This window comes from Desmodus rotundus, chromosome 5 (assembly GCF_022682495.2).
Source record: "Desmodus rotundus isolate HL8 chromosome 5, HLdesRot8A.1, whole genome shotgun sequence".
Lineage (NCBI taxonomy): Eukaryota > Metazoa > Chordata > Mammalia > Chiroptera > Phyllostomidae > Desmodus > Desmodus rotundus.
The window spans coordinates 10,738,041-10,848,490 of NC_071391.1; the positions used below are offsets into that span (position 1 = coordinate 10,738,041).

Sequence of the window (110,450 nt, forward strand, 5' to 3'; positions counted from 1 at the left end):
TGCTCAGTGCTTGAGCTAAGAATGCTCACAATCTCATCTTGGAGACGGTGCTGTAGTAACAGATGAAATTAGTACAATGCTTAAAGGAGATAGTTGCCTGTGATTTAAGATTGGGACATTTAACCAAAGGTGAGAAGTGTGTGGTTTCATTCTTACAATGTTTGAAATAGGTACATCAAGCACACTTTATACATTAAAGAAAGGGGTGTGTGTGTGTGTGTGTGTGTGTAAAGAGAAGAGGTCCTAAATGAGAAGCCTTATGCACTGTACTGCTCTGTCCTCCTGGAAGAAGAAAGTGCCCCCAGGATTTTTTTCACAGCATGACAACCTTAAATGAATATTCTGAGATTCTGAAATTATATAATGTTTTTTATAGCAGTATTAATAGTTATTCAATAACAGTGGAAATGTCAGGTACAATTACCTTAAATTATTAAAATAGATTTTAGCATTACTTAACATCCAACCACTAAGCAATGACCACTATGAAAATTGTGCTTAGACTAAGGTTTCAGTTTATTTCACAGATTGACAGAGAACCAAATTAAGGCATTACAACTGGAATACTAATGTAAATACTATTTGGTTGTTTGTTTTTTTCTCCATCGAACATAACTTTTTGTTAATAACTCTTCTACTTCTTCTACATCAATTGCTAATTTCATGTTTTTTAAAAAGATAATCTGTATAATGCTATGAACATGTTGTAAAGGTAGATGAAGTACATACATTAAGCACACTTTATACATTAAAGGGATAGTGGCTATTAGAGAAGGGCAAGGTTCTACACCCCCAAGCACCTTTCATGCAGTTTCTGTTCAGTTGTCAAGAGCAGGTATCTGTTCCCCAGAGCGAGGGCAAGAGGGGAAATCCACAGTCTGAGGTGGAGGCTGTGATGTGCCAAATAAATGTAGAGCTGCTGATGCTGCTGACCCCTGGGGTAGCACGATCAGAGACAGAGGATCTGAGAAGTTGTCTACATTACATGAACCGTGTCCCTGATGGTTACCCAGCCTTGGGCAAAGAAGAAATACAGGTGGGTTTGTGTAAAATGAACATGCTAGAATAAAACAAAACAAAGTTATTCTCTCTTTCATACACAAAAGCTGCCTTTTCCATCTGTCTTTCAGGGGGACACATCATTCATTGCATAAATATTTTTGAATGGCATCCTGAAAATGAGCATTGTAAATAACAAAGTAGAAATACTGGTGAGCCAGACAGACAAGAGCCTTGCAGTTATGGGACTTTGAGTGAAGGCAGGAGAGTTTTAATTTACTCTTACTCATTCATTTACTTCTTATTACTTCTAAGTGTTGTGATGGGACATTTATAGGATGATACAAGCGCATAGGAAGAAGAACACAAAAGCTAACTTAAACCACTAAAACTCCCTTCTGGCTCAGCAAGTTTATTAAAATCATTTGCTTAAAAAATGGAACTTTAAACATGGAGGAACATGGTACTATGCCCATATCTCTCTGAGATATATACCCATGAGTAGAGCAGAGTAATACATACAGACCCTCTTTACAAAACTAAGAGTAAGCCTATTACATGTCTTTACTTTGAAGAGATGAAGATTCGTGATGACTATTCTCTGCATTTAATTTAAGCACACAGGTGAATAAAGAAATATTCAGAATTGTATTTGTGAGACCACAAAAAATCTTTGTCAAATGCCTAAATTTTAATTCTCGACAACTCTAAATAAATATTTTTTTGGTGAACCTGTTTTCACTCAGAACATAATTTAGTGACGACTTTTTTCAGGGCACCTTTCACATCCTTATTCCTGAAACTGTAGATCAGTCGGTTTAACATGGGGATGACAACTGTGTAGAAAATGGAAGCCACTTTGTCCGTGTCCATGGAGTAACTTGAGTTGGGTCGGAAATACATGAAAAGGAGTGTCCCATAAAATATAGCCACAGTGGTTAAGTGGGAGGCACAGGTAGAGAAGGCTTTGTGTCTGCCTGTGGTGGACTTCATGGAAAGGATGGTAGTTATGATGTAGCTGTAGGAGAGGAGGACAGTGATGACGCTGGACCCCACAACACAACTACAGGAAACGGTCATTATTATTTCACTGGTGGTTGTGTCTGAGGTGGAGATTGCTAGTAAGAGTGGTAAGTCACAGAAAAAGTGATTGATGATATTGGAAGTACAGAATGACAATCTAATTGTGAAATAGGTAATGATTGTCATATCCATAAAAGCTGTGGTGTAGGCAGTGGCCATGAGCTGGATGCACACTCTCCTGGACATGGTCACTGTATACAGAAGGGGATTACAAATGGCTACGTAACGGTCATAGGCCATAACAGACAGCGTGACACATTCTACAGCTGCAAAGGCACCAAAAAACATTTGAACCATGCATAAATTATATGCAATCTTCTTTTGCTCAGATAAGAGATCAGCCAGCATCTTGGGAGAGACAGAGGAGGAGTAGCAGACATCACAGATAGACAGATTGCTCAAAAAATAATACATGGGCGTGTGGAGCCGGGCGTCCATGCTGATCAACAGGATCATCCCTAGGTTGGCGATCACAGTGATGCCATAAACCAGCAGGAAGAGCACAAAGAGCCCCTGCTGCACATCCCGCCTGCCAGAGAGTCCTAAGAGTATGAAGTCTGTGAACACGGTGCAGTTCTCAATGGCCATCAGTCAGGTCTGGAAATCCCTGGTTGTGGAGGAAGGAAAAGGATGTGCAGTGTTAACATCATCTATCTTATCAGTTAAATTGCTGATTCTCTCTATTTCTCAGTCATTAGGAAAACAAGTAAACAATGCTAGAACTCCTTGAGGAAATCTGACTCTTTGGAAATACATGCTATATAATGTAAATCAATACAGGTTAATGATCATATCTCTTACATTTACATAGCATTTTACCAAGTTTGTGGCATACTTTTTCATTAAATCATGCTATTTCCGTACCAGCCTATGTAGTATTTATGGTAATTTTTCTAACTCCTTTCTTAGAGATTAAGAAGTGATGTTCCCATAGCTGAGGCAATAGTTCTTAAATTAATTAGTTGAGTAAGCCACATCTTCTGATAAGATTGTTGCTGTTTTTCAGTATTGTGGAGCCTGCGTTATATGCTGTAATTGAGAAGCACAGTTAGCTGAGAGGTACAAAAAGTGAATATGTTGTTTTGTTTTCCTCCATTGTTAGAATTGTGGACGGGCAGAGACATGGTGGTGTCTGGATAGAACATTCCCCTAATCCCTACTCGCCCCTCTTGTCCTTTCCAGTCTCCACAGCCAGGGAGAGAGATAGTCTGTGATCAGGACCCCCTGGAGCAGGAGGGTGCTGGTGCTCGGGAAGAGGCTGGAGGGGCCCATGGGCGAGAGCTAGACTGGAATAGGCCTGTGCTAACCATGCTCCCTCTGACAGCAGCTGCTGTTCAGCAGACCTTCTGCAGAGTGTTTGGGACCTGACTCCAGGCATGCTGGTCTCAGGGGTGACAGAGAGGTAAGAAAGGGTTGTTGTATGTCCGCGTGGGTCACTTTCCTCTAACCAACCAGAATCCACAGGATGTATTCACCAACAGAACAGACGTGTCAGTCACAGAATAAAAGTCCTCATCTGTCCACAGCCCAGTAAATTCAGAGAGAATTCATGTTGAACTATGTCTCCATTTCCCTAAAATTTGATATATTGCTTATTGTTCTTTGATTCCTATTTTCCTTAAGTAGCTCTGAAGTCTGCCCCTCTTCACTTTAAAAGAATTGGACTTTGGGAGGCCAATTATGTTCTATGTCCCACTGTCCTAATTTACCCAATCAATTATATTATGTGTGTCATTTGTGACCCGTTCTGTTCTGTGAAAATATAGTGACAATGGAGGGAAGATAGAAGAACACAAAAAGAAAATCAGATTATTAATATAGTGTTCATGGGTATTTCTCCAAATCCTTGGCACAAACTCATTTGAATATCTGTTCCTGAAGACACATCTTTAAAAAATGCTTTGCTTTATAAAAGGAAATATTTCTTTTAAAATATACAAAGTACTGGTAAGAGATTAAAAATAAAATATCCTCCCACCTCCACAATCCATGCTTGCATTTCATTGTATTTCCTGCCATTTATGTACATGTGTTTAAAATAATTAGATTGATAAAAGTAATTAAAATTTTGTATAACATTACATACCCTTCATAGATTTCCTAGCATACATTCAGTCCAAAGATGATAAAAAATTAGAGAAATCTGATACAGACATCAGAGGAACAGCAAGTCCAGGTCCACTGACTTCCGTGCTCCACCCAGTCTGTCTGCAGGAGGGCTCAGCCCTGCCTCCCCACTGAGCTGCATTAAATCACCTTCTCCATGTCTGCCCGCTGGGCGTTGAACACGGCCTCTCAGGAATACGTGGCAGATACAATTAATTATATGTCTTGTCATGTGTTATTTTTCTACAGGCAGTGTGATTGAGAAAGAACTACAGACTTATGAGAAATGTTTGGTGTGTTGAAAAACCACCTAAGTATTTTTCTACCAGGTAAACACAAGAGAGTGCTGTACCTGTGGGACCAAAGAGCTCCACTACCATTGTCTTATTTCCCTGGGGTGTATGTGGAGGAGGCAGAGTCCTTTTTGGTCACCTTCTTCAGATTCCTCCCCACCCTCATTTTCCCCTCAGGTGCTCCCTGTCTCCAGGGATGCCAGCTGCCTCGGGGGACACCCCCTTCAAGCAGGATACAAAGGTGATCTTCATAAAATTGGAGCCCCTGTAGTGTAATTCCCACTCCCCATGACATCTGGAGTACGGAGAGGAACATATTCTCCAAAAGTAGATAATTTAAATTCATTCCCAAAGGTTTTATGTTCTAATACAATTACTTTCTTAACTACACCGTGAGGGGGGAAGATTCACAACACAATTTAAGACTTCAGAGCAAACAAGGGAGAAAAGATTTTCTATGTCTACAGGGCTTTCCTGAGATCCCAGGCGCCCCCCACACCCAGTGCTGCATACAGAGAGCAGTCTACTCACAATCTCCTTCTTCCAGATAATGCCTGTTTGGCCCTGAGGCCTGGGTCTTTATCACAAAGTGCAGAGCTTGACAAAGCCACCAAGGAAAACCAGTTCAGTAAGGCTTCCTGGGTCAGGAAGAAGGAAAGTAGTGACTGGAGGCTGCTAAAAATACCTCTGATATATCAGTGGGGTAGCACTTTCTGGTGACAAAAGACAATCATTTAATGAAATAGTTTATATGGAAGTCGTACGCTTTGTTAATTTTTTAATAACATTTTGAAAATGTGTGTATAAAGAAACTGTTAGTGATTTAAAATCTCTAATAGGTTTCACACATTCTTTCAGTCCAATAAAGATAGAAATTAGAGAAATCTAAAACAGAAATCAGACAATTGCCTACAATCTGATAGTAAGTAGTCTTTGGTTTTGGGAAAACTTTTTAATGATATGTATATGCGTATTTTAAAATGTATGTTTTTGAAAGTTCAAATGTGTCTGCATCCAAACCCTGAACAACAATCAGAAAACTAGCCTTTCAAAGACTGTTTGTGGACTGTAACACAATCGATGCCAAAATGGCAAATAATTGTGTATGTTTTTATAAAGTGTATGGAATTACAGTCCTCTGCTTTTATCCCTTCATGTCTGTATCCTTTCATTCAGTATTATGTGTATGAGACTCCCCCAAGCTGTTACATGTGAGTGTATCAGGGTGCAGCCAAGAGGGCGGCCCCACATAAGGATTTTTAATGGGGTCCAGAACTCAAGGTGTCCAGAAAATACCAGAAAAAAATATATAGGATGTCCCCACCCCCACAAGCCTGAGCTGGGGGAAGGGACACGTGGAGCAGGGCCATTCAGAGTTGTTTTGTACAGCAACAGCTGTGCAGGTAACCTCTGGCATGGTCATTTAACATATCTATAACCTTTAACTGGTTTCATAGATATGTTCAATAGCTGTGGCCAAGGTTTGAGCAAGGGGGGTGGAAGTGACTTCCACCCAAGGTGTAAACTGAGAGGCAACTCCCTCTGGTTCCAGCACCTGAGGGAGAGCTTGGAAATTATTGGCTCCATGCCAAGGGGCCACACCTGCCCAGATTTACTATGGCTGCCCAGCAAAGCTGGAAGAACCTGGGAATGCTGGTAGGGGTAACTGATTGTAGGAGGAGTAGGAAATGTGGCTGCAGAGGAAGACTGGTGCTGGAATTTAAACTCAGGCCCAGCAGCCATACAGGTGAGAGGATCACGAGGTTTTGGCAGAGAAGAGGAAGAGAGGACCATGAGGTTTCAGCAGAGTGGGGATGCTGTGGGGGAGACACAACTGATGGTGCTGGGAGCCTGAATCACAGACTCCTACTTCTTTTCCTCAGATATGGTACCCAGGCCTGGGCAGAGGAAGATAGAAGGACTGTGTGCATCTGTGGGTATTCTAAAGGACTTTAGTATTTTAATGAAGACATTAAGTCATGGCTCTAAGTCTTTATAACTTTTAAATAAATAATTCCTTTCCTTTTCATCAATCTCTGGCATTGAGAGATGTCTCTCCGTGGCAATGGGCTAGGCGAAGATAGTAGGAGGAGGGACCCCCAGGAAGAAAGTGGGGGATTCCTTGGTAATAGTATATGGTTCATCGCCCCCACCCCATCTGTTCTGCAACATGAGGATAGTTTATTCTCTTTGCTGTATAGTATTCCAATTAATAATCATAGTAAATATTTTTGTCATATCCCAAATCATGCTACATTGATCATTTTTGTACAGCCTTTGCATGTACATACTTTCTCATTTCTGATGGGTACAAAAGTACTAGGGGGATTTTGGGGACAGATGCAACAGAAAACTGCCATTCAGTTTTTCAAAGCTGAACATCTAGTTTGAATTCCGTCAGTGGGTGAGAGCTGTAGACGTTCCACATTCAGGCAGGTACTTGGTAATAATATTGAGAATCATTCTCATGGTAGCTGATCTCAGGTGAGGCCTGGTGCAGCACGTACATACAGGAAATATGTAAGTGCTAAGTATACAACTTGTTTTAAAAAATATCCTCGTAATCAGTATCCAGACCAAGAAACAGAATATTATTATAATCGCTAAAGCCTCCTACATTCTCCCTTCTTTTTAGTTATCTTTAGTTCACACATTAGACTCAGACCTGTTCAGAGTAGCTAGAAACTTATGCAGTCTGATTTTAAACATGTTTCCGTTGTGTTACAGGGGAACAGTGTGCCAGCTGGATGCTGTTATCATTCTGCTTTCAGGGTCCACACGCATCTGTGCTTGGGCTTTGGTCTAGGTCAGTTGCACTCCTGCCACATTGCTGTTCAGGATACGACCTAGTTGAGAGGTAGAACTTGGAAGGCCACTGGTTAAAATGGACACATTATTACTGTAAGAAGCATCTCCTGTTGTTTTTCTACTGTATTGTGTCTCAGAATCCCAGAAACAATACCATCCTACAGAACAGAGCAGTGTTCTTTTCCTCCTTGGATTTCCCTAGCAATCTGGAATGTTCTCACTCAAAAGCATTTTGTAACTGCACCTACATATTGAATGACTTCTGGTTTTGTGTAACTGTGGCAATAATTTAAGATTGCCCTTGCTTCTTGTGTGGTCCTTCAAATTCATGTCCTTGTGCCTGTTTGCTAAACAAGCCACTTCCTGTAATTTGACCATCTACATGGTTGAGCATAAGCATGTGAAGTTGTCAAATATCTTGATAAATGCTATTTGGTTTATTCATTCTCCAAATAATTTCTCTGCCTGTCTTTAACATTCCCTTATTTTATCATCCACAACCACTTTATGTTCTTGCATAGGAGATACCAAAAGTGAATTGAAGGCACATACTGGGCTGTCAGTGAATTTTTTCTGGCTTAGATGTACAAGCCTTCAGTAACAATGAACATTTTTGATATCTTTCTTTCAGGTGCTATGCTAGTGCTTGTGTTAAGAAACAGAATGCACAGTCCTGAGTCTCTGAGTGCTGGAAACCCCACATTGATGGTAGTGAATAGGGAACAGAGTCATGGATTCATCAATGTCCTAGGGCACATGATGGTGTGTGGACCAATGTAGAGAGAGGTGCAGGGAAGGAGAGCCCCTGGAGGACGCCAATGAATTGTGAATTGCAGCCCAGGGATTGAGTCATGAGGCCAGTCCCCTTTGCTTTTCATACCTTAGCCATGCTGGTCTGCATTAAGCTTTTACATCCCAGAGAAAAGACATGGTTTTGTCCATCTCAAGGCCTCTCTAATAGCTGATCCATCTGCCTAGAATGCTGCTCTAACTACTGGAAGCTCTCACTTAATTCCCACTTATCTTTTTGATTGCAGGTAGTTGTGTTCATGTCAGGAAACATATTTTATCTTCCTTCCTTCTATGTGCTGAATATACTTTGGATGTTAGTGCCCAGTCCTTTTTCATTATGGCATCATTATAGTTTATTATAAATAATTTGAATGATCATTTATCAAAATTTGTCACTTCCACCAGATGATAAGATTCCTCAGTAGAAAAGCTGCAGTAGTTGCTGTGGAATAAAAAGCACAAAGAACTGCAAGAGAGACTTTGGAAACTCTCAGTAAATTATAGAAAATTAAATTAATGCACAAATAAAAGATCAATGCAATAAAAATTTGGTAAGTAGAAGTCCACAGAATTTCCACAAATAGAGAGTAGCACAAATACCTTGAAGGAATAAAAGAAAGCATGGAGTAATTAGGAAATGACACATTTTGGTGTGGGGAAACATCGTACAAATAGTTATTGGTTCATGCCAAATGAATCCAAAACTCCCATTTTTGGAACATAGTGTATGTAATGTTGGGATATATATACATATATGTGTGTATATATGTATACATATGTGTGTATATATGTACACACATATACACACATGCATGCAAATATATACTTTTTCAATGGAGCCATTTTTTGTTTCTAAGTTTTTCCACGTCCTCTTTCACATCTTTGGTCTGTAGGTCATAAGTCCCAGGGTTTAGCATGGGAATCACAAGGGTGTAGACCAATGAGCTCATTTTGTTTTGATCTATGAAGTAGGAGCAACTTGGCCTGAAATACATGAAGATCGAGTCCCCTGGGAAATTACCACAACAGTTAAGTAGGAGGTGCTGGTGGACTAAGTTTTAAACCTCCCCTCAGCATAGTTGGTCTTCATCAGTGCCGGGATATATAACAATTAGCACACAAAGTTCTGACATGGTAATCAATTAATGAAGCCAAAAATTGTGAATATCACCAACTGATTGAGTTGCGAATCTCATCAATACAGCAGAATGTGAGGTGGGCCATCCCAGAAGAAGTGGTTAATCTCATTTGACCCACAGGAACATAAGCAGCACATTAACATTGTATTTACTGAAGCATCCGTAATTCCCACCATGTGTTCCCCAGCCATGAGCAGGGTGCGCACTATGCTGGACATGGGGAATGTAAAGAGGAAGGGGTTGCCACTGGCCTTGTGCCCATCCAGGGCCATCACCACGAACTTCAGACACTGAGACTGTGCAAAGGTGCAGAAGATCAAGCATTGTAGATATTAGCCACTGAAGGGAACTGATGTCTTGGCAAAGAAACTTACCAGTGTTCTGGATCCAGTTGCTGTGTTGTAGCAGATGTCACTGAAAGAGAGGTGGCTGAGGAAAAAAATACATCAGCATGTGCACCCAGAACCAGGCCAAAAGAAAAAGAACATTGCTAGCATCTCAGAAATTATCCCCACACCCATCACAAATTGATGTCCAGTATGTTAGATCAGTTTGTGCGTCTTTGAGGTTTATAGTAGTCAAATCATGTAATTTTTTACCCATCTTTGTCTGGCTTGTTCACTCACCATTATGTCTGTAAAATTTCTCTGTGCTGTTGCTTGTGGAAGCAGTTCATTCATCGTCATTGCTGTGTAGTTTCTGAATGTACAAACTTAATATGAAGTAATTTGTCAAATCTGGACCATGGGTCAGCAAACTACAGCACGTAAAGTGTTATTGAAGCTGCGATGCACCATTTCTTTACATATTGTCGATGGTTTCTCTTATGAAACAAAGGCCAATCTCAGTGGTTGTGGAAAATTGTAGAGCCCACAAATCTTAAAAATGTGCACTACTTATCACTTTAAGGAAAAGTGTGTCAGCTCCTGATTTAATGTGTTGAGGAAAAATGAGTTGTTTTCAGTTTTATACTGTTGCAAATAATTCAATGGTGAATATTCTGTACATGTGTTTGGGTGAACATATTCATTGGTTTCCCTGGAGTATAATTCTAAGATTGTTGTGTGGGTCATAGGCATCTATATGGTTAACATCCATGAAGTGCTTCAAATGGCTTAGGCAGTCTTCCCATCATTCACTTAGTTAATCATGTAACAATCAGTGACACAGGTACTATATTCTCCCCATTTCACAGATAGTTAACTGAGGCATAGAAAAATCAAGTAACCTATTCAAAGTGCCCCTCAGTAGCTGAGTACAGAGCTGGCATATGAATCAGGGAATCTGGCTTCTTCCCCATCCAGTAATCTACCCTTGCCAATGGATAATCTATACATGATGTTGCCTGCACACACACACTGTTTTGAGGTATTTGCTATATCCTTTATTGGGTGTCAACCTTTTGGTGTCTCTGGACCACAGTGGAAGAAAAAGCATTGTCCTGGACCAAGCATTAAATACCTTGCAACACATAATCACAAAGTAATCCATAATGTTTTAAATAAATTCATAATTTTGTGTCGGGCTGCATTCACAGCCATCCTGAGCCACATGCAGCCCGCAGGCTGCAGGTTAGATACCCCTGTGACAGCTGGTTATAGTCTGTTGCAGCTTTTACTTTAAGGAGTGATTTTAAAATTTTGAAATGTTTTCTTATACGTTGGGGCTATAAATTGCAGTGGACTATGTGAAAAACGAGGGTTTGATGAAATTCTTGTGAGAGAAGTTGTGTGTGTGCTGGTAAGGCTGTTGCGGGTTGCCAGTTACAGCTTGGAATTAGGGAATTAGATGCATCTTGGAAAGTTGTGTCTCACAAGGAATCTGCCTTCAGTCCTGTGGCTTTCCTAGTGGTGTCGTTTACGTATTGGTTTGTCAAACTATGAATCAGCAGGTTCAGCCTGAGGATGCCCATGGTGTAGAAGTGAGATAAATTTATCAATATTGGGAGAAGACTCCCCTGATGGGTGGCAGCAGTAAGCAGGCGAGAGGCCCATAGAGAGAAGGTTTTTCTTCTCCCAGAGATAAAGTGGATCTTTAAGTCTGAGAAAAGGGTGAAAAAGTAGGTGATGATGATGTGATAAAACAGATCATTTCCACTGAGCTGCCCTATGTGGAGAGAAGCCACACTCATTTATTGATGTGTCTGTGCAGGTTAGCTTAACCAGGGAGGGCATCACAGAAAAAGTGATTCATAACCTTCTTTGTCACAGTATTTCAGAATAAATGCAAAGGATGTGTGAACCAGGGAACTCTTGTTGCCTCCAATGTATGACAAGACACCAGCTTTCTTAAGTAACTGTATTTCAAAATAATCAGTATGCCAAAGTGGCATTCTTTGTGCTCAGGCACCCATCCTGGTGGTGCTTCACAGCTGATGTTGGTGTTTCTTGTTTGTAACATTTTCTTTGCTATATAATTTAAAAGACTACATGCAAACAGTAACTAGGGAATTGGAGTGGCTATCTTATTCTCAGACCAAAATAAAATAAAATAAAATAAAACAACTTTAAGACAAAATTGTTACAAGAGAAAGAACAAGACCATATATAATGATAAATATATCAATCCATAAAAGAGAGATATCATTATAAACACACTGAAAAAATCGACAGATTAAAGGCAGGACAGACAGTTCTGCAATAAGAGTTAGAGATTTCAATGTCCAACTTTCAATAATGTATAGAAGAACTAGAAGTTAGACCAATAAGGAAATACGGGATCTAAACAACACTATAAACCAACTAGACCTGACATATGTGTGACCCATAGACTCTTGAATATACCTTCTTCTCAAGTGAATATGACAAATTTTTCAGGCTCAGCTACAGGTTAGGTCACTAAACAAAGTTCAATAAATTTAAAATGATTGAATCATCCAGGGTATCTTTTCCCACCACAAAGGAATGAAATTAGGAAGGAATAGCTGGAGGAAAACTTAAAACATTCACAAATATGTAGAAATTAAGCATCATAGTCTTAAACAACAAATGTGTGAAAGAAAAAACACCAAGGAAATTAGAAAATATCTTGAGACAAATGGGAATGAAAATACAACACACCAAAATTAAGGGAATGCAGAAAAAAGCCATTCCCAGAGGGAAATTTATATCTGTGAATGCCTATGCTGCAAAAGAAAATGATCTCACCTTAATACATAAGAAAAAGAAGAAAATATTAAACTAAAAAAAAGTGGAAGGAAGAAAATAACTGTGAGTAGAAAAATGAAATTGAGAATAGAAATAAATAGAACCAGTCAAATGAACCAAGGCTTGGTTCTTTGAAAAACTTGACAAACATTAGGAAAAGTAATCAAGAACAATGCAGATGACTCTAATGATTAAAGTGAGGAATGACAGGAAGGATATTATTAGCAAAGTTACAGAGATTTGCACATCTGAGTGTGCACGTTTGAAAATAATATCTGCAGAAAAATGGCACACACATGTTATGATTTTACTCACAGTGAATCAAATTTATTGTGTGCTTTGTATGATTACATAAATACCACAGGTTTATTGTAATACACTGCAGAATTTCAGTAAAACAAAGAAAAATAATGAAATGATTTACTCTGAGATTTCCATAGTTAACATTGATGATTATATTTAATTGATCATTTCTAATGTGTGTGCCTACTTGGTGCACAAGGTATGTGTGTGATACCGTGTTTTTATAAGAGATGCTCACTTTTAAAAACATTTATTTCCTTTTCCCTAGATTTCTTCTTCCATTTGTCATCTCTAGGAAAATATACTTAAAAACAATGACTTATGAACAATCTCATGACTACTCCAAGCTCTTCTTATTATATGCAAATATTTTAATAATAATAGTGGTTCTATCATATCAGTGGATTATATTATATATAATATTTAATTGGATATACACATAAATCCTGCCTAATATTCACTGGTATCATTGTATCATCATTTATTGTATGAAAGTACATTGCTAATGAAAGATGTTTTTTTCTCTAAAAACATAACTTCCCTATCGAGTCATTGCTAGGGCTAAATATACATAAAATTTTAAGTAATATTCCATTACCAGCCTGGTTTTAAAAATTTCTGTGACAAATTATGAAAATGAGTGACATAGTTTCCAATATGTGATACAGCAGGGACTCTATTACAATTGAATCTATTACAATTGAATCTATTACATAGATCCTTGTCAAAAATTCTGACTGAGAAGAAATATTTCACAATAAAATTAAACAATGCACCAAAGAATGAAATGCTCTCTGTGGACACATACATAACTACAACTGAAGACCGAAAAATCTCAATGTTTTAGCTAATTTTCAATTGGGACATCGATAAATTGAGTTTAAGATAAACAGCTGTTGACATTTTACTAAAGATCTGTAAGACATCAATTCCTGTGAATAGACTCATGTTTTAATAAATGAGTAGATTATTTACATAGCAGTTTCTTCAGTGCCTTTATGACATCCTTGTTTCTTAGACTGTATATCATGGGGTTAAATAGGGGAGTCGCAATAGTGTAGAAAAGAGAAAGCACTTTGTCGGTTCCTGCTGAGTCTTGAGTCTTGGGTCTTAAGTAGGTGATAGTGGCTGATCCAAAGAACAGTGTCACCACTATGAGATGAGATGAGCAGGTGGAGAAGGCTTTGGCCCGACTTGTGGCTGATGGCAGTTTCAGAATTGTAGAGATGATTTTGCTGTAGGAGACAAGGATCAATGGGAATGGAACTGTGCCTAACAGCATAGCAACTATGTAGACCATTGTTTCTTTTACAACGGAGATCCCACAGGCCAACTTGAGTATCGGGGGGATGTCACAGAAGAAGTGGTTGATGAGATTAGAACCACAAAAGGACAGGGAGAAAATCTGGAATGTCTGCCCTATTTGGACTGGAATGCCACCGATCCAAGACCCAGCCACCAGCTGGACACAGACCTTGTAGTTCATAACTAGAGGATAGTGCAGAGGGTGACAAATGGCCATGTAACGGTCATAGGCCATCACGGCCAGAAGGAAACACTCAGTGGCTCCCAGCATGAGGAAGAAGCACATTTGTGCAGCACAGGCAACCAAAGAGATTGTTCTTCTCTGGGTGCAGAGACTCGTGAGCATTCTGGGGAGAACAACTGACACGTAGCAGATTTCCAAGAAGGAAAAATTGCCCAGTAAAAAATACATCGGGGTCTGGAGAGCAGGGTCCAGTTTTGTGATTAGAAACACGGTGCCATTGCCTATCAATATCATGATGTAGATAATTAAGAATAACCCAAATAGAAACCACTGGAGATGGGGCGCATCAGCAAAGTCCAGGAGAACAAATTCCATCGGCTCAGTTAGATTTCCCTCTGGTGGTCTTTCTTGGTGCTTCATCTGTGGACAGAGGAAATTAACAGTGTGCCTTTATTTTTACCCTCATGGGTGAGTGCCGCTTCTTTACATTGTATCTGGACGAGAAGATTGGTTTTCACGATCACTGCAACTGTTTCCAATTAATACATTCCTCATTTTCTCTGTGTAGATAGTAGGGATTATCAGTGTAAAATTCCCTTAAATTATGTTTCAGGTCATTGTTCGTACTTCCTGAATACAGCCCAGGATAAACCCAACCATGTCCTGCTCAACACAGACACTGGAGAAACTGGGGGTGTTGAAGACAGACCCACAGCTTTGCCATATAATCTCCCTTTTCATGAATTACTCTTCTTGACAATCCAGCTCTATATTAAAAATTGTCTTCCTGTACTTGAACAATAAAAATCAAAAGTATTTAATACAAAAAGAAATTAAAAAAGAGAAAAATTGCCTTCCTTATACTTTTTCCACTGCCTATTGTAACACTTCATTTCTCTTCCATCATTTGATTACCTTGAATGTACACGTCATTACACAGTTCATATTATTAGGTAGTTGATAAAGAGAGAGAGAGGGAATTTTATTGCATATAATGGAATAAAACAAGCTATTTTTTAGTAGAATAGTGAGTGGGGAATATAAGAGGGTTCTATTGTGGACAAGCTGCCTGGGAACACAGAGACGGAGAGCAGTAAGGAGGGAAACCCTGGACACACAGCAGTGGCTTAGAATGTGTGTGTTACCTGTGTGTGCGTGTGGGTGTGGGGTATATTACCTGGGGTGTTTACCCCATATACTGGGTGCCCCTCCACCATCTCTGTTGTTCTTTAAAAACAACACTTTAGGTAACCATTTCTAAACTAACCTTTTTTAGACATAAAGATACTGACACTGACTAATGACAGATACTGTGATCATTTGCACCGAAGTTTGTTTCCCAGTGTATTGCTATTTTAATTTGGATATCTTAAGAAAATTGGTACATTTGCACAAAAGTTTTAACGGCAAGTCAGAGCCTAGGATTTTTCGTTTTAATTATCGGACTTGAGTGTGAATCCTACCTCCAAACTCTGTGAAATTAAACAATTGTTTAAAGTGCCTGATTCCAAAACTAAGTAAAGCATGAAACACTTTTTAAGTGAAATCATTATTCTTAAAAGGGAAAAAAGAATTAACATGCAATGTAATCGAACTTTTAAAAATATTTTATTTATTTATTTTTAGAGTGGAAAGGAGAGAGAAAGAGAGGGAGAGAAACTTTTATGTGTGAGAGAAATATCATTTGACTGCCTCTCACAGGCCCCCAACCAGGACCTGGTCTGTGACCCAGGCATGTGCCCTGACTGGGAATCAAACCAGTGACCTTTTGGTTCACAGGCTGGCACTCAACCCACTGAGCCACACCAGCCAGGGTGTAATCCAGTTTTTAAGTGTGAATGGTACACAGCACATTTATGAATGGCAGCATTTAATGTAAGTAATTTAATTCATTACTTCAATAAAGTGACTTCTGGTACTAAAGATATTACATGTATATATATAAAATTTGTAACTGCACAAATCCAATTTTTCGTGATAAAATCATAAATTTATAACATGAAAAATGCACGATTTGTGCATGTTTTTCTCTAGAGGAGAACAAGGTAGAAAAAATAGATTCACTTTTTTGTGCTTTAACAAGATTATCTATGTCACTGTTCTTTCTTGTAAATGCTTAAGTTCTTATTATTCAAGGAAATAAAATTCAATCTTTGATGGTTTTATTTTAAATTCCAGATTTCATTCCTTGAATAAATCCAAATAATTAAGGGAACGTTTTAATTTGTTACATATAAAAAGCTACCTAAGCTTCAGCTGTATCTGTACATTTGATATAAAATGTCAAATTAAATCTTGAAATCAATAAAACACTTAACATTTTATCTTGAAAAGTACTTAAATCTATCTTTTTTCCCCCATTAATATAAATGTTCTTTGGATTCCCTAATGGTTGGACATTTATTTCATGGATTGTTTTCCTCCAAATCTCCTAAGATAATATCAAGCTGAGCGCATAAATATTAAACTTATTTGTTATGTGTTGGCTCAAACTGAAGTTTTCTATAATATTATGTATACCTAGAAAATATTCTTCAATATTCCGGTTTTCAGTATTCTGAAGTGATTTAACATCATTATTTATCGCCCACTATACATTGTATTTAATAGAATTACAATGTGCACGATTTGCTTCACTGCAATGACACATGTCCTACTATAAGTTCGATATTAACTTTAAATTTAAAAACATGTGCTAAAGCTGAATGTCAGTATAAAGTAGTTCATATTTACCTTTTTTACTTGGGATGTTGCCAGTTTTTCTCACTGTAGAGGGTTTAAATCTTTAAATTAATGTAGGTGAAACCACTTGTTTCATGCGCCTTCAAATAGTGTGTTCTTTCTAAACAGAAGATGCTCTTTAAGTAAAATAGTCATCTCTGCCCCTGGGATCTCTTCCACCCGACACATTTAAATTTTTAATTAAAACAATACTTTGGGCACCGTCTCATTTGCTATGTGTACTTTTCCCCTGAAAGCTCTCACTTTACCCAGAATTCTCCTTCCTGAGTCTCTCCGTGGAGTAGAGTGTTCAGTGCACCTTGTTTCTTAGACACAAAGAGCACGCTGAGCAATGCCGTTTGAGGCCATCCCATATTGACACACATTCAATGTTTACCTTATTTAATATAAATGCTCTATATGGAGCCTCTGCTCCTATTAGGTGGTAATCTTGAAGTTGTTTTTCTTACGAGGATTTCTTTAAAAAAAGATTTTATTTATTTATTTATTTTAGAGAGATGGGAAGGGAGGGAGGGAGAGAGGGAGGGAAGCATCCACGTGCAAGGAATACATCAGTTGGTGGCGTCTAGCATGTCCCCAGCTGGGGACCTGGCCCGCAACCCAGGCCTGTGCCCTGACCAGGAATCAAATCAGTGACCTTCTGGTTTGCAGGCTGGCGTTCAATCCACTGAGCCACAGCAGCCAAGGCGAACTTGTTTATTTTTTAAAAAACACATTCTTTTCTAATAGGTTCCTTGATTCCTAAAGGCTGGCCCATGTACCAGTTGTAATAAGTGTTCTGAAGACAGAGCTAATGTATCTGTTTCTTCATGACCACCTGAGCAAACCGGAGATTTAGCTGTTGAATGTATTTATTAAACATAGTTCAAAATTAAAATTTTAACTCAAAGATGCCAAGCAAACAGGCTTCAATTGTGGGAAAGACATATTGTTTTCAATGCTTACATTGGTTAAGAATCTTGGGTTGGAATCAATTTCTCATGACAAAAACAGGATGCTCCTTCCTATTATTTAGTAAATGGTGACTTGTAAAGGTTTATGTTTATGAGGAAAATACATTTACGAGACAGGAAACTCCTATAGTCATGTGACACTGGCGAGTGACTAGGAGAGTTTCTGACAAAATATCAGGAGTCACTTGCCGTCAGGGAAGGCCAGGGAGGAGTGGGCAGTGGGACGCCTCAGGGTACCAAGATGTGACCCAGCACAGCACCAGAGTGAGGGGCAGGCAGGGCTGACTACTGCAGGAGCGCATCCAAGTAGCTCAGCCAACACAGAGCTCTAAGCTTCATAATTAGCACACTGTAGCATCATGCATGGCTAGAGAGATCTCCTGGTGCCACGGAGTGCAAATCCCAGAAAAAGGCTCAAATACAAATGAGAATGTATCATTAACAAAGAGAGCTTACCAAATTGGCAATTATGGACTACAAAATAAATACTATTGGCAGAATTTAGCAGCCTTAGAAGAAAAAATAATAAATAATAAACTTTTCTTAATCCCTTATACTACAGCAAGAAAAACACCCAACATACACAAGGTTAAATATTTTACAAAGTGAAATGATAAAGATAGTCTAAGAAAATTTTTTAATAATTTTGGAGTAAGAAAAATTTAACTATAACTCACAATTCAGAAAGCAGGACACAAAAAATTGAAAACGCTTCTTTGCCAAATAAATAATTCTGCATTATAAAAAGAAGCAAACCTCCAAAGTGAAGTCAAATAGAATCGATAGAATGGAATAGTGATTACAAATAATATCTTAAATAAAGTGCTCTTATTCCTAAATACTGAGGATCAGTCCCCAAAAACCAAAAAAACAAACTAAACAGTTGAAGGACCATTTCACAGAAAAGATAGGAAAGTAATCTTTTAAACATATAGACACTCAACTTTAATTATAAAGAATTAAATTTTAATTTGAACAAGGAATTAGTTAAAAAATGAGACACTTCCTGTGCGTTTTATGTAAATAAAGAGGAAGCAGGCACCATTGATCAGCATCACAACCGTGTTCACTTTTTGAATCGATTAGTGAAATTTGCAGACATGAAGTTACATATTTAGTAACATGACATTGCATCAGCCACAGATTGTAATCCAGCTAAGTATAAAAAACCACATGGGCTATCACGTTCTGACTTTATGAACCTTAGTTTTGATGTTGTCACATATCCTTTTTTCTCCCAGAGCTCTGTGATGCCTCTAAAATACAAGTTTTATAACTTATGCACATTTTCCTAGTGCTTGCACTAAGAAGACTGCTTTGCCGTGACCAGTGATCTAAACCAGAAATGGACGTCATTCCTTTAGTTTTTGGAAAATACATATGGCTTGGTTTGGAGTAAGCCCTCGCAGAGGTTTGATTCATTTCCCCCAAACAATTCGGTAGTTTCTCCGCTCTTGAATATATTTCTGTTGTTGATTATTTTTTGAGGTAAAGGGTGATTAATTTTCCTGAAGTAGTTTCAGGAAAAATAGAAGTGTGGCATTGTTACTGGTGGAAAACAAGTTCTTGCGATGTCTAAAGGAAAAGATTTTCCTGAGACCAGCACGGGAGGGTGGGGATCTGTGGTATGGATTCTGTATGAGGTCCAATTAAGGGGGTTCCCCTCCTGACTTCCTGACGTCCCATCTTCATCCATCTCACTGTGGACAAAATCCAATCTTGTCTGCAGTAGGGCCAGGATGCAGGCCACTGCTCAGAGTCTGTGCTCTGTGCTAAAGTCCAGTCCACTTCAGACAGGAAGAGTCAAGAACCATGTGCTGTCACTCACATGTGGGATGGAACAGTGAAAACCACATGTGCACAAACAAGCCAACAGGCAAACAAACGAAAACTCGGGCACAGACAGCAGTGTGCTGGTGACTAGAGGGAAGGGGGGTGGGTTAGTAGTAAATGGTAAAGGGGGTCAAATAAATGGTGAAGGAAGAAGATTTAAATTGTGTGGTGGGAATCTGGGGGTGGCCCACAGTGCAATATGCAGGTGATATAGAACTGTACACTTGAAACCTGTATAATCTCATTAATCAATGTCACCCCAATAAATTTAATTGAAAGATAAAGCAAAAGAAAATATAAGAATTCTCTGGAGAAAAGCAGGCTGTTGGCTAAAGTGCTGTCTGGGCGCACATTCCTGCATCCATGAGAGCTCCCGTTGGTCCACACCATTTACACCTGGGGCATGGTCAGTACTGATTCATTTATTTAAAAAGTGTGTTTCTGAGGAGTGTGCCAAGATCTCATTTGACTTTAATATACCTTTTACTGGTTACGGATGAGCGATTTTCATTTTCTTGGTCATTTGGCTTACCATCTTTTGTGAAATGCTCCTTCAAGTTTCCTGACAAATTTTCTCTCAAGTTTTCTGTGTTTTGAATTTAGAGCACTTCTTTATATGTGGTGTATTAAGCATTTTGCATTGAAAATTTCACTCTGAATGGCTTCTTTGGATGAAGAGTACTTCTTCATCAATTCCATTCAACATATCAATGCTTTCCACTATGGCTACTAGTCTTATTAAAGCTACTTTTCTCACAGTCGAGGCCATAAACATGTATTACCTTTGCAAAGAGTCATGCTGCATTTAGTATTTAGGTTTAAAGATTATCTGAATCTTTTTCTGAATTATGGGAAGCCAGGATCACTTTTTACACCTTTACACTCATTTAAATTAATGTAATTTATTAAAATTCCATCTTTTCTACACTGCAAACTTTAACATATTCAAATGTGTTCATGTTCTACAGTCATTCAGCAAGTGTGCTCGAAAGGCTCTCCATATACAGTATTTTTTACTAGCCGACTTCTTTTTAATGAAATAATAACAATGAATGGAAAGAGGATCTAAAATATACACTATGATATTTTAGGGAAATATTGGGACATGAATTACTAGATAAAAGATACTGTATTTTTTCTGTCAACAGTTTCAAATCAGCAGCAAAGTTTTGCTGATAGAAACTAGTCCACTAAGCATAAGATTTCTAAAATATTCATTTCTTATTGGAAATATTACCACTTGGGATATCAGAAAGTCCAGCCAAAAATGGCAAGTTCAAGAATAAGTAAGGACAATCAATTCATTGTGGAGCATAAAAGGAAAATACAAGGTAACTTCCAATCAGACAAAAGCAGAATTAAGGGAGAAAACTGAAAATGCATTCAAATCAGTGGCTGATGCATTGAACTCTAAGGTACCATTTTCTCAAGGCCATCCTGTCCCCCTTATTCCTCAGATTATTTATCCTGGGATTACACACCAGGGTGACAACGGCGTAGGAAAGGGAGAGGAATTTGTCTGTCCTGGGAGAATGTTTGGATTCGGGTCACGAATGTTTGGAGAGCGGAACAAAGCCACAACTATGTTGTGAGATGAGCAAGTAGAGAAAGTGGGGGCTCATCCTGTTGCTAATGTGACTTCAAGGTGGTGGAGAGGACTTTACTGTAGGAGCCAAGTATTAACAAAAAGGGGATCATAATAAACAGCACAAGAACCGTAAAGACCGGCATCTCCTGCAGGAAAGGGTCCCCACGGACCAGCTTGAGCACTGGGAGGATGTCACGGATGTGATTAATTTGGTTAGATCCACAAAATGGCAGAGAGCAGATATGGCACGTCTGCCTCAGCCTGACTGGAAGTCCACTCACCCAACAGCCAGCCATCATCGGCCAGGTACAGCGCTGGTGGTTCATACCCAGAGGACGTGGCAGAACGCCACGAATGGCCACACTGCCATCACCGAATGTCACTGTCAGGAAAAAGAATTCTGTGTGCCCAAGCATTAAGATAAAACATACTTCTGTTACACGAACAATGAAAAATGGATTTCTTTTGTGAGTCCAAATTTTTATGAGTATTCTACAAAGAGTGAGAAATACATAACAGATTTCCAGGAAGAAAAAATTACTGAGGAAAAGACACACTGGAGTTTGGAGAGCCTGGTCAGCTCCGGTTATGAGGACAATGATGCCTTTTCCCCCGAGCACTATTACACAAACAAGAAAAATATCACACACAAAAATATCATTCAGAGATTGGGAATACAATAAAGTCCCCCCAAATCAAATTCCAGCATTGAAGCGAAATTTGCTTCTGGTTGGTATTTTTTGGTGTTCCATCTGTAAAAATAGTGACATTAATCATTTATTCTTCTGATTTGTTTTTATTGCCTAGAGGAGATTGAGGAATTAATATATAAAGTCATTATTTCCATTCAAATGGCAGCATTTTATATCATAATGTTTAAGAGAAAAACTGAATACAATGGTGAACATATGCTAAATCTAAAGATAGCAACACAATGAAATAGATAGTAAGTTTGCATTTTAATGCAATTGAAGGGTTCTAGAAAGAGCATTTTTAGCTCTTGTTTGTGGACAGAGCAAAGTGAGTCTTTTTGCCCCACGCATCACAAACAGAGTCCTTCAGCAGAAACATTTGTGTCCCTCACAGTTCCCAGCGGGGTGCTCACCATGGAATTCTGCATCGCCCTCCCAGCAACACGACACTTCCGTGTGCCCTTTGGCAAGCAGACCGCGTGCATTCCTGAGCTCTAACACTGCTCTGGCTCGTCCCGGTGCTGCAGGAACTTTCCCCAGAAGTTTATTCTTGTCTAACTGATCTGTCAAAATCAAATAAAGGACATTATCACCCGGCATTATGTTTCAAGAGCTTCCACTTACTCAATCCCATCCTGCAGCAGAGAGTTGATAAACGTATTCTGACCTATAAATTGGGTAATTAGTAATGAACTTAAGAAGTAAATTGCATAGCTAATATTAGAGGAACGTTGCCTCGTGCATATAACCTGATGTTTCTTGCTGTCTGTGAGTAGTTGTTCTCATTAAAACAATTCTCATTTTAATAATTATCTGAGGTACATATAAAAATCCAAATTGAACAGAATAATTATTATAAATAAAATTATTAGACAGTTGCTCCCAAAAATCAAGTACTAAACATTGGCTTAAAGTGTTTAGTTCTCCTTTTAAGGTATAAAGAACTGTGCAAACTAAGACAGACAAAACAACGTCCAAATGGAGTCAGAGCCACTATCCCAGACACCGTGGCTTTGCATGTCTTACTCCTCATTCAAACCTTCGGAATGTTTAGGCAAAATAACCTTTACACTGGGCCAAAGCAACATTGTATTCCAACTGTTTTCAGAACTAATAGGGAAGCAGACGTCCTGACTACAAGACTAAAAATTAAAGACACATCTGTTTATTTACTGGTGGTTTTCAACCACCCTAATGGGGGCTTGACAATCCCGGCTTGATTACAGGAGAGAAATCGCAACCTTAGCTGAACGCCTCTTGTCCTCTGAACTCTCCAGAAGCCTGGATTCTTTACACACCTCATTCGAGTCCAAGTAAGCCTGCAGCACCGCATATAGGGGGCAAGAAAGAAACCCTGGGAAGTTCCTGCTGCCCAGTGCTTTCAGATCTCCCACATGTGCCTGCGTCAGAGGCAATGCACCTGCAGAGCGGCCCAGCGGCTTCCCCGTGACCCCAAGTGACCTCTGCGTGCTCCTAGTGCACGCTTGATAAGAGCATTTCCTGGACGGGAAATGTTTGTTTGATCAATGTTTGGCATATTCAGGGAAAATACTTTCCCATTTGGGTTGATATGGTGAAATCTCAAAAATTGGAACACATTTGTTTTATTGTCATTAAGTGTGAATAGATTTAAATTATCTTAGTTATTTCACATAAGCCTTATTTAGTGCTTTAATTCTCAACACTTTTAGTGTCTTACATATTTAAGTTTTTGCTTTTTTTACTTTGTCATTTTTGAATTTGTTTAAAATATTTTTGTCAGCAATATATGAAAAGCATTTTATACATATTTTTGGTACTGAAAAAGGGACATAGGCCCGATTTATGAATTTACCACTAATGTAATCTCTGTTCATTTTGATTTGTCCAAGACAAGAAACTCACATATGTCATTCTTTGTACAGTTTTTATATTTTTAATTATCTTTCTCATTCGTCAAATATAGAACCTCTCCATTGATTTAGGACCAATTGACATTTTTCTTTCTTTTTTGTTTTGAGGATTGTTTTATTTATCTTGATTCAATATTCACTTATAGTCATTTAATTTTAACTATGTTCATTTTTAATAATCTCACATTTGTCCACCTCGGTATCTATTATAAAAGCCTTTTAGTTGTTTTTTAAAAAAGATATGGTACATACATACAACGGAATACAAAAAGTCATAAGAAAAGGTGAGACAGTGGCATCTGAGATAACATGGTGGACCTTGAGAATATGATGCTAAGCCAAATAAGTCAGACAGAAAAAGTTAAGAGCCATATGATTTCACTCATTGTGGGATATGAAACTAAAAGTAACAAATAAACAAGAACAACAAAACTCACAGAGAGACAACAGTCTGGTGGTTCCCAGAGGGAAGAGGGGAAGGGGGCAGTGAAGGGTGAAGGGGGTCAAACACATGCTAGCAGAAGACGACTTGACCTTGGCTGGGGAACCCACAGTGCAGTACACAGATGATGTATTATAGAAGCGCACACCTGAAACCTATATAATTTTATTAACCATTGTCACCTACTACATTTAATTACAAAAGACTCTTAATGTTACATATTGTTTCTTCTTAGTTCACAAAAAATCTGGTGTTTCTTTCAAAAATCAAAGATAATTTGGTTGATATTGAAATTTCTCTGCCAAATGCTAAATATCTTAAAACATTTAATAGGAGTCAGAAAGGGGGCAATGGAAGAATTTTCTTTGCTATATAGTTTTATATTTACTGAATAAAAGTTACCTCTTTTAATTTACATATTACATTCTCTCCAATAAATCTAAACTATAAATAAAAATAATTTAAAATCATAAGTTATTTGAAATCCTGTCACTGTGAAGAAGCCAATATTTTTTTCTAATACAGAGAACAGACTGGTCGGTGGTTGCCAGAGGCAGGGCGGTGGGATGGCAAAGTGAAAGATGGTGGGCAAAAGGTACACACTTCCAGTTGTTTTTTTTTTCTCCATTGCCTTTATAGTATTTATTTTTTAAGGCTCTACAAAGTGCTTAAAGATAATGAAACACTTATTAGATTTCTTAGCTTACAGAGTGAAGATCCCCTTGCACTCACTTATCACATTTATCTTTTCTTAACCAAGGTATATTTAATTCAAGAATAAAGGGTGTTAAAACATTGACTGACTTTACAAAGACAAATTGAATATCACTTTAGAATAGTGGTTTGCAACTGAGGGTGATTCTGTCCCCTGAGGGACATTCAGTAAGGGTTGGGGACATTTTTGGTCGTCATAATTGGTGGGAATAGTGTGCTACTGACTTCTAGTGTGTACAGGAAAAGGATGCTGCTAAACATTTAATTTATTTATTTAATTTATTTAATTTATTGTTCAAGTATAGTTTTCTGCCTTTTCCTCCCACTCCTCCCGGTCCTCCCTGCCTCCCTCTCCCGTTTCCACCCCCATTGTTATTGTCCATGTGCCCTTTATAATTGTTCCTGGAAATCATTCACCCTTTTCTCCCATCATCCCATCCACTCTCCCCTCTGATCACTGTAATTCATATGGATGTCATCACCGTGGCAACTCTAGTTAACAGTACTGTATTGCATATGTGAAAGTAGCTAGGAGAGGAGATCTTAATCACAGTTCTAGAACTCAGAGTCCAAAATCACAGCACCGGCAGGGTCTTACTCCTTCTGAAGGCTGTAGGGGAGAATCGTTCTTGCTTCTTGCAGCTTTTGGTGGCTCTTGACCTTCTTGGTTGCATGATGCTTGGCTGCACCACTCCAATCTCTGCTTCTATCTTCACATGATATTCTTCTCTGTGCCTTTGTATCTGTTTTCTAAACTTTCTGTGCCTGTCTGTCTCATAAGGACACTGGTCAGAGGATTGATTTAGTGCCCACCTTAAGTCAGGATGATCTCATTCTCTTAAATGTGCAAAGGCCACATTGGCAGGTTCTAGATGAACATGTATTTAAAAGGGCCTACATTCAACCAGATACACATTGATATAGATAGTTTAGAGTAAAAATTTCAAATACTTCTAATACTAAATAGATATTACTACAGCAAAACCTGAAGCTACAAGGGGAGGGGACGAAGTAATCAGAGAACAGAGTGCTGAGATAATAGAGGAGGGGACACCCTCGGGATCTGCAGTCATACAGCGCCAGGGACACCAAGAAGAGATAGAAACAAGGGCAAATGCAAAGCAAACACTAAGATTCCCCCACTTCCGCCATCTTGGCTGCTGCTGGTTTTTCTCATTGGCCAAATCCAATCACAGTGTGGAGCAGGTCAGTAAACATATCTGAAGGAATGGGAAGATTAAAGAAAATACATCAGAGAACATAACTCTAATCCCTGATTATACAGCACACTCATTGAACATTGTATTGCTCGGGCAATCTCCTTAACTCTCTAGTTCATAATGAGAGGAAAGATGCATTCTTCAGATTAGATTGTTACAACTGAGATAATCTGCGCTCTGATTACAGAGCAGCCCTTTTCTTAACCTCATGACACAAAAGCCCCTGATCATAATGTGAGGCTCCTATGAGGACATTCATGAGCATCATTGAAAAACATAAGAACAAAAGTAGTTTTTTCGTGTTGTATCTGCATGGCCAACACCTCAGCAAAGTCTTTGGTAATTTCAAGTGATTGAATCACCTTAGATTCAACTAAGTAATGACATAGTTAGTAGTTTTTTCAGTGCCACCACGATGTCTTTGTTCCTCAGAGTGTATATCATGGGATTCGACATCGGGATCAAAACGGTGTAGAAAAGAGAGATCAGTTTTCTGATTCCTTCAGACTGATTTGGTTTGGGTCGTAAATAAGTGATAGTAGCTGTGCCATAGAATAAGATGACAACTGTCAGGTGAGACGAACAGGTGGAGAAGGCTTTAGCCTTGTCTGTGGCTGATGACAATTTCAGAATGTTGGAAATAATTTTGCCATAGGAGGCAACGATCAACAGAAATGGAACTGTGACAAATACCACTGCAACTACATAGACTGCTATCTCATTCACAAACGTGTCCCCACAAGCTAGCTTGAATACTGGGGGGAGGTCACAGAAGAAATGATTAATTGTGTTAGATCCACAAAAGGGCAGAGAAAAAATCTGCCATGTTTGCCCGATTATGACGGGAACTCCACTGAGCCAGGAGGCAGTCACCAGCTGGACACAGACCTTCTGGTTCATCACTACAGTGTAATGCAGAGGGTTGCAAATTGCCCCCTAGCGGTCATAATCCATCACTGTCAAAAGGAAACACTCTGAGCTTCCAAACATAAGGACGAAACACATTTGTGTTGCACAAGCAAGCAAAGAAATGTTTCCTTTCTGGCTCACGAGGTCCATGAGCATTCTTGGGATAGTGACTGTTACATAACAGATTTCTAGAAAGGAAAAATTGCCGAGAAAAAAATACATGGGGGTCTGGAGAGCAGGGTCAATTTTTGTTATCAGGATAATGATGCTATTGCACATGAGGATGGTCAGATAGATGACTAAGAATATCCCGAATAGAATCCACTGGGTATTGGGAGTATCAGAAAACCCCAAGAGAACAAATTCCATCATTGTAGTGACATTTGATTTTTCTGTTTTAAATTTGTTCTCCATCTGCAAATATGGTAAATTCAAGATGGTTAATTCATTAATGTTCTTGAACCACATTCTGCTCTCCTATAAACTGGGCTAAATGCATGAAAGTATTTCTATAAGCTCTAAAATGATTTTCATCATTACCTTGCTCTGTTTCTAGGGAATATGATTTGAAACTTCAGACATGCACAGATGTGCATTTAAAATCAATCCAAGAAATAAAATTCTAGTATATTTTTTATACTTGGATGCAATGATACCCGAGAAAGTGTGCATTGTTATTTAGAGCTTATTGTGCAAGAACAATATATATTGCGCCCTTATTAAGAGTAGAATTAGGACACAGGCTTTTTCTATATTTTTGTCTGGGTTCATCATTTTCTTTTTCTGTATTGATTGACTTATTCCATCTTCTTTCAATTCAAAGCTATTCTCTTAAAGTTTTGTTTAATTCGTATTCAAAATGAGTTTGAAGTCCTCCCATTCATGTTTCAGTAAGAATCAATTATTTTAAACAATTCTTTTTAAGTTAAGGAATAAATATATGCAATAATAATGTTCTACATTATGTATCACTCCTACCACTTATGCTAAATATAATTCTATCATCTTGTTAAATAACTTTCACTATTAACACCTCCTATACAGTGTATGCAGTGTGTAATAAATATCAATTAACCTTTAACTCAATCAAGAAGTATGGCTCATTCATTCACAATATTTTTTATATTATTTCCTTATTTATGTAAGATTCTATGATCCATTGTCATATAATTCTCTTGTAACCAAATACAATTCTCTTGCTTTGTTTTCTCTTCATAATTTTTGTTAATAAAGTTGAAGTTTGAGTAAACCCTATTATTCTTTTCTCTGTGCATGTAAATGGTTGGAACATATAAATGAAACAACACACATACATACACACACACATCGACATTCACATACTCAATCTCGCTTCCCTTCATATTAGAGTCATCTAGTCTCAGACAGTCAGCACTGCCTGGCATTGCTGCTACACTTGATTAATAGTTGTCTGTGACTTTCCAAAACAAATCTGCTTTCTGATCCCATCAAACCCACTATGCCCATCTTCCCTTCTAACCCCATCACTTGTTAGTTGCCCTAATAAGACTTTGAAATAAAACTGTGAAGATAAATATTCTCTCATATTTCCTTATTTTTATCACTACTAGTTTGAAAAATCATGTAAGTGAATAAGTTTATTATAAATATCATTTCTATTTCACCCATTGCTAATTTTATTTTACTTCATAATTAAGAAAGTTAAGAACTACATGATTTACCTTGACTAGTTACTCATTTTTGGATAAAGTTTTCAGAATTTCATGTTTGTCCTTTATTCTCTGCATGTGGATCCTCAAATTTAGAACTTCTTTAAATAAAACAGGCTACCAACACAATTAAAACTTACCTGTATGGATCTGCATGAAGCTGTCTATGCGAATGCAGGTGTTTTTAACCTGTAAACTTTTTAAGTTCTCTTGCATCAGGAAGCCATTGTAATTCTACCATATTCTTGCCAGCTTCAGTGTTGGCTGCTCTTAAGTACGAAGTAGCTCACCCTGCTCACCCTGGGGGACTTCTCTCATGTATGAGTTTAATTTCCAAACGGCTGCTTCTATTTGGAAATCATTTGGGATTATGATTGGAAACTTTCTCTGCAGATCACCTGTCCTTCTCTTTAGCCCCTTCTTGGTGTAAAGCTCCCCACAATGGATAGTCCCTGGGTGAAGAAATGTCACTTAATTGTCTAGTATTCCTTTCAAGATAAAGTTAAAAAAATCTTTCTATGTATTATATTTCAGACCCTTAAAAATTGGCCTGGATTTGCCTTCCTTCCTTTTATTCCCGTGATTTATCCAGATCTGGGGCATCTAGACCTTTAGAAAATGTATCACATGCTTTGTTTGGGACATGGCACACTTTTCCTCTTCACTACGTGACCTGGGTTGGCAGGATCCCTTTTCAGAAGTATAATGCTCTGTCCTTAGATTAATTTTTATAAAAATTAGAGCAGGATATACGTGCTGACAAAATTCTAGATGGTTTTATTCGTGTTATAACATCTACTCAGGCATCAAGGAAGATATTTAACTGATTCAAAATGTTAGCCATTCATAGACACAGACAACAGCAGGGTGGTTACCAGAGGGAAGGGGGTGGTGGAGTAGTAAAGGTTAAAGGGGGTCAAATATATGGTGATGGAAGATTTGACTTTGAGTGGTGAGCAAAATGGATCATGGGCCTAAAGTTTAAGAGCAAAAAATGTAAGTTATATGTTTGATGAAGGATTTGTGTCAGCAATATGCAAAGAACATTTACGACTACAGTATGAAATGCCATTTTACAAGAGGCAAAATATTTGAATAGAAATTTCACCAAAACTCATGAGCCATACCATGCATTTAAGAAGCTTTAACTTAGGAATTAAAAAATTAAAAATGACCTGAAGACCAACAGTATTCATAATTACCTACCAGGCTGTTCTGGCCCACAGGTTTATCCTAGTCGGGGTAGCTCAGCAATGATGGGTGGATGAGAGCTTGTCTCCTGCTTGGTTGGCTGTGAAGGGTGAAGTGGGAATGGAGGACCAGAATGTCTAATCAGCCCTGGGTGCTGTCTCTGGCTCATCACTTTTCGGGATATATTTTGTAATATAGTAGTTGAGAGCATAAAAAATCATTTACTTGAGACTACTTTTTAATTTCATTTTCTTATTATTTCTTTTTAAAAATTATTTATTTATTTATTTATTTGTTTGTTTTTATTCAATTGTCTGCATTTTCTCCCCATCCATCCACCCCACCCCAGCCAGGCCCACCTCCCTCCCCCACCTCTACCCTCCCCCTTGGTTTTGTCCATGTGTCCTTTATAGTAGCTCCTCTAGGCCCCTCTCCCCACGATCCCCTCCCCACTCCCCTCTGGCTATTGCTACAATGTTCTTAATTTCAATGTCTCTGGTTATATTTTGTTTGCTTTTTTCTTCTCTTGATTATGTTCCAGTTAAAGGTGAGATCATATGGCATTTGTCCCTCACCGTCAGGCTTTTTTCACTTAGCATAATGCTCTCCATTTCCATCCATGCTGTTGCAAAGGGTGTAAGCTCCTTCTTTCTCTCTGCTGCATAGAATTCCATTGTGTAAATGTACCATAGTTTTTTGATCCACTCATTTGCGGATGGACACTTAGGTTGCTTCCAGTAATTGGGTATTGTAAATTGTGCTGCTATGAACATCGGGGTGCATAGATTCTTTTGGGTTGGTGTTTCACGGTTCTTAGGGTATAATCCCAGCAGCGGAATTGCTGCGTCAAAGGGCAGTTCCATTTTTAGTTTTCTGAGGAAATTCCATACTGTTTTCCACAGTGGCCTCACCAGTCTGCATTCCCACCAACAATGTAAAGAAAACAGCATTAAAATACAAAGAGAACCAACAGTATGGGAGAACATATTTGCCAATGATACCTCAGACAAGGGCCTGATCTCCAAAATATATAAAGAACTCACACAACTCTACTCCAGGAAGACAAACAACCCAATTAAAAAATGGGCAAAGGACTTGAACAGACACTTCTCCAAGGAAGACATACAGAGGGCCCAGAGACATAGGAAAAGATGCTCAGCATCACTAGCCATCAGAGAGATGCAAATTAAAACCACAATGAGGTACCATCTCACACCAGTCAGAGTGGCCAACATAAACAAATCAACAAACAAATGTTGGAGCAGATGTGGAGAAAAGGGAACCCTAGTACATTGTCATTATTTCTTATTGATGACATGACTACAGATGTCCCCCATCTCCCCTGCTTTGACCCTCACTAACCAGCCTCCTTCTCCCCACTCCGGGCCTTTGCCACATTGCTGTCTGTGTGCATGGGTTATACATACCTGCATACACGTTTTTTGGCTAATCCCTTCCAGTCCTCCCCACCCCGCTCTGAGATCTGTCAGTACTTTAGGGCCACACACACCTTGTGGAGTTTATGTGTCCACTCAGATGTATACATAGGCGAGTAGAACACTGTGGCCTACGTGGACACTAGACAGAAGAAAAGCACACCTAGACCAGGTCATTGAAGGGATCCCATGTGATGGTTTCTGGCATTGGGCATGCATTCAGAAAATGTGGTCTTAGAACTGGCTGGGAACGTGTTCTTTTCCCCACGAAGTCATAGGGCTAGAAAGTCCACAGAGCAGCATGGGGCCTTTTCCTGTGATTTATTTTGACTTTATTCAAGTTACAGCTCAGTGTTTGTGCTTCCATTATCTCCTTTGTACCACAGACCTAGGATTGTTCTCTTGATTGGTCATCCTGATGATTAAATGAGTTAATGTTGCGTAGTATGTAGAACAGGTTCTAACACATAAGCGCCCAATGAATGTGAACTATTTTATAGTTTCTGACCAGTAGGTTCATTGCGTTTATGGTATTAAGATTTTTGATGTACTTTTAGTCATTGTGTCATATAGAAATTTAGGACATTTTATAATATCATACGAGGAGAATTTATAAGAAATGGTCATGTTACTATAGCCATTATAAGCTGTGATCCACATATATAACACCAAGGTGTAATATTATAATGTACCACAAAATCTAGGAAGCATGTTCGGTTTAAATGGCTTTTTCCCAAATGGAGATAATTTTAAAAATAATTTTCCTGATGATATTCCAGAGATTAATTATTATTTGTGTTACATCACACATTGTCTAAGTTTAATTTCTGTATGTTTGTTAACCATATAAATTAATAATTGATGTGCAACTTGACAGACCCATTCCCCAGGAGCTTAACTTATGGTATAAGTCTGTAACTGTGTACCCTTCTCATCCTACCATATTCAGCACCAGGGAGGGAACGTCTGTCACTCAGGTTTGTTAGCTAATGCTAAGCTCTGGTTACTTGAAAATTAAAATGAGTACATTTTCCCAGCAGACAATTACTTTAAAGATATAACTATCTGGTTTGTTTTCTGTTTAGAGAGTGATTTAACATACCATACTCTTGTGCACTTACTGTTTCAAATGTTTTTTCCTTTTTCTACTGAGAGAGAGTTGATGGTGAAATTAGAACAGTTTTTTCTAGAACACCAAGCGCTGATGTGCATGAAAGGGTACAGAGTGAACAATGGTGGTCTCTCTCTCTGTCTGTCTGTCTCTCTCTCTCTGTTGCACTCCTTCTCTCTCTCCTTGTCTCTCATCTCTTTCCACTTTATTTCACACCAATTTTTGTGTGAATTTGTGGGATCCAAAATTAATGACCATGGAGGAAGTAGAGTGAGTTGTTTTTATGTTACTAGAGTGAGTTTTATCATATTTTCAACGTATTGAGGTGACCCTGGTTGATAAGGTTATACAGGTTTCAAGTGTCCATTTCTACGACAGATCCTCTGCATATTGTCATGTGTGCCCAGCCCCCAGAGTCAGGTTTTCTTCCGTCACCATATACTTGGACCCTTTACCCTCTACTGCCCCTCCCCACTCCCCTTGCCTCTGGTAACCACCACACTGCTGTCATCCTTATTCTGAGAGTTGAATTATTGTATGAGCCTGAGAACTGGTCATGGAGAGTTAGTCAGGGCATGAGGACTATCTCTGTTTATTCAATGAAGACTTTTAGATTGGTTTTCGGTTTACCATAAACTAGTTTCTTATTATCAGCCCAGAACATAGGAAGAAATTCTTCCAAGTTTATTTTTCTGGTTTAACTCATGAGTGGGTAAATAGTTCAAGATTTTGGTGCTGTGTTTTTTTTTTTTTTGGCCAAGTAATAAGAAAATCATGACTTCAGGAAGGTGATTTGCTTCCACTTTAATATTAGCTCAAGCTATGGAGAAAATACCAGGTTTTGTTTTCAGTGCAGAATTCCATCACTGAATTTTCATTCTGTGTATGTGTATGACGTCATGGGAATAGTCCTCTAGGAAGGAGGGCAGAGGGTCACATTGTTTAATTCCTTATGCCTTTTCTCTAAGGTCAGGTCTGAAAGGTATATCTAATTTATGAAGAATATATGAGTATAATGTAACCAATTTCCCAAGCAAGAACTTCAAAGAACCTGGGAAATTTTTACTTACCTCTCTTTTTTAATGTGGGTAAAGGATTAACATTTTGACTAAAGCCAAAATACAGTGGCAACATATAAAATATCTATCATATGTCTACATATCTCTACATGTACATCTTCATTTCCATATACGTGTATACTCCAAGTGTTTTATTATGTATCTTTTTTAAAGAAAATTAATCATCTCCAGAACATAATTTAAAATAGCATGATGGCTTTCTACCCTAGGTATGATGCACCAGGGTGTAACAATTGCTCTCTTTTTGGCAGCTAAACTTTCCCATCCCTAATGTTATAAACAATGCTTCAATGTAGCTTTGGATGTAGTGTTTCATGGTTTTGCAATGTAATTAATATATCCTTTTAATTTCTTGTTAAAATGTATGATAATTTTGTTGTCGTCAGGGTTTAGTCTTCCAATATATGTGACCTAATTACTTTCCAGAAAAAATTATAGAAAAGTTCCTCCTCCGAAGAACTTATTAGCATAGGTCAATATTATAAGTAATTAAACCAGTTTGTTCTTTTGATATGAAAATATCACTTTACATGTATATATTAATTTTCCTTTTCAAAATTGCCAATTTAAATGGTTTTCATGAGGCACAAATTAAAAAAATTTGTCACCTCAAAAGTGAAGCTATAAAGAATTTTATGTCTGTTTCAAATTTATGTTCCTGATAGACTCAACTAAAAAAAAGTTTATATTTCATAGAACCACAGCAGGTGTTCCCTTAGTGGACTAGAATTTACATTTTTTATAGGGAACAGGAGTTGATATCTTCCAAGTATATCATTGAATCTGTTTTGGAACCAATCAAACCACTGAACTTAAATCTATCAATCAATCCATTGTGGTAGATAAAGATTGGAATTATTTAACATTTGTGGTGATGTTTAGGTCAATTTTGATCAGTGGGACCTACTGATACAATATTTTAAGTAATATTACAATTTTATCTCTGTCATATCTCATGCCCTGCTAGATAGATATCAATATTATATATTTTGGATATTATTTTCCTGTTGATTCTCTCCTTTTTATCTCTTTCTAGAAGAAACACAAAACTTACCATTTGGTTTCCCAGCCTGGTGGAAATGGGGGAAGAGAACTGCACTGCTGTTCATTCTCCTCGGGTTCTCAGATGCCCCTGAGCTGAGGGTCTTTCTGTTCTTGGTGTTCATTCTGATCTACGGAGTCATGGTTATGAGCAACCAGGGCATGATCGCACTGATTCAGGTCAGCTCTCGACTTCACACTCCCATGTACTTTTTCCTCAGCCACCTGTCCTTGGTGGATTTCTGTCACTCCACGGCCATTGTGCCACAGATGCTGTTCAATATGTTTAAAAAAGATAAAACCAACTCCTTCCTGGGATGCATGATACAATTCTACTTGTTTTGCACATTTGTAATTACTGATGTCTTCCTGCTGGCCGTGATGGCCTATGACCGCTTTGTGGCCATCTGCAGCCCACTGCTGTACATGGTCACCATGTCCCGGAAACTCCAAATGGTGCTGGTTTCTAGCTGCTACCTCTGTGGGACTGTGTGTTCTCTGATCCACTTGTGTTTAGCTCTTGAGATCCCAACCTACAGATCAAATGTGATTAACCACTTCTTTTGTGATCTGCCCCCTCTCTTATCTCTTGCTTGTTCTGATGTCACTGTGAATGAACTGTTGGTATACATTGTGTCTACTTTCAACGAGATCATCACCATTGTGATCATCCTCACCTCCTACTTGTTTATTCTCATCACCATCCTGAGGATGCGCTCTACAGAGGGAAGGCGCAAAGCTTTCTCCACCTGTGCCTCCCACCTCACAGCCATTGCGGTCTTACAGGGAACAATCCTGTTCACCTACTGCCAGCCCAGTTCTGGCAACAGTGAGGATGTTGATAAAGTGGCTTCAGTGTTTTACACTGTAGTAATCCCCATGCTGAACCCCCTGATCTACAGCTTGAGGAACAAAGATGGGAAAGACGCTCTCAGAAGAGTGGTGAGCTCCAAAATGTTTTCCTAGAGAATATTTTCTAGCAAGACACGGGGCCCCGCAGTGGAGGCTGGTGGAGGGCTGAACGGCAGGCTGCTGTGTTGGTGTGGACAGCACAGTCAGAGCACGAGTCTTCATGAGTGGGTGCTTCAGATTCACTTTTCTTTGTGCCTCTGCTACTGAGCAGGGTAGGGCTGAACATATTTCAAAATTTGCCACCTACTTCTTTGCTTTTCTTCAACCTCAGTTGTTTTAAACGGGCCTGGGTAATGGACTGCTAAGACACACATTAACTTCACTTAAAACATTCATAAAGTTAATAAAGAATCTTGAGAATCATATTTTCTGATCTATTAGGGAAACTGTGGTTAATGTGAAAATCTAATTCCTCTGTTTTACAACGAAGAACTCACGTTTGTCAGTTTATACACAGAATGAGATTTCCGTATGTGTATATGTTCTGTTGTTCATTTCTTGCTTCCTTTATTATGTGTTTGTTGTTGTCATTGCAGTGTCTAATGTTTGTGGGACTCTGGAGAGAAATCTCTGAAAATGGAGACACTAATGATAATTATTTCACAGAAATCTTAGGGAAATCAAGTGACATTATCATGTGCAAAGAGCTAAGGAATTTTCATGGCACTTAATTAGTTTTCTGTTTCTGTCTCTGCTCTGTCTGTGTGTGCATATATATGTATATTAAATGTACACCTACATTTAATAACCAGTTACCAATGTCAGCATTTTTGACTTTGGCCATTATTATCATTTTATCTTTTACTTGTTATCATCATGATTATTTTACAAGTTGTGGATCAAATGCTTACTGGGACCTGTAGGTGGATTTCTAGCCTCTCTGTATATTCTTTGTTGTGTTTTTGCTCCTGATGAAATGAGCTTTCTTCATCCTTCCTCTATGTGCCTGAATCATACTTCTTCATACAGTCCTGCTTTGTGTGCACCATTGATAAGTTATCTGTGCTTTCATTGTGTTTATGTCAATTTCTACATTATGTTTTCTACAAATGATTCATGACATTTTTTGTCACAGTAGTTCGGAAAATGCAAAGAATGTGTGAACCAAGAAACTCTTGTTTTCTGCCATGTGTGACAAGACACCAGCTTTCTTAACTGTATTTCAAAATAGTCAGTATGGCAAGGTGGCATTTTGGTTGGTAGTATAACTGCTCTTCTTTCATGGTACAACACTGAATTCTCCTGGGACACACATTTTATAATTTACATATATATGTGTGTGTATGTATTTGAAATCTATCACTCTATCTATGTAATCTATATGGCTATAGATATGTTTTTCTACTTTGTCACAATCCTTAACATAGAATTGATATGAATAATGACTCAGTAAATGTGTGTTTTAAGTATTTTTCTCTTGTTAAGCTGGTGGATATCAACCAAGTGTAGAAATAAACAGCCATTAAAAGCTCCTTCTGCTAATGTAGTTCATTTGCATGAAGGTATTTTTAATAGTTTATTTTTTATTGTATTTTTTCATTACCTTTTCTCACCCTTAATACCACATTCACTTCCACCTACCCCATGGGTATGATCTTTTATAAAATGTATGTTTTTGGATAATGTATTTTTACAAAATATAATGTATTCTACTATACCGTTGCTCATATATAGTTCCAGTGGAAACTGGAGCAGAGATAGATGAAATAGATAAATCTCAGGAATGTTCTGAGGTGAATGGTCTTTACTTAGAGTGTACGTGTCATGTGGGTCTTTACAGATCCATCACTTCAGTGCCCACAGCCATTCATGTACTTTCTGGTAGATGATGGAATGTGCATTGCCAAGCCTCGTACCCTGAGATTGTTGTTTTAGTGACATCTAACAGGAGGTTAAATGTTATCTAATACTTCATTTTAGTACCTATTTGTCTGTCTTGTCATTTGGTGTCACTGACAGCATGCAGGTGCTTTGGATAATAGACATGGAATGCTCAGTGCTGGAGCTAAGAACACTCACAATCTCACCTTGGAGATGGTGATGTAGTAACACATGATATTAGTACAATGCTTAAAGGAGATAATTGCCCGTGATTTAAGAATGGGGCATTTAACCAAAGCTGAGAAGTGTGTGGTTTCATTCTTAGGATGTTTGAAGTAGGTACATTAAGCACACTTTATACATTAAAGAGGTGCGTGTGTGTGTGTGTGCGTGTGTGTATAAAGAGAAGAGGTCCTAAACGAGAAGCCTTGTGCAGTCTAGTGCTCTGTCCTCCAGGGAGAAGGAGAGAGAGCCTCCAGGTTTGTCTACAGAATGGCAACCTTAAAATTAAATGAATATTCCGAGACTTTGAAATTATATAATATTTTTTTAATAATGATATTGATAGTTATTCAGTAATAGTGTAAATATCAGGTACAATTACCATAAGTTATTGAAATAGATTTTAGCATTACTTAACATTGAACCACTAAGCAATGACCATATTACAATTGTGGTTAGACTAAGGTTTCAGTTTATTTCACAGACTGACTGAGAATCAAATTAAGGCATTACAACTGGAATATTAATGTAAATACTATTTGTTTGTTTGTTTTTTTCTCCACCTAAGATAAGTTTTTGTTAATAACTCTTCAACTTCAACTACATCAATTGGGAATTTCATGTTTTTTGTAAAGTTAATTAGTATAATGCTGTGAACATGTTGTAAAGGGAGATGAAGTACATACATTAAGCACACTTTATACATTAAAGGGATAGTGGCTATTAGAAAAGGTCAAGGTCCTACACCCCCAAGCACCATTCATGCAGTTTCTGTTCAGTTGACAAGAGCAGGTGTCTGTTCCCCAGAGCGAGGGCAAGAGGGGAAATCCACAGTCTGAGGTGAAGGCTGTGATGCGCCAAATAAATGTAGAGCTGCTGACGCTGCTGACCCCTGGGGTAGAACGATCAGAAATAGAGGATCTGAGAAGTTGTCTACATCACATGAACCGTGTCCCTGATGGTTACCCAGCCTTGGGCAAAGAAGAAATACAGGTGGGTTTTGTGTAAAATGAACATGCTAGAATAAAACAAAACAAAGATATTTTCCTTTTCATATACAAAGGCTGCTTTTTACATCTGTCTTGCAGGGGACACAGCTTCATTCAATAAATGGTTTTGAATGGAATCTTGACAATGAGCATTGTAAATAACAAAGCATAAATACTGGTGAGCAGGACAGACAAGAGCCGTGCATTTATGGGACTTTGAGCTAAAGCAGAAGAATTTTATTTTATTCTTATTCATTCATTTAGTACTTGTTTTTTCTAAGTGTTATGATGGGTAATTTATAGGATGATACAAGCATGTAGGAAGAAGAGAATGAAAGCTAACTTAAACCATTAAAACTCCCTTCAGACTCAGCAAGTTTATTAAAATCATTGCTTATAAAACTGGAACTTTAAACATGGAGGAAGATGGTACTGTGCCCATATCTCTCTGGGATACATATATACATATATACCCATGAATAGAGCAGAATAGTACACAAAAATCCTCTTTGCAAAACAGTAGAGTAAACCTATTACTCCTCTTCTTTATTTACAGAAATACAGATTTATAATGACTGTTCTCCACATTCAATTTAGGCACAAATATGGGTAAAGAAACGTCCAGCATTGTATTTGTGAGACCACAGAAAACTGTGCCAATATCCATAAACTTTAGCTGTCAACATATATAAATAAAACCTTTGTTATTGACCACCCTTTCACCCAGTACATAATTTAGTGCCAACTGCTTTTATCATGGCACCTTTCACATCCTTATTCCTCAAACTGTAGATGAGTGGGTTTAACATGGGGATGACAACTGCGTAGAAAACAGAGGCCACTTTGTCTGTGTCCGTGGAGTAACTCAAGTTGGGTCGGAAATACATGAAAAAGACTGCCCCATATAATATAGCCACAGTGGTTATGTGGGAGGCACAGGTAGAGAAGGCTTTGCGTCTGCCTGCTGCAGACTTCATGCGAATGATGGTAGTTAGGATGTAGCTGTAGGAGAGGAGGACAGTGATGATACTGGACCCCCCAACACAACTACAAGAAACAGTCATTGCTATTTTACAGGTGGTTGTGTCTGAGGTGGAGATTGCTAGTAAGGGTGGGAAGTCACAGAAAAAGTGATTGATGATATTGGAATTGCAGAATGAAAATTGAATTGTGAAATAGGTGAAGATTGCCGTATCCATAAAACCTGCAGTATAGGCAGTGGCCACGAGCTGGATGCACACTCTCCTGGACATGGTCACTGTATACAGAAGGGGATTACAAATGGCTACGTAACGGTCATACGCCATGACAGACAGCATGACACATTCCACAGCTGCAAAGGCACCAAAAAAGAACATTTGAGCCACACATAAATTATATGCAATCTTCTTTTGCTCAGATAAGAAATCAGCCAGCATCTTGGGAGAGATAGTGGAAGAGTAGCAGATATCACAGAAAGACAGACTGCTTAGGAAATAATACATGGGCGTGTGGAGTCGGGAGTCCATGCTGATCAGCAGGATCATCCCTAGGTTGGCGATCACCGTGATGCCATAAACCAGCAGGAAGAGCACAAAGAGCCCCTGCTGCACATCCCGCCTGCCAGAGAGTCCTAAGAGTATGAAGTCTGTGAACACGGTGCAGTTCTCAATGGCCATCAATCAGGTTGGCAATCCCTGGTTGTGGAGGAAGGAAATGCAAGTGGAGAGCAAAAGCATCTTACTGTGTTAGCAGTTAAACTGCTGGTTGTTTTTCTTTGACAGCAGTTAGAAAAAGAGCTCAACAATGTACATTCTCTTTAAGTAAACTGACTCTGCAATGTTTCCAATTTAACATAAATTGATAAAATGATAATGAACAGCTTACATTTGTATTGTACTATATAGAATATGTAGCACACTTTGATCTAAACTAAATCATTTTATTTCCATACCAAACTATGTAGTGCTTTTCCATTTTGTAGATTAAGAAATTGATATCCTCAGAATCAACCAAGTTATTCTTAGAAGTATTTGTCCAGAAAACCCACATCTTTTTACAAGGTCGTTTCTGTTCCCGATGTAGTGTAAGTGTTGTTATATTCTGAAATGAAAAGCATAGAGAAGTGAGAGATGCAGGTAACAAAAATATTTCATTCTCACCTCATTATCCAATACTCTAAAGCAGGCAGATCACGGGCTTCTTTCTTGATGTATCGTGTACACACCTCCCCATTATCCCCTTGTCCTGTCCAGCCTCAGTCACCAAGGGATAAAGATAGGCTGTGATCCAGGACTCCCAGAGCAGGGAGCATCGGTAGAGGAGAAGTTGGAGGGGTCTCCGTGGATGGTGGGTTACAGGTCACAGGCTGGAACATGTAGGGCTAACCGTGCTCCCTCTGACAGCACTGCTCGTGCAGTTGTGTTGGGACCTGACAGTAGGCATCCTGGTAGCACAGGTGACCCAGAGGCAAGTGTGGATTGCTGTGTGAGACCCTCCAGTCTAATCTGCTGGAACCCTCTGAATCTACTCAGCAAATGATCAAATGTGCAGGACAGAAGGTCATGTCTTGTGTGTGTGCACAGTCCCATAACCTCAGAGAAATTTCTGTCTGAACTGGGCCCCATCCATCTCCCTAGACATTGTGACATTGCTTGACTGTGTTCTTGATCCCCTTCCTCTTGAGAATCTCTGAAATCTGCTTTCCTTTGGTTAAAAAGAGTTGGTCCTTGGAAGACCAATTAAATTCTATATTCTACTGTTATATTCCATACAAACCAGGCATATCATATATAATATAATATGTGACCTTTTGTATTCTGTGGGAATATGAAAAAATGAAGAAGAGTGTAGAATAGAGAAAGAATTACATCTGAATAATGATGTAGTGATCCATATGCAGGTCTCCAAAATTCTTGGTCTCGACTCATATAATTATCTGTGCTGCTCAACACATTTTTTTAAAAAAACCTTCATTTTCAATAAAAAATATTTATAAAATATGTAAAAGTACAGGTAAGAGAGAAAAAACAAAAAAAGTCCAACCACTTTCATAAATTATACTCACAATTTATTCTTATTTGCCACTTTGAATGTCTTTAAAATAATGAGATTGATAAAAGAAAGGAAAAGTTTGTATACTATTTCTTACTCCTCATTAGTTTTATAAGATGCCTTATATCAAATAAAGATAAAAAAACTAAAGAAATATAACCTAGAAATGAGAAAACCACAGGAAAATCCCATACTTGTTCTGGATCCCAGACTTCTTTGTTGCCTGCTTTCTGTCTGCCAGACGGTTCAGCACTGTCCCCTTGGTGACCTGCCTTATATCACACTGGCTGTGTCTGGACCTGGGTGCTGGTGTCTCAGAAACAAGGGACAAGTATAACAACATGTTGTATCATGTGTTATTCCCTACAGGCTGGTGATGGAGAAAGAAACATGGACCTTTTGAAAATGTTGCTTTTGTCCCTCCCTACCTTTTGCCTAATGTTGTACTTACTTAGCAATAGTAAAACGAGTGTATTGAGGGCTCTTTGTGTCCAGCTCCACAAATCTTGTACAGGTATATGGTTTCCATCTCATAATTATCAAAAACATCCACTCAAGTTACACACAAAGACACACATATACAAACACTCTCACATAAATATTTTCACAAAATAAAGATATTTGTAAATACAGACAAAACTGACTATAATCATAGTGCTTAGGGAAAAGTAAATTTTGTTGTCTACTATGGGATGATTAATAGTTAAATAAAAATTATATCAGAATAAATATAGCTTATATGAAAATAGTTATTATGAATAATGTTAATGAAGCCTTTTCTACATTAATTTATTCATTCTTCTTTGCCTAATATCCTGTAGGTTTATAGAGAATCTTCAGACCATAAAATTTTGATATGAGTACAATTACACATACATAATTTATCAGAGCTAGGTTTTTCTTTAAATTAAATTCTAAGTAATGGTCTTTAGAGCATATAAATTTGACTATAAATAAATTTTTTCCTTTTTACCAGAGTTTTATGTTGTGTAACAATTGCCATATATTATCATATATGTTATGATACATACATGCTGAGTTGTTTCTAATAAACTCATTACTTGATACAGAAATTGAACTCTAGAGGTAATAAGAAAAGTAGAGTCTTTGAGACATTTTCATTAAACTCATAAAAGTTGCTCCAAATAGGTGGAACCTAATCAATCACGCAAACAAGCAAGCAAAACATAACCAGAGACAATGAAATAAAGAACAAACTGACCGAAACCAGAGGGATGGGGGGAGTGTAATAATGGAGTAAAATAGGGGAAGGGTCATCAATGACCATACATGAAGGACACATGGAGAAAACCAAAGGGTAGGATTGAGGGTGGGGGAGGGGATTGGAGAGGGGGGCGGGAGCAGTGTGGGAAAGTGGAGACAACTGTAGTTGAACATCAATAAAAAAAGAAAGTGTTCATATTTTGAATAAGACATATTTGCTTAAAAATACAGTAATCATTTATCAGCAAAGTGACATATTATCACAGAAATATTCCTTAAAAGTTGCTCCATTATTTTACAAGAATATACTGAACTTTATTGTAGACAAGGCAGCACTGGAACTAAATGTTTACAACATTAAATTTCTGAAGTTTCTTAGAATCTACTGGTGCATACATAGGTTTGCTTTTTGGAGAACCCTTTTGATATGTAATGTACATGATATTCCTTAAACGATAAGTATATAGCCAGACAAATTTAAATAAATGCCCTTGTAACCACGACCAAAACAACAAACAGAACACCAAAACAGAATCACCAAATCCTTCTACTTGAGGATATCCTTTTTAAAAAAGATTTTATTGATTTGTTTTAGAGAGAAGGGAAAGGAGGGAGAAACAGAGGGAGAGAAACAAGCTGTGAGAGGGAAAGAGCAGTTGGTTGCCTCTTGTAGACGCCCCGACAGGAGACTGAACCTGCCACCCGTGTCTGTGCCCTGATTGGGTATCAAACTGGCAACCTTTCACTTTGCAGATGACACCCAACAAACTGAGCCACATCCGTCAGTGCACCAGAAATCCTCTAAAGTCTCTAGTCTATTCATGCAAAGGAATAACTACATTGTTGGTTATTATCACGTTAGATTAATTTTGAACTGAGCACAAGCAGACACATAAAACCTGTGCTGCTGTGGTCAGTTACACACTTGTTCACGTTGTTGCATTCAGTTGCAAAGATGGATCCCATTGGTGTACAGCATAGTTTTGTACAAGTATATTGTTACTTTTTGATCTACTTTAATGTGCATTGTAGCCAGTGGAGTTGTTTTCTCTTTTGTTAGTAGTACTAATATTAGTGTGAAAACTCCTGAAATACCTTTTAGTAGACATAAACACTCATTTATCTTGTATATAAAACCAGGAGTTGAAATGTGTGTGGGTGTGTATGTGAAATTTATATTTATTAAATATCATCATACAGTTTTCTATGAAGTCTGCCAATCCACCTGGCAGTAACACAGTGCCTTTGTGTGAGTCCCTTGTTGAACATCCTCACCAGTAACTAAGAGGATCTTTTCCTTTAATTGCACCCATTATTTGGAGTATTTGATATTCCTGACAGCTAACAAAGTTGAATGTTCACTTTTATAAAGTGTGTCTCATAGTGCAAATTCAGAATTGAAGGCCTGTTAAGGAGACCAGCTTGGTGGTAGTGGGACTCCTGCATCCCACACTCTCTGTCTGTCTGCCATCACTGCCACTTCCAGTTCAGGTCTGACTGGCCTACAGCTGTAATGCATTCCACTGGTATGAGTGTATCCCTGCCATCTCCCATTGTCTCAATCATGCCCAATGCGTATGAGCACTGAGAGACTCATGTTACTATAATCCAGGATGCAGTGACTTGAATAAAGAATTGAGATTATTCATTTTTAATCCCCTCATTTTACAGAGTGGAACCTGAGGTCCAAAGAGAAGAGTGTTTTGTTGAAGGTCACAGGTAGAGTGAGATGGGAGGGACACTGACTGAATATTGTTGTCATTGCCTCCGCAGTTCAGAGTGTGTTTCTGCAGAAGATTTCAAGCTCAGTTGAGTAGCTGCCACTTCATATGGAGCCACACACTTATCGATATCATTAGAATTATTTCAGTTTTGATTTAACAAATTTTGCTAGCTGGTTTTTTTTTTTTACCACACAGGGTTGTTTGCTTCGATTATTATATATGGACCCTTCATCTTTGGTAGTGCTTGTGTTTGGAAATATTAATCCCTGAGCGGAAATAAACAAGTATAGTTAAGGATGTGACATGTAACACTGATTGATTACACACATTACTGAAGGAGACTATGCTCAGGAGCCAGACATGGGAAGAGAAACCTACAGATGTTGGGACAACAGTGTGGTTGTCTTCTGGGGAAAGAACCCTACTGAAGTTAGTACTGTAAGTTGTAAGAAAGTATATCAAGTGTGTCTGGAAAGAGTCCAGCCATTGTTAATATAAGAGTTTGTGTCACATCAATGTAACCTGTCAGCCAAGGAGTTTGGACTGGAATGTACTTGACTGAACAATGACCACTTCCCTGCACTAGTCAGTGGGGCAGTAGATGTTCCTGAGTGAGCATGTGTGCTTGTGGCCATCACAGTCAAAGTGACTGAGCCAGTAGAGCAAAGAATCTGCATCAGATTTTATGTTAAGCTGATCATTCATCTGTGTAAAGTGTTGGGATGACTCTGAAGGCTGCAGCTATGGGCAACAGGTGATTGGCAGCTCCATTACAACAACGTGACTCCTCGTGCATCACGTCTCCTGCAGAGTTTTCTGACTAAACATCTGATCACCCAGGTGACTAAGACCCCCCCAGCCCTGATTTGGTGCCCTGCCACTTGTGGATTTTCCCAAAACTGAAATCTTTTGAAATGGAAGAGATTTCAGACCCTCAGAGAGATTCAGGAAAATATGACAGGGCAGATGAGGGCTATTGGGAGAACTGTGTGAGGGCCCAAGGTGACTGCTTTGAAGGAGACTGAGCTGCTTTGTCCTTGTTATGGTCCAATGATTCTTATCCCTTGTGTCTTCAATGTGACTTCAAATGAAATTTTGTGCATTGGCCCTTGAAGAGGTCTTCTGTGTCTACAGCCAGTTTTCCCTGATAGACAGAAACCCTCCTGATTTTCACAGCTGGATGTTATCTGGATTTCTTCCTGGCTTTGGTACTGTAGTCTGGGGAGCCCAGCTTGGGGTTTAGGCACCACACTTCTCAGGAGGAGTCCCCCGCTGCTGAAATATAGCTCCAGAGCTTCAGCTGCCACCCGTGGGAGCTCAGCCAGCCCTCTTGCACCTCTCTGCACTCCCTACCAGTCTTGTTGTGGTGAATTGTTTTCTTCTGTCTGTCTGTGGTCATAAGTCTTTTCTCCAGCTAGTGTTCAGTTGGCTATTCAGGATAATTTCTCTACAATTTAGTTGTAATTCCAGGTTGGTCGCGGGAGGAGGTCCCTGTAGCTTGCATTTACTCCTGTGCTATCTCGGGTCTAGTATATGGAATTTTACAGTATAAAAATGTATTTATTTGAAATTATTTTTGAGCATATATACCTTGTGAAATTTATATGTACACTCAGTGATAAACATAGACTTGTAGAAGCTGTGCCCTACATTGACATTAGTCAGTCAGGAGAAGCACACACCTACAATGGATCAGTGAAGAGGCCCCATTTGATGGCTCCTGCCAGTGGGCATGCATGAGGAAAATGCAGCCTCAGCACTGGCTGGGAGTCTGTTCTCTTCCTCATACAGTCATAAGTGTGGGAAGAAGCACAGAGCAGCATGGGGCCTTTTTCTGTCTTTTATTTTGACTTTATCCAAGTTAAAACTCAGTGTGTGTGCCTCCATCATCTGCTTTGTAAGACAGACCTCAAAAAAGATTGTTCTCTTGACTGGTTATCACAATGGTTAAATGAGTTCACATGGCATATTATTATTATTATTATTACTATTAAAGATTTTATTTATTTATTATTAGAGAGAGGTGAAGGGAGGGAGAAACAGAGGGAGAGAAACATCAATGTGTGGTTGCTTCTCAAGTGCCCCGTACCAGAGACCTGGTAGGTAACCCAGAGACCCACAACCCAGGCATGTGCCCTGACTGGGAATCAAACTGGCGACCCTTTGGTTCGTAGGCCAGCACTCAATCCACTGGACCATACTAGCCAGCGCCATATGGCATATTATTTAGAATAGGTTTTAACATATCCCAAGTGCCCAAGAACTGATAACTGTTATTTGCAGACCGGTAGTTTATCTCCTTCCTTATTTTTGAAGGGATTCTATTGTAGCTTTAGTCACTGTACTTGCTGGAATTTAGGAGATTTTGTAATATTATAATAAAAGGGGAATTAATAAAGATATTCATGCCATTTTATTGTGGCAGTGTGATCCGTGTTCCACACATATGACACTAGGATGGAGTGCCACACAGCACCATGAAGTCTGGGTGAAGACATGTTTGCTCTGAGACAACTGTTTCACACATTAAGGCATTAAAATATTCCTGATGCTATTCCATAAAGATTAATTATGTGTCCTACTCCACGTGTAGTATTGGTTTAATTTTAACTTGTTTTTGTAGTTTTGCAAATTAACAGTGATTTGGAACTTAAGGGACCCTTTCCCTGGGGGTTAAAATCACAGTTTAAGTCCCTGACTGTGTACCATACTCATCTTAACATCTTCAGTACAGCAGAGGAAGTGTCTGTCACTCAGGTTTGTGAGCTAAAACTAGACCATGGTTATTTAAAAATTAAAATGGATATATTCCCCACAATGTAAAGATATAGGTAACTCATCTGTCTTTAATTAGAGAATCATTTTACAGACCATATTCCTGTGCACTTAGTATTTGAAATGTTTTTGTCTTTTTGTGCTGGAATTAGACAATTTCTTGTGGAACACCGAGTGTTGATGTGTATGAAGGAATGCAGACAACAGTACTTGAACAACAGTGAAAAGAAGAATATTTAAAAATATTGATCAATACAACCTGAAAAAAAAATGCAGAATAAATAAATTGCAGTGTTGCTTTCTTGTCTCTCTCTCTATTTTTCTCTCTCTCTCTCCCTTCTTCCCTCCCCAGCCCTCTCTCATTTACATTGTACATTTCTCCACATCAACCGCTGTGGTGGAATCTAGGTTGTATTCCCATAAAGGAGCTCCCTAACTTTCACCTTAATTCTGAGGGTTGAGTTCATGTGCCCCTGAGCTGGTCTTGGGGAATCAGGACGTGTAGACTAACTCTGCTCAGTGCATGAAGTGAGTCCTTTAGATTAGTTTTGGATTTACCATAAACTAGTTTCTTGTTATCAGCCTAGAACATTAGGAAGGAGTGTTTCCACGTTCATTTTTTTTTGTTTTAACTTTGATGTGGGCATATAATTCAGGGTTTTTTTGGACGGGGTCAAGTAATGAGAAAAAACATGACTTTAGCTTATTAATTTGTTGTCACTTCTTTAAAATTAGTTCATGTTACAGAGAAAATACCAAGTTCTGTTTTCAGTCCAGAATCTCTTCACTCATTTTTCGTTGCATAATATGTGAGTAGCACCATGGGTGCGCCCTGCTAGGAAGGAGGGCAGAGAATGAATGTGTCACCTTCCACACGATTTTTCTTTAAGGACAGGTCTGAATGCTATTGCACATGGGACTTATAGGGTATCCAGTGTAACCACTTCCTCCAACCTACAGCTAGAGGGAACTTGGGAAAGTTTTCACTTACCTCTTTCTCAGTGTGAGGAACGAACGGATTGATCTTCATCTAGGGTTGTAGCCACATCAAAGTGATAACATATATTTTTACCACATATATTCATATGTCAATATAAACATTTTATTTAAATCTACATATATATAGCAACTGTACTAGATATTTTTAAAAAACAACCATCTCTACATTATTGAATATGAAGTTATCATTTTCCAATGATAACTTCAAAGTTATTGAAATAATATGAAAACTTTCTGTTTTGGATAAGGTATACCATAGTTTAACATTGCTCTGTTAATGACAATTAATTTTTTCATTGTTTATATTATAAATAATGCTGTAATGTAGCTTTGAATATACTTTTTCACCATTTGTGATATAATTAAGCATCTCTTATAATAGCTTACAAATATAAAATCTCTCATAAATATACCAGGTAGCTTTTGTTGTTGTCAGGGTTAGGACTTTGAATATATGTTGTCTAGTAGCCTTGTAGAAAAATTTATACCAGAGTTATCCCTTTCTGAGTCACTATTGATATTGATCACTATTATTGTAATTAATTAGGTGACTTTGTTGATTTGACAAGTAAAGATGTTGATGCATTTCAGTATATATTTTAAATCTTTTTTTCATTCTGAATAATTCCAAATTTAGAGTACTCAGAGCCCCCGTTCTCAGAGATTTGTCACACTCCCCAACAAGAGAACTGCACAGGACCTCGCCTGCTGAAAGTTTATGCTAATGATAGACAGACCTAAGAAATTAAGGTACATAGGATCACAGTATCTGTTGTCTTGAAAGGAATTTGTTACATTTTTCAGGGAGCAGGAGTTGATCTCTTGTGGCTTCAAAGCATATCATTGGATCTATTTAAGACTCCATCAAAATGTCTAAGTTAATTCATCAGCTCGGTTTATTGTGGTTATCTTACACATTTCTGTTGATACTTTGAATTTGGTCAGGGGAATGTGGTGTCAGACTGAGCATTTAGAATTACTTGACAATTGTTTTTCAAATACATTGTGTTTGACATGAATGTGATATTTTTTGTTAATGTAAATGTGTGTTTTCTCTCTTGTTCCCATTTCAGAAGACACACAAGTTACCGTCTGGTTTTCTAAACCTTACACATGGTGGACCCTGGGGAGGGGAACTGCACTGCTGTGACGGAGTTCATTCTCCTCGGGTTATCAGATGTTCCTGAGCTGAGAGTCTTTCTCTCCCTGCTGTTCCTCCTGATCTACGGAATCACATTTTTGGCCAACCTGGGCATGATCGCACTGATTCAGGTCAGCTTTCGACTTCACACTCCCATGTACTTTTTCCTCAGCCACCTGTCCTTGGTGGATTTCTGTCACTCCACGGCCATTGTGCCACAGATGCTGTTCAATATGTTTAAAAAAGATAAAACCATCTCCTTCCTGGGATGCATGATACAATTCTACTTGTTTTGCACATTTGTAATTACTGATGTCTTCCTGCTGGCCGTGATGGCCTATGACCGCTTTGTGGCCATCTGTAGCCCACTGCTGTACATGGTCACCATGTCCCAGAAACTCCAAATGGTGCTGGTTTCTAGCTGCTACCTCGGTGGGACTGTGTGTTCTCTGATCCACTTGTGTTTAGCTCTTGAGATCCCAACCTACAGATCAAATGTGATTAACCACTTCTTTTGTGATCTGCCCCCTCTCTTATCTCTTGCTTGTTCTGATGTCACTGTGAATGAACTGTTGGTATACATTGTGTCTACTTTCAACGAGATCATCACCATTGTGATCATCCTCACCTCCTACTTGTTTATTCTCATCACCATCCTGAGGATGCGCTCTGCAGAGGGAAGGCGCAAAGCTTTCTCCACCTGTGCCTCCCACCTCACAGCCATTGCGGTCTTACAGGGAACAATCCTGTTCACCTACTGCCAGCCCAGTTCTGGCAACAGTGAGGATGCTGACAAGGTGGCTTCGGTGTTTTACACTGTAGTGATCCCCATGCTGAACCCCCTGATCTACAGCTTGAGGAACAAGGACGTGAAGGAAGCTCTCAAGAAAGTGCTGGGATCCAAATTACTTTTTGAGAAGCTCTTTTCTTAACCAGATTTAGGGTTTTTTCAGAGATCTTTAAAGGGGCTTGTTGGAGGGAATGTTAAAGAAAAGTAAAATGGGGAAGGATTTACATGCAGGAAATCTATGTATGCTTTCTCCCCCCATGTTTCTGTCTTTAAAAGCCATATCATTTGAAAATCTTTTTGTACCTTTATTTATTTATTTCCCTATATCCATTTCCTTTATTTAAATATAATTGGGGTGACATTGGTTAATAGAATTATATATGCTTCAAGGGTACCATTCTATGATACATCATCTATGTACGTGCCGGTCACCCCAAAACAAACCTTCTTTTGTCACCATATATTTGACCCCCTTCACCCTTTACTACCCCTCCCATCCCCATCTCCATTGGTAACCACCATACTGTGTCAACGGATTTTCATTTGTTTTTCTCGTTTGTTCACTTGTAGCTTTTAGTTTAAAGCCTTATCCTATCCTTTTTATTGGCCTGTTCAGAAGCATCTGCTGCCTTTGCTGCTGTTCTCCAGCCTCTAGTTGCTGTGATTGGGTGTTTGGAGTGTGTTGTTAGACTCAGTTTTTGTTTGGAGACATTATCAGTACATTTCTAACGAAGCATGCACATAGACACACGTCTTCACCATTTTTAATGCATGCAACTATTTTTATGAAACTGACTTCATCTTTTCACAGGGCATGAGTAACATTTGTCACATATTCTATGATTTTTTTCATAAAAATTTGGAGTGAATTTCCTACATGTTTTTGTGTATTGGGGATAATCCTTCTTAGTTAGTAATGGTTATTTTCTTTTTTATTACCCTTTCTATTGCAAGGTTATAATTTTATAACTTTCCAGACTGTCAGCTGTCAGAGAGGAGGGGGAGAGGGGAAAGGGTTGACTTAATCAAAGAAGGAGAAGGGGTTTGTCAAAGAACACGTATCCCTGACACAGAGATGCAGACGAGAGTGTGGTGATAACCGGAGGGGGGGCGGGCGTGGGGCTGAGAGAGTAGGCAGAAGGGGGGAAATGGGTACATCTGCAACAGTGTCAACAATAGAAACAAAGTTAAAGATGCCTCTTCTGCAAAATATATAATAATACTCTAATTTTATAATAAAATTTTCATAAAAATTAAATCTGTATCTTAAGTTCTTAGCACAATATATCACATAACTAATTAATAAATTATTTGCTGTTGTTACTTTTTACTTTTACTTTTTGTTCTCTATTTTACTTTAATTCTGGATTAAACAAGTAGGTTATGCATCTGATACCATACTCTTTTTAAAGTTTCTATGTCCATGTTAATTTTTTTATTTACTCTGCCTGAAAGTATTTTAACCATTTACTATATTTTCTAAATTGGTTATAATCTGAACTTATTGTATTGGTTTCCTAAGGTTTATAAACAAAATGACTGCAAATTTGGTGGATTAAATCACTAGGCCTTTATTCTTTTGTAGTTCAGGAGTTCATAAATCTGAACCCAATATCATCGGGCCACAACCAGGGCAGCAGGAGGACTACAAAGCTCTCTCTCATGGGGGCGGGGTCATCCTAGGGGGTCATCCTTTATCTCTTTCAGCTTCTGGCAGCTGCAGCCATCCTTGACTTGTCATGTCATTCTTGCCTTCAAGGTTAGCATCTTCAAACCTGTCTCTGTTCCAGTTTTCTATATCTTCTCATGCATTTATATGTGTGTGGATGAAAAAAAATGTCTGCCTCTCTATTCTAAGGGCACCTGTAATGAATGGCGTTCAGGTAGCACCCTGATGACCCAGTATAATCTCCTCATTGCAACATCCTTAATCTAACTATGTCTCCCCACAACCTTTTCCCAAATCAGGTGGGCCTTATGGCTTCCAGGGATTAGAAAAGCTGCACACACCCATCTGTTTACGTTTAAATCATAATTTACCTTTCCTATGTTTCTACAATGTTATCACTTCATTTATAAATCACTTTAATATATCATTTGGTATTTGTGATTGTGAATATATTTATTAAGATCACACTTAAATTCAACACTAGTCCTCATTACTTTAATGGAGAACAGTTGACTTCAAATTAAATACCAGGGAGCTGGTTCAGATCTTGATGAGTGATTTTGAGGAAGAGGCTTAAATTTACTAAATTTCAGGTCTTACAACTATGAACTGGGGATAAACTGCCAGGCTGAAAGAGTTATCATTGAATTTAAATATAACAAAACTTTAAGGACCTGGCCCATAAAATGCACTCATTTTAAGTGTTTCTTTAAAAGAAATTTTTGAGAGCAAAGGTCATTTAAAAATATTCCAGTACCACTGACAAAGACAACTACTCAGTGTTTTTTAAATAAGTGAATATGCAAGAAGTAAAAGAATGGAGTTATTTCTGCTTATGATAAAAATATGCCATGGCTCTGCATTGGCTTTTAAATGATTTCAATGGAGTGAGATTTCCCACATCACCCATGAGAATTTGCATTTTAAGATGAAAGAAAAAAGATTTTTACCTTTGGTCTTCTAATTAGAACAGGGTTTTCCAACCTTAGCACTAGTGATATTTTGGGCCAGACAATTCTGTTCTGTGGGGGTCTTCCCTGTGCATTTTCAGGTGTTTGAGTACCCCTAGCCCCTACCTATTAGATAATAGAACCACCCTTCCCCACATTTATGATGAGCAAAAATGTCTCCAGACATTGTCAAATCTCCCCTAGAGAGCAAACCCTGAGCTGGAAGTCACTGAACTGGAGTGCGACAGTATACTAGAGCTCTAGCCTCTCAGAGAACCTTGAATATCAAACTTCCCTGTATTTACAGCTACCCAGGCACTCACATTTTAGCCAGCTACTAATTTGATCTCTCTCCAGAATCTGTGATGTCTCCTTTCAGAGATCTTTGATTTTAGAGCTTGAGGGACACAGAGTTCCTCTTACTTTATTTGGTAGAGATGGATGACTATCGGTGTCCATATCCTTCTGAGATGTAGGCAAATGTTTTGTATGTAAAAGTTGATTGTTTCATTTTATTAGCAAAAGGATGTCACTATATTCAACTTCACAAAAACTAAAATGCCACATTTCTATTTTCTCCCCAGTGTTGCCTCATAAGTAACAATCACAGTTGTGTGGGAATAACTGAGGAACCCTGAGCAATCCACAGATATGTCTGCAAAGCAAGCGCATAATAATTTCTTTTGTACTTCTTCAACTGGTTTTATTTCACACATGTAGTCTGGTCACTCCCTAACTTGCAGACTACAGGGCTTCACAGGCACTTTTCATCCCTTTACTGATTGCATCTCAAACTCCTGGTAGGCCCTCAGCCTCTCCTGTCCTTGGTGACTCTTTGTTTTGGCACCAGTGGGATCTGGTGAAGTGTTCATGGCCAGTCACCAAAGATCCAGGGATGGGTTTCTGAGTGGTGACTAGGGACTAGTGATTTAAGCAGGGGATTTTGGTGGAATTATTGGGGAAAAAAGAGTTTCTTTCCACTGAGATTAATGTTCTGGGTAGATAGAAGCTCAAAACTGCTCATATCTCTTTCCATATATAATATGTATATATTTTTCTTTTCCCCCCAGTTTTCTCTGTCTTCCTTCATTAGGCAGCACGTTCTCTCTAAATTTCATTTTCAACTCTCCAGTCTTGTAATGAATTTTTCAATCTCCATGTAATTGCTTATGTTGTTTCTAATGTCTTTCACTCACTATTGGGTACTTGCCAAAATTCTTAATATTCAGTTGAAAGAAAGTATCCTCCTTTTCTCTGTAGAATATGTTGGCACAACACATTTACAGAGTAAATGTATGTATGTACATATGTATGTGTTTATTTTTCATTATTGTTGTTTAAGTACAGTCTCGGGTCTATTCTCGCCTTGGATGGCCAGAACTGCACTTCAACATGATGCACATATAACACGTATCAGAGTCACTGACTTTGTTTACAATTGGTTTTCAATCTGCCTTTTGACTTTCAAGATCTCTCAGTCTCAACAACCTGATATATATATTTTTGCTTCCTTCCCATTTATTTCAACAACCTATCATATATTCTGTTGTTTCATAAATTGCTTTATACTGGGTAAATCAAATTAGATAGTGATTATCATAACCCTATTATCTATATAATAATTTACTGTTTGAGAGCCAGAATATATAAATATTTTGAGACATTGTTAAGATGTACAAAAACACACTGCATCTTTTCATTTTTGTCTAATCAACTCCTCAGCAGATAGGGGTGTCCAACTTTTTGGCGCCTCTGGGCCACACTGGAAGAAGAAGAGTTGTCTTGGGCCACACAATAAATACACAAACACTTAGGAAAACTGATGAGCATAAAAAAAGGCTTTAAGTACATTTATATTTTTGTGCTGGGCCACATTCATAGCCATCCTGGGCTGCATGTAGCATGTGGACCCCAGGGTGGACAGGTTTGCTCACATAAATTTTTCCATGGGTTTCAGATATCAGAGTGTGTGTTCCTTAGATATGATGTGAGATCCGAAAACTAATCTCGAGGCCTCAAAGCAAAATATAAGAGGACTTGCAATGTGCTGGTGGACCACAGACTTCCTAGGGAGGCACAACTTTCTTCTAGGACCATAGGCCTACCCAAGTAGATTATAAATATTTGGCAATGGTGTATTATTTGATCTTTAAGTCTCAAAATCAGTTGTTCCAGTAAAAAGTGAACTGATACCTCAGTGTAGTAAGGTGAGGGAGAAAGATAATGATCTGGAAAAGGCTCTTACCTTAATCCCAGTACCTCAGAGCTTGATAGGATTTTAAGTGCTTATCTTCTTATGGTCACTTATTTCACGCACAGGAAACTGGTGTTTTGAGAATAAAGGCCTAGAATAACACAGGTTGTAAATGCCCAAGGTATTTACAACAACAACAACACAACAAATCCTGAAGAAGAAAAAAAATGTGTGTTTAACATGTGATAATCTTAAAACAATTCTCAGCATTATTGAAGGGGATTTTAAGAGAAATGGAGACATCAAACTATCACATGGAATAGAGAAATAAAGTTCATTACACACAGAAAAATCATAGGTTGAACATCTAGGATGTAGTTTGAGATGTGGAGAAAAAAAGAATTTGACATTGTCAGGACAAAAATCCTATTTCACTCAGTCAGCTGAAGTGAGAAGCTGGCAACCAGGGTCAATGCCTGTGAGGAAACATTCCAATGAAATGAAGGAAAATAAATGAAAGTAGGCACAGGGGCACGTTTTTGAAGACAAAATTCACTTAAATATTCATACGTTCTGACAGTTTATGAAAGAAAGATGATTAGTAATAGTAAGGGCAAAGAAGAATAGTAATAATAACATCTTAATTGATGCAAATAGAATTCACTGGTGCACAGTTGAAGAGATTAACTTTAGAGAGGAGGGACACATTTTCCCCAGAAAAGGAAAGGAGGGAGGGAGGGAATCACTGATGAATTCAAATGCTTCTCCAATAACAAGAGGAGAGAGTAGAGGATATTTGTATTTGCTGTTCTATATTTTTCTCCACAAAATAGAAATCATTTTCTGGCAGCAAGCAGAAGGTAGTGAAATGAGACCTAAAAAGAAACATTAAGGTTTGCAATAGCTATTAAATGAGGGAAACAGCTGTATGTAATATAAAATGTTAAAGAACAATATATTAAAAAATATAATATAAATAATATAGACATATCCATATATTTATCTTAATATTGTGAATGTTATGTAAGTATAAAATGAACATGTATCAAAGATTTTACTTAATTGATTCATTAATTAAGCTGTTATTGGCATAAAGGAAAATTCAAAGAATTATAGGTCAGGAATTCACATATCAACATACAAATAGATACCAATTGGTTTTTTTCGCAGGGGGAGAGGGAAGTCAATTGTCTACACTGGACAAAATGTACGTGTTTACAGTCAAGTATCACTTGGATTGTATCAGGTATCCACCACTGACAGATCTGTAAGTTAGAGCAAGGACAGGAAAGGCAGAGATAACCCAGAGAGGTAGAGCGGAGAGACTCTTCAACACCTTTTACAGTTTTGCACTGCAGAGGGCACGGACACATTTCTGGATATCATTATCCCATTGTCTGGATTGAATGTTATAGAACTGTAAGCACGGGGATTTCTCTAGCTGTGTTCCACAGCTTGGATTCCAGATAAAATAGATGTCTGGATGGACTCAGAATTGCTGTGTTGCCAACTTAATTTTATTATTATTATTCTTGCTACTTTATTTTACTGTTCATATTATTACAGTTGGTCTGAATTTTCCCCCCTGTGTCCCCTTCAACACACCCCTGCCCCCTCCTTCAGGCAACCCCACACCATCATCCACCTCCACAGGTCATGTATGTGTGTTTTTTGGTCAATCCCTCCACCTTCTTTCATCCAGTACCCACCTCCCCCCTCCCCTCTGACAGCTGTCAGTCTTTCCCTGTTTCTATGCCTCTGATTTTATCCTGCTCATTAGTTTATTTTGTTCATTAGATTCCACATATTAGTGAGGTCATAATATTTGACTTTCTCTGATTGGCTGATTTCACTTAGTGTTAAGAGTCTTCAGTTCCATCCATGCTGTTGTAAAAGGTAAGAATTCCTTGCTTTTTAACTCCTGCATAGTAATTCCATTTTGTAAATATACCACAGCTTTTTCATCCACTCATCAACTAATGGACACTTAGGCTGTCTCCAGCACTTGGCTATTGTAAATAATGCTGCTATGAATATAGGGTGCATACGTTCTTTTGAATTGTTGTTTCAGGATTCTTAGGATATTTTCCCACAAGTGGAATTACTGGGTCAAAAGGATGTTCCATTTACAATTTTTGGAGGACATTCCATACTGTTTTCCACAGTGGCTGCACCAGTCTGCATTCCCACCAACAGTGCACTAGGGTTCCCTTTTCTCCACAACCTCATCTGCACTTGTTTTTGGATTTATTAACGATGGCCATTCTGACAGAAGTGAGGTGATATCTTTAGAGCAGAGAAGTCACAAGATGCTGAGGTTACGGAGGCTGGAAAGGAAAATTTAACATATAATTTTTTGAGAAAGGTACTCTTGTTCTTTTATTGTAGATGGGGAAACTGAAACTCAGTGATTGATTGGCCTGCCCAAGGTCTCACAACCACTAAGTGACAGAGCTGGGAATCAGCCACTTTTATAACTAATTCAGAATCTTCTAATTTATCAGTGGGTTTCAAACAACTCTATGGGGCTTCTTTGTTCCTCAGAGGTGAAGCCAGGTCTCAAGATGAGAAATACAGAACTACTTTCCCTCCACCTACACAATGTTTCTCCTTGAACAACAATGCTTTACCTGTTGTGGAAATAAAAAAAATACTAATAGGAATGGAGGCTATTTATTCAGAGTATTCTATGTAGTAATGTGATTAGTGAATATTACTTAACATTGGTGGAAGATGAGAGAGTTAAAAAAGTAAAGAATGAAGCTTGGGTTTAGAGTTCAACAACTGGTTTGATGGTTGTGCCATTTAATGTGGAAAATAGTAGCCTTAATTTTATTAACCAATGTGTCACACCAGTAAATTTAATGAAAAAGAAGTAGAAGTAATCTAAGTAATTATTTCTAAGTAATCTATCACTTAGAAATAATTAAAAGTCTATGCATCATTCTACTTTAACTAGATATGCCTAGAAGTAATCAGGATGCCCAAGTAGATTTAGAATGACTCTTCTGTTTATTTTGACCATTTTATTTTTTCAATAATGTTGAGGTTACCATTCACATCGCTATTGTTACTCTGTGACACCCTCAGCAGTCCAAAAGCACTGCTGAGAATGGAGTTGGAGAATGGTACTGTGGTGACTTAGTTCTTTCTCTTGGGATTTAGTGACTATTCCGAACTCCAGAACATTCTTTTTGCTAGTTTGTCCACCTACTCTGCTATCCTGTTGGGGAACTTTGGGGTGATTTTGTTTATCAAGACCAGTTCCCACTTGTACACCCCTATGTACTTTTTCCTGTACACATTTTCCTTCATAAATGCATGCTACTCTCTGTCATTACCTCCGAATTACTTCTGGACTTGGTTTCCAATAAGAAGACCATTTCTTACAATGGCTGTGCTACACAGTTATATTTTTTCTTGCTCTTTGGTTGACACAGAATCTTGCCTCTTTGCTGCCACAACTTGTGATTGATGTACAAAGCAATCTGCAACCCACTGCTCTGTGTTGCTATTATGTCTAAGAGGCTTTCTTTCATATATGTATGGCATTATGTGAAGTGAAATAAGCCAGGCAGTGAAAGAAAAATACCATATGATCTCACCTATAAGTGGACCCTAATCAACAAAATAAACAAGCAAGTAAAATAAAACCAGAGACATTGAAATAAAGAGCAAACTGATGGTAAACAGAGGGAGGGGGGATAATGTGGAAAAGAAGGGGAAGGTTCATCCAGGAACATGTATAAAGGACCCATGGACAAAGCCAAAGGTGGGTAGGATTGAGGGTGGGAGGTGGGGGTGGGTGGGGCAGGGGAGGGTGGTGGGGGGAAAGTAGAGACAACTGTTTTTGAAGAACAATAAAAAGTACAGTTCCAGTTTATTTCACAGATACACAGTGAGTAAATATGAATAATTACAAATGGAATACTATTAGAAACAGTATCTTGTTATTTATTTTTACTTTATTAAAACTTTAAGGTAATAAATCTTTAATTTAAACTGTATGAATTGGACATTTTAGCTTTTCAAGTTTATTTTAACTAGTATAATGTTATGAACACAGAAAGGAAAAGGAAGTCTTCTTTTCCAGTGGCTTTTGGAAAAAGCCCACTCAGGTCCTTCACCCCCCAACTCCCACTTATGTGGCTCGTTTCCAGCTGCCAGTCGCACCAGGTCTGTTGTCCAGAGGGAGGTGAGAGGGAAAATCCGCCGGCCGATGTGAAGACCATGAGGTGTAATATAAACCTAGAGCTGCTGACACTGGGGGTGTTGCTGATACGACGGGCCAGGATGATGAGAAATAGAGCATCCAAGGAGACTTTTCCATCACATGATCCTTTTCCCTGATTCCTACCAGAGCCAACACCAAAAGACAAGCAGTGCAGACAGATTTCACTTAAGTTAAAGACACCAGAGTAGAATCGAACAAGAGGGTTCCCTTTTGCATCTTCTTTCAGCCTGCAGTCATTAATTTATTCAGCACAAATCTTGAATGCTATCCTGGAGCTGAATATTGTTAATAGCAAAGGAGAAACAATGGGGAATAAGGTAGGCAAGGGCTGTGGCTCCATGAAACCTTCAGTATGGGGCAGGGTGTTCCTGATTCATTTTTATTTGTATATTTACTACTTATATTGTTTTATGTTATAGGGTGATACTACTACATGGGAAGGAGAAAAACAAACCTAATTCAATCTGCTAACCTCCTTTCTGACTAGGCAAATTTGTTCACTCCATATTGTAAAGAAATCTTAAGGAGGGTCTGTTGAATTCACATGAGGGGAGTGGTTGCTATTTGCATGATATCACACTGGGACATACTCATGAACAGAGAAGGAGGGTATAAAAGGTCCCTCTTTGCAAAACAGCAAAGTGAACGTATTATTACTTTATGGTAGAAAAAAACCTAAGATCAATAATGCTCTTTACCCTCAATTGAAGCACAAAGGTAAGAAAGGGAAAAGACCCAGAAATTTCTACAGGTGAGGCTATAGGAACTTATGTCACAGTACTTGAACTTTAGTGCTCAGAATCTTTCAATAAATGTTTTTGGTTGTCCATGCTTTTACCCAGAATGTAATTTAGTGCCAATTGCCTTTTTCAGGGCATCTTTCACATCCTTATTCCTTAAGCTGTAGATGAGTGGGTTTAACATGGGGATGACAACTGTGTAGAAAACAGAGGCTATTTTGTCCGTGTCCATGGAGTAACTCGAGTTGGGTCGGAAATACATGAACAGGAGTGCCCCATAAAATATAGCCACAGTGGTTAAATGGGAGGCGCAGGTAGAGAAGGCTTTGCATCTGCCCTTAGCTGACTTCATTCGAAGAATGGTATTTATGATGAAGCTGTAGGAGAGGAGGACAGTGATGATGCTGGACCCCACAACACAGCCGATGAAAGTGAACATCACTATCTCATTGATGGTTGTGTCTGAGGTGGAGAGGGCTAGTAAGGGTGGGATGTCACAGAAAAAGTGATTGATGGTATTGGAATTGCAGAATGACAATCGAAATGTGCAGCAGGTATGGATTGCGGAATCCACCACGCCTGCGATGTAGGCAATAGTCACGAGCTGGGTACAGACGCTCTTGGACATGGCTGTTGTATACAGAAGGGGATTACAAATGGCTACGTAACGGTCATACGCCATGACAGACAGCATGAGACATTCCACATCTGCAAAGGCACCAAAAGAATACAACTGAATGGCACATAAATTATATGGAATCCTTTTTTGCTCAGATAAGAAATCAGCCAGCATCTTGGGGGAGACAGTGGAGGAGTAGCAGATATCACAGAAAGACAGATTGCTCAGGAAATAATACATGGGCGTGTGGAGTCGGGAGTCCATGCTGATCAGCAGGATCATCCCTAGGTTGGCGATCACAGTGATGCCATAAACCAGCAGGAAGAGCCCAAAGAGCCCCCGCTGCACATCCCGCCTGGCAGAGAGTCCTAAGAGTATGAAGTCTGTGAACACGGTGCAGTTCTCAACAGCCATCAGTCATGTCTGGAAATCCCTGGTTGTGGAGGAAGGAAATGGGTGTGGGGTTGACATCATAATAGTATTTTAATATTAAACAGCTGATTCTCTCTATTTTTCAGTAACTAGAGAAAGAGATGAGCATAGCTAAGTCTGCTTTAGGTAAAATGACTCTCCTTGAAATATATCCCATTTAGTATAAATTGATGAAATGATGGTGGTCTTTGGAAGACAAACATAATTCTATGTCCCACTGCTGTATTTTACCCAATCAATTGTGTTGTATTTGATATCACACATGACCACCTTGGTTCTGTAGGAATATAGAGAAAATGGAGTCGAGGGCAGATGAAAGACAGAAAGACAATGTATAAGTAATGATCTATTGATCAATGTACAGGATTCCAAACCCTTGACTTAAACTCCTCTAGATGCATCATCAAAAATGTCTTCCATGTAAAAATGAATCTATTTTATGAAATATACACAAGTGCAGGATAGAATTTTAAAATAATGAAACACTTTCTACCATCTCCCCAATCTGTGCTTCCATTTTATTGTATTTCTTCCTATCTATGGATATTCATTTTAATTAAATAAATACAAAACATCTGTATCTACACAGCTTTCCTGGTATCACTGGTGCCCCTAAGCATAATACCGATGAACGATTGTCTCCTTGTAAAGTCTTTCTTCCAGAAAAGGGGCATCTGAGTCGGAGATGTGGGCCATTGTCGTGTAAGTATGTGACAATGCCACCAAGGAAAACCAGGCTTCGTTAAGGCTCCCTGTTGCATGAAACATGAAAAGACTGGGGCTGCTACAGGTACCTCTGTTCTGTAAGCGAGGCAGTCCTTTGACAGAATAGAGGATAGCCCTTTAACTAAACTTTCTGTGAGTGCTGTATGCTTCACTAGTTTCACAACCGCATCTCCAGGACGGATTATACAAAATAAACTGCTACACATTTAAAAATTATTAATGAAATCATGCAGTTGCCTACAATCTGAGTCAATAATTCATATTTCCATAAAGTGTTTTTAAGTTATATACACCTTTTCAAGTCATATACTTTTTTTAAACATTTTACAAAAATAGGAAGTGAATTTTCAGCATGTAAACATCTTTGCATTAAACCCTGAACAATAGCAAAAGGAGCAGAAGAAGCGTTTCAGAGGCCATCTTTGAGCTTTAACACTAGTAGATGTTCATTATGATAGTTTGATATGTTTTCATTTAAAAAATAATTTATTCTATCACTGGCAATGCTACTGCATGTAAGTTAGTGAGTGACAGATTTCATGGTGCTCTTTCAGTGTTTACTGAAACCTGACACACACATTACAGAACTATTATGTCACTCATTTCACTGGTTTGTGACAGAGTTTATAACCCATTTGTAGGACCGACCTTTGCCAGAGGACAAATCCCTTTTCAAGCCAAAGAGATGTGATAAAATGAAGTGAAGACAAAATATTAGGTGTAAATTTATTTTTATTTTAAGCTGTCTTTCCATTTAAATGAATATAGATAGAGAAAAAATAAATGTTCCTGAGATATATAGGATTCTGCATTGTTTCTACATCTGTGTCGTTTTCATATGTGTTTGCTGACATAAAAAATTCAAATGTAGGCAGTGGTCTAATTTTTAATTTTTCTGTAGTTAAAAACTATGGTATGGATTAACATACATTGATATTCCATAATGTGCTGTTTCTATTATTGTTTGAAAGGGACAAGAGCGAACCTTAAATTTACATGTATAGTGATATCTCTTGCACAGTGATAAAAGTAATGATTCACTTACCAATCTTGATTAAAATATAAATAAGATATTTACTTTCCTCATCCTCATAACAAATGAGGTCAGGCAAATTCACACAGGCCCAACAAAGAAATAGCATTATTTGGCCATTAGATTGAAAAGTTAATTTAACTGAGAAAGCAGATACACAATGATTCATTAACAAAATTCTCAATTCTTTATTCTTCATTTTTCCAAAAGTAAGGTTCCCCCCCACCCCCTGCCTAATTCTTTCACTTAAGCCATTTAGAAACCTACCTGAAATGAGCAAGTCTTTCTGTCCTTATCTCTGGTACAGCAACAGTAGGCAGATTGCATTTTATTTCTACCAGGTGACTGTTGGGACTTAAATCTCTAAAGACTTTGCCTCCACTCTTCTGTTATGAGAACGTGATTAATTAGATTCTGGTTCTGTGTTTCCCCAGTGAATGCTTCAACAACTTTAGCACAGGCTGAACTTTGATTCTTCACTCTTTTTACTAGATTGAGCAGTGTCAGAAACTTACCAGAATTCATTTTAATGCTGTGCTACATGGCTACCGTGAATCTACACTGTCCTCCAGTGAAACCAGATGTCTGACGAAATTCAAATGGATCCTCTACTTAATGATTTTTATCCCTTTTTTCATTCTTTACCTTGTTCGTTCTATTTCTGAAACATCTCTTTCACTTCTCATTTAGAAATATGGTAACCTCACATATTGCTTTTTTATTGGTCATTGTCTGTTTCCTTTCTCACAAGTATCTGTGAACCCCCCTCCTTGCAATGATTTTTGACTGGGCAGGGATGGGAACCTTTTCCCTTCTTCTCTTCTTGGGCCCAATAATTAAATTGATAAAGGAGAAAAAACAAATTTAAATTTGCATGTACAGGAGCCCCATACCAAATACAAGACTCAAAGAAGTGACCAAAAGAGGCAGTTTATGCACAATTTAAGCAAGGAAACAATAAATGTGGAAAGAATAGGCAAGACAAAGGAGTTTGGGGTTGGGAGAGTGAAGAAGTACAAGTTTTATTTACATATCCTTCTCAACTCTAAATTCCCTATTCTGGTGATAAGAGAGTGAATATAAAAATTATTGCAAATTGAATACTAATATGAATGCTACTCTGTTCTTTGTTTTATCTCTTTTCAAATATGCAAGAATGTATTTATTTATTACTGAATTTATCGTGATGATATTGGTTCATACAACCAGAGAGGTGTCAAGTGTACATCTCATAAAAGATCGTCTGCACATTGCAGCATGTTCTCTTGTCCAAAGTAAATTCTCTTTCAGTTACCTTTTATCCCCACCTTGCCCATATCTACCTACCCCTTTGCCCTCCCCACTGGCTATCACTATGCTGTTGTCTCTGTCTGTGTGGTGTATATATGTATAAGGTATATATGGGTTATATAACATATAACACACACACAGACACACACACACACACACACACTATTTTGCTTAGCGCCTTCACCTTTTTTCATCCAGTCCCAAGCCCCCTCCCCTCTGAGAACTGTCAGTCTGTTCTATATATCTATGCTTCTAATTACATTTTGTTTGTTAAATTATTTTGTTTATTGGATTCTGCATATAAATGAGAACATATGGTATTTGTCTTTCTCTGGCTGGCTTATTTCACTTACTTAATAATCCCTCGGTCCATCTACGCTGTCAGAATTTTAAAATTTCCTTCTTTTTAACTGCTGCATATTATTCAATTGTATAAATGTACCACTGTGGTTTTATCCACTAAACCACTGATTAGCAGTTGAACTGTTTCCAGATCTTGGCTATTGGAAATAATGCTGCAATGAAGATAGGGGTACATACACTCTTTTAAATTAGGTTTCTTCAGATTTATTTCTAGAAGTGGGAATGTTGGGTCAAAAAGCAACTCCATTTTAAATTTTTTGAGAACACTCCATACTGTTTTCTACAGTGGCTGCACCAATCTTCATTCTCAGAAACAGTGCACTAAGGTCCCCTTTTCTCCACATCCTTGCAACACTTGTTTGTTGATTTAGTGATGATAGTCACTCTGACAGGTGAGAGGCAATATCTCATTGTGGTTTTAATTAGCACCTCTCTGATAATTAGTGATGTTGAGCATCTTTTCATATGTCTATTGGCCAATTCTGTGTCTTCTTTGAAGAAGTGTCTATTCAGGTTTTTTGCCCATTTTTAATGGGTTGTTTGTCTTCTTGGTGTTGAGTTTTGTAAGTTCTTTATATATTTTGGAAATTAACCCATGATCAGATATGTCATCGGAAAATATGTTCTCCTATTCAGTGGGTTGGATTTTCATTTTGTTGATGGTTTATTTTGCTGTGCAAAAGATTTTAAATTTGATGTAGTCCCATTTGTTTATTTTTCCTTGTATCCCTTGCCCTAAGAGATATATCAGCAAAAATATTACTATGAGAAATATCTGAGATTTTGCTGTCCATGTTTTCTTGCAGAATTTCTATGGTTTCATTACTTACACGTAAATCTTTATTTCACTTCGAGTTTATTCTTGCGTATGGAGTAAGATGGTGGTCTAGTTTCATTTTTTTGCATGTATCTGTCCAATTTTTTCAATACCATTTATTGGAGAACCAAGATGGAGGCGTATGTAGACACACTGAGCCTCCTTGCACGACCAGAACTGACAGAAAATCGAAGGGCAAGGAAGTCTGACACCGAGGAGATAAAAAAGAAACATTCATTCAGACCTGTAGGAGGGGCGGAGACAGGCATCCGGGGCAGAGAAGACTCATGTTGCTGTGGCGGGACCAAGAATGGCAGAGTATGAGCCAAACGGGGCAGGCAGTCTGACCACTAGTAGACCCTGCGGCCCCACATTCGCACACAGATAAACCGAGGGCCGGACTCAGAGTGACGGAGAACAGGGCAGGCAGTGCGGTGTATAGCAGACCTCAGGGCCCCACATTCGCGCATAGATAAACTGTGAGGAATGGCAGGGGAGTGAAGCAGACCTCTTAACCCAGGGCTCCAGCTCCGGGAAAAAAAGCCTCAAACTTCTGAGTGAAAATACCCGTGGGGATTGGGGCAGCAGCAGGACAAACTCCCAGCCTCAGAGGTCGTTGGAGAGACCCACAGGGGCCTAGAGAGAGCACAAGCCCACCCACTCGGGAATCAGCACCAGTTCCCGATTTGCCCAATTTGATTGTGGGTAGAGGAGGGAGTGACTGGAATCCGGTGGAGAGTGAATCCGGCGGAGAGTGAAGCAAGCACCATTGCTCCCTCTCGGCCCCTCCCCCATGTGCAGCAACCAGCATTACCCCGCCCCGGGGAACACTTAAGGCTCCACCCCTTTAAGTAACAGATGCGCCAAGACCAAAAAAAAAAAAAATGGCCCAAATGACAGAACACTTCCAAGCTCCAGAAATAATTCTACTAAGCAGCGAACAGGTAGACAACCTATCAGATGCACAGTTCAAAACACTGGTAATTAGGACACTGACAGAATTTGTTGAATTTGGTTGAAAATTAGATGAAAAAATGAAGGCTATGCTAAGAGAAACAAAGGAAAATGTACAGGGAACCAATAGTGATGTGAAGGAAACTGGGGCTCAAATCAACAGTGTGGACCAGAAGGTAGAAAGAAACATCCAACCAGAAAAGAATGAAGAAATAAGAATTTGGAAAAATGAGGAGAGGCTTAGGAACCTCCAGGACATCTTGAACCGTTCCAACATCCGAATTATAGGGGTGCCAGAAGGAGAAGAGGAAGAGCAACAAATTGAAAACTTCTTTGAACAAATAATGAAGGAGAACTTCCCTCATCTGGCAAAGGAAATAGACTTCCAGGAAATCCAGGAAGCTCAGAGAGTCCCAAAGAAGCTGGACCCAAGGAGGAACACAGCAAGGCACATCATAATTACATTACCCAAGATGAAACAGGAGAGAATCTTAGAAGCAACAAGAGAAAAGGACACAGCTACCTACAAAGGAGTTCCCATAAGTCTGTCAGCTGATTTCTCCAAAGAGACCTTCCAGGCAAGAATGGGCTGGCAAGAAGTATTCCAAGTCATGAAAGGCAAGGACCTACATCCAAGATTACTCTATCCAGCAAAGCTATCATTTAGAATGGAAGGGAAGATAAAGTGCTTCTCAGATAAGGTTAAGTTAAAGGAGTTCATCATCACCACGCCCTTATTATATGAAATGTGAAAGGGACTTATCTAAGAAAAAGAAGATAAAAAATGTGAACAGTAAAAATGCCAGCAAACTCACAGTTATTAACAACCACACCTAAAACAAAAACAAAAGCAAATTAAGCAAACAACTAGAACAGGAACAGAACCACAGAAATGGAGATCACATGGAGGGTTATCAACAGGGGAGTGGGAGAAAGAGAGAGGGGGGAAAGGTACAGAGAATAAGTAGCATAAATGATAGGTGGAAAATAGACAGGGGGAGGGTAAGAATAGTGTAGGAAATGTAGAAGCCAAAGAACTTATAAGTATGACCCATCGACATGAACTATAGGGAGGGAATGTGGGAGGGAGGGGGTGGGCAGGATGGAGTGGAGTGAAGGGGGGGAAATGGGGCAACTGTAATAGCATAATCAATAAATATATTTAAAAAATACCATTTATTGAACAGACTGTCTTTACCTCATTGTGTGTTCTTGCCTTCTCTGTCAAATAGCAGCTGACCATAAAGGTGTGGGGTTATTTCTGTGCTTGCTATTCTGTTCCATTATCTCTATGTCTGTTCTTGTGCCAGTTCCATGTTGTTTTGATATCAGGTTGTGTGATACCTTTAACTTTGTTCTTCTTTTTTTCAAGATTGCTGAGATTTGGGGTCTTTTTGGTTACATATAATTTTTGAAATATTTGTTTTACATCTGTGAGACATGCCATTGGTATTTTAATAGGAATTTTGTTGAATCTGTAGATTATTTTGGGTAGTATGGATGTTTTAATGATGTTAATTCTTCCATTTACTTATATCTTTCCCAATTCCCTTTTTCAATATCTTATAATGTTCTGAGTACAAATCTTTTACCTTCTTGGTTAAATTTATTCCTAGGTTCCTTGAATTTTTTGTTGCAATGTACATGAGATTATTGTCTTAATTTTTCTTTCTAGTATTTTATTATTGGTGTATGAAAATACCACAGATTTATGAATATTAATTTTATATCCTGCTACTTTGCCAAATTCATTTTTTATACCTAGTAGTTTTTTTGGTGGAGTCTTTTGAGTTTTCTATATGCAATATCATGTCATCTGCAAATAATGACAGTTTTACTTCCTCTTTTCTATTGGATTCCTTTTATTTATTCTTCTTGTCTGATTGCTATAACTAGTTCTCAGTAGTGTATTGGGTAAGTGTGATGAAAGCAAGCATCTTTGTCTTTTTCCTGATCTTAAGAGAGACACTTCTAGTTTTTGCCTGTTGAGTATGAGATAAAAGTCACAGTTGTTCTGCATCCTCACCAATATTTGCTCTTTCATTTTAACCCTTCTGTAGTTGAGTCATAATACTATATTTAAGTAATTATTTGTATTTCCCTGAATGCCAATGAAATTGGATAGCCACTTCTAGGAAGTGGTTCTGACATTCTGAATTTGAATAACAGGACAGTCAAAAAGGTTGTATTTGGAAGCACTTGGCCTTCTGAACTCACACCCTGTAGATTTATGGTCACCAATATCTCAGGTTAAAACAGCAGAGATGTGTAGTATATTTTCTTTCTATATGAAGATGTAGTGATATTATATGCAATATATATTCAAATTATATATATATTCCCTTATAATTCCCAAACCTTTCCAATACTGTGCTGGGAATGAGTTTACACAGCAGTAGAACCACACTTCACCACAACATATTGTATTAGCTAGAAGACCCTAGAGGTAATCTAGGTAAAGCCCCTATAACATGGGTATAGGAAAGAAATATGACTTGTTAAACAGCATAGTGATTTAAAGTGGCAAGCCACCTGGTTTATAGCATGTTTCTAGGAAGAGATGTTCAGGAAAGTTAAAAGTTTCCACCTGTGGATCTAACACAGGACCTCTTACTCACTGGGTTATTAAGCATTATTACTGCTCTATTTCAAACAAGTGTAGTTACACAGCCAACGACCAGTGTGTGTCTGTTGGCTGTGATTCACATATACCCTAACCTACCTTTGCTGTGCCATAATTCAGTTTAAGGTTTTCAGTGGCAGGATGAAGGAAGAAGTCAAGACATAAAACTTGATTATAACATTAACCAAGTATACACCACCACTGAGAACATTGTAACAATGATACTTGCCATCAATCAGTTGTTGTTGAGTGTGTGAGAAGAATGTGATGAGGAAAGACTAAGAAAGGAAAGAATGATGATGATGATTGAATTTTTCAGGCAAACTTCCTTTATTTATTCAGTAAATATTTGTCATGGGCATCTTGTAGCAAAGCATTGTAAATAACAAAGTAAAGCTTATTGTGGACAAATGATCTTACGTTTATGAAACTTTGAGTTAGGGCAGGGGACTTTTATTTATTCTTATTTATTGATAATTACTAGTGACATACTTCTAAGGGTTATGGTGGAACATTTATGGGGAGATACTGGTGCATAGGAAGGATAAAAACAAATCTAATTTAAGCCACTAACACTACCTTCTGGCTGAGTGAGTTTATTAAACCTTTTATTTTATTTTTTTAAATTGGAGCTTTAAGGACAGTAAATTGAATGAACCTGGAGGAAGGGTTTCTCTTCCCATGATATCTCTCTGGGACACGCGCATGAACAGAGCAGAAAGTTACTTTTAAAAAGTAACAATATAGTGAATCTATTACTACTCTTCCTTAAGTTGGAGAGAAGACAAAGATCAATAAGTACTGCTCTCTACACTCTATTTAGGTACAATGAGAATAATGGAAAATATCTAGAAGGTGTACTGCTGAGACTTCTAAATCAATGATGGAGAACAGAGGGGAACAATAAAAAGGTTTCCAGACTGAAACATACTTTCTTTTACTTAGCCGAAAACTTCATTATTATTAACTTTGGTGTGCAAGTTGGTGCTCTTTGCATAATTCCATTGACCATAAGCACATTGAACATAAGAAACACTTATTAATAGGGTACCCCTGACATTGGGCAATGTCCAGACCTTCAGGGATACTCTCTGCATTGGCTGTGTTCTGAGACATGTTGTAATATGTGATTCATTGCAGGATGCTGACATGCACAACTTACTATGTGTTAGTTGAATTCTACTGTAGGTTGCAATGGATAAATAATGTCTTTTTGCTGTCTGCTCTGCTTTGTTACAGCTAATTTATTTCTTCCCCATAAAACAAAGTTTGCCTGTAAAAGATAATTTATGACGTGATGGGCAGTAGTCAGTGTATGTACATAAGTCTAGGCAATTTTTTTCTTCTAAAACTTCATCTAGAACTAGATGGGGACATTGCCTATTTTCATGGTTCCTATAGCTGACCTAAATATAGCTGTTTCTATATTTAGGGTAAAATCATTAAAATATTCTTGATTGGGGAGCAATGGCTTCTTGATGATACATTTCAATGCCTGCCTTTTTATATATTATTGGCATCTTTTGTGTGATGATGCAGATGCCAATATATTAATTCACCATTTTAAGAGATATTTCAACAGCATGCCCCAACTAAGTAATTATAATAATTTGCTACCCATCAAAGTGTATTTGTTTTACCCGTGAGCATTACTGCCATTATCTACTTCTCTGGTGCCTGGAATAGAAAGGAGGATTGTCCTTGGTCACTTTACTCAGATTCCTTTCAAAAGACCATTTTCTCATCAGGTGCTGCATCTCTTCAGGGTATATTGTGTTGGGGCAGGACCTAAATTTCACATCCGACACATGGCTGCCCACAGGAATTTTTCAGCTCCACCATTGTATATGAGGTCCATCATTCACTAAAATGTCATTATTTGGTGCATAACTGGAGAGATTAAAAATTTAAAATAATGAAATTCTGAAGTTTTGTATTCTGATGGTGAATAAACTTGTTCTTGAAACAAATTTTTGATTTTATGTAACTCATACATAGAGAACACTTAGATGGGGAGATATGTAGGTAAATTAAAACAAAATAACCCTGGAACCAGGACCCAGACCCCAAATCAGAAAATTACTAGAATCACGAAAGCCTCTACACGTTATCTCCCACAGTAATTCATCTCTTACCCCAAAGGAGTAATTGCTGTCTTGGCTTTTATCACAGAGCATTATTTTCATATTTTTGGAACCATCCGTAAGTAGATGCTTCCTGAACAAGCTGTTCTACTCACCACCACTCTCGGGCACTCCAGCTGCACTGCTGCGGGGAGTTGCAGCGCGCTCATTCTCAGTGTGGGACGTTCTGTTTTGTCAAACAGATCCCCATTTGCTTATCTACTCGAAGTGGATAGACAGTTATTTTCCCTTTTCTATAATCAATAATGCTATTGTGAACATTCTCTTTTTGTTCAATTGGAATGTTTTTATTTTTCTCATAATTTAAAAACTGTGCACATTCTGTAATTCAGCCACTGCATTCACTTATAGGCAACGTCTTCACTGGGTCTCAATTCACTTTTAAATAACAGACTCTTTTTCGGGAAGGCAGTGAGTTAGTTTTTCATCATTCATTTTGTCTAGATAACATCCAAGGACAAACTGTATGGGGACAAGTATATGTATCCAGTGGTCACATGCCATTTGAATTAAAATTGTCCTGAATGGTGCAGTCTTGGTGCCAGCAAAAACTGTGAACATTCTGTACGTGTCTCCTGGTGGAGATGTAGTCATTTATCTTGGGTATAAAACCAGGACTTGAAAATGTTTTTCTGTACATATGTGTATAAAATTTACATTTAGTAAATATCCTCATATATTTTTCCAAGAAGTATGCCAATCCATACTTCGGCTGTCACTATTAGTTAAATGCATCCAGTTTGATGGCAATGGGGCTCCTGCAACCACGCAATCATTTCTTCATCATTGTCACTTCCACTGCAGGTCAGATTTGCCTCGAGATGTCATTGTAGTCTTTTGTTGTGGATATACTTGCATTCATCTGCTAGACCTTATAGGCAAGAAGGGGCTGGCAAGAAGTATTCCAAGTCATGAAAGGCAAGGGCCTACATCCTAGATTACTGTATCCAGCAAAGCTATCATTTAGAATGGAAGGGAAGATAAAGAGCTTCTCAGATAAGGTCAAGATAAAGAATTTCATCATCGCCAAGCTCTTATTATATGAAATGTTAAAGGGAGTTACCTAAGAAAAAGAAGATAAAAAATACAAACAGTAAAAATGACAGCAAACTCACAGTTATTAACGACCACAACTAAACCAAAAACAAGAGCAAACTAGGCAAACAACTAGAACAGGAACAGAACCATAGAGATGGAGATCACATGGAGGTTTGTCAATAGGGGAGTGGGAGGGGAAGAGGGGGGGAAAGGTACAGAGAATAAGTAGCATAGATGATAGGTGGCAAATAGACAGGGGGAGGGTAAGAATAGTGTAGGAAATGTAGAAGCCAAAGAACTTATAAGTATGACCCATGGACATGAACTATTCGGGGGGAATGTGGGAGGGAGGGGGTGGGCAGGATGGAGTGGAGTGAAGGGGGGGAAATGGGACAACTGTAATACCATAATCAATAAATATATTTAAAAATAAATAAATAAAAAGCTGAAAAAAAAAGAAAAAGAATCACCCAAAAGATAAAAACAGATAAAAACTATGTATTGATAGTATCACACCAGCATAAATACAGAATGTGGTAGCAGGAACACTCAGTGAAGATTGTTTAGTTTAAGCCCCTTTTTGGCAGCATGGATACGATGTTCAAAAAGGAAAAATGATTTATTGAAAGTCCTGTTACAGTGGGTTGGGAGTAGAGATTCAGGCTCAGTATTGTTGTCATTGCTTCTCCAGTTCATAGAAGGTTTCTACAGAGGATTTCATTTCAAGTCAGATTAAACTTGCTGTCTCTTAATCTCCAGCCGCACACTTATAGTGTGGATTGTTAGTTTTGGTTTAACCACTTTTGCTAACCAGCTTTCCACCACAGTGGAGCTAATTGCTTATGTTATTATACATAGAGACCAATTGCCATCCCTAGTTGCCCTTATGTTTGGGGATACCAATGCCTGAGCAAGAATAAGGAGCTGTGATGAAGGAATTGACCTACAACACTGACTCATTACACAGTTATTGGAGCAGACTATACTCTTATTTGTGCACTTGAAGCTAGTATAATGTTACATGCCAATTATATGTTAATAAAAAAATTTAAAGTATATCTTTATTACATATGTATGAATCAAGGCCAGTGAACCTAATTTTATACAACATGAATAGGTTTGAGTTTTGTAGATATCAATTTATTTAACATTTTTAATAAAGTGCATTAAGTTGGGCATAGATTTGAGCAGTGATGGAGAGGTTCTAATATGTGATATAGTCTATGAATAACAAGTAAATTATTTGAGATTATAAGAGAAAATATTTGAGATATAATAAAATATTTTTAGGTATCTTAAAACTGTGTGCAATAAGAAATGCATGATAACTAACCAGCTGAAAATCTCATGTTTATAATGTGCTGCTTTATTCTTGTGATGTTTGAAGTACATACATTAGGCACACTTTATACATCAAAGGGACATGGGATAGACAGACAGATAGATAGATAGAAGGACAGACAGACAGATGTAGGGAAGATGATCTAATGCAAAGCCTAGTGCAATCTCTTACTCTGTCTTCCAAGAAGAGGAGAGAGTCTCCAGGTTTCTTACATAATGTCGACCTAAAACATGAATGCATGCTCTGAGAACCTGAGATTGTATCAGGTTTTTCATGACTGGATTAATAGCTAATCAATAATAATGCAAACACCAGGTACAACTACATTAAGTTATTAAAATAGATTTTAGCGTTACTTAATATCCAGCCACTAAGCAAATTGTGACCACTATTAAAATTCTGTATAGAACTAGAATTCAGTTTATTTCAGATTTACAGAGAACTGATTTAAGTCATTGCAAATGGAATACTAATGTAAATACTATTTTATTCTTTGCTTTTTCCCATCGAACATAAGTTTTTTGTTAAAAAATTTTATTGCTGTTCAATTACAGTTGTCCCCATTTCCCCCCATTACTCTCCCCTGCCCTACCAACCACCCACCTTCCCCGTTTAATCCTCCATCCTGTTGTCCATGGGGCCTTTATAGGTGCTCCTTGACTTGCCCCTCCCCCTTCTTCCCCTCCTTACCCTTCCCCTGCCCCTCAGGTCACTGTCACTTCCTTCTTTATTTCCATGTCTCTGCTTCTATTTTGCTCGCTTGTTTGTTTTGCTGATTAGTTTCCACTTACAGGTGAGATCACATGGTATAGTAACTCTATTTCAACTTAATCTGTATCAATTAGACACTTATTAAAAATAATTAGTATAATGTTATGAACATGTAAAGGTAGATAAAGTCCTCTTTTCTAGTAGCTGGTAGAGAAGGTCAAGGCCCTATAGCCCCCAGTGCCATTCATGCACTTTGTGTTCAGGTGTCAAGAGCAGGTATTTGTTCCCCAGAGCGAGGGCAAGAGGGGAAATCCACAGTCTGATGCAAAGGCCATGACGTGCCATATAAATGTAGAGCTGCTGATGCTGCTGACCCCTGGGGTAGCACGATCAGAAAGAGAGGATCTGAGAAGTTGTCTCCATCACATGAACCGTGTCCCTGAAACCTACCCAGCCTTGGGCAAAGAGAAATACAGGTGGGTTTTGTGTAAAATGAACGTGCTAGAATCAAACAAAACAAAGAAAGTTTTTTTCCATTTTCATCGAAAAAGGATCTTTTTCATATCAGTCTTATAGGAGACACACCTTCATTCATTCAATAAATGTTTTTGAATGGCATCCTGAAAATGAGCATTGCAAATAACAAACTAGAAATAATGATCAAGAAAAACATGGACCTTCAATTTAAGGAACTTTGACTTAGGGCAAGAGAATTTCATTAAAACCATTGTTAAAAATATGGAACATTAAACATGGAGGGAGCTGGCACTATGCCCATATCTCTGTGGGATATATACCCATGAAGAGAGCAGAGTAATACATAAAGACCCTCTTTACAAAACTAAGAGTACACCTGTTACGTGTCTTTAGTATGAAGAGATCAAGATTCGTGATGACTATTCTCTGCATTCAATTTAGGCGCAAAAGTGAATAAAGTAACATTCAGAATTATATTTGTGAGACTACTGTCATACTGCCTACATTTTAATTCTCAACAACTGTAAGTAAATATGTTTTGGTGAACATGTTTTCACTGAGAACATAATTTAGTGAAAATGACTTTTTTCAGGGCACCGTTTACATCCTTATTCCTCAAACTGTAGATCAGTGGGTTTAACATGGGGATGACAACTGTGTAGAAAACAGAGGCCACTTTGTCTGTGTCCATGGAGTAATTCGAATAGGGTCGGAAATACATGAAGAGGACTGTCCCATAAAATATAGCCACGGCGGTTAAGTGGGAGGCACAGGTAGAGAAGGCTTTGCGTCTGCCCTCAGCTGATGTCATGCGAAGGATGGTAGTTATGATGTAGCTGTAGGAGAGGAGGACAGTGATGACGCTGGACCCCACTACACAACTACACAAAATGGTCATTGCTATTTCACTGGTGGTTGTGTCTGAAGCAGAAAGGGCAAGTAAGGGTGGGATGTCACAGAAAAAGTGATTAATGATATTGGAATTGCAGAATGATAATGGGAAAGTACAAGAGGTGAAGATTGCCATATCTATAAAACCTGCGGTGTAGGCAGTGGCCACGAGCTGGATGCACACTCTCCTGGACATGGTCACTGTATACAGAAGGGGATTACAAATGGCTACATAACGGTCATAGGCCATGACAGACAGCATGACACATTCTACAGCCACAAAGGCACCAAAAAAGAACATTTGAACCACACACAAATTATATGGGATCTTCTTCTGCTGAGATAAGAAATCAGCCAGCATCTTGGGGGAGACAGTGGAAGAGTAGCAGATATCACAGAAAGACAGATTGCTCAGGAAATAATACATGGGCGTGTGGAGCTGGGGGTCCATGCTGATCAGCAGGATCATCCCTAGGTTGGCGATCACCGTGATGCCATAAACCAGCAGGAAGAGCACAAAGAGCCCCTGCTGCACATCCCGCCTGCCAGAGAGTCCTAAGAGTATGAAGTCTGTGAACACGGTGTAGTTCTCAATGGCCATCACTCAGGTTGGCAATCCCTGGTTGTGGAGGAAGGAAATGCAAGTGGAGAGCAAAAGCATCTTACTGTGTTAGTAGTTAAACTGCTGGTTCTTTCTATTTGTCAGCAGTTAGTACAAGAACTCAACAATGTACATTCTCTTTAAGTAAAGTGACTCTGCAATGTTTCCAATTTAACATGAATTGATAAATTGATAATGAACAGCTTACATTTGTATTGCACTATACAGAATATGTAGCACACTTTGATCCAAATTAAATCATTTTATTTCTATAGCAAACTATGTAGTGTTTTTCCATCTTATAGATTAAGAGATTGATGTCCTCAGAGTCAAGCAAGTTGTTCTTAGAAGTATTTGGTCCAGAAAACCCACATCGTATTACAAGGTTGTTTCTGCTCCTGATGTAGTGTAAGTGTTGTAATATTCTGAAATAAAAATGCAGAGAGAAGTGAGAGATGCAGGTAACAAAAATATTTCGTTCTCTCCTCATTATCCAATATTGTAAGGCAGGCAGATCACAGGCTTCTTTCTTGATGTATCGAGTGCCCACTTCCCCATTAGTCCCTTGTCCTGTCCAGACTCAGTCACTATGGGATAAAAGTAATCTGTGATCGAGGACTCCCAAGAGGGAGCGTTCACTAGAGGAGGAGTTGGAGGGGTCAACGTGGGTAGTGGGTTACAGGTCACAGGCTGGAACATGTAGGGCTAACTGTGTGCCCTCTGATAGCACTGCTCATGGAGGTGTGTTGGGACCCGACAGTAGGCATCCTGGTAGCACAGGTGACCCAGAGGCAAGTGTGGATTGCTGTGTGAGACCCTCCAGTCTAATCTGCTGGAACCCACTGAATCTATTCACCAAAAGATCAGATGTGCAGGATACAAGGTAATGTCTCATGTGTCCACAGTCCCATAACCTCAGAGAAACTTCCATCTGAACTGGGCCCCATCCAACTCCCTAGACATTGTGACATAGCTTGACTGTGTTCTTCACCCCCTTCCTCTTGAGAATCTCTGAAATCTGCAATCCTTTGCTTAAAAAGAGTTGGTCCTTGGAAGACCAATTAAATTCTATGTTCTACTGTTATATTCTACACAAACCAGGCATATCATATATAATATAATATGTGACCTTTTCTAAGTGGAAATATGAGAAAATGGAGCAGAATGTAGAAAAGAGAAAGAATCACATCTGAATAATGATGTGTGATCCATATGCAGGTCTCCAAAATTCCTAGTCTGGACTCATCTAATTATCTGTGCTTGTAGACACATTTCTTTCAAAAACATTCATTTTCAATCAAAAATATTTATAAAATATGTAAAAGTACAGGTAAGAGAGTAAGAACAAAAAATGTCCAAACACTTTCATAAATAATACTCACATTTTATTCTTCCTTGCCATTTATGAATGTCTTTAAAATAATGAGATTGATGGAAGTAAGGAAAAGTTTGTATACTATTTCTTACTCTCCATTAGTTTTATAACATGCCTTATCTCAAATAAAGATAAAAAAGCTAAAGAAATCTAAAATAGAAATGAGAAAACCACAATAAAATCCTGTACCTGTTCCGGATCCCGGACTTCTTTGTTGCCTGCTTTTTGTCTGCCAGACGGTTCAGCACTGTCCCCTCGGTGACCTGCTTTATATCAACCTGGCTGTGTCTGGAACTGGGTGCTGGTGTCTTAGGAACAAGGGACAGGTATAACAAGATGTTGTGTCATGTGTTATTCCCTACAGGCTGGTGATTGAGAAAGAAACATGGACCTTTTGAAAATGTTGCTTTTGTTCCTCCCTACCTTTTGCCTAATATTGTACTTACTTAGCAATAGTAAAATGAGTGTATTGAGGGCTCTTTGCATCCAGCTCAACAAATCTTGTACAGGTATATGGTTTCCATCTCATAATTATCAAAAACATCCAGTCAAGTTATATAGAAAGACACACATATACAAACACTCTCATTAAATATTTTTACAAAATATTTTTGTAAATACAGACAAAAATGACTATAATCATAGTGCTCAGGGAAAAGCAAATTTAGTTGTCTATTATGGGATTTTTAATATTCAAACAAAAATTACAGCAGGATATAGTTCATATGCAAATAGTTATTCTGAAAAATGACAATGCAGTCTTTTTTACATTAATTTATTCTTTTTTTTTTTTTTGCTAATATCCTCTAGGTTTACAGAGAATCTTTACAGCATAAAATTTTGGTATGTATAATTATTCATACATAATTTATCATAGCTAGGTTCTTCTTTAAAATAAATTCTAAAAATGAACTTTAAGAGCATATAAATATGACATTACATAAAGCCCAATTTGGTCTTTTTAACAGAGTGAGATGTTTTACGTTGTGTAATAATCGCCATATATTATATGTTTTAATACATACATCCTGAGTTGTTTCTAATAAACTCATTATTTGATACAGAAATTGAAACCTAGAGGTAATAAGTAGAGTAGAGGTTTTTACAAATTTTCATTAAACTCATAAAAGTTGCTCAAAATAGGTGTCTTTTGAATGTTTGGTAAAATTCACCTGTGAAGCCATCTGGTCCAGGACTTTTGTTTGTTGGGAGTTTTTTGGTTACTGCTTCAATTTCCCTAGTTGTAACCTGTCTATTCAGATTCTCTGATTTGTCCTGATTCAGTGTTGCAAGATTGTGTGTTTCTAGGAACTTATCTATTTTGTCCTGATTGTCCAATTTGTTAGCATATAGTTGTTTGTACTACTTTCTTACACCATTTGTATTTTTCGGTATGGAGAAGAGGGATATCTCGTGCACTATTGGTGAGCTTGCAGATTGGTGCAGCCATGGTAGAAAGCAATATGGAGTTAACTAAAACAATAAAAATAAAGCTGCTCTATGACCCCGCAATTCCATTTCTGGGAATTTATGCTTGGTAATGGCACCAAGGGAAATGAGGTTCACTAGTCTCCTTGTTCCTGGAAACAATATTAGAAGTGGCAACACATTAAAAGTCCTAGAGGAAAACAGGCAGGAAAATCTCAGATATCCATACAGCAATATTTTTACCTACATCTCCCCTAGAGCAAGGGACGTTAAGGAAAGAATAAACAAATGGGACTTAATCAAAATGAAAAGCTTCTGCATGGCCTAAGAAAACATCAACAAAATGAAAAGGGAACCTACCACATGGGAAAATGTATTTACAAATGATACCTCAGACAAGCGATTGATCTCAAAAATATATAAATAATTCTCAAGACTCTACTTGAAGAAGACAAAGAACCTAATTAAAAAACGGGCCAAGGACCTGAACAAATAATTCTCCAAACAGGACATACAGAGCGCCCAGAGACACATGAAAGGATGCTAGCCATTAGAGAGATGCAAATTGAAACCACAATGAGATAGCACTCCACCCCCGGCGAGAATCGCCACCATAACCAATCAGCAAACAAGTGCTGGGGAGGTTGTGGAGAAAAGGGAACCCTAGTGCACTGTTGGTGGGAATGCAGACTGGTGCAGCCACTCTGGAAAACACTATGGAATTTCCTCAGAAAAGTAAAAAACGGAACTGACTTTTGACCTGACAATTCCACTGCTGGGGTTATGCCCTAAGAATCCTGAAAGACCAATTCAAATGAAACTATGCACCCCAATGATCGTAGCAGCACAATTTACGTAAGCCAAGTTTCAGAAGCATCATAAGTGCCTATCAGTAAATGATGGGATCAAAAAAGCATAGTACATTTACCCAATGGAATACTATGCAGCGGAAAGAAAGAAGGAGCTCCTACCCTTCGTGACAGCATGGATGGTTCTGGAGAGCATTATGCTAAGTGAACTAAGTGAGCCAGTGAAAAACAAATACCAGATGATGTCACCTGCAAGTGGGACATAATCAACAATACAAACAACCAAAATATAACCAGAGACATTGAAACAAAGAACAAACTGTCAGTAACCAAAGGGGAGGGAGGAGAGGAATAATGGGGGAAATTGGGGAATGGTCACCAATGAACACATATGAAGAATACCTGGACAGAGCCAAAGGGGATAGGATCGAGGGTGGGGGGAGGTGATGGGTAGACTGGGAGGGAGTTGTGGGTTGAAAATGGAGACAACTGTACTTAAACAACAATAAAAAAGAATGTTCACATTTTGCATAAGACATATTTTCTTAAAAAATACAGTAATCATTTATGAGCAAAGAGACATATTTTCACAGAAATATTCCTTAAAAGTTGCTCCATTATTTCACAAAAATATACTGAACTTTATTGTAGACAAGGCAGACTGGAAATAAGCATTTTATAATAATAAAATTCTGAAGATTCTTATAATCTAATGGTGCATACATTGATTTGTTTTTTGGAGAACCTTTTTGACATGCAATGTACATGATACTATTTAAATTACAAGTATTCAGCAAGATATATTGAAAAATGAATACCCTAGTAACCAGGACCAGAACAATAGACAGAACACTGCCAGAATCACCAAAGCCTTCTACGAGAGGATGTCCTTTTTAAAAAAGACTTTATTGATTTGTGTTTAGAGAGAGGGGACAGGAGGGAGAAACAGAGGGAGAGAAACAAGCTGTGAGAGGGAAAGAGCAATTGGTTGCCTCTTGTACTCACCCCGAAAGGAGACTGAACCTGCCACCCGTGTCTGTGCCCTGATTGGGAATGAAACTGGCAACCTTTCACTTTGCAGGTGACACCCAACAAATTGAGCCCCATGCGTCAGGGCACCAGAAATCCTCTGAAGTCTCTAGTCTATTCATGCAAAGGAATAACTACATTTTTGGTTATTATCACGTTAGATTAATTTTGAACCGAGCACAAGCAGACATCTAAAGCCTGTGCTGCTGTAGTCAGTTACACACTTGTCCACATTGCTGCGTTCAGTTGCAAAGATGGATCCCATTGGTGTACAGCATAGTTTTGTACAAGTATATTGTTATTTTTTCATCTACTTTAACGTGCATGGTAGGCAGTTGAATTGTTTTCTCCTCTGTTATTACCAATAATTTTAGTGTGAACACCTTTGTAATACCCTTCAATAGACACCAACACCCATTTGTCTATATATAAAACCAGGAGTTGAAAATGTGTGTGGGTGTGTATGTAAAATTTATATTTATTAAATATCATCATACAGTTTTCTATGAAGTCTGCCAATCCACCTGGCAGTAACACAGTGCCCTTGTGTGAGTCCCTTGTTGAACATCCTCACCAGTAACTAAGAGGATCTTTTCCTTTAACTGTAGCCATTATTTGGAGTATTTGATATTCCTGACAGCTAAGAAAGTTGAATATTCACTTTTATAAAGTGTGTCTCCTAGTGCAAATTCAGAATTGAAGGACTGTTAAGGAGACCAGCTTGATGGTAGTGGGACTCCCGCATCCCAAACTCTCTCTCTGTCTGCCGTCACTGACACTTCCAGTTCAGGTCTGACTGGCCCACAGCTGTAATGCATTCCACTGGTATGAGTGTGTTCCCTGCCATCTGCCATTGTCTCAATTTTGCCCAATGGGTACGAGCACTGATAGACTCATGTTACTATAATCCAGGATGCAGTGACTTGAATAAGAATTAAGATTATTCAGTTTAAGCCCCTCATTTGACAGAGTGGAACCTGAGGTCCAAAGAGAAGAGTGTTTTGTTGAAGGTCACAGGTAGAGTGAGTAGGGAGGAGACACCCTGACTGACTATTGTAATTGCCTCCGCAGTTCAGAGTGTGTTTCTGCAGAAGATTTCAAGCTCAGTTGAGTAAACTGCCTCTTCATATGGAGCCACATGCTTATAGATACCATGAGAATTATTTCAGTTTTGAGTTAACAAATTTTGCTAATCAGATTTTTACCACACAGAGCTGTTTGCTTGGATTATTATACATAGACCCTTCATCCTTGGTAGTGCTTGTGTTTGGAGGTATTGATGCCTGAGCGGAAATAAGCAAGTATAGTTAAGGATGTGACATGTAACACTGATTGATTACACACATTACTGAAGGAGACTATGCTCAGGAGCCAGACATGGGAAGAGAAACCTACAGATGGTGGGATGACAGTGTGGTTGTGTTCTGGGGAAAAAACCCTACTGAAGTTAGGACTGTAAGTTGAAAGAAAGTATATCAAGTGTGTCTGGAAAGAGGCTAGCCATTGTTAATATATGAACAGTTTGTGTCACATCAATGTAACCTGTCAGCCAAGGAGCTTGGACTGGAATGTACTTGACTGAACAATGACCACTTCCCTGCACTAGTCAGTGGGGCAGTAGATGCCACTGAGTGAGCATGTGTGCTTGTGGCCATCACATTCAAAGTGACTGAGCCAGTAGAGCAAAGAATCTGCATCAGATTGTATGTTAAGCTAATCATTCCTCTATGTAAACTGTTCAGGTGACTCTGAAGGCTGCAGCTATGGGCAACGGGTGATTGGCAGCTGCATCATGAAAATGTAGCCCCTCGTGGATGATGTGGTGCATCATGCAGAGTTGTTTGACTAAACATCTGACCCGTCCAGCCCTGATTTGATGCCCTGCGATTTACGGATTTTCCCAAAACTAAAATCGTTTGAAATGGAAGAGATTACAGACCCTCAAAGAGATTCAGGAAAGTATGAGAGGGCAGAGAATGGCCATTGGGAGAACTGTGTGAGGTCCTGAGTTGCCTGCTTCGAAGGGAATTGAGACGTCACTGTTGTATGTACAGTGTTTCTTGTATCTTGTGTCTTCTTCAGTAAGTGTCTCTATTTTTCATATTCCATGGCTGGACACCTTCCGGACAGACCTGGCACACATTGGGTGAGTTTGAGTAGAGGTTGAGAGGCTGGAGTAGTGAGGAAAGCCTGATAGTGAACATGTATGTTGGGTTATAATCTAGGTTACAGTACCCTTTAATGCAATGGAAGCTAACTTTCCAAACAGGGACTTGTCTGTGTAGATCAGTGGTGAGGTTGGGCTCTGGCCAAAGTGAGGTTTCAATGGAGAAGAATGGAATGGTGACCTATGAGGGATGAGAATCAAATTTTTTTTCTAAACCCTGAGCAGAAAATGTCCAGAGTACATGAGTTCATTGTAATAGATAAATATTGGTTCCTTTGTAGGTAATTGTGTCATTACAGGCACAGTCCTTGGGATGGGAACAAACAGAACACCATGAAGTGAGGTCCACTGGGATTGATGATCTGAGCTCCTTTCTTGGCAGTGTGGGGTCTGGGATCAGACTGGTAGAGTGGGTGCAGGGATTTGGCCTGCACTTGGTAATGGAGTGGCCAGCAGAGGTGGCCATGAGAAAACCTCTACTCAGCTTGAAGAGTGAAGGCAGGGTCAGGAAAGGCAAGTTCTGAGGTGGGTTGCAGAGAGCCCCACACTACCTGAGGCAGGGTGCACACAGGAGTCTGACCGTGGGGTGAGCAGGCTCCACTGCAGATGAGGGTGGAGCCTGGAGACTCCCCTTCCTGACACGAGGCCAGGAAGGACACGGTCTCTTCTTTCAGCACCAGGGCTTTAGCTGCTGATGAGCAGATGGTTGGCTCTGTATGATCTTAGAAACGCAACAATCATAAATGTCTGTTTTTATATATATTTCTCCACATAATGCGTATATTAAGCCAGTGATAAGGAGATGAGGAAACTAGGTTTAAAACAATTAAGTACTCTAAGTTTACACAGCTAAGGAGAAAAGGATTTTTTTCTCCTTTTTTTCTTTTTATTGAATTTACTGGGTACAGGAAAGGATTTGATCAGATTTGAATTCAGAACTGTCTCAATTCAAAGTTCAGTGCTTATTTTAATCTCTCTTCCATTTGATCATTCCCTTAATATGAAAGTAAGACATAAACAGGAACAAAAATTCCACTTGCTGAGTACATGTAAATGTAATTATTTCAGTATCTTTAAAGAAAAATATAAAAAATATGGAAAATTTATTCCTGAAACATATATGTGAATCATGACCATCCGATCCAAATTTATACAACATAAAGAGATTTCATCTTTATAGATATGAATACATTTAGTATGTTTTAATAAAGTAATTGACAGTGGAAGCGGTTTGGACAAAGATTGATAGGTCCTGATGTGTTAAATATTCTATGAATAACAATGAGATTATTTGGTATTATAAAAGAAAAGAGTTAAGAGTAACAAAATATTTTTGTCTTAAAACTCTCTCCAAGCAGTAATTGAAGTCAAGTTACCTGCTGAAAATTGCAGGCTTTTAACGTACTGTTTTCTTCTTATCATGTTCGGAAGCACGTGACTCTCAGCACTTCTCATACACTGCAGGGGAGCTACCACTGGGGATGGGGACCTGGATGGGAAGTCTTCTATCACCCAGTGCTCCGTCCTTCTGGACCCAGAAGAGAGAGTCTCCTCGTTCCCTTCATGACAACAACATAACATAAAATAAGCACTCATTAGAATCTGAAATTGTGTTTTGTTTTTCATAGCTGGTAATTGTTAGTTGAGTGCAAGGAGAACAACACAAGCAATTAATTTAATTAAGTGATTGGAATAGTGATGGCATACTCAGAGATGACCACTATTAAATTTGTGTGCAAAATATCATTTCAGTTTATTTCACAGATATACAGACAGCAAAGATAAATTATTACAAATACTACTATTTTTCCTTATTTTTCCATTGAACACATTTTTTTTTGGTTATAACTATGCCTTTACAACTTACTCTGTGTCAATTGGGCAATTCAATTTATAAATTTTGTTTTAACTAGTGTGGGGCTCTGAGCACATCTAGATGCAGTTTTCTTCTCCAGTGACCTTGAGGAGGTGCCGGGGTTATTAAGCCCAACTTCCATTCCTGCATTTCTGTACCTGTATCAATAGGGTCACGTCTGTTCTCCACAGTGAGGGCAAGAAGGGGAATCCATAGGCTGATGTGCATACTCTGAGGTGCAATATGAATCTACAGCTCCTGATCCTTTGGATATTTGTTAATAAATTTGGGGCAGAATGATGAGAAATAGAGGTTTCAGGAAGTTCTCTATATGTGATCCCTGTCCCTGAAACTTGTTCAGCATCAGCTGAAAGACAAGGGGCACTGATGAACTTGGTCAAAGACGCACATACTAGCATAGAATAAAGTAAAATAAAGAGAGCTCAGTATTTAAAAAAAAATTTACAAAGGCTCTTTATTGCTTTAGTTTGCAGAGGACACTCATTCATTGATTCAACAAATAACAACCTGGAACGGGGCGTGGTCAGTAGTCAGGTAGAAACATTTGTGACAAAAATGGAAAAGGTCATGCAGGAATGAAACTTTCAGTTAGGGCCAGAGCATTTTTAAAGTTCTTATTTATTTGTTTACTACTTATATTTGTAGGTGTTATGGTGCAATATTTACAGAGAGAGACAATTACATAGGAATGAGACAAACAAACCCATTTTATCCCATAAACTCCCCCTGAATGAGCAAGTTTATTACAACCATTGTTTAAAAAAATGGACCCTGGGGAGGTTGAGTTGATTTGACATGGGCAGAGAGGTTCTCAGCCCATGATGTCTCACTGGGACTTACCTATGAATGGAGAAGGGAGGGATAAAATCCTCTTTGAAACACAGTGAAGTTTATCTATTACTAGTCTCCCTTAGCTTGGGGAGAAGATTAAGAACAATAATGACTGTTCCCTGTGTTTAATTTAGAAACAATGATAAGTAGTGAAAAATACTTATCACTAGGCTCTGGTGAACACATAATAATGTATATCAAATACCTGAACTATAGCTGTCAGGATCTTCAAATAAACACCTTCGGTGAAAACATGGCTTCAGTCAGAACATAATTTATTGCCAACTACTTTTTTCAGGGCACGTTTCACATCCTTATTCCTCAAACTGTAGATCAGTGGGTTTAACATGGGGATGACAACTGTGTAGAAAACAGAGGCCACTTTGTCCGTGTCCATGGAGTAACTGGAGCTGGGTCGGATATACATGAACAGGAGTGTCCCATAAAACATAGCCACGGCAGTTAAGTGGGAGGCACAGGTAGAGAAGGCTTTGTGTCTGCTCTCAGCTGATTTCATGCGAAGGATGGTGGTTATGATGTAGCTGTAGGAGAGGAGGACAGTGACAATACTGAACCCCAGAACACAGCTGCTGTAAGCGAACATCACAATCTCATTGGTGGTTGTGTCTGAGGTGGAGATGGCTAGTAAGGGTGGGAAGTCACAGAAAAAGTGATTGATGGTATTGGACTTGCAGAATGACAATCGAATTGTGCAATAGGTAAAGATTGCAGAGTACAGCAGACTTTGGATGTACACAATGGCCACTAGCTGGGCACAGACTCTTCTGGACATGGTCACTGTATACAGAAGGGGATTACAAATGGCTACGTAACGGTCATAGGCCATGACAGACAGCATGACACATTCCACATCTGCAAAGGCACCAAAACAGAACATCTGAAGGGCACATAAATTATATGGGATCCACTTTTGCTCAGATAAGAAATCAGCCAGCATCTTGGGGGAGACAGAGGAGGAGTAGCAGACATCACTGAAAGACAGATTGCTCAGGAAATAATACATGGGCGTGTGGAGCCGGGGGTCCATGCTGATCAGCAGGATCATGCCTAGGTTGGCGATCACCGTGATGCCATAAACCAGCAGGAAGAGCACAAAGAGCCCCTGCTGCACATCCCGCCTGCCAGAGAGTCCTAAGAGTATGAAGTCTGTGAACACGGTGCAGTTCTCAATGGCCATCACTCAGGTTGGCAATCCCTGGTTGTGGAGGAAGGTAATGGATGTGCAGCGTTAACATCATCTATCTTATCAGTTAAATTGCTGATTCTCTCTATTTATCAGTCATTAGAAAAAGAAGTAAACAATGCTAGAACTCCATGAGGACATCTGACTCTTTGGAAATAAATGCATTAGAATATAAATCAATACAGGTTAACGATTCTATCTCTTACATTTACATAGCATTATACCAAGTTTGTGGCATATTTTTCATTAAATCATGCTATTTCCATACCAACCTATGTAGTATTTATGGTAATTTTTCTAACTCCTTTCTTAGAGAGTAGGAAATTGATGTTCCCATAGCTGAGGCAATAGTTCTTTAATTACTTGGTTCAGTGAGCCACATCTTCTGATAAGATTGTTGCTGTTTTTCAGTATTGTGGAGCCTGTGTTATATGCTGTAATTGAGAAACATAGTTAGTTGAGAGGCACAAAGAGTGAATATGTTGTTTTATTTTCCTTCACTGTTAGAATTGTGGACGGGCAGAGATATGGTGGTGTCTGGATAGAACATTCCCCTAATCCCTACTAACCCCTCATGTCCTTTCAAGTCTCCACAGCCAGGGAGAGAGATAGTCTGTGATCAGGACCCCCTGGAGCAGGAGGGTGCTGGTGCTCGGGAAGAGGCTGGAGGGTCCCCATGGGTGAGAGTTAGACTGGAATAGGCCTGGGCTCACTGTGCTCCCTCTGACAGCAGCTGTGGTTCAGCAGAGCTTCTGCAGAGTCTTTGGGACCTGACTCCAGGCATGCTGGTCTCAGGGGTGACAGAGAGTCAAGAAAGGGTTGATGTATTTCCACGTGGGTCACTTTCCTCTAACCAACTAGAATCCACACGATGTATTCACCAACAGAACATATGTGTCACTCACAGGATAAAAGTCCTCATCTGTCCACAGCCCAGTAAATTCAGAGAGAATTCATGTTGAATCATGTCTCCATTTCCCTAAAATTTGATATATTGCTTATTGTTTTCTTTGATTCCTATTTTCCTTAAGTAGCTCTGAAATCTGCCCCTCTTCGCTTTAAAAGAATTGGTCTTTGGGAGGCCAATTATGTTCTATGTGCCACTGTTCTAATTTACCCAATCAATTATGTTATGTGTGTTGTATGTGACCCCTTCTGTTCTGTGCAAATAGTGACAGTGGAGTGGAAGATAGAAGAACACAAAAAGAAAATCCGATTAGTGATGTAGTTTCCACGGGTATTTCTGCAAACCCTTGGCATAAACTCATTTGAATATCTGTTCCTGAAGACACATCTTTAAAAAATGCTTTGCGTTATAAAATGAAATATTTCTTTTAAAATATACAAAGTATTGGTAAGAGATTAAAAATAAAATATCCTCCCACCTCCACAATCCATGCTTGCATTTCATTGTATTTCCTGCCATTTATGTATATGTGTTTAAAATAATTAGATTGATAAAAGTAATTAAAATTTTGTATAACATTACGTACCCTTTATAGGTTTTTAGCATACATTCAGTCCAAAGATGATAAAAACTAGAGAAATCAAACACAGACATTAGATGAACAGCAAGTCCAGGTGCACTGACTTCCGTGCTCCACCCAGTCTGTCTGCAGGAGGGCTCAGCCCTGCCTCCCCACTGAGCTGCGTTATATCACCTTCTCCATGTCTGCCCGCTGGGCGTTGAACACGGCCTCTCAGGAATACGTGGCAGATACAATTAATTACATGTTTTGTCATGTGTTATTTTTCTACAGGCAGGGTGATTGAGAAAGAACTACAGATTTAGGAGAAATGTTAGGTGTGTTGAAAAACCACCTAAGTATTTTTCCACCAGGTAAACACAAGAGAGTGCTGTACCTGTGGGACCAAAGTGCTCCACTGCCCTGGTCGTATTTCACTGGGATGTGTGTGGAGGACGCAGAGTCCTCCTTGGTCACCTTCTTCAGATTCCTCCCCACCCTCATTTTCCCCTCAGGTGCTCCCTGTCTCCTGGGATGTCAGCTGCCTCAGGGGATACCCCCTTCCAGCAGGATCCAAAGGTGATCTTCACAAACTGGGAGCCCCTGTAGTGTAACTCCCACTCCCCATGACATCCAGAGTATGGAGAGCAACATATGGTCAAAAAGTAGATAATTTGAATTATTCCCAAAGGTTTTATGTTCTAATAGAATGGCTTTCTTTAACTACATGTGGAGTGGGGAAGATTCACAACACAATTTAAGACTTCAGAGCAAACAAGGGAGAAAAGATTTTCTATGTCTACAGGGCTTTCCTGAGATCCCAGGCACTCCACACCCAGTGCTGCAGAGAGAACAGTCTACTCACAATCTCCTTCTTCCAGACAATGGTTGTTTGGCCCTGAGGCCTGTGTCTTTATCACAAAGTGCAGCACAGGACAGAGCCACCAAGGAAAACCAGTTCAGTAAGGCTTCCTGGGTCAGGAACAAGGAAAGTAGTTACTGGAGGCTGCTAAAAATACCTCTGATTTATCAGTAAGGTAGCACTTTCTGGTGACAGAAGACAATCATTTAATGAAATAGTTTATATGGAAGTCGTAGGCTTTGTTAATTTTACAATAACATTTTGAAAATGTGTGTATAAAGAAACTGTTAGTGATTTAAAATCTCTAATAGGTTTCACAGCATACTTTCAGTCCAATAAAGATAAAAATGAGAGAAATCTAAAACAGAAATCAGACAATTGCCTACAATCTGATAGTAAGTAGTCTTCGGTTTTGGGAAAACTTTTTAAAGATACGTACACGTGTATTTTAAAATGTACAATTTTGAAAGTTCAAATGTGCCTGCATCGAAACCCTGAACAAAAATCTGAAAAGTAGCCTTTCAGAGACTGTTTGTGGACTGTAACACAATCGATGCCAAAATGGCAAATCGTTGTGTATGTTTTTATAAAGTATGGAATTACAGTTTTCTGCTTTTATCCTCTCACGTCTGTATCCTTTCATTCAGTATTATGTATATGAGACTCCCCCAAGCTGTTACATGTGAGTGTATCAGGGTGCAGCGAAGAGGGCGGCCCCACATAAGGATTTGTAATGGGGTGCAGAACTCAAGGTGTCCAGAAAATACCAGAAAAATATATATAGGATGTCCCCACCCCCACAAGCCTGAGCTGGGGGAAGGGACACATGGAGCAGGGCCATTCAGAGTTGTTTTGTACAGCAATAGCTGTGCAGCTAACCTCTGGCATGGTCATTTAACATATCTATAACCTTTAACTGGTTTCATAGATATGTTCAATAGCTGTGGCCAAGCTTTGAGCCAAGGGGGTGGAAGTGACTTCCAGCCAAGTTGTAACTGAGAGGCAACTCCCTCTGGTTCCAGCACCTGAGGGAGAGCTTGGAGATTATTGGCTCCATGCCAAGGGGCCACACCTGCCCAGACTTACTATGGCAGCCCAGCAAAGCTGGAAGAACCTGGGAATGCTGGTAGGGGTAACTGAATGTAGGAGGAGTAGGAAATGGGGCTGCAGAGGAAGACTGGTGCTGGAATTTAAACTCAGGCCCTTCAGCCATACAGGTGAGAGGATCATGAGGTTTTGGCAGAGAAGAGGGAGAGAGGACCATGAGGCTTCAGCAGAGTGGGGATGCTGTGGGGGAGACACAACTGATGGTGCTGGGAGCCTGAATTACAGACTTCTACTTTTCCTCAGATATGGGACCCAGGCCTGGGCAGAGGAAGATAGAAGGACTGTGTGCATCTGTGGGTATTCTAAAGGACTTTAGTATTTTAATGAAGACATTAAGTCATGGCTCTAAGTCTATATAACTTTTAAATAAATAGTTCCTTTCCTTTTCATCAATCTCTGGCATTGAGAGATGTCTCTCCCTGGCAGTGGGCTAGGCGAACCTAGTAGCAGGGGGGACCCCCAGGAAGAAAGTGGGGGATCCCTTGGAAATAGTATATGGGTCATCCCCCCACCCCGTCTGTTCTGCAACATGAGGATAGTTATTCATTCTCTTTGCTGTGTAGTATTGCAATGAATAATCACACTAATTATTTTTGTCAAATCCCAAATCATGCTACATTGATCACTTTTGTACAGCCTTTGTATGCACATACTTTCTCATTTCTGATGGGTACAAAAGTACTAGGGGGATTTTGGGGACGGCTGCAATAGAAAGCTGCCACTCAGTTTTCCAAAGTTGAACATCTAGTTTGAATTCCGTCAGTGGGTGAGAGCTGTAGACATTCCACATTCAGGCAGGTACTTGGTATTAATATTGAGAATCTTTCTCATGGTAGCTGATCTCAGGTGAGGCATGGTGCAGCACGTACACACAGGGAATATGTGAGTGCTAAGTACACAACTTGTTTTAAAAAATATCCTCGTAATCAGTATCCAGACCAAGAAACAGAACATTATTAGAATCACTAAAGCCTTGTACTTCTCCCTTCTTTTTAGTTCTCTTTAGTTCACACATTAGACTCAGATCTGTTTAGAGTAGCTAGAAAATTATGCAGTCTGATTTTAAACATGTTTCCATTGTGTTACAGGGGAACAGTGTGCCAGCTCGATGCTGTTATCGTTCTGCTTTCAGGGTCCACAACCATCTGTGCTTGGGCTTTGGTCTAGGTCAGTTGCACTCCTGCCACGTTGCTGTTCAGGATACGACCCAGTTCAGAGGTAGAACTTCCAAGTCCATGGGTTAAATGGACATATTATTACTACAAGAAGCATCTCCTGTTGTTCTTCTACTGTATTGTGTCTCAGAATCCCAGAAACAATACCTCTCTAGAGAACAGAGCAGCCTCCTTTTCCTCCTTGGGTTTCCCTAGCAATCTGAAATGTTCTCACTCAAAAGCATTTTGTAACTGCACCTAGATATTGAATGACTTCTGGTTTTGTGTAACTGTGGCAAAAATTTAAGATTGCCCTTGCTTCTTGTGTGGTCCTTCAAATTCATGTCCTTGTGCCTGTTTACTAAACGAGCCACTTCCTGTAATTTGGCCATGAACAAAGTTGAGCATAAGCATGTGAAGTTGTCAAATATCTTGATAAATGCTATTTGGTTTATTTGTTCTCCAAATAATTTCTCTGCATGTCTTTAACATTCCCTTATTTTATCATCCACAACCACTTTATGTTCTTGCATAGGAGATATCAAAAATGAATTGAAGGCACATACTGGGCTGTCGGTGAATTTTTTCTCCTTAGATGTACAAGCCTTCAGTAACAATGAACATTTTTGGTATCTTTCTTTCAGGTGCTATGCTAGTGTTTGGGTAAAGAAACAGAATGCACAGTCCTGAGTCTCAGAGTGCTTGAAACCCCACATTGATGGTAGTGAATAGGGAACAGAGTCATGGATTCATCAATGTCCTAGGGCACATGATGGTGTGTGGACCAATGTAGAGAGTGCTGCAGGGAAGGACAGCCCCTGGAGGATGCCAATGAATTGTGAATTGCAGCCCAGGGACTGAGTCATGAGGCCAGTCCACTTTGCTTTTTATACCTTAGCCACGCTGGTCTGCATTAAGCTTTTACATCCCAGAGAAAAGACATGGTTTTGTCCAACTCAAGGCCTCTCTAATAGCTGATCCATCTGCCTAGAATGCTGCTCTAACTACTGGAAGCTCTCACTTAATTCCCACTTATCTTTTTGATTGCAGGTAATTGTGTTCATGTCAGGAAACATATTTTATCTTCCTTTCCTCTATTTGCTGAATATGCTTTGGATGTTAGTGCCCAGTCTTTTTTCATTATGGCATCATTATAGTTTATTATAAATAATTTGAATGATCATTTATCAAAATTTGTCACTTCCACCAGATGATAAGCTTCCTCAGTAGAAAAGCTGCAGGAGTTGCTGTGGAATAAAAAGCACAAAGAACTGCAACAGAGACTTTGGAAATTCTCGGTAAGTTATAGAAAATTAAATTAATGCACAAATAAAAGATCAATGCAATAAAAATTTGGTAACTAGAAGTCCACAGAATTTCCACAAATAGAAAGTAGCACAAATACCTTGAAGGAATAAAAGAAAGCATGGAGTAATTAGGAAAATGACACATTTTGGTGTGGGGAAACATCGTACAAATAGTTATTGGTTCATGCCAAATGAATCCAAAACTCCCATTTTTGGAACATAGTGTATGTAATGTTGGGATATATATACATATATGTGTGTATATATGTATACATATGTGTGTATATATGTACACACATATACACACATGCATGCAAATATATACTTTTTCAATGGAGCCATTTTTTGTTTCTAAGTTTTTCCAGGTCCTCTTTCACATCTTTGGTCTGTAGGTCATAAGTCCCAGGGTTTAGCATGGGAATCACAAGGGTGTAGACCAATGAGCTCATTTTGTTTTGATCTATGAAGTAGGAGCAACTTGGCCTGAAATACATGAAGATCGAGTCCCCTGGGAAATTACCACAACAGTTAAGTAGGAGGTGCTGGTGGACTAAGTTTTAAACCTCCCCTCAGCATAGTTGGTCTTCATCAGTGCCGGGATATATAACAATTAGCACACAAAGTTCTGACATGGTAATCAATTAATGAAGCCAAAAATTGTGAATATCACCAACTGATTGAGTTGCGAATCTCATCAATACAGCAGAAGGTGAGGTGGGCCATCCCAGAAGAAGTGGCTAACCTCATTTGACCCACAGGAACATAAGCAGCACATTAACATTGTATTTACTGAAGCATCCGTAATTCCCACCATGTGCTCCCCAGCCATGAGCAGGGTGCGCACTATGCTGGACATGGGGAATGTAAAGAGGAAGGGGTTGCCACTGGCCTTGTGCCCATCCAGGGCCATCACCACGAACTTCAGACACTGAGACTGTGCAAAGGTGCAGAAGATCAAGCATTGTAGATATTAGCCACTGAAGGGAACTGACGTCTTGGCAAAGAAACCTATCAGTGTTCTGGATCCAGTTGCTGTGCTGTAGCAGAAGTCACTGAAAGAGAGGTGGCTGAGGAAAAAAATACATCGGCGTGTGCACCCAGAACCAGGCCAAAAGAAAAAGAACATTGCTAGCATCTCAGAAATTATCCCCACACCCATCACAAATTGATGTCCAGTATGCTAGATCAGTTTGTGCATTTTTGAGGTATACAGTAGTCAAATCATATAATTTTTTACCCATCTTTGTCTGGCTTGTTCACTCACCATTATGTCTGCAAAATTTCTCTGTGTTGTTGCGTGTGGAAGCAGTTCATTCATCATCAGTGCTGTGTAGTTTTCGAACATATAAACTTAATATGAAGTAATTTGTCAAATCTGGACCATGGGTCAGCAAACTACAGCATGTGAAGTGTTATTGAAGCTGCGATGCACCATTTCTTTACATATTGTCGATGGTTTCTCTTATGAAACAAAGGCCAATCTCAGTGGTTGTGGAAAATTGTATAGCCCACGAATCTAAAAAGTGTGCACTACTTATCACTTTAAGGAAAAGTGTGTCAGCTCCTGGTTTAATGTGTTGAGGAAAAATGAGTTGTTTTCAGTTTTATACTGTTGCAAATAATTCAATGGTGAATATTCTGTACATGTGTTTGGGTGAACATATTCATTGGTTTCCCTGGAGTATAATTCTAAGATTGTTGTGTGGGTCACAGGCATCTATATGGTTAACACCCATGAAGTGCTTCAAATGGCTTAGGCAGTCTTCCCATCATTCACTTAGTTAATCATGTAATAATCAATGACATAGGTAGTATATTCTCCCCATTTCACAGATAGTTAACTGAGGCATAGAAAAATCAAGTAACTTATTCAAAGTGCCACTCAATAGCTGGGTACAGAGCTGGCATATGAATCAGGGAATCTGGCTTCTTCCCTCATCCAGTAATCTACCCTTGCCAATGGATAATCTATACATGATGTTGCCTGCACACACACACTGTTTTGAGGTATTTGCTATATCCTTTATTGGGTGTCAACCTTTTGGTGTCTCTGGACCACAGTGGAAGAAGAAGCATTGTCCTGGACCAAGCATTAAATACCTGGCAACATGTAATCACAAAATAATCTCATAATGTTTTAAATAAATTCATAATTTTGTGTCGGGCTGCATTCACAGCTATCCTGAGCCACATGCAGCCCACAGGCTGCAGGTTAGATACCCCTGTGACAACTGGTTACAGTCTGTGGCAGCTTTTACTTTAAGGAGTGATTTTAAAACTTTTAAATGTTTTCTTATCGTTGGGGTTATAAATTGCAGTGGACTATGTGAAAAACAAGGGTTTGATGAAATTCTTGTGAGAGAAGTTGTGTGTGTGCTGGTTATGCTGTTGCGGGTTGCCAGTTAGAGCTTGGAATTAGGGAATTAGACGCATCTTGGAGAGTTGTATCTCACAAGGAATCTGCCTTCAGTCCTGTGGCTTTCCTAGTGGTGTCGTTTACGTATTGGTTTGTCAAACTATGAATCAGCAGGTTCAGCATGAGGATGACCATGGTGTAGAACTGAGATAAATTTATCAATATTGGGAGAAGACTCCCCTGATGGGTGGCAGCAGAAAGCAGGCGAGAGGCCCATAGAGAGAAGGTTTTCCTCCTCCCAGTGATAAAGTGGATCTTTAAGTCTGAGAAAAAGGTGAAAAAGTAGGTGATGATGATGTGATAAAACAGATCATTTCCACTGAGCTGCCCTATGTGGAGAGAAGCCACACTCATTTATTGATGTGTCTGTGCAGGCTAGCTTCACCAGGGGAGGGCATCACAGAAAAAATGATTCATAACCTTCTTTGTCACAGTATTCAGAATATATGCAAAGGATGTGTGAACCAGGGAACTCTTGTTGCCTCCAATGTATGACAAGCACCAGCTTTCTTAAGTAACTGTATTTCAAAATAATCAGTATGCCAAAGTGGCATTCTTTGTGCTCAGGCACCCATCCTGGTGGTGCTTCACAGCTGATGTTGGTGTTTCTTGTTTGTAACATTTTCTTTGCTATATAATTTAAAAGACTACATGCAAACAGTAACTAGGGAATTGGAGTGGCTATCTTATTCTCAGGCCAAAATAAAATAAAATAAAATAAAACAACTTTAAGATAAAATTGTTACAAGAGAAAGAGCAAGACCATATATAATGATAAATATATCAATCCATAAAAGAGAGATATCATTATAAACACACTGAAAAAATCGACAGATTAAAGGCAGGACAGACAGTTCTGCAATAAGAGTTAGAGATTTCAATGTCCAACTTTCAATAATGTATAGAAGAACTAGAAGTTAGACCAATAAGGAAATACGGGATCTAAACAACACTATAAACCAACTAGACCTGACATATGTGTGACCCATAGACTCATGAATATACCTTCTTCTCAAGTGAACATGACAAATTTTTCAGGCTCAGCTACAGGTTAGGTCACTAAACAAAGTTCAATAAACTTAAAATGAATGAATCATCCAGGGTATCTTTTCCCACCACAAAGGAATGAAATTAGGAAGTAATAGCAGAAGGAAAACTGAAAACATTCACAAATATGTAGAAATTAAGCAACATAGTCTTAAGCAACAAATGTGTGAAAGAAAAAACACCAAGGAAATTAGAAAATATCTTGAGACAAATGGGAATGAAAATACAACACACCAAAATTAAGGGAATGCAGAAAAAAGCCATTCCCAGAGGGAAATTTATATCTGTGAATGCCTATGCTGTCAAAGAAAATGATCCCACCTTATACGTAAGAAAAAGAAGAAAATATTAAACTAAAAGAAAGTGGAAGGAAGAAAAGAACTATGAGTAGAAAAATGAAATTGAGAATAGAAATAAATAGAACCAGTCAAATGAAAGGCTTGGTTCTTTGAAAAACTTGACAAATATTAGGAAAAGTAATCAAGAACAATGCAGATGACTCTAATGATTAAAGTGAGGAATGACAGGAAGGATATTACTAGCAACGTTATAGAGATTTTCAAAGTAAGAAAATGCTAAGCAACCTAAGTACCCGTCAGTAAACAAGTGGATAGAAAACTGCGGTACATTTATACACTGGAATGCTACACAGCAGAGAGAAAGAAGGAGCTCCTATCCTTCATGACAGCATGGATGGAACTGGAGAGCATTGTGCTAAGTGAGATAAGCCAGGAAGTCAGGGACAAATTCCATATGATCTCACCTTTAAGTGGAACCTAATCAACAAAGAAAACAAGCAAGCAAAATATAACCTGTAACACTGAAATAAAGGACAAACTGACAGTAACCATAGGGGAGGGGAAGAGGAATAATGGGGGAACATAGAGGAAGGTCCACCAAGGAACATGTATAATGGACACATGGACGAACCCAAAGAAGGGGTTTGAGGGTGGGAGGTGGGAATGGGTGGGGTGGAGGCCCATGGTGGGCTGAAAATATAAAAAACTGTAGTTGAACAGCAATAAAAACTATATTAGAGATATTAATATTTTAAAATGTTTTTTGTTAGTTATCTCTTCTCAAACATTTTTCTATATTATTCAGGAAGGACAATGAGAACGAAAGGATTTTTCAATTTCTGTCTCAGTTCTTTCCACCATAATAGCTTCAGGGTTATGTAATTTCTGCTTGGAATTTTTTGTTATTATATTTTTCTTTTTTTTTATTCTATGTGCACCCCGTATGCACTCATTTCCATTAGATTTTTATAGTTTCTGATAGCTGCATTTTCTTAGAATCTTGGTGACTCAGTAATTGCTTGCTTTGCTCTCAGCCGGGACTGATTTTTTTCTTAGGTTTATATCAGGGTTGCTCACACATCATCTGGCTGTTTTCTTCCAGGGGAAAGAAATACTGCTCTTGTCTACTTATGTGGAGTGAGTCATGCCCATGCAAATGTAAGCAAAACTGACATTTTTTTAATGGGAAAAAACTTTAAGAACTTTGCAGGCTTCACCATGAGTGTTGGTGACAGGCCCTGGTCCTGCAGAGATCTGTTGCCTGTCTATGTCACGGGTTCATTAGCTGAGTGTGCATGTTTGAAAATGATATCTGCAGAAAAATGGCACATACATGTTATGATTTTACTCACAGTGAATCAAATTTATTGTGTGCTTTGTATGATTACATAAATACCACAGGTTTATTGTAATACACTGCAGAATTTCAGTAAAGCAAAGAAAAATAATGAAATGATTTACTCTGAGATTTCCATAGTTAACATTGATGATTATATTTAATTGATCATTTCTAATATGTGTGCATACTTGGTGCACAAAGTATGCGTGTGATACCTGTGTTTTTATAGGAGATGCTCACTTTTATAAACATTTATTTCCTTTTCCCTGGATTTCCTCTCCCGTTTGTCATCTCTGGGAAAATATACTTAAAAACAATAACTTGTGAACATTTCCATGACTACTCCAAGCTCTTCTTATTATATGCAAATATATTAATAATAATAGTGGTTCTATCATATCAGTGGATTATATTATATATAATATTTAATTGGATATACACATAATTCCTGCCTAATATTCACTGGTATCATTGTAACAACATCATTTATTGTATGAAAGTACATTGCTAATGAAAGATGTTTTTTTCTCTAAAAACATAACTTCTCTATTGAGTCATTGCTAGGCCTAAATGTACATAAAATTTTAAGTAATATTCCATTACCAGCCTGGTTTTAAAAATTTCTGTGACAAATTATGAAAATGAGTGACATAGTTTCCAATATGTGATACAGCAGGGACTCTATTACAATTGAATCTATTACAATTGAATCTATTACATAGATCCTTGTCAAAAATTCTGACTGAGAAGAAATATTTCACAATAAAATTAAACAATGCACCAAAGAATGATATGCTCTCTGTGGACACATACATAACTACAACTGAAGACAGAAAAATCTCTCAATGTTTTAACTAATTTTCAATTTGGACATCGATAAGTTGAGTTGAAGATAAACAGCTGTTGACATTTTACTAAAGATCTGTAAGACATCAATTCCTGTGGATAGACTCATGTTTTAATAAATGAGCAGATTATTTACATAGCGGTTTCTTCAGTGCCTTTATGACGTCCTTGTTTCTTAGACTGTATATCATGGGGTTAAATAGGGGAGTCGCGATAGTGTAGACAAGAGAAAGCACTTTGTCGGTTCCTGCTGAGTCTTGAGTCTTGGGTCTTAAGTAGGCGATAGTGGCTGATCCAAAGAACAGTGTCACCACTATGAGATGAGATGAGCAGGTGGAGAAGGCTTTGGCCCGACTTGTGGCTGATGGCAGTTTCAGAATTGTAGAGATGATTTTGCCGTAGGAGACAAGGATCAACGGGAATGGAACTGTGACGAACAGCATAGCAACTATGTAGACCATTGTTTCTTTTACAACGGAGATCCCACAGGCCAACTTGAGTATCGGGGGGATGTCACAGAAGAAGTGGTTGATGAGATTAGAACCACAAAAGGACAGGGAGAAAATCTGGAATGTCTGCCCTATTTGGACTGGAATGCCACCGATCCAAGAGCCAGCCACCAGCTGGACACAGACCTTGTAGTTCATAACTAGAGGATAGTGCAGAGGGTGACAAATGGCGATATAACGGTCGTAGGCCATCACGGCCAGAAGGAAACACTCAGTGGCTCCCAGCATGAGGAAGAAGCACATTTGTGCAGCACAGGCAACTAAAGAGATTGTTCTTCTCTGGGTGCAGAGACTCGTGAGCATTCTGGGGAGAACAACTGACACGTAGCAGATTTCCAAGAAGGAAAAATTGCCCAGTAAAAAGTACATCGGGGTCTGGAGAGCAGGGTCCAGTTTTGTGATCAGAAACACGGTGCCATTGCCTATCAATATCATGATGTAGATAATTAAGAATAACCCAAATAGAAACCACTGGAGATGGGGCGCATCAGCAAAGTCCAGGAGAACAAATTCCATCGGCTTAGTTAGATTTCCCTCTGGTGGTTTTTCTTGGTGCTTCATCTGTGGACAGAGGAAATTAACAGTGTGCCTTTATTTTTACCCTCATGGGTGAGTGCCGCTTCTTTACATTGTATCTGGACGTGAAGATTGGTTTTCACGATCACTGCAACTGTTTCCAATTAATACATCCCTCATTTTCTCCGTGTAGATATTAGGGATTATCAGCGTAAAATTCCCTTAAATTATGTTTCAGGTCATTGTTCGTACTTCCTGAATACAGCCCAGGATAAACCAAACCATGTCCTGCTCAACACAGACACTGGAGAAACTGGGGGTGTTGAAGACAGACCCATAGCTTTGCCATATAATCTCCCTTTTCATGAATTACTCTTCTTGACAATCCAGCTCTATATTAAAAATTATCTTCCTGTACTTGAACAACAATAAAAATCAAAAGTATTTAATGCAAAAAGAAATTAAAAAAGAGAAAAATTGCTTTCCTTATACTTTTTCAACTGCCTATTGCAACACTTCATTTCTCTTCCATCATTTGATTACCTTGAATGTACATGTCATTACACAGTTCATATTATTAGGTAGTTGACAAAGAGAGAGAGAGGAAATTTTATTGCATATAATGGAATAAAACAAGCTATTTTTTAGTAGAATAGTGAGTGGGGAATATAAGAGGGTTCTATTGTGGACAAGCTGCCTGGGAACACAGAGACGGAGAGCAGTAAGGAGGGAAACCCTGGACACACAGCAGTGGCCTAGAATGTGTGTGTTACCTGTGTGTGCGTGTGGGTGTGGGGTATATTACCTGGGGTGTTTACCCCATATATTGGGTGCCCCTCCACCATCTCTGTTGTTCTTTAAAAACAACACTTTAGGTAACCATTTCTAAACTAACCTTTTTTTAGACATAAAGATACTGACACTGACTAATGACAGATACTGTGATCATTTGCACAGAAGTTTGTTTCCCAGTGTACTGCTATTTTAATTTGGATATCTTAAGAAAATTGGAACATTTGCACAAAAGTTTTATGACGGCAAGTCATAGCCTAGGATTTTTCGTTTTAATTATCAGACTTGAGTGTCAATCCTAACTCCAAACTCTGTGAAATTAAACAATTGTTTAAATTTTCTAAGTTTTACTTCCAGAATGATCGGTAAAATTGCCTATCACTTTTAATCTGTTATTAGTTATGGCTCCATAGTTATTATTATGAATATGAATTATGTTCTTACATTTTTATTCCTCAGGGTTGTAACACATTGCCTAAAAAATCATACTTAATAAAGTTATTGAGTTACATGTTGGTAACTACTTTTCCCCATTGTTTTCCACTCATTTCATCGGGACCAGGACTGGAGTAAAGTGAGTGACACCCGTGGGTATAAAGTTTAAGAGGCACCGACTCCCTTGCAAAGGTGGCTGATTCCGCATTGTACCATCCTGAGAGGGTCGTCCTCCTTAGGTATCACATCCCAAGCATCTCTTGGCTCAAGATGTGTCCCAGCTCTGCCTTTCATTTCTCTGCCCTGGTGTGTTTGAACCACGTCCCCCAAACAGAGGGTAACTATAGTGTTGTGGATGAGCAATGTAATCCTACCGAGATGGACGGGATTTGAATTACAGCTTCCCCACCTGCTGGCTGTGTGACCTCTTGCACATTGTTAATACTCTGTGCCATAGTTCACCCGAGGTTGTAATTGGCTAACACACATATAAATACTTAGGATTATAATATGAATTACTTCATTTAATGTGTCCAAAAGCAACTTGAAGAAGTGCTGACATTTATAAAAGTATTTCTAAACGCTAGCTATTATTGTTGTTACTACAACTAAATTCTATTTTTCTAAATTTTACTCTGTGGTCTAGACTGCATGAAAAAATGCCCTCTAATCTGCTTTATCCTCTATTCAGGAAGGGAATGAGACCTTAAAGCAATGACCAGAGTGTTGTAAAATTCTCCACGAATTCTCTGCGATATTTTTGTTTATACTCATCTCTAATCTGTGGACCTAATACTAAGATTACACGTCACCATCCAGCCCTTAGTGTTGCAGTCTGGCTACTCCCTTTCGGAAGCCTTTTCTCTGACTATCACTACGTGATCTGAGAGATGAGGACTGTGAGTATTTTTCTACTTGAGACCAATATACACAATATGCCTTTCAGAAAGTGCCTGATTCCAAAACTAAGTAAAGCATGAAATACTTTTTAAGTGAGGTCATTATTCTTAAAAGGGAAAAAAGAATTAACATGAAATGTAATCGAACTTTTAAAAAGATTTTATTTATTTATTTTTAGAGCGGAAAGGAGAGAGAAAGAGAGGGAGAGAAACATTTATGTGTGAGAGAAATATCATTTGACTGCCTCTCACAGCCCCCCAACCAGGATCTGGTCTGTGACCCAGGCATGTGCCCTGACTGGGAATCAAACCAGTGACCTTTTGGTTCACAGGCTGGCACTCAACCCACTGAGCCACACCAGCCAGGGTGTAATCCAGTTTTTAAGTGTGAATGGTACACAGCACATTTATGAATGGCAGCATTTAATGTATGTAATTTAATTCATTACTTCAATAAAGTGATTTCTGGTGCTAAAGATTATACATACATACATATACACACACACATATATATGTAAAATACATATATATAAAAATTGTAACTGTACAAAGCCAATTTTTGGTGATAAAGTCAGAAATTTATAACATGAAAAATGCACGATTTGTGCATGTTTTTCTCTAGAGGAGAACAAGGTAGAAAAAATAGATTCACTTTTTTGTGCTTTAACAAGATTATCTATATCACTATTCTTTCTTGTAAATGCTTAAGTTCTTATTATTCAAGGAAATAAAATTCAATCTTTAATGGTTTTATTTTAAATTCCAGATTTCATTCCTTGAATAAATCCAAATAATTAAGGGAACGTTTTAATTTGTTACATATAAAAAGCTACCTAAGTTTCAGCTGTATCTGTACATTTGATATAAAATGTCAAATTAAATCTCGAAATCAATAAAACACTTAAAATTTTATGTTGAGAAGTACTTAAATTTATCTTTTTTTCCCCATTAAAATAAATGTTCTTTGGATTCCCTAATGGTTGGACATTTATTTCATGGATTGTTCTACTTCAAATCTCCTATTACAACATCAAGCTGAGAACATCAATATTAAACTTATTTGTTATGTGTTGGCTCAAACTGAAGTTTTCTACAATATTATCTACACCTAAAAAATATTCTTCAATATTCCAGTTTTCAGTATTCTGAAGTGATTTAACGTCATTATTTATCGCTCACTATACATTGTATTTAATAGAATTACAATGTGCATGATTTGCTTCACTGCAATGACACATATCCTACTATAAGTTCGATATTAACTTTAAATTTAAAAACATGTGCTAAAGCTGAATGTCAGTATAAAGTAGTTCATATTTACCTTTTTTTATTTGGGATGTTGCTGATTTTTCTCACTGTAGAAGGTTTAAATCTTTAAATTAATGTAGGTGAAATCACTTGTTTCATGTGCCGTAGAATAGTGTGTTCTTTCTAAACAGAAGATGCTCTTTAAATAAAATAGTTGTCCCTGCCCCTGGGATCTCTTCCACCTGACACATTTAAATTTTTAATTAAAACAATACTTTGGGCACCATCTCATTTGCTATGTGTACTTTTCCCCTGAAAGCTCTCACTTTACCCAGAATTCTCCTTCCTGAGTCTCTCCGTGGAGTAGAGTGTTCAGTGCACCTTGTTTCTTAGACACAAAGAGCATGCTGAGCAATGCCGTTTGAGGCCATCCCATATTGACATGCATTCAATGTTTAGCTTATTTAATATAAATGCTCTCTATGGAGCCTCTGCTCCTATTAGGTGGTAATCTTGAAGTTGTTTTTCTTACAAGGATTTCTTTAAAAAAAGATTTTATTTATTTATTTATTTTAGAGAGATGGGAAGGGAGGGAGGGAGAGAGGGAGGGAAGCATCCACGTGCAAGGAATACATCAGTTGGTGGCGTCTAGCATGTCCCCAGCTGGGGACCTGGCCCGCAACCCTGGCATGTGCCCTGACCAGGAATCAGATCAGTGACCTTCTGGTTTGCAGGCTGGCGTTCAATCCACTGAGCCACAGCAGCCAAGGCGAACTTGTTTATTTTTTTAAAAAAACATTCTTTTCTAATAGGTTCCTTGATTCCTAAAGGCTGGCCCATGTACCAGTTGTAATAAGTGTTCTGAAGACAGAGCTAATGTATCTGTTTCTTCATGTCCACCTGAGCAAGCCTGAAATTTAGCTGTAGAATGTATTTATTAAACATAGTTCAAAATTAAAATTTTAACTCAAAGATGCCAAGCAAACAGGCTTCAATTGTGGGAAAGAGATATTGTTTTCAATGCTTACATTGGTTAAGAATCTTGGGTTGGAATCAATTTCTCATGACAAAAACAGGATACTCCTTCCTATTATTTAGTAAATGGTGACTTGTAAAGGTTTATGTTTATGAGGAAAATACATTTACAAGACAGGAAACTCCTATAGTCATGTGACACTGGCGAGTGACTAGGAGAGTTTCTGACAAAATATCAGGAGTCATTTGTCACCAGGGAAGGCCAGGGAGGAGTGGGCAGTGGGACGCCTCAGGGTACCAAGATATGACCCAGCACAGCACCAGAGTGAGGGGCAGGCAGGGCTGACTACTGCAGGAGCGCATCCAAGTAGCTCAGCCAACACAGAGCTCTAAGCTTCATAATTAGCACACTGTAGCATCATGCATGGCTAGAGAGATCTCCTGGTGCCACAGAGTACAAATCCCAGAAAAAGGCTCAAATACAAACGAGAGTGTATCATTAACAAAGAGAGCTCACCAAATTGGCAATTATGGACTACAAAATAAATACTATTGGCAGAACTTAGCAGCCTTAGAAGAAAAAATAATAAATAATAAACTTTTCTTAATCCCTTATACTGCAGCAAGAAAAACTCCCAACAATACACAATGTTAAATATTTTAGAAAGTGAAATGATAAAGGTATTCTAAGAAAAATTTTTAAATAATTTTGGAGTAAGAAAAATTTAACTATAACTCAAAATTTAGAAAGCAGGACAGAAAAATTGAAAAAACTTCTTTGCAAAATAAATAATTCTGCATTATAAAAAGAAGCAAACCTCCAAAGTGAAGTCAAATAGAATCGATAGAATGGAAAAGTAATTACAAATAATATCTCAAATACAGTGCTCTTATTCCTAAAAACTGAGGATCAGTCCAAAAAAACAAAAAAAAACCCCAAAAAACAAACTAAACAGATGAAGGACCATTTCACAGAAAAGATAGGAAAGTAATCTTTTAAACATACAGACACTCAACTTGAATTATAAGGAATTAAATTTTAATTTGAACAAGGAATTAGTTAGAAAACGAGACACTTCCTGTGCATTTTATGTAAATAAAGAGGAAGCAGGCACCATTGATCAGCATCACAACCGTGTTCACTTTTTGAATCGATTAGTGAAATTTGCAGACATGAAGTTACATATTTAGTAACATGACATTGCATCAGCCACAGATTGTAATCCAGCTAAGTATAAAAAACCACATGGGCTATCACGTTCTGACTTTATGAACCTTAGTTTTGATGTTGTCACATATCCTTTTTTCTCCCAGAGCTCTGTGATGCCTCTAAAATACAAGTTTTATAACTTATGCACATTTTCCTAGTGCTTGCACTAAGAAGACTGCTTTGCCGTGACCAGTGATCTAAACCAGAAATGGACGTCATTCCTTCATTTGTTGGAAAATACATGTGGCTTGGTTTGTAGTAAGCCCTCGCAGAGGTTTGATTCATTTCCCCCAAACAATTCGGTAGTTTCTCCGCTCTTGAATATATTTCTGTTGTTGATTATTTTTTGAGGTAAAGGGTGATTAATTTTCCTGAAGTAGTTTCAGGAAAAATAGAAGTGTGGCATTGATACTGGTGGAAAACAAGTTCTTGCGATGTCTAAAGGAAAAAATTTTCCTGAGACCAGCACAGGAGGGTGGGGATCTGTGGTATGGATTCTGTATGAGGTCCAATTAAGGGGGTTCCCCTCCTGACTTCCCGATGTCCCATCTTCATCCATCTCACTGTGGACAGAGTCCAATCTTGTCTGCAGTAGGGCCAGGATGCAGGCCACTGCTCAGAGTCTGTGCTCTGTGCTAAAGTCCAGTCCACTTCAGACAGGAAGAGTCAAGAACCATGTGCTGTCACTCATACGTGGGATGGAACAGTGAAAACCACATGTGCACAAACAAGCCAACAGGCAAACAAACAAAAACTCGGGCACACACAGCAGTGTGGTGGTGACTAGAGGGAAGGGGGGTGGGTTACTAGTAAATGGTAAAGGGGGTCAAATAAGTGGTGAAGGAAGAAGATTTAAGTTCGGTGGTGGGAATCTGGGGGTGGCCCACAGTGCAATATGCAGGTGATATAGAACTGTACACTTGAAACCTGTATAATCTCATTAATCAGTGTCACCCCAATAAATCTGATTGAAAGATAAAGCAAAAGAAAATATAAGAATTCTCTGGAGAAAAGCAGGCTGTTGGCTAAAGTGCTGTCTGGGCGCACATTCCTGCATCCATGAGAGCTCCCGTTGGTCCACACCATTTACACCTGGGGCATGGTCAGTACTGATTCATTTATTTAAAAAGTGTGTTTCTGAGGAGTGTGCCAAGATCTCATTTGACTTTAATATACCTTTTACTGGTTACGGATGAGCGATTTTCATTTTCTTGGTCATTTGGATTACCATCTTTTGTGAAATGCTCCTTAAAGTTTCCTGACAAATTTTCTCTCAAGTTTTCTGTGTTTTGAATTTAGAGCACTTCTTCATATGTGGTGTATTAAGCATTTTGTATTGAAAATTTCACTCTGAATGGCTTCTTTGGATGAAGAGCACTTCTTCATCAATTCCATTCAACATATCAATGCTTTCCACTATGGCTACTAGTCTTATTAAAGCTACTTTTCTCACAGTCGAGGCCATAAACATGTATTACCTTTGCTAAGAGTCATGCTGCATTTAGTATTTAGGTTTAAAGATTATCTGAATCTTTTTCTGAATTATGGGAAGCCAGGATCACTTTTTACACCTTTACACTCACTTAAATTAATGTAATTTATTAAAATTCCATCTTTTCTACACTGCAAACTTTAACATATTCAAATGTGTTCATGTTCTACAGTCATTCAGCAAGTGTGCTCGAAAGGCTCTCCATATACAGTATTTTTTACTAGCTGACTTCTTTTTAATGAAGTAATAACAGTGAATGGAAAGAGGAACTAAAATATACACTATATTTTAGGGAAATATTGGGACATGAATTACTAGATAAAAGATACTGTATTTTTTCTGTCAACAGTTTCAAATCAGCAGCAAAGTTTTGCTGATAGAAACTAGACCACTAAGCATAAGATTTCTAAAATATTCATTTCTTATTGGAAATATTACCACTTGGGATATCAGAAAGTCCAGCCAAAAATGGCAAGTTCAAGAATAAGTAAGGACAATCAATTCATTGTGGAGCATAAAAGGAAAATACAAGGTAACTTCCAATCAGACAAAAGCAGAATTAAGGGAGAAAACTGAAAATGCATTCAAATCAGTGGCTGATGCATTGAACTTTAAGGTACCATTTTCTCAAGGCCATCCTGTCCCCCTTATTCCTCAGATTATTTATCCTGGGATTACACACCAGGGTGACAACGGCGTAGGAAAGGGAGAGGAATTTGTCCGTCCTGGGAGAATGTTTGGATTCGGGTCACGAATGTTTGGAGAGCGGAACAAAGCCACAACTATGTTGTGAGATGAGCAAGTAGAGAAAGTGGGGGTTCATCCTGTTCCTAATGTGACTTCAAGGTGGTGGAGAGGACTTTACTGTAGGAGCCAAGTATCAACAAAAAGGGGATCATAATAAACAGCACAAGAACCGTAAAGACCGGCATCTCCTGCAGGAAAGGGTCCTCACAGACCAGCTTGAGCACTGGGAGGATGTCACGGATGTGATTAATTTGGTTAGATCCACAAAATGGCAGAGAGCAGATATGGCACGTCTGCCTCAGCCTGACTGGAAGTCCACTCACCCAACAGCCAGCCATCATCGGCCAGGTACAGCGCTGGTGGTTCATACCCAGAGGACGTGGCAGAACGCCACGAATGGCCACACTGCCATCACCGAATGTCACTGTCAGGAAAAAGAATTCTGTGTGCCCAAGCAATAAGATAAAACATACTTCTGTTACACGAACAATGAAAAATGGATTTCTTTTGTGAGTCCAAATTTTTATGAGTATTCTACAAAGAGTGAGAAATACATAACAGATTTCCAGGAAGAAAAAATTACTGAGGAAAAGACACACTGGAGTTTGGAGAGCCTGGTCAGCTCCGGTTATGAGGACAATGATGCCTTTTCCCCCGAGCACTATTACACAAACAAGAAAAATATCACACACAAAAATATCATTCAGAGATTGGGAATACAATAAAGTGCCCCCAAATCAAATTCCAGCATTGAAGCGAAATTTGCTTCTGGTTGGTATTTTTTGGTGTTCCATCTGTAAAAATAGTGACATTAATCATTTATTCTTCTGATTTGTTTTTATTGCCTAGAGGAGATTGAGGAATTAATATATAAAGTCATTATTTCCATTCAAATGGCAGCATTTTATATCATAATGTTTAAGAGAAAAACTGAATACAATGGTGAACATATGCTAAATCTAAACATAGCAACACAATGAAATAGATAGTAAGTTTGCATTTTAATGCAATTGAAGGGTTCTAGAAAGAGCATTTTTAGCTCTTGTTTGTGGACAGAGCAAAGTCAGTCTTTTTGCCCCACGCATCACAAACAGAGTCCTTCAGCAGAAACATTTGTGTCCCTCAGTTCCCAGCGGGGTGCTCACCATGGAATTCTGCATCGCCCTCCCAGCAACACGACACTTCCGTGTGCCCTTTGGCAAGCAGACCGCCTGCATTCCTGAGCTCTAACACTGCTCTGGCTCGTCCCGGTGCTGCAGGAACTTTCCCCAGAAGTTTATTCTTGTCTAACTGATCTGTCAAAATCAAATGAAGGACATTATCACCCGGCATTATGTTTCAAGAGCTTCCACTTACTCAATCCCATCCTGCAGCAGAGAGTCGATAAACGTATTCTGACCTATAAATTGGGTAATTAGTAATGAACTTAAGAAGTAAATTGCATAGCTAATATTAGAGGAACGTTGCCTCGTGCATATAACCTGATGTTTCTTGCTGTCTGTGAGTAGTTGTTCTCATTAAAACAATTCTCATTTTAATAATTATCTGAGGTACATATAAAAATCCAAATTGAACAGAATAATTATTATAAATAAAATTATTAGACAGTTGCTCCCAAAAATCAAGTACTAAACATTGGCTTAAAGTGTTTAGTTCTCCTTTTAAGGTATAAAGAACTGTGCAAACTAAGACAGACAAAACAACGTCCAAATGGAGTCAGAGCCACTATCCCAGACACCGTGGCTTTGCATGTCTTACTCCTCATTCAAACCTTCGGAATGTTTAGGCAAAATAACCTTTACACTGGGCCAAAGCAACATTGTATTCCAACTGTTTTCAGAACTAATAGGGAAGCAGACGTCCTGACTACAAGACTAAAAATTAAAGACACATCTGTTTATTTACTGGTGGTTTTCAACCACCCTAATGGGGGCTTGACAATCCCGGCTTGATTACAGGAGAGAAATCGCAACCTTAGCTGAACGCCTCTTGTCCTCTGAACTCTCCAGAAGCCTGGATTCTTTACACACCTCATTCGAGTCCAAGTAAGCCTGCAGCACCGCATATAGGGGGCAAAAAAGAAACCCTGGGAAGTTCCTGCTGCCCAGTGCTTTCAGATCTCCCACATGTGCCTGCGTCAGAGGCAATGCACCTGCAGAGCGGCCCAGCGGCTTCCCGTGACCCCAAGTGACCTCTGCGTGCTCCTTGTGCACGCTTGATAAGAGCATTTCATGGGTGGGAAATATTTGTTTGATCAACGTTTGGCATATTCAGGGAAAATACTTTCCCATTTGGGTTGATACGGTGAAATCTCCAAAACTGGAACACATTTGTTTTATTGTTATTAAGTTTGATTAGATGTAAATTATCTTAGTTATTTCACATAAGCCTTATTTAGTGCTTTAATTCTCAACACTTTTAGTGTCTTACATATTTAAGTTTTTGCTTTTTTTACTTTGTCATTTTTGAATTTGAATTATTTTTGTCAGCAATATATGAAAAGCATTTTATACATATTTTTGGTACTGAAAAAGGGACATAGGTCCTATTTATGAATTTACCACTAATGTAATCTGTGTTCATTTTGATTTGTCCAAGACAAGAAACTCATATATGTCATTCTTTGTACAGTTTTTATATTTTTAATTATCTTTCTCATTCGTCAAATATAGAACCTCTCCATTGATTTAGTACCTATTGACATTTTTCTTTCTTTTTTGTTTTGAGGATTGTTTTATTTATCTTAATTCAATATTCACTTATAGTCATTTATTTTTAACTATGTTCATTTTTAATAATCTCACATTTGTCCACCTCCGTATCTATTATAAAAGCCTTTTAGTTGTTTTTTTAAAGAGATATGGTACATACATACAACGGAATACAAAAAGTCATAAG

General features: G+C 38.5%; 8 protein-coding genes and 3 pseudogenes across 12 annotated transcripts; 2 read left to right on the plus strand and 9 right to left on the minus strand.

Moving 5' to 3' along the window:
* Positions 1 to 610: 610 nt before the first annotated feature.
* On the minus strand, positions 611 to 4,243 carry LOC128781045 (olfactory receptor 5AP2-like). Its single transcript, XM_053925172.1, has 2 exons — positions 4,169 to 4,243; positions 611 to 2,689 (listed from the first exon to the last, which is right to left on the minus strand). Exon 2 carries the CDS (start codon positions 2,668 to 2,670, stop codon positions 1,738 to 1,740), a length of 933 nt encoding a protein of 310 aa, XP_053781147.1. The 5' UTR covers positions 2,671 to 2,689; positions 4,169 to 4,243; the 3' UTR covers positions 611 to 1,737.
* Positions 4,244 to 12,694: 8,451 nt separating this feature from the next.
* On the minus strand, positions 12,695 to 22,527 carry LOC112299240 (olfactory receptor 10AG1). Of its 3 annotated transcripts, none has more exons than XM_053924847.2 (2): positions 22,380 to 22,527; positions 12,695 to 14,578 (listed from the first exon to the last, which is right to left on the minus strand). In XM_053924847.2, the coding sequence occupies exons 1-2, from the start codon at positions 22,449 to 22,451 to the stop codon at positions 13,637 to 13,639; spliced, it is 1,014 nt and encodes a 337-aa protein (XP_053780822.1). In that variant the 5' UTR covers positions 22,452 to 22,527; the 3' UTR covers positions 12,695 to 13,636. The 3 variants fall into 3 exon arrangements, with proteins under 3 accessions (XP_053780822.1, XP_053780824.1, XP_053780823.1); XM_053924849.2 differs by lacking the exon at positions 22,380 to 22,527 and adding an exon at positions 16,892 to 16,981; XM_053924848.2 differs by lacking the exon at positions 22,380 to 22,527 and adding an exon at positions 16,892 to 16,957 and having other exon boundaries at positions 12,695 to 14,718.
* Positions 22,528 to 26,603: 4,076 nt separating this feature from the next.
* On the minus strand, positions 26,604 to 27,557 carry LOC128781057 (olfactory receptor 10AG1-like; annotated as a pseudogene).
* A 7,170-nt stretch (positions 27,558 to 34,727) lies between these two features.
* On the plus strand, positions 34,728 to 35,655 carry LOC128781024 (olfactory receptor 5L1-like; annotated as a pseudogene).
* Positions 35,656 to 38,212: 2,557 nt separating this feature from the next.
* Positions 38,213 to 41,938, minus strand: LOC128780983 (olfactory receptor 5G9). Of its 2 annotated transcripts, none has more exons than XM_053924897.2 (2): positions 41,861 to 41,938; positions 38,213 to 40,715 (listed from the first exon to the last, which is right to left on the minus strand). In XM_053924897.2, the coding sequence occupies exon 2, from the start codon at positions 40,289 to 40,291 to the stop codon at positions 39,353 to 39,355; it is 939 nt and encodes a 312-aa protein (XP_053780872.1). In that variant the 5' UTR covers positions 40,292 to 40,715; positions 41,861 to 41,938; the 3' UTR covers positions 38,213 to 39,352. The 2 variants fall into 2 exon arrangements, with proteins under 2 accessions (XP_053780872.1, XP_053780873.1); XM_053924898.2 differs by having other exon boundaries at positions 41,827 to 41,907.
* A 7,563-nt stretch (positions 41,939 to 49,501) lies between these two features.
* On the plus strand, positions 49,502 to 50,558 carry LOC128780832 (olfactory receptor 5L1). Its single transcript, XM_053923854.1, has one exon. It carries the CDS (start codon positions 49,502 to 49,504, stop codon positions 50,459 to 50,461), a length of 960 nt encoding a protein of 319 aa, XP_053779829.1. The 3' UTR covers positions 50,462 to 50,558.
* A 9,082-nt stretch (positions 50,559 to 59,640) lies between these two features.
* LOC128781003 (olfactory receptor 5W2-like) lies at positions 59,641 to 63,208 on the minus strand. Its single transcript, XM_053925004.1, has 2 exons — positions 63,184 to 63,208; positions 59,641 to 61,158 (listed from the first exon to the last, which is right to left on the minus strand). The coding sequence occupies exon 2, from the start codon at positions 61,137 to 61,139 to the stop codon at positions 60,201 to 60,203; it is 939 nt and encodes a 312-aa protein (XP_053780979.1). The 5' UTR covers positions 61,140 to 61,158; positions 63,184 to 63,208; the 3' UTR covers positions 59,641 to 60,200.
* An 8,240-nt stretch (positions 63,209 to 71,448) lies between these two features.
* On the minus strand, positions 71,449 to 71,701 carry LOC128780833 (NADH dehydrogenase [ubiquinone] 1 beta subcomplex subunit 1 pseudogene; annotated as a pseudogene).
* A 3,442-nt stretch (positions 71,702 to 75,143) lies between these two features.
* On the minus strand, positions 75,144 to 76,167 carry LOC128781066 (olfactory receptor 5AR1-like). Its single transcript, XM_053925273.1, has one exon. The coding sequence runs from the start codon at positions 76,165 to 76,167 to the stop codon at positions 75,229 to 75,231; it is 939 nt and encodes a 312-aa protein (XP_053781248.1). The 3' UTR covers positions 75,144 to 75,228.
* Positions 76,168 to 84,485: 8,318 nt separating this feature from the next.
* On the minus strand, positions 84,486 to 87,313 carry LOC128781020 (olfactory receptor 8U9-like). The gene is made up of 2 exons (XM_053925086.1): positions 85,888 to 87,313; positions 84,486 to 84,534 (listed from the first exon to the last, which is right to left on the minus strand). Exon 1 carries the CDS (start codon positions 86,878 to 86,880, stop codon positions 85,942 to 85,944), a length of 939 nt encoding a protein of 312 aa, XP_053781061.1. The 5' UTR covers positions 86,881 to 87,313; the 3' UTR covers positions 84,486 to 84,534; positions 85,888 to 85,941.
* Positions 87,314 to 98,010: 10,697 nt separating this feature from the next.
* LOC128780989 (olfactory receptor 10AG1-like) lies at positions 98,011 to 108,828 on the minus strand. Of its 2 annotated transcripts, XM_053924969.1 has the most exons (3): positions 108,698 to 108,784; positions 107,876 to 107,976; positions 98,011 to 99,799 (listed from the first exon to the last, which is right to left on the minus strand). In XM_053924969.1, exons 2-3 carry the CDS (start codon positions 107,918 to 107,920, stop codon positions 98,858 to 98,860), a joined length of 987 nt encoding a protein of 328 aa, XP_053780944.1. In that variant the 5' UTR covers positions 107,921 to 107,976; positions 108,698 to 108,784; the 3' UTR covers positions 98,011 to 98,857. The 2 variants fall into 2 exon arrangements, with proteins under 2 accessions (XP_053780944.1, XP_053780943.1); XM_053924968.1 differs by lacking the exon at positions 107,876 to 107,976 and having other exon boundaries at positions 108,698 to 108,828.
* Between the last annotated feature and the right edge of the window lie 1,622 nt (positions 108,829 to 110,450).

Coding starts and splice junctions, on each gene's coding strand:
- LOC128781003 (XM_053925004.1), bottom strand. CDS start 61,139: ATGGCTGTTGAGAACTGCACCGTGTTCACAGACTTCATACTCTTAGGA.
- LOC128781045 (XM_053925172.1), bottom strand. CDS start 2,670: ATGGCCATTGAGAACTGCACCGTGTTCACAGACTTCATACTCTTAGGA.
- LOC128780989 (XM_053924968.1), bottom strand. CDS start 108,769: ATGCAGGCGGTCTGCTTGCCAAAGGGCACACGGAAGTGTCGTGTTGCT. Junction 99,800..108,697: donor GGGCGATGCAGAATTCCATG/GTGAGCACCCCG, acceptor CTCTGTCCACAG/ATGAAGCACCAAGAAAAACC.
- LOC128780983 (XM_053924897.2), bottom strand. CDS start 40,291: ATGGCCATTGAGAACTGCACCGTGTTCACAGACTTCATACTCTTAGGA.
- LOC128780832 (XM_053923854.1), top strand. CDS start 49,502: ATGGTGGACCCTGGGGAGGGGAACTGCACTGCTGTGACGGAGTTCATT.
- LOC128781066 (XM_053925273.1), bottom strand. CDS start 76,167: ATGGCCATTGAGAACTACACCGTGTTCACAGACTTCATACTCTTAGGA.
- LOC112299240 (XM_053924847.2), bottom strand. CDS start 22,451: ATGCACGCGGTCTGCTTGCCAAAGGGCACACGGAAGTGTCGTGTTGCT. Junction 14,579..22,379: donor GGGCGATGCAGAATTCCATG/GTGAGCACCCCG, acceptor CTCTGTCCACAG/ATGAAGCACCAAGAAAGACC.
- LOC128781020 (XM_053925086.1), bottom strand. CDS start 86,880: ATGGCCATTGAGAACTGCACCGTGTTCACAGACTTCATACTCTTAGGA.